General features: G+C 36.9%; 2 protein-coding genes and 1 pseudogene across 9 annotated transcripts; 2 read left to right on the plus strand and 1 right to left on the minus strand.

Moving 5' to 3' along the window:
* The first annotated feature begins 31,526 nt into the window (after positions 1 to 31,526).
* On the plus strand, positions 31,527 to 113,583 carry C2CD5 (C2 calcium dependent domain containing 5). Of its 8 annotated transcripts, XM_057700935.1 has the most exons (28): positions 31,527 to 31,731; positions 31,884 to 32,002; positions 42,816 to 42,902; positions 44,300 to 44,471; positions 45,709 to 45,804; positions 47,825 to 47,980; positions 49,666 to 49,864; positions 54,844 to 54,995; positions 57,904 to 58,095; positions 59,705 to 59,790; positions 65,445 to 65,553; positions 77,255 to 77,369; positions 81,227 to 81,322; positions 84,040 to 84,231; positions 87,734 to 87,920; positions 90,790 to 90,954; positions 92,656 to 92,796; positions 94,762 to 94,825; positions 95,223 to 95,284; positions 95,496 to 95,594; positions 96,073 to 96,162; positions 96,624 to 96,711; positions 97,904 to 97,990; positions 106,122 to 106,172; positions 107,058 to 107,159; positions 108,506 to 108,696; positions 111,471 to 111,617; positions 112,276 to 113,577. In XM_057700935.1, the coding sequence occupies exons 2-28, from the start codon at positions 31,913 to 31,915 to the stop codon at positions 112,405 to 112,407; spliced, it is 3,348 nt and encodes a 1,115-aa protein (XP_057556918.1). In that variant the 5' UTR covers positions 31,527 to 31,731; positions 31,884 to 31,912; the 3' UTR covers positions 112,408 to 113,577. The 8 variants fall into 8 exon arrangements, with proteins under 8 accessions (XP_057556918.1, XP_057556912.1, XP_057556914.1 ...); XM_057700929.1 differs by lacking the exon at positions 57,904 to 58,095 and having other exon boundaries at positions 112,276 to 113,583; XM_057700931.1 differs by lacking the exon at positions 57,904 to 58,095 and having other exon boundaries at positions 107,088 to 107,159; positions 112,276 to 113,583.
* LOC130832992 (leucine-rich repeat-containing protein 34-like) lies at positions 46,154 to 47,001 on the plus strand (annotated as a pseudogene).
* A 13,170-nt stretch (positions 113,584 to 126,753) lies between the features above and the next one.
* On the minus strand, positions 126,754 to 127,275 carry LOC130833841 (glycine cleavage system H protein, mitochondrial-like). The gene has a single exon (XM_057703909.1). The coding sequence runs from the start codon at positions 127,273 to 127,275 to the stop codon at positions 126,754 to 126,756; it is 522 nt and encodes a 173-aa protein (XP_057559892.1).
* Positions 127,276 to 144,179: the final 16,904 nt, after the last annotated feature.

The raw sequence follows: 144,179 nt of genomic DNA on the forward strand, positions 1-144,179 counted from the left end.
AAGCTCAGGAGTCCTAACCACTGGACCGCCAGGGAATTCCTAATTGTATTTTTCTAATGGAGTGTAATGTCGCATATTGAAGGTGGGAAGCGTACAGTATTCAACTTCACAGGCTGAGCAGATGTCTACCTATTTTTGCTAGGCAATTGGGGATTCTAAGGTGAAAATTCTTCCTGTTTCCAGGAGTGTCATGATGTAGTAGTAGAGATGAGACATTTTGCTTATTAAATATTCATAGTTATTACCATTAAACACTATAAAATCATTAGCATCTAGATGGTATCTGAAGCCCTAAGAGTAAGGGAACTTGATCTGAAAAGATTTTAGAAAGAAGAGTGCCTAGGGCAGAGCCTCCGAAATTCAATATCTAAGAGATCCGGAGAGGATGCTGAGAGTCCAGGAAAGGCTGTGAGCCTAAAACCGCTCTTTCAGAAAGTCTATTTTTAAAAAATGAGCACTGAAAAAAAAATAGTTCATAAGTCATGAGGGAAATACAAATTAAAACCACAGTAAGACACCACTCCTGGGCCATTTCCCCATCATTAGGGAAGGACATCATTGCTGAGCTGTTGAGAAGAAAAACTACCATGGATTCCAGTTCTTTGACAAAACCTCAGATGCATGGCTTTCTGGCCAAGTGTCTGCAATTCCATATAGTTGGAACATTCACTGTCTCCCTGGGAGTTGCGACTTTCTGTAAGTTTGCTGTGGCTGAACCAGGAAAGAAGGCATATGCAGATTTCTGCAGAAATTATGATTCCATGAAAGATTTTGAGGAGATGAGGAAGGCTGGTATCTTTCAGAGTGCAAAATTATTTTGGAATATAAAGACTTTCTTTGGGTTGGGTTCCATGGAAGTTTGTCACTTCCCTGTGTTCCTGAACTATGAAACTATGAACTATGAATATCTGGGCTAAGGAATAGTTTCTCTTGGTAAGTAATTAACAAATACTGTGGACAAAAAAAAAAAAGGCACCACTCTCCATCCACTAGAATGGTTAAAATTTAAAAGACAGACAGCATCAAGTATTGGAGACTTTGTAGCAACTGGGACTCATAGATTGCTGGGGGAAAAGCAAATTGTGTGCCATCTTGGAAAACAATTTGGCAGTTTCTCACAAAGTTAAACATACACTTAAAGCACAACCCAGCAATTCCAGTCTTCAGTATTTATCCAAAGGAAATGAAAGCATATGTCTACATAAGGACTTGATCCTAAATATAAATAGCAACTTTATGGATAATAGCTCAAAACTAATTCACCTAAATGTGGTTAATGAATAAGCAAATATGTTTCTTTTTATTGCTAAGTAATATTGCATTTTATGGATGGGCCATAATTTTTTTCTCTTCACTAGGTTATGGACACTTGTGTTGTTTCCAATTTGAGGTTAAAAATAAAGTCGTTATAATATTCATGCGGAAGTCTTTGTATTGACTTCAGTTTTTATTTCTGTTGAGTAAACACCTAGGAGTGGAATTTCTGTGCTATAGGTTAAAAATATGTTTTGGGAATTCCCTGGCGGTCTGGTGGTTAGGACTCTGAGCTTTCACTGCCAAGGGCGCGGGTTTGCTTTCTGGTTAGGGAACTAAGATCCCACAAGCTGCACAGTGCCACAAAAAAAAAAAAAAGTGTCTTTCAGTTTACAAGAAACTGTCAAACTGTTTCTAAAATGGCTGTACAAATTGCATTTCCACCAGCAGTGTATGAGAGTCCCAGTTGCTCTGCATCCTAGCCAGCATTTGGGATTGTATTAAAAAACTTTAACCTTTCTAATAAGTATTATTATGAACTGATCTGTGTCCTCCCCCAATTCTATGCTGAAGCCCTAACCCCAAGTGTAACTGTATTTGGAGATAGAGTCTTTAAAGCTAGATGAAGTTATGAGTGGAGACCTAATCCAATAGGACTGGTGTCCTTACAAGAAGAGGAAGGGACACCAGAGGTACAGATGCACAGAGGCAAGGCCAAGTGAGGACACAGCAGTATGGCAGCCATCTGCAAGCCAGGAAGAGAGGCGGCACCAGAAACTAACCCTGCCAGCACCTTGATCTTTGACTTCCAGCCTCCAGAACTGTGAGAAGATTAATTTCTGTCATTTAAGCCACCCAGTCAGTGGTATTCTGTTACGACAGTCTGAGCAGACTTATACAGGTATACAGTAGTATCTCATGTGGTTTTCATTTGTATTTCCTGAGTGATTAATGATATGGAACCTCTTTTCATGTACTTATTTGACATCTCTGTGTTGTCTTGTGAAGTATGGATTTGCACATAATTATGAATATTAGTGTACCAAAACCAATTTTTGATCCACAGATTTCTTAATTTGTTAGGGTCATTGTTTTTACCATGATGCTATAATTCATCATATTTTGTACCTGAATAATCCTTGCAGAAGTTAGGTTTCAATGCTGATATCTTTAAATAGAATTTACAGTAACCTTCACAATAATATTAGATGTTTAGATATTTCACCTTAGACAGAATGACCTTTTGAAAACTTAACTTAGATTCCATGAATTGCATTAAAAAATTATTGAAATGAACTGATTTTTTATTTGAAGCATCTGATAACACTGACATAAAAACAGGCACCATTTAGCTATTTGCAAAGCTCTTGTTCTGCTAATGGAGCCAACACATTAACAGCTCTTGCTTCACTTCTCATAAGGGCACAAGAAAACGTTCAATAAAAAAAATGAGTGTGGACTTCCTAGGTGGCACAGGTAAGAATCCGCCTGCCAATGCAGGGGACATGGGTTCAAGCCCTGCCCCAGGAAGATACCACATGCTGTGGAGCAACTAAGCCCGTGTGCCACAACTATTGAGCCCATGTGCTGCAACTACTGAAGCCCACGCGCCTAGAGCCTGTGCTCTGCAACAAGAAAGGCCACCTCAATGAGAAGCCCACGCACCACAACAAAGAGTATCCCCTGCTTGCCGCAACTAGAGAAAGCCTGTGTGCAGCAACGAAGACCCCACACAGCCAATAAAATAAATAAATAAATAAATAAATAAATAAATAAATTTATTTAAAAAATGAGTGAAATTAATTGAAACAGTCATTTGATCTAATGCATTGCAAAGTGATATATTAATGGGCTTTCTATACCTGCACATGTTAAATTTTTGGTCTTTGGGCATAGTCTTTTTAAAACAAGTACTTACTTTGGAAGTATACAGCAACGCTTCTTCAACTGATTTGTGTCTTTTGGATTTTTAGCACTCATTTAGTAGCTATTACTGTTGTCCCCATAGGGCATGTAAATAGTGGCAAATACATTGTGCAAGGAAAACTTCTGTCATCAAGATTCTTAAAAAATGGAAACATCCAAAGAAGACATACAGATGGCCAACAAACACAAGAAAAGATGCTCAACATCACTCATCATCAGAGAAATGCAAGTCAAAGCCACAATGAGGTATCACCTCACACCGATCAGAATGGCCATCATCACAAAATCTGGAAACCACAAATGTTGGAGAGGGTGTGGAGAAAAGGGAACTCTCCTGCACTGTTGGTGGGACTGTAAGTTGGTACAGCCACTATGGAAAACAATTTGGAGGTTCCTTAAAAAACTAAAAATAGAACTACCATATGATCTGGTAATCCCACTCCTGGGCATATACCCAGAGAAAACCATAATCCCAAAAGAAATATGTACCATAATGTTTATTGCAGCACTCTTTACAATAGCCAGGACATGGAAGCAACCTAAATGCCCATCAACAAATGAATGCATACAGAAGATGTGGCATATATATACAATGGAATATTACTCAGCTATCAAAAGGGATGAGATGGAGCTATATGTAATGAGGTGGATAGACCTAGAGTCTGTCATACAGAGTGAAGTAAGTCAGAAAGAGAAAGACAAATTTTGTATGCTAACTCACATATACGGAATCTAAAAATGGTACTGATGAGCTCAGTGACAAGAATAAGGATGCAGATGCAGAGAATGGACTGGGGAACTCGAGGTTTGGGAGGGGGCGAGGGGTGAAGGGGAAGCTGAGACGAAGCGAGAGAGTAGCACAGACATATATATACTACCAACTGTAAAATAGTCAGTGGGAAGTTGTTGTATAACAAAGGGAGTTCAACTCGAGGATGGAAGATGTCTTAGAGGACTGGGACGGGGAGGGTGGGCGGGACTCGAGGGAGGGTGGGGGGGGAGTCGAGGGAGGGAGGGAATACGGGGATATGTGTATAAAAACAGATGATTGAACTTGGTGTACCCCCCAAAAATAATAAATAAATAAATAAAAATTTTTAAAAAAAGTAAAAAAAAAAAATGGAAACACAGTACTTAGTTTTTTATTAAATATACATGTTATGGGTTGAATTGTGTTGTTTCCCTTTAAACTTCATATATGTTGACATCTTAATTCCCCATGTGACTGTATTGGAGATAGGGCCTTTATGGAGCTATAAGATCATGAGATCAATGAGATCATAAGGGTGGGGCTCTGATCCAATAGGATGCCAGAGAGCATGCTTATATTCTCTCCAACATGTGAGGACACAGTGAGAAGGTAGCTGTTACCAAAGAGCTCTCACCAGAACCCAGTTATGCTGGCATCCTGATCTTGGACTTCTAGTCTCCAGAACTGTGAAAAAATAAATTTCTGTTGTTTAAGTCACCCAATCTATAGTATTTTTGTTAAGACTGCCCAAGCTAATACAGATAGGAGGACCGTGGAAAGTTTTGAGCCAAGGAGTGACATAATTTGACCTTTTATAGGGATTATTCTGGCTGCTATGTTAAGAAAACCTAGACAATCATAGGTAGCTAAGGGAGGAAACAGGAAGACCAGTTAGAAATGTAGTGGAATAATGTACATGAGATATGATGGTGGCTTGAATCACTTGGATTGTAGCTAAGCAGATGGTGAGAAATGGTAAAAACCTGGTTTCTGAAGCTCCCCCCCAAAAAAATGTAGCTACAAAAAAATTAAATGTGAGGTACAAAAGAAAGAGGAAGTCAAGGATGGGTCAAAGATTTTTTGTGCCTGAGCAAGTGGACAGATGGTGAGAACAATGAATGAGATAGGGCAGAATGCAAACAGTAATTTAGGGGAAGACTTACTAGTAAGATCAGGAATTCTATTTGAGAATGTTAAGTTTGAAATACCTGTTCACATCCAATCTGTAGAATAATTTGGGCTGTAGATGTAAATTTAGGAGTTGTGAGCATTTAAGTAATTTTTAAAGTCGTGATGTAACAGAGAAGAACAACCCTGACTCCATATTGAATCTATTGCTTGAGCCCCTTGTGCTCTGTTGCCTGTGCTTAGTCATGCTGGCTTTGCACCTTTTATAAAAGAATGTTGCATATGGCCTGAAATATATAGGATAGTCTATTTTTAAGGCTCTGACCTCAAAAGGTATAACAATTTTCCATGCATTTAGAGATAAAAAGGTGCAGAACAGAGAATAACATTTGTCTTGTTGGAAGTTCATAAGAATATTGTGACCAGACCTAATGTGGACAACTGCAAAAACAAAGGATTCTGGCACCGAGAAGTTTGGAACAACCAGCCACACTTCTTCCCCTTTGAGTATAAAGGAAGCCTGAATTCTAACTTGGGTAAGATGGTTCTTTGGGACATCTTCTTGGTCTGCTGGTTTTCTGAATAAAGTCATTATTCCTTGTCCCAACAACTAGTCTCTCAATTTATTGGCCTGTCATGCGGCAAGCAGTATGAGCTTAGACTTGGTAACTCTTCAACCAAAACAACATAATTCCAATGGATTGAGTAAGAAGCAGAAATAAAAATCCAGCTGGATTCTATTAAACTAAACCAGTTAGATCACAAATGGGCAAACTTTTTCTATAAAAGTCCAGACAGTTAGGGGACTTCCCTGGTGGTCCAGTGGGTAAGATTCCGCCCTCCCCATGCAGGGGGGCTGGGTTCGATCCCTGGTCAGGGAACTAGATCCGCATGCCGCAACTAAGAGTTCACAAGCCACAACTAAGATCCCGCGTGCCACAGTGAAGATCCCGAGTGCCAAAACTAAGACCCAGCACAACCAAAATAAGTAAATGAATAAATATTTTTTTAAAAAGTCCAGATAGTTAATATTTTAGGATTTGCAGGCCATATGGTCTCTGTCACGAAAATGCAACTCTTCCACTGTAGTGGGAAAGTTGCCATAAACAGTATGAAAGTGAGTGAGCATGGCTATGTGCCAATACATTTGTATTTACAAAAATAGAAGGTGGGCTGAATCTGGCCTGTAGGCCATAGTTTGTGGACATCTGGACCTCTAAACTGGACAGTAAAGAGATTTTCAAAAGTGTAAAACGATGTCAGTTTTATCACTCATTTGTTTAGAAGAATACAGTGTTTTGTTTTTTCATTAAAAACATGCCTTTGTACACTGTTGATGGGAATGTAAATTGGTGCAGTCACTATGGAGAACAGTATGATGTGATCCAGTAATACCACTTCTGGGTATTTATCTGAAGAAAATAAAAACACTAACTTGAAGGCCATGGGTACCACCCTATTCACTGCCACATTATTTACAACAGCCAAGACATGGAAACAACCTAAGTGTCTATTGATGGATAAATGGAAATTGAGGATGTGAGATACACACACACACACACACACACACACTCTGGAATATTATTCAGCTACAAAAAAGGAGGAAATCTTGCCAACATGAATGGCCCTTGAGGGCATTATGTTAAGTGAAATAAGTCAGACAGAGAAAGACAAATACCATATAATCTCACATATATGTGGAACCTTAAAAAAAAAATAAGTTCATAGATAGAGAACATATCGGTGGTTGCCAGAGGCATGGGGTGGAGGTTGGTGAAATGAGTGAAGGGGGGAAAAGGTACAACTTCTAGCCATAAAATAAACATCATGTGGATGTAACGTACAGCATGACAACTATATTTAATGACATGGTATTGCATATTTCAAAGTTGCTAACACAGTAGATCTTAAAAGTTTTCATCACAAGAAAAAAAATTTTGTAACTATATGAGGTTACATACATAGTAACTAGACATTGTGGAGATCATTTTGCAATATATACAAATTTTATCAAATCATTATGTTGTTCTCTTGAAACTAATATAATGTTATATGTTAATTATACCTCAATAAAATTTTTTAACAAAAATAATTTTTAACTCTTTATATTAACATGTAATGGGCTTATACTTATTATTTTTAAATGAATCAATAGATTTTCTAAGTCTCAATTTTAATTTTTAGTGGAGTAAATATCAATAGGTATAAGCCATATAAGCCAAAGCTCTTTGAGGTTCTCAATAACTTCTAAGAGTATAAAGGGACCCCAAAATGTCTGACTAAACTACTGGTTTAGAAGTTGGGGACTTGAGAAGGAACCGGAAAATGGGACCAAAGAGGACCAGCTCATGAGGAAAGAGGAAAACCAGAAATGTGATGCCCTGGAAGCCAAGTGATGAAATTGTTTCAAGGAGGAGGGTGAGGGTAATGGTGTCAACCAATACAGCATTGTTAAAATGCTAATGATAAGGACCCAATAGACAGGAAATGCGGGGCTTCAAGGGAAAGGAGGGCCAATTACTTGCTGTAGAACACTGAAGAGGAAGAAGGTGATGGCATCCACAGCACTGGTTGAAGAATTTGCCTTAAATGAGGGCAAAGTCCCCACTTCTACTGAAACAAGAGGTAGTAAATGAAGGATGAGGGCAACTCCAGGCAAATTTGTAGATGGAGGAGCAGGAAACTGAGGGAGTACCAATCAGATGGCTTCTATTTTCACCTAGAGGTTGGAAGTGAGGCATCTGTTAGGATGAGGGTATGATGTGTTTGAAGGCTTAGAAGAGTGGAAAAAGTGAAAGACAAGGAGAGAGAGCTGATAGGGAAATGAGAAGGCTGAGCAGGTAACGTGTAGTTTCGACATGGGGTTAGAGATCATGAATGTATCACCCAATTCACCAACTGCTCTTATTGATGGATTTTCTCCAGCAAATATTTAACAGTCTAGGTGTTGGGACAGAGAAAACAGACAACAGACCTGCTGGACCTGTGACGGGCAAACTTTTTCTGTAAAGAGACTGATGGTACATATTTTAGGAGTTTTGGGTCATATGGTCTCCATCACAGCTATCCACTCTGCCTTTGTATTGTGAAATCCGCCATAGACAATATATAAATGAATATGCATTGTTGTGTTCCAATAAAATTTTATTTATGGACACTAAAACTTGACTTTAATATAGTTTTGGGGGGGTATTTATTTAAATTAGCTATTTTTTAATTTTTATTTATTTTTTTGGCTACACTGTGGCACGTGGGATCTTAGTTCCCTGACCAGGGATGGAACCCACACCCCCTGCAGTAGAAGTACGGAGTCCTAACCACTGGACCACCAGGGAAGTCCCTAAATTAGTTTTTATATATCACTAACTATTATTCTTCTTTTGATTTTTTTCAACTGCTTTAAACTCTACAAATAAATATTAGCTTCTGGGCCATATGAAAACAGGCAACAAGTGGATTTGGTCTGTGGGGACAATGGTTTGTGAACCTCTACACTAGACAATATGACAGATTAGAAAAAAGTTGCCCCCTTGAAGAACCGCCCTAGAGCTGTGAGTAGAGATGGGGTCAGCTTCCATTTGTAGGGTGCACTTGTACAGTACACAGATGCACCTATGTAGGTGATGGTCCTCACAGACTTAGAGTCTATCAGATAACATGACAACAGGAAACAAAGCACAGGAATTGAGGATATTACACAAACAATGGCTAAAGGGATGTGCCACTGGAGTGTAAGCTGGATAGGAATGGAAGTGAAGGTGGAAAGGGGCTGACAGACCCCCAGGCAAGCAGGTCAAGGGCCATTAAACCTTGATGAACCCAAGAAACTGATGTAATAGGAATGGTGAAGGGAAGAGTTGAAAGGAAGATTTAAGTCCTAGAGTGGTGTGTTTGAATTCAAGATTTTAAAGTGAAAGTTTTCAGATAACAACAGGATGTATGTGGCTCATCTGGGGGGGTCAAAGTCTGTGATGAGAAAGAAGGAATGACCACGTTGTCAATAAGTGACAGTACCAGCAAAGGTTAGAGGCTGACATAACTAATGACGTGAACCAGAAAGGAATAGTGAGGGGGAAAGTGTAATGATCTGAAAATGGTTCTGGGCCAGAGGGAAACCCATCAGTTGTTCTAACGCGTGCCTGATAGTCCCTGATCATCTCCCTTCCAAAAATTAGCTCCCAACTTTTTGCTTGAACATCCCAAGGAATTAGGTCCTTCAAGATCCTTTTCTTTCCTCCCCAAGAACTAGTCTGGTAGAGATACAGTAGTGAAGAAACTTAGAGGCTAGCAGGTTAAGGGAGCAGGACAGCTGGGTAATATTTTTTTCTCTATTATATTCATATATCTCAATTGCCTACTGCCTCTCCAGTTGCGAGTATCAGAGGCTGCTTAAACTCCGTATGCCCAAACAGAACGTAATTTTCTCCTTGACCCTCTCTCCCAGCTCCCCCATCTAACTTTTGCCTCCTCTTGAGCATACCCTATTAGTGAAAGACATCACCAACCCTCCCCTGCCACGGCTCTTTTCTACATTTTCCTTAATCTGTCCAACTGTGTTGAGATCCAGCGCTACTCTTCTGCTTTAGGTTCTCAACCTCTCTTACCTGGATTATGACAACATCCTTCTGATGATCTCCCTAATAACTCTGCCTTTATTTAAAATTTTCATACATTGTTCATTGTGGATTTTTTGCATTAATTTTGATTTTTGAAAATATTGCACTAAAATACCATTGATCTTTTTCACTGAGTCTTTGGGAGCCTCCTTAACTGATGCACACAAAGCAAGTGCTTCACTCACTTCACCCTTGTCCCAGCCTTACTTAGTATCTCTGTTCTTGTCCCCCACAATCTGTTTCCCATTTAGCAAGGGCAGCCAACTAAAATACATAGGTAATCATGTCACATTTCTGCTTAAAATTCTTCAAAGGATTCCTTGCAGGCTAATTCCACAAGACCTCAATAAGCTCAGTCTTCTTCCGATTCCTGCTTACTCTCTTAGCCTCTTTTCTAGATTTCCTCTTCCTCGTTTCCTCATCCTCACAATGGCTAACATTGTGTCTCAGTACAGAAAGAACACACTGCTCTTTTAGTATGTGTTATCTCACTCTATATGATAAGGTAGGGTAAATACTATTATATTATTTACTTATATATTGTATTATACCCAAAGACATGGAGCTATAAACTTCTACAACTTCCTTCCTCTAGGTTTTTTTCTTTTTTTTTTTTTTTAAGGCTTTTCCACATGTTTTCACTGCCTGGAAGGCTCCAATCTCCTTTTGTGGTTACTTCCTGTGGTAGACTGAATAATGGCCTCCCAAAAACATCCACAGTCCAACCCCCAGAACCTGTTACTTGACATGGCAAGAGACTCTGTGGATGTGATTAGGTTAAAAAATTTTTAATGGGGAAATTATCCTGGATAATCTGGGTGGCTCCAGTGTAATCACAAAGGCCCTTACAAGAAGGAGGCAGGAGGATCAGAGTAAGAGAGAATGTGACATTGAAGTAAAGGTCAAAGTGATGCTGTTGTTGGAAGGGGGACCAGGAGCCAAGTAACACAGGTGGGCCATAGAAATAGGAAAGGACAAGGAACCAGTTCTCCCCTAGAGCATCCAGAAGGAATATAGCCCTGCTGACACTGTGACCTTGGACCTCCAATGTGCAGAACTACAAGATAATAAAATTGTGGGTTTTTAAAATTGGGATGTAATTGACATAGAACATTGTATTAGTTTCAGGTGTACAATAAAGAAGATATGGTGTATTTACACAATGGACTATTACTCAGCCATTAAAAAGAATGAAATAATGCCATTTGTAGAAAGATGTATGCACCTAGACATGATCATACTAAGTGAAGCAAGTCAGACAGAGAAAGACAAATATCATATGATATCACTTACATGTGGAATCTAAAATAAAATGATACAAATGAAATTACATACAAAACACAAGTAGGCCCACGGACATAGAGAACAAACTTATGGTTACCAAAGGGGAAAGTGGGTGAGGGATAAATTAGGAATTTGGGATTAACATATACATACTACTATATGTAAAAAAGATAATCAACAAGGACCTACTATACAGCATAGGGAACTCTACTCAATATTTTGTAATAACCTATAAGGGAAAAGAATCTGAAAAAGAATAGACATATATGCATAACTGAATCACATTGCTGTACACCAGAAACTAACACAACATTGTAGATCAAGTATACTTCAGTTAAAATATATAGAGAGAATGATTCAATACTTACATATAATGAAAAATGATCACCACAATAAGTCTAGTTAACATCCATCACCACACATGTTACAATTTTTTTTCTTGGGTTGAGAACTTTTAAGATCTACTTTCTTAACAATTTTCAAATATGCAATATGGTGTTATTAACTATTGTTGCCACGCTGTACAAATGAGTGTGGTTTTAAGGTACTAGGTTTGTGACAATTCGTTACAGCAGCAATAGGAAACACTTCCTCAGGGAAGCCTTTTTGGATGTGCCCAAACTGAGTTAAATGTTCCTCTTCAACGTTCCCTCCCCTTCCTGGCCTTGCCTTCCTCATAGTCCTTGCCTTACTGCATTGCATTTCTGGGCTAGGAGCATAGGGAAGCAAGACTTGCCACCCCCCGTTGCCTCTTCGGCATGTGGATTATTTTGAGCTGAAAACAATCCAGGCCCAAAAGACTCAGGAAGAAACTATGACCTTCCCCTTCACCGCCTAAAAGAATTAGATAGAGGACCTGCTTCAGGAAGGGGGCTCTATCGTGTGAACTCGGTGTGTAGACGGGGAGGACCCCAGCAAAGTCTGTTTGTTAAAATTCCTCCTTGTGGAAGGGAGGGAATACGGGGACATGTGTATAAAAACAGATGATTGAACCTGGTGTACCCCCCAAAAAAAAAAAAAAAAAATTCCTCCCTGTGTCCCATTGTCTCTGCAGGCCCAGCAGACATTTGTTTGCCAGACACTTGCTTTTCCATCTCCATGTCAGTTGCCTTCCTCCACTTTGATGTCCCAAACCACTCCCCACAACATCCTCTTCTGTCTTTAGCTGTAGGTGATATGTCAGGTGAAGGTTTCAGCCACTTGGTGGGTTACTCAGTTTTCCTGAGTTTCACCCTTGCATACATGTTATTAAACTTCTGTTGGATCTTCTCCTATGAATCTGTCTCATGTGGATTGAATTCTTGGACCAGCCAGAAGAACCTAGAAGCGAAGAGGAAAACTTGTTCCTCCCCCACAGGGGACCATCTCTACCTCTAGACTACAAATTCCATCAGAAGAGATCATGCCAGTCCTTTGTATCTCCGGAGCCTTAATTAAAGATACACAACTGCAGCTCAAGAGATATTTGTTGAGTGAATGAATGAATGTGACTTCTCAGTCAAATAGGGCTGAGATTACATGTCAACTGAAATAAAAACGCATAACACTGGATAAACAGCAAGGTCCTACTGTACAGCACAGGGAACTATATTCAATATCCTGTGATAAACCATAATAGAAAAGAATATGAAAAAGAATGTGTATATATATGTATAACTGAATCACTTTTCTGTATGGCAGAAATGAACACAACATTGTAAATCAACTATACTTCAATAAAATAAAATAAAACATAAAAATTGTGTTAAGCTTTATTTGGGGAACTTACTGAAGACTATAGCCTGTGAGACAGCCTCTTGGATAAGCTCTGAGGAACTGCTTTGAAGAGGTAAGGGAGAAGCCTGGATATATATTAACTTTTTTTGCTGGGAAAAGCATGTAGTGAAGCATAAAAATATTACAGCTAATCACAAAGAACAGATATCTAAAGTTAATGATTTTAGTGCTTTTCTATGTATGGGAAAGTGCAAAAATCTGGGGTCATTGAAATTTTTACTTAGATACGTATCTTAAATATCTAGGGGTCTAGTATATCCAAAGCACAGAATGCTTCTTGTTTTTCTTCATCCTGAATTTCCATTACGGCTCACTGTCAGTGGGTGACTTCAATGACTACTGGCTTGATCCTTGTAGAATTGAATGTCAGGCAACAATTTTTTTCTTTACTTATGTTTACACTAAAATCATGTGTAATGACTATTAAGTCTAAAATGCAGCTGAATTTGTCTTCCTGGCCAGAAAAAATAAAAATTAAAAAGGCAGGGAGTGGACTTTTTCCTAAATACCCTGTGAATGCAGATGGAGGCAGTAGTTGCCTTGACAACAAGGAGAAACCTGCTTTCCTCAGGGAAACAAATGTCGCAACAAAGCAAGAGAGAGTGAAATTATTAAGAAATTTTGAGATTTAACAAGGTCTTCTAAGTTTTTTACATTGTAACGTTAGGGGAAACACTGACTGAAACCACCTGCCCTGGCCAGGCACCACAGTAACCATCTGCATGAATTATTTTATGACAGGAGGTCCTGGTAAGGAACATGGAACTAACAAGCCACCACCAACTGGAAGAATTCCGGAAAGGTCAAAAGGAGACGCCAGTCCACATGTCCTATCAAACTCCCAGAATCCTCCTCGCTGGAATCCATCTTGGCTGAGTGATGCTCCTGCCACCAGGGAGGACCCTGAGCCAGAATGATTGGCCAGAGACAACTCGAAAACAAAACCCATCACCGTAAAACCTGAGACTGTGAGCCATGTGGCAGAGCAGTCCTCCTGGGTTCCCTCACCCTGCTGCTCTCCACCCGGACGCCCCTTCCCAATAAAATCTCTTGCTCTGTCAGCACGTGTGTCTCCTTGGACAATGCATTTCTGAGTGTTAGACAAGAGCCACTTTTGGGCCCTGGAAGGGGTCCCCCTTCATGCAACAGTAAGACACATGCTTAGATCTGACTTATGTGCCAGATATCAGACCTTTTTATTTATGAGAATAATGAATGGAATGTGACTGGGCTGGGCTTGCTACCTTTGAATATGACTCCAACATGAGTCAGGGCCACATGACAATTTATTCCTATTTTCCTATTGTAAATCTTCATTACGCTGTTAAGCTTTAGTTTCATGATGTAATTTTAGTATGCAAAGTCTCAAAGGGAGTGGTCATTACCCAACTGTGATTGAGTGTTAGAGAGTCACCTGAGTTTCTTTCCCATCTTCTATCTCACCAATTGTTCAGCAGTCCAGCATGGTATGGCCGGGTTCTCTATTCAGGACATTACAAAGCTGAAATCAAAGTGTCAGCTGGACTGAAATTTTGTCTGGAGGCTCTGGGGAAAAATTCACTTCCAAGTTCATTGCTATGGTTGGCAGAATTCAGGACCTTGAGGTTGTTGTGGGAACGAGGTCCCATTTATTTACTGGCTAACAGCCAGGAGCTACTCTCAGCAACTACAGGCTGCTCTTAGCCTCTTTCTGCATGGCCACCATTGTCACTTCACAACATAGAAGGCCAATCAGAGCACAGTTCTCAAATGTCCCCCTCTTCAACTAGCCAGAGAAGATGCTGTACTTTCAAAGACCTCATATAATTAGGTAAGGTCCAAGCAGATAATCTCCCTGGCTTAAGGTCACCTCTTCCATGTAACGACATAATCACAAGAGGAAAATCATCAGATTCACAATTCCAGGGATTATCAGGGCATACACAACCTGTTGGAGGGAAATTTGGGGACCGTTTTAGAATTCTGCCCACCTTACCACTGTAACAGGGAAAAGCAAAATCTGACTCCATGTTGGATCCGTTTCTTTAACCTTTGCTTTTTGTTGCTTTTGTTACTATAATCACTAAAAGCATGCTGTCTGTATCTGTAAACATACATAATGGCCTGCCTCAGGGAACCCTGCCTCTCTGCCTGAATGCTAAACTAAAGTGCCTTTGTTCTGACCCTGCCCACCTGTGAATGTCTGCAGAAAAGAAGAAATTAACACATCCCCTCCCCAATGCTGGCAAAGCCAGGAGATAATTTGCAAGACTATGGCATTTTTACTTTACATCCTCACCTCCTTCCCCAATCTGTTCTATAAAAGAAACTGGCATCCAGACCCACGATTAGATGGTATTCCCGGAGGCTAGTTCGCCATCTTCTCAGATGCCTGGCTTTCTGAATAAAGTTGTTATTCCTTGCCTCAACACCTCGTCTCCTGATTATTGGCCTGTCATGCTGCTAGCAGACCAAACTTTGATTTGGTAACACCACTATCCATGAAAGTTTGTCAGAATGGGGAACGGGACTATATTTTGAAAGCCACCCAGCAAACAAAGCACACCTAAGGTTTTTCTGAGTACTTTCCCCCACATTCTCAAAGAGAATCATTCCTTTAATGGAATTAAACTTGAACAATTCGCAATTACATAATTCGTCTCATTCATTCTGACTTATGTAACTCATCCAATTCTTCCAGCATGACTCTGAACTTTGACTGGTTACACAATGGTGGTGGCAGGTCATTAGAATTGTGCAGGCTATCCCTGCTGGCCTATGAGTTCATCTGATTAGCTAAACCATAAAATAACAGCAAAACATTTTTTGGAGTGCTAACAATATCAGGTGATGGTTGTATCATTGCACTAGAGTTTTGCAGGATGCTACTTACTATTGGGGGAAACTGGGTAAAGGGTACATGGGATTTCTCTGTACGTTATGTCTTACAACTGCATGTGAATCTACAAATTTCATCTTAAAACTGAAAGTTTAATTTAAATGTTTTGATGGCACATTAAATCCAGGTGTCAAATGTCAGCTATCTGGAACATAGGCATTGATTTTGCTCTCTCCAGAAGAAAAAGACACATGAATGGGGCAAGACAGAATTAGAAATCTGAAGAGTGGGAAGGGGGTTTAGAATACCCTGAGTGAAGAACCTGATAAGAGCTCAATGAAAGATGGGCAAAAGCTCTAGACAGGCTATTCCTCAGCTCAAGTCAGCTGTTTCTAGATCAGTTTCTAGATTTTACAGGATGGGTAAATTATCTGTTCATGCTTTGGAATTTGTGCATTGTTTAGGAGATTAGAAACCCAAAGCTTTCCTTAAGTTTCCATTATATTATGCAGAGAATCAGATGTTTTAAGCAAAAGCATTGTGACTTTTATAACCATGTAAGAGAAAATGATAAAAAAAAAGTAAAGCACCCAACGAGCAAGGCACCTATGTTCTCTAGATACTGTTCCATGATTTCAGTAACCATCACCGTGTGATGAGCCCATAAATGTTCTTTCCTGTGAATAGGCTACACCCTAGGTGAGAAGAGAGCTGAAGTGAGCCTTTTATTCAGTTAATTATGATTACTACTATAAAAAGTACTTAAAAGAACCGTCAAGTTTTAGCTTATTATATAATGAAGCATCTAAACAAACATATCATATTCTGATTGACATTAATCTCTAACTTATTTATTCTATTTGACCCCAAGCAAAAAATTTTCCACACATCTTCGTTATTATATCCTCATGCATCATTACTCCAAGCCTGTAATAACTGAAGTCATTAGCTAAGGTATCCTCATCCTGCTAATCCCTGCTTATTTTTCACAAAATTACTAATCTTTAGGGAACATCTCAAACCATCATTTCTATTTCTGAGTCAGAAAAACAAAAAGTGGAGAAAGTTATGGATGATACGGACTCTTGGAACATTAAACATCAACATGGGCCCTGTGACAATTCCTCCTTCACCTGAAAAGAGATAAATTTGATACATTGTCATTAGAAATTCAAGACACCCCAAAGCTAGGATTATTTTATTCTCAATACATAGCTTTTAAAAACTAAAACAAGATCTAAGGAAAGAGTATGATGGATATTTTTGTCTTTGTATCTTTCTCTTTGTCATGAGAATTTTTGCATGTGTGTGTTAAGGAGGAGGAAATTTCCCCCTCTACCCTTTTTGCATTCTTGTGGCTGGACTAATAATAAAATTGATACAAAACTGATAAATAAGAGAAAAAGAAACAAAATTTAATTCATACATATGGAGTTCCCATAGAAATGGGACCTAAGAAGTGACCAAAGCAGGCAGCTTTTAGACTTTTTAGACAAAGAAACAATAAATTTGAGAGGAATAGACAGGACAGAGAAACTTAGGTTTGGGGTGCTTAATTAGTCATCTAAACATAATTGGGGTTTGGGGTAGTAAATTAAAGACGTTGCCACATTTGTTTATACAGGCTTCTCAGCCTCAATTCCCTATCTTGGGTGTTAAGGGTGTCCTTCTACCTCCAGAAGAAAAGAGGGCACCTTTCACATGAGACATTTATTTCCTGCTTTCAGGGAGACAGAGAGGAGGGTCAGAGTGGCCCTCTTGCATTGGCTTTTTCTTTAGTAACTTTAATTCAAAATAATCAATATGCCATTGAGGTATATTTTGGGGTGGCCTACTCTGAACCTCAACACATGTAACACTTCAATTAAAAGAAGGCCACCTTCAAGACCCAAATATTTCAAAAATTGTTTAAATTTGTTGTCATTTTAGGCATCAAGCTCACTTTGCAAGGAAAGAGATGGTCATGACAATGGGTTCTGACCATAGGTGGACTTTTTGAACTTTGGAAACACTTAAGACAACAAATTCCAGCAGCAGATATCTTTTGCCCTGCTGGAATGCTGCCTGAGACTACCATGGTAGAGCCAATCTATCCCACCATAAGATAGCAGGCTCTCTCAGGAGACCTGAGACCCCTGGCTGACAGCCAGTGCCAAACTGCCAGTCTTGTAAGTCCACGTTCCCCCCTGGCCAACCTATATGCAGCTACATGAGTGGGCCCTGCAAAACTGACAGAGGAGCCATCCAACGAACCCACAGAACTAGCATAAGAAATCCTTGTTAAGTCGCCACATTTTGCAGTGGTCAAAACAGATTGGAACAGTTGAGGAAGATGTCATGGAACTCAATGTTGTTAAAAAGAAACAGGCCCCAAATGGAGTCATTTGTGCTAAGTCCATGTTACCAAACCAAGACTTAATACCTAACCTAATTGCTATCTCCACACCTTCAGAATGTGACCTTTAACCAGTCCAACCAGCTGATGGAATTACCATCAGCACTAATTGAGATGATTTGCCCAATAGGTACTTTCTTTCCCCTAAGGAAGGTACTCTGCTTGAAACTGCATTCTTCGTTAGTAATTTTTTGTTTCCATCCCCTTTTTGCCTTTAATAACCTTTCCTTTTCTGTAACTCAAGGCCACTCCTATCTATTTGCTAGATGGATGCTGCCTGACTCATGAATTCTTTAATAAAGCCAATTTGGGGACTTCCCTGGTGGTGCGGTGGTTAAGAATCCACCTGCCAATGCAGGGGACACAGGTTCAATCCCTGGTCCAGGAAGATCCCGCATGCCGCTGAGAAACTAAGCCTGTGAACCACAACTACTGAGCCCATGTGCCGCAACTACTTAAGCCTGTGTGTCCTAGAGCCATGCTCCGAAACAAGAGAAGACACCGCGATGAGAAGCCTGTGCACTACATTGAAGAGTAGCCCCCACTTACCTTAACTAGGAGAAAGCTTGCACGTAGCAATGAAGACCAAACACAGCCATAAATAAATAAATAAATAAATAAATAAATAAATCTTTAAAAGAAATTTTAAAAAGTAAAGCCAATTTGATCCTTAAATTGACTCTGTTGAATTTTTGTTAACAACATATACAAAACTAAACTCATTTTTCTTGATCTTCCAACCCCATTTTTTCAGACTCCGTTTCTATTCCACTGTGTTTTGAAATAGAGGCATGCTTTTTCCTTCATTTTCTTTATTCCCCTCTCTAATGTACAGTGTGTAAGTCTCATCAATTCTTCCTTAATAATTTCCTTCTCCACTCGCCCGTCTATTAACACTGTTACCACGTTTATGTTAATTTAGTAACTAAAGCACAATGACGATTTTTTTGGTTTTGGTTTTCAGCAGTTCAGTTTACCCCGACTCCTCATGGAACTGTCATTGTAGTAAAATATTGCTCTAATTATGCTTCTTCCTTCCAAAAGATCCTTAAACGGCTTGGTGGCCATCATGACAGTGCTCTTGCCCCTTTGCCTTGTGGATTGAATCATCTCCCTCCCAATTCTGGTTGCCGTGTGTAGTCCTGGGCATAACCTATCTTTCTTCCAAGTTATTACTTTTCTCCAAAACCCCCAATAACATTAGTTAATATCTCTAGACTGTTCCATAAGCATTCTTTCTTCAATCCTTTTGCTCCTGCTTTTTTTTTTCTCGAATGGATCCCCACTATCTAGACCTCGCTCATCCCCAAATTTCCGACTCACATCTCCCTTCTCTTTGAGGTTTCTTCCTTGACCATTTCCAGAGTCTTTTTTAATTTCTTTAATATTTTGTCCAAACCATTCAGTTAACACTCACTATATAGTCATTGATTATACTTACATTTTTCACGTGTAATAAATGTTTTATCCACACACCTCAACTGCAACCTTCTGGAGATCAAGTTTCATATCTCACATCTTGTATAAGGATAAAGTGTTGTCAGTAAATAGTAACTGATGTTTGAAGGCAGCAGTAAGATTTGGGTAGGTGGGGAGAGAAAGGCCTTTCCAGAGGAACAAGAGCAACCAGAGAAAATGCACTGCTTTTTCTAGAGATTGGAAAGATGATGTCAAATAAAGCATCAATTTAATTCCCTAACAACAACAACAACAAAAGCAATGCTCAGCTCTCTTTCTTTCCCTTGCTCGCTTTTCTCCAAGGCATGAGGGTGCTCATTTTTGCCTCAGGACTTTTACACTTTTACACTTGCTGTGGAAAATATGATCACCAAAATAGAATTTTAAAATTACTTTGTTGTTTGCAAGAACCGTGTTACAGGAAGGAAAGAGGGGGAGAGTTCACTAACCGTAAGCAAATTACCCCCATAACCCAGTTCCTTAACATATAAAATTACAGGATCTATTTTATCCTACACGCCCTCCCAGCCCCCACCCCCAGAGTTGCCTTGTGGTTAGCGCGGAGGGGGGAGGAAATGCCTCCCTACACCCAGCAGGGTGGGGGAAGGGAGGGCCTTCTAGGCAAAAGTTCCTGAGAGCTCTTTGCATATATTTGTGCTTTTTTTAATTTTTAATTTTTTAAAATTAATTAATTAATTAATTTATTGGCTGCATTGGGTCTTTGTTGCCGCACACGGGCTTTCTCTAGTTGCTGAGAGCGGGGCTACTCTTCATTGTGGTGGGCGGGCTCCTAATTGCGGCGGGCTCTCCTGCTGCAAAGCATGGGCCCTAGGCACATGGGCTTCAGCAGTTGTGACACATGGGTTCAGTAGTTGTGGCTCATGGGCTCTAGAGCGCAGGCTCAATAGCTGTGGCGCATGGGCCTAGTTGCTCCGTGCCATGTGGGATCTTCCTGGAGCAGGGCTCGAACCTGTGTCCCCTGCATTGGTAGGCGGATTCTTAACCACTGCACCACCTAGGAAGTCCTAATTTTTAATTAAAAAAATTTTTTTGCTTATGCCACACAGTGCACAGGATCCTAGTTCCCTAATCAGAGATTGAACTCCTGCCCCATGCAGGGGGAGGGCAGAGTCTTAACCACTGGACCTCCAGGGAAGTTCCCTGTTTGCATATATTTGAAAGGGTTACACCATCGGTTCAGTAAAACACTCAGGAGTCCCCATTTACAGGAGCCCTTAACTTCTCTAATAGTTGATATGTATTGCTGTAACCATTCAACAAATTCATTTATTCAACAAATATTCTCTGAGCACCAGCTATGAGATAACACTGTTTTAGGGGAAACATGCCTCACAATACGTAATATACAAAGATCATATACACAGAAGTTTTATAAAAGAGTAGACAAAAATATATACCGCGAGAATACTTGCAAAAAGAAATTTAGTCTAGCAATATTAATATAAATGAAATATACTTTCATGCAAAAAAATATTATTAGCAGTTCACTTTGTAATGCTGAAGTGATCAGCAGCAAGACATCACAATTTTCTGTATCCTCTGAATAATAGCCTCAATATATATAAAGCAGAGAAAATTGATCTAACTGTAACGGAAAGTAAATAAATCCACAATCATAATAGATTATTGTGGAGAAGATTATCTATTTACCATGCCTTCTCTCCCTACGTCTTTGCATTGTGTATTCGCCTCCTTTTTTTTCTTATATTATCTTCCTGGAGAGTTATTTTAAGTTTGTTTTTGTTTGTTTGTTTTGTTTTTTATTCGTTTGGCTTGCATTGGGTCTTCATTGTTGCAAGCAGCCTTTCTCTAGTTGCGGAGAGTGGGAGCTACTCTTCCTTGTGGTGCATGGGCTTCTTATTGCAGTGGCTTCTCTTGTTGCATAACGCAGGCTCTAGGTGCATGGGCTTCAGTAGTTGCAGCACGCAGACTCAGCAGTTGCGGCATGTGGGCCCTAGAGCACATGAGCTTCAGTAGTTTAAGAGCATGGGCTCAGTAGCTGTGGCTTACAGGCTCAGTAGTTGTGGCACACGGGCTTAGTTGCTCCAAGGCATACGGGATCTTCCACGACCAGAGATCGAACCTGCGTCCTCTGCATTGGCAGGCAGATTCTTAACCACTGTGCCACCAGGGAAGTCCCTAGTTATTCTATTTAAAATAATGTGTCCCTATTATTCTTTATTGCATATATACCTGCCTGAGGTTACAGTATTCAATACTTACTTATTAATTTCTCCTCTACTGAAATGTATCCCATGAGGGTAAAGATATGTTTCTGATTCACGGTGAAATCTCTGGTTCCCTGAACAGTTTCTGCCACACAAAAATATTTGCTGAATAAATGAATAAACAATAGGTAACAATTGTTGGATACTTCTGTGTTCTAGAAACTTCAAATGTGTTATTTTAATTCTCCCAACAATCCTTAATTTCACAGAAATCCTTAATTCTCACAGAGTAAGTAATTTACTTAGTCTCACACAGTAAATGACAGAGTTAAGATTTGAATACAGGGAAATTGTCTTCTTGCAAGAGCTTGGCAGTGCATTGAACTTGGAAATTCACCAAAAGCTCTTCTTACACAGGGATACGACGTTTTATTCATTCATTCAATAAAGATGTGTTGAATTGCTTACTATGTGTAATGTGCCAGAGATGCAATGAGGAAGAAGAAATGGACAGTGCTTGATTTCACAGGGCTTATATAGTATTAAAGATTTTAAACAACTACTTGCACAATTAATTACTTAGTTACAATTGTTTCAGTATCAGAAGGGATAACTTAAAGTACTTTGACACTACACAACAGGAGATACCAAACTAATCTGGGAATTCAGGGAAGGTTTCTTTGAGAAAGTAACGTTTGGATTGAATTGATTCCTACTCATCTTTCAGATTTCAACCTAGATGTCATGAGCACCCAAGACACAGGACGAGTAAAATAACTCATGGTAGAACAAACTTTAAAAGAAAACTTTTATTAATTGTATGTATTTCTTGTACGGGAGAAAAACCATTTCTCTTCTTCTCTTCTATGTTCTTTGGCTGGTCTAATAGTTAAATAAGACAGAATAACAATAGGAAAAAACATTTAAATACATACGTAAGGGAGCCCCTCGAAGACAATGAGACTCAAAGGCGGTCAGGAAATTGAGGCTTATATAGCATCCTCAGCTGAGGAGAAGGGGCTAGGGGTCTGGGGCTTCAAAGGAGAGGAAGACAAGTCACAGGACGATGAGAAGAGTGGCTGTTTGGTAATCAGATGTTTGCCCCACTATGCAGGTAAGTCTTTCAAACAGAAAAGTTATCTCTGGTAATAGCGCTCTCCCTGGGCCAGGCCCCCTATTGAAATTCTTTTAGACAGTTAAGAGAGAGAGAAAAGCTTTTCTTGACTCTGCTGGGCCTTGACTGCCTTCAGCTCAAAATAATCCACATATGCCAAAGAGACACGTTTTGGGGTGGTGTATTCTGTTCCCCTTCACTCTGAAATACAAAAAGTTAAAATAGCTATGACACTGTTATTATGCTTAAGAAACTTGATAATATTATCAAATTTCCAGTCAAAATTAAAATTTTCCTGATTGTTTCAGAAATGTTCTTACATTTGATTTGTTAAGATAAGGATCAAATTAGGATTCATACACTACCTTTGGTAGAATTGTGTTTTAAATCCTTTAAAAAATACAACATTTTGTTCCCTTTTTTTTTTTACAATATGTTTGTTGGAGAAATTGGGTCATTTGTTCTATAGAATTGTCCTCATTTTGGATTTTCCTGATTGCATGCCCATGATGTTATTTAACGTGTTCCTTTGTCTCCTGTATTTTCTGTAAAACTAGTAATTATGTGGAGAGATTTGATCAGATTCAGTTCAATTTCTTTTGGCAGGAATACTTCATAGGTGTTGTACACATCCTATGGTATCAAACTGGGAGACAGATAAGCCTGACTGTCTCTCCTTTTGTGATGTTAGAAGCCACTGATCACCCTTGCATGAACCTAGGATTTCATTAGGGTTTGCAGTCTGGTAATATTTCTGTTGTTATTGTTAAACTTTTAAAAACTGAAGTACAGTTGATGTATATGTTACACATATACGACATAGTGATTTACAATTTTTAGAAGATTAGACTCCATTTACTGTTATAAAATATTGGCTGTATTTCCCATGTTGTGCAGTATATTCTTGTAGCTTGCTTTATACTTAGTAGTTTGTATCTCTTAATCCCCTACCATTATACTGGCCCTCCACCCTTTCCTCTCCCCACTGGTAACCATTAGTCTGTTCTCTATATCTGTGAGTCTGTTTCTTTTTGGTTATATCCACTAGTTTGTTTTATTTTTTAGATTCCACATGTAAGTGATATCACACAGCATTTGTATTTCTCTATCTGACTTATTTCAGAGAGCATAATGCCCTCCAAGTCCATCCATGTTGCTGCAAAATTTCATTCTTTTTTACGGCTGAGTAGTATTCCATTTTGTGTGTGTGTGTGTGTGTGTGTGTGTGTGTGTGTGTGTGTGTGTGTGTGTGTATACATACCACATCTTCTTTATCCATTCATCTTTTGGACACTTAGATTGCTTCCATATCTTGACAATTGTAAATAATGCTGTTATGAACATTGAGGTGTATCTTTTCAAATTAAGAGGTTTTTTTTTTTTCTGGTATATACCCAGGAGTATAATTGCTGGGTCATATTGACAGTTCAATGATTAGTTTTTTGAGAAGCCTCCATACTCTTTTTCCCCAGTGGCTGCACCAGTCTACATTTCCACCAACAGCGTACAAGTCTTCCCTTTTCTCCACAGCCTCACCAGCATTTGTTATTTGTGTTCTATTTGATGGTAGCCATTATGACAGGTGTGAGGCGATCTCTCGTGGTTTTTTTTAGTTGAAGTATGGTTGATTTACAATGCTGTGTTAGTTTCTGGTGTATAGCAAAGTGATTTTCCATTATAGTTTATTACAAGATACTGAATATAGTTCCTGTGCTATACAGTGCAGACTGGTAATACTTTAATTTTACTATTCCTGCTTCATTTATTTGTATTTATTCAAATCTCAACATCTTTAGTATTAAAAGACATGTAATTGACTTTTCTTGTTCCATTATTGTTCCCACAGGTATTGCTAAAATTTCAACTAGCCAAATCTGAATTGCAGTAGCTGTCTGCATGTATGGTGCCTGTAATCTGTGAAGCTACTCCTTCCTATATCAGGTCTAGAAATCCCTGATGCAACTGTCTAGAACAGACTGCCTATGTATCCAATCACAGCAGGACGTACAGGGATACCAGCCATAGATTCAGCTCACTTCTGTTCTTCCCATCACTTGCAGTAATCAGTAACTGTCCCACTTGTTAGCACTCCTCCTTTAAACAGTCCACAGTGAGTTCAGCTTGCAAGCTGAATCTTGCTCATGAGGAATTTAATAAATATGTATCTCTAGCTTTACTTTTCAAGGTACCTTGGATACGTTATTGGTCAGCTCCTGTAGCAATATGAAAATATTGGAAGTTAAAGGTGTTTGAAAATTATGTATCAATGTAATTCAGTCAATGTTACAGTCAGTGTCTTTGTGAAGATAATGGCCTATTGGATCCTAAAAATTCTATTAGTGCCACCTAACTAGCAAAGGAAAAATAGTGTGTATACAGTGTTGAGTTAAAACTTTTAAGGATCGAGTATATAAGGGTCAAGTATATAACTTATATAACTTGTAACGAACTGAGGTGAATTGGGATCTATTTCAGTTTGTAGATACTGAAATGAAACAATTCATTTGAACAAGAATCCCCTTGAAATGGAATAGTCTAGCACTAGGAGATAGGCTAATGCAGATGGAGAGTCATGGTTTGACTTTAAAGAAACTCAACAAGGTAACAATTAAATAAAAAACCCACTTCTGACTGATGTCCTTCTCTTTAAGTTCTGAACATTTTAATTTTTTTATAAAGAAAAGGGTCTTGACAAGAATAAAGGGGTGTCACCTGATCTTTGGCAAAAAATTCCCCTAAAATAAAATGATGCAAATTTAGAAACTATTTAAAAACATCACTTGGGCTGCTTCATGGTAAATGGATTAGAGGAAAGCAAGAATGGAAGTGGGGATACCAGGCATCCGGGTGATAAATAATGAAGGAAAGTAGATGGATTTGGGAGATTGTTTAGGAATTATAAACCACAGGACTTGGTGATTCATTGGGTGTCAAGGGTAAGGAAGAGGATGAGTCAAAGATAATTGTCAATTGTGGCTAGACTTTTCCAGAAAGACCTTAAGTAGACATAAATGGAAAACCTCTCGGCTTTGCAGTACAGACACTAATAAAGGGAGCTTGTCCTGGTGCTGGCCTGATGAGAAAGTCAAGGCTTTGAACTTGCCCTTTATACCTGGGTGACATGGCTCACTGAGTGCATTGTTGGTTACTGACACAAAGCAATGTGTTCCACTTTAATAATCTAACAATCTGGAGCACACCTTACTCAATGTGGTGAGGATGCCCACCGTCCATCAGGCATGGCTTTGTGAAATTCAAGGGAACCAGCAGGAAGATGAGCCTACCTCGCTGCCTATTGGGCTCATTTTTATCCTTTATTCAGCTGATCTGATGCTTTCCATGTAAATTAATGCAAAAGTAACTGAACTGGGTTCAGTTTGCCATTTGTATCCACCCTCAATTTTAAACCAGTGAGTTTCTGGCATGAGCACTTGACTAGGCATCCGGTGATGCCTCCGTCTCTGAGATGGAGACTATACTGGAGAAAAACTGGGCCTTTAATCTTTGTTGTTGTTGTTGTTGTAACTGCTGTTGCTGTAGTTATGTGAGAGGTAAAGAAAATAAATTCCGTTTTGGTTATGCTGACTTTAAGGTCACTTTTTTTTTTTTTAAGGTCACTTTGATATTCCAAATGGAAATAGGAACCAGGCAGTTGTATATATGGGTCCAGATCCCAGAAGAAAGTTGTGGGCTAAAGATAAAAATGTGAGAATCCTCAGCTAAACAGATAGAAATGGAAATTATGAACATGAATGAGCTCACCTAGTGAGAGAGAATAGTTAGAAAAGGAGCAAGAATGTAACCCTGAGGAAAACACATTGTTAAGGACAGAGAGGAGACTAAGAAGACATGCATGTAGTAGAATAGGTAAGAGAAGCGTGGATGACTATTTCAAGGGGAATGTGATCAACTGTCAAATGTTATTGAGAAGCATGTAAAATGCAAATTGTCCACTGTATTTAGCGAGCAAAATTCATTGATGGTCTTAGTGAAAGCTGTTTTGGTATAGTGGTGGTAGCTAAAGCAGGTAGAAATAGTTTTAGGAGTGCCTGGGAGGTGAGGAGAGGACACCAAATATAGACAACCCTTGAAAACGCTAACTTTGAGGGGATGGAGAGAGATTAAAAGATTTTAGGAAGCAGGAAAGAAGAGAGAGCAAAGTAACAATAGTATTTGTGTTAAATGTTACTTAAATTCCACAAACATTGGTTAATCACATGAAGGGCACAGGGCATGAAAGGGAGAATTGGGAGATGAGTGAGTAGAAAGGAGCCCTTCCCCTCAGGGTGCTCAAAGGTGAATAAGGGAGGGACAGGTAAATAATTATATATAAGGACAGTGCAATAATACATGTGCTAGATACAGTGGTAGCATAGTATGTTTATTAGGAAGGAGAACGGGGAAGACATTTGAAGTCACATTTAAACTGAGTTATGAATTCTTAAGTGTTTTCTTGGATGACTATGAGCAATCTAGGCAGAGAGAAAAGCATCATTTGGAAAACTACATGTAGCCTTTATTTTATTTATTTATTGTGTTGCATTGGGTCTTCATTGCTGCACGAGGGCTTTCTCTAGCTGCGGTGAATGGGGGCTACTCTTTGTTGTAGTGCGTGGGCTACTCATTGCGGTGGCTTCTTTTGTTGTGGAGCATGGACTCTAGGCATGCGGGTTTCAGTAGTTGTGGTGCAGGGGCTTAGTTGCTCCACTGCACGTGGGATCTTCCAAGTACCAGGACTCGAACCCATGTCCCCTGCATTGGCAGGCGGATTCTTAATCACTGCACCACCAGGGAAGTCCACATGTAGCCTTTAAAGAACATGGGTTCTTGTCTGGATGTAAATCCTGCCTCCGACATTACCAGCTCTGTGACTTTGGATAATCACCATACCTTTGCCAAGCCTCAATTTCCTCATGTATAAAATGAAAGCTGATCATTCCTATCTCAGGTTTTTAGGGAGGCTTAAAAGCTGAGATGCACTGAATTCAGCAGCCAGTACACAGCAGATATTCAATATACATTCTCTTGTTATTACTGCAGGATCTAAAATGTAAAAAGTGTGGCAAGGTATGAAGCTAAAGAAAGTAATCAGGAATCAGATCATAATGGATTTGTCAGGAAAGTCAGCATTGTCTGCAGCACTAATTAAAAGAAACTAGTATAATTATTAGAAGATAAACTGAAGTCGGGCTTAATTCCACCAAAAAAAAATCTTCAGGAAGCATCTTAATTGTAATCTCCTGTTGTTGAAGCCTAAGGCAGCGGCTATGTACAAATACCTCTCAGGCTACTAATTAGGAGGCTGAACTGCTAACCTCTAATTGTGTAATTTGCAATTTTTTTTTAACATTACAACATGTTGTAACACAATGCATTATTTTCCATTAAGACTGTCGCTAAACTTCAGTTTTCTACTTCTTTATATTTTTTGGTATTTAAAAAAAAAACTAGTGGTATGGCAACACTCTGATTTCAGTAAAAAAGCTATTTCACCTCTACCACCAAAACAAAACAAAACACACTAGGATTTGCTGATCATGTACTATAGCTGACCTTGGGAGTATGGTAAGGGCATTTTTAGGTGTAGAGTTAGACTCCACAAAAAACTGCAGGTAGATCTAAGGAAATTTGCATTGGAACTGTGGCCTCTACCTTGTCATAGTTTGGGTGGATAAAGGTTTCTCTAGTCTAAGAAGTCAATGGTTTGTCTTTTAGATTTTATGTTGAGGTAGTCGTTCTCTCTTCTCCTTGGAGTTCAACTTCTCACTTATGTGAGCAATATTCCTTCTGCAGAATAAATTTTTGCTTTGAAAAGATAATTCTGGGTCACCACTGCCTAGAGTATTCAATTTAACCTGTTGAGTATTTTTTTTATTGAGGTAAGATTGGTATATAACATTATATTAATGTCAGGTGTACAAAATAATAATTTGATATATGTATATGCTACAAAGTGATCACAATAAGTCTAGTTACCAGCCATACAATTGACCACTTTCACCTATTTTGCCCACCCCCAGCCATCTTCTCCTCTGGTAACCACCAATCTTTTCTCTGTATCTATAAGTTAAGTTTTGTTTTGTCTGTTCATTTGTTTTTTTCTTTAGATTCCACATATAAGTGAAATCATACAGTATTTGTCTTTTTCTGACTTATTTCACTTAGCATGATACCCTTGAGGTCCATCCATTTTGTCACAAATGGCAAGATTTCCTTGTTTTTTTATGGCTAAACAGTATTCTATTGTATATACATACACCACATCTTCTTTATCCATTCATCTATCGAGACCCTTAGGTTGCTACCATATCTTGGCTATTTTGAAAATAATGCTGCAATTCAAATGCATGCAATATTTTCAAATTAGTGTTTTTGTGTTTGACAGACAAATACCCACAAGCGGAATAGCTGGACCATATGGTAGTTCTATTTTTAACTTTTTGAGGAACTTTCATAATGTTTTCCATAGTGGCTGCACCAATTCACACTCCCACCAACAATGTACAAGTGTTCTCTTTTCTCCACAGACTTTCCAACACTAGCTAAATTTTGTCTTTTTGATAATAGTCACCCTAATGGGTAAGACTTGATACCTCCTTATGGTTTTGACTTGCATTTCCATGATAATTAGTGATGTTGAACATCTTTTCATGTGCCTGTTGGCCATCTGTATGTCTTCTCTAGAAAAATGTCTATTTAGATCCTCAGCCCATTTTAAAATCAGATTTTTTGATTTTTTGCTATTGAGTTGTTTGAATTCTTTATCCATTTTGGACATTAACCCCTTATCAGATTTATGATTTGTATTCCCATTCAGTAAGTTGCCTTTTCATTTTATTGAAGGTTTCCTTTGCTGTGCAGAAGCTTTTTAGTTTCATGTAGCCCCACTTATTTTTGCTTTGGTTGCCTTTTGTTTTGGAATCAGTCCAAAATTTCAATACCAAGACCAATGTCAAGGATCTTATTGCCTCTGTTTTCTTCTGGGAGTTTTTTGCTTTCAGGTCTTACATTCAAGTCTTTAATCCATTTTGAGTTAATTTTCACATATGGTATAAGATGGTGGTCTACTTTCATTTTTTCCATGTAGCTGCCCAGTTTCCCACTGTATATTCTTGGCTCCTTTATTGTAGGTTAATTGACCATATATTTGTGGGTCTATTTCTGGGCTCTCTATTCTGTTCCACATACCTGTGTGCCTATTTTCATGACAGCATCGTACTGTTTGATACTATAGCTTTGCAGTATAGTTTGAAATCAGGGAGTGTGATACCCCCAATTTTGTTCTTCTTTCTCAAGATTGCTTTGACTATTCATGATCTTTTGTGGTTTCATACAAATTTTAGAATTGTTTGTTCTAGTCCTGTGAAAAATGGCATTATAATTTTTGATAGGGATGGCAGTGAATCTGTAGAATGCTTTGGGTAACATGACATTTTTAACAATATTAATTCTTCTAATCCATGAGCATGGAATATGTTTCAATATTTTGTGTCATTTCTTTCACCAGTGTCTTCCAGTTTTCAGTATACAAGTCTTTCACCTCTTTGTATAAATGTATTGCTAGGCATTTTATTCTTTTTGATACAATTGTAAATGGGATTTTCTTAATTTCTCCTTCTGATAGTTGGTTATTAGTTTAAAGAAAGCAACAGGTTTCTATACATTGATTTTGCATCCTGCAACTACAATGAATTCATTTCTTAATTCTAACTTTTTTTTCAATGGAGTCTTTCTTTCTACAGTATTACGTCATCTGTAAATAGTGACAGTTTTACTTCTTTCCTTCCAATTCGATGCCTTTCTTTTTCAGTATTTTTAAAGTTAAAAACATCATCATGATGTTTTCACTTGGGAATTTTCCACTCCTGATGAATCCAGTGGTATAATCTTTCCACTGAAATTGTTAATGCTGATTTTGGTATATGATATGACATGTATTGTTAATGCTGCTTTTGATACTTGGTATGGAGTGATTTGTGTTATCTCCTGTGCGTGTGCTTCAACTTCCCTAATTTTTTTCTGATGGTCTGAGCTAATAAATTAGGCCTCATTTTAGCAAGTTAATGTACATATACGATTGGGTCGATTCTTCAAGATGTTTAATCAAGTTTATCTGGTCCAATTTGTTGAAAATAATTTCCTATGGAAGGAGGTCCTGAACTCCTGCCAGCATTGGAGGTCTTATCTTTAGGTTTGCAGATACTTAATAACCACACGAGATGATCTAAGAGTGCAGGGCAAATTCCCCTTCCTTCAAGCAGTGGCTTTGTATTTCAAAATTTTTTGTGTTTTTTCCTCTCCCAAGATCTACCTTAACAACTGTCACCCAGTACACGTATATATGACTGAATAAAGAGTGTTACTACAGAATACTTATTCCACTATCCAAGAGATTCCTCAAAATTTTCACTCTAATTCATATAAAACAAAAACTACCCTTTCCAGGTTAAGCTGATTTCACGAACTACTAAATGCGTCGTTAAAGGCAGACTGAAATCGCTCCTCTGGCAGTCTCCGCTGCTGCTCTTTCCGTCCTAGCCCTTCGGAAATGCAGCGCTCGCAACTGGGAAGGCAGCCGCCCGCGCAGAAGTTACCGAGTTGCACCTGCGGTTGGCTCCTGGCGGGTGGACCGTTTTTCCTCCCGGGAAGCAGCTGCGCGCCAAACCTACAGCACCAGGCTCGGTGGATGATGCGGGGTTCGACCCGTTTCCCTGCCCTCCAGCTTCCTCGAAGTCCGTCCCGCCTCCTTTATCGGCTCGCCAAGAATTTAGTGTGTCCCCTGAGAAGTGGGCCGAGCGCCGAGCGATCGATGCCTCCTCCCCGCCCTGGGAGCCGCCATTTTGGGGGCAGCAGAAACACTTATAGGGGCGGTAGCGGCTCAACGGGATGTTGACCGGCTTCTGCTTCCCTTGCCAGCGCTGTGAAGCCGGAGCAGAAGCCTCCACCGGGGCTACTCCTCCGGCTGCCTCTCCGGAATGAGGCCTCAGTTCCTGCGCGGGACGGCTCCCTTTCTCTTCCGAGAGTAAGTGGCGGCGGGCGGCGCAGCGCGCCCCCGCGCGCCCCCCGCTGTCAGTTAGGCCGCGCGCCCCCGCGGGCGCGCGCCGCTCCCCGCGCCCTCCCCCTCCCCCGCCCCGGCTGGGCGCTCGGCGCAGACTCGCTTGTTTGTTGCTGCAGGAGCCCAAGGAGAGGCCGAAGCCGAGACGATGCCTGGGAAGCTGAAGGTGAAAATCGTGGCCGGGCGCCATTTGCCAGTGATGGACCGAGCTAGTGACCTGACTGATGCCTTCGTGGAGGTTGGTGCAAGGTCCTGCCCCTCCAAACACAGGGAGCGCCAAGCCCGGTGAAGGATCTTAGCCGTCTCGCCCGCAGCCCCTCAGCCCATTCCCCTGCCGACCGCCCAGCCGGGTCCCTGGAGGGCTGACTGCCGAGACTGCAGCCCATGTGATGGGTGCACGGCTCGCAGGCTTCCGCCTGCCGTGTGGGGAGGCTGTTACTGCTCTGCCTGCAGGGGTGACCCTGATGTCAGGACTCCTAACAGGCCTGCCAGTCAGGAGATCCCAAGGCGTGGGATCTCCACCTGCCAGTCAGGAGATCCCAAGGCGTGGCCAGCCGGCCACTGAAATGCACACCCACACACAAACACACACACCCACCCACCCACCCCCCCTCCCCCCCCCAGACCCAAACACCCATCCTTCTTTTTGGGGAGGGTAGCTGGCTTTTAATGCTAGAGTGATGGAGATGATGTTTAAGAATGTAGATGCACTCTGTTATGGGCACTGGGAGAGCTGCAGGGCGATCTACCCTTTAACATAGTATTTTCTGAATCATCAGTGTAAGTTCTAAAACACCGGCGTAACACTTTTCTGTTCTTGTATAGACTGGTAGGTATGAGGAGCTGTTTCAGGGTAATTTATTGCCTTGAGGTAGGAAGCCAATTAAGTGCCATGGATATAAATTGCAAAATTGCTTTTTAAATCTAATGATTAGTTTAAAACTCATGCGCATTAGCACAGGCCTAGGGCCCGGAAAGTAATAACCTAGAGTCTGAAAGAAGCCAAGTAAGATTGGAGTAAAAATTGTCACGATGAGGCAGAGCATTAGAACAATAATCTTTTGGGCTATTAATGCTTAGAGTTGATAGATGCATGATAATATACAGCCTGATTCCATCTCAATATAAAATATTGTTGATGTTCTCTAAAGATTCTCTAACCTAATCAAACATTGCCATTGCAATTCTCAATCTCAACTTCATTTTTATTTGAGAAACAGTTACTTGAGTGTGTTCTTGGGCCAGATGATAGGTCATGGGGGTACACAGATTGTCAAACCCTAGTCTTTGCTTTCTGGTATCTCAGAGACTGACCCACACAGTGTAGGTTAATAATAGCTAACATGTATTAAGTCTCATTATTGCTAGGTCTGTGCTAAGTTTTTTTCAATTCTTAGTCCTTATAACAGTCCTGCTATTGTATTATTTTCCCATATTTGGGAAATGGGAAGTACCTGAAAGACACAACAGGATTTTTGTTTGTTTTAATATCATATGGACTTTTGTTTCCAAGCAATATATACATATACTCAATTAAAACATATCTGAAAAGACCCATGAAACCTGAAAAGTTCTGTGGAGACTTGCTGGTACATAGGAACCTAGTGAATTTAGAACCAAGGGAAAATATTCTGAGATAACATTTGTGTTGTCAACCTGTATTGACTGTGTTTACAATTAAAATTTTTTTATAACTTAAAAAAAAAAAGCCTAGGAACAGTAAATAATTTGCCCAAGGTGACTTAACCTTGTAAGTCTCCACAGCCTTGTGGTCTGTTAATTCACAGTGCTAATACTGCCTCTGCAGACCAGGTGATGAGTGCTTCTGTAGGCTATGGAAACTTACTTGTGTCTGAAGGTTTAGTGAGGCTTCCTAAGAAAAGTGACACTTGAACTGGGCCTTGTAGGATACCCAGGATTTTACCAGGCAGAGGGAACATCAAAGGCACAGAGTGGAATACATGGTGTGTTAGGAAACCTTCTTTGTTTGGGATGTGTCTGGAGTCAAAGGTGATATGTGTGTAGTGGAGGTTGTGAGGGAAAAGGCTGAAAAGGTAGGTTGGCACCAACCCCCTTTTCTGTATTGAAGGAATTTTCCTTTATTTTGTAAGTAGATGGTAAGCCGGGGAAGATTTTCACCCAGAAATGAGATAAGATCATGTTTATATTAGTTTGTTTCTTTGTAGGATGACTTGAATGGTGATGTGATTGATGGACTGGATAGATGAGAGGTGAGGTGAGGAGGTCAGTTAAGAAGGTGGTAAAATTATCCAGACATTATGTGCACATTTAGAATGGGAATGGATTAAAGGGGAAGGATTTGAGGGACATTTCTTAGGTAATATTCTCAGGCCTTGGTGACAAATGGCTTTTGCTGGTGAGGGAAGGGTCAGATTCAGGGATGACTCATTAATTCCTTCTTTCAACAAATAGTTACTGAGTGTCTGTTATTTGCCATGCCCTGTGCTAGTCTCCAATCTAACTGATGCATATGTACTAGTGAACAAAATAGTCGGGGTTCCTGTTTTTATGGAGTTTATATTTTGGTGGGAGAGTCACACGTTAAAAAGTAAAGAAAGATTAAATTTATAATTACAAGTTGAGATGAGGGCCATGAAAGAAAATGATAAAAAGAGAATCTCAGGAACTTTAGGTTGAATTATCAGGGGAGGCCTTCAAGGAAGTGCCAATTAGGCAAAGACCTGCTGGATGAGAAGGAGCTAGCTGCTTAGCGAGTGTGTGTGTGTAGCACAGGGGCCGAGCAAGAGGGGCTGGAGGAGAAGAGAATCTCAGCAGAGGCAAGACCCTGAGGGTTTGCTGTGTTTTAGGAAGTGAAGGAAGATGTGTGTGCTGGCATGTAAGTGAAGGGGAGAGTTCTGTAAGATAACATTGGAGAGTTAATCAGGGAGCCAGTTGTGCAGGATTCTAGAAGCCATGACTGAAGGTTGGATTTTATTCTCGATTCAGTGGGAAGCACTTGTTAAGATGTGCACTGTTGTTGCTGTTTGGAGAATGGACTGCAGAGGGGAAAGAGCTGAAGCAGGCAAATAGTTACGAGATTTCATAATAGTTCAAAAAAGAGGTGATGAGGGTCAAGGTGATGATTTTGGTAATAGAAGTGAATGGATTCCAGATATACTTTGGAGATAGACAATAGAGGATTTGTTGGTAGACTGGAGTAAGGACCAGGGAAAGGGAGACTAAAAGATGATTCCTAGCTTTTTGAAGTCACTGGAGTAATTTTTTCAATCTCCATGGGGTTGAGAGTGATTGACCGAGTGGATTGAGAATCAACTTCCATTTGGGCATGTTAAGTTTTGTTTTTGTTTGTAAAGCTCTTTATTGGAATATAATTGCTTTACATTGTTGTGCCAGTTTTTGCTGTACAACAAAGTGAATCATCTGTATTTATACAAGTATCCCCATATCCCCTTCCTCCCGCAACTCCCTCGCACCCTCCCTATCCCATCCCTCTAAGTCATCGCCCATCATCAAGTTGATCTCCCAGTTTTATGCCGCAGTTTCCCACTAACTATCTGTTTTATATTTGGTAGTGTATATATGTCACTACTGTTCTCTCACTTCGTCCCAGCTTCCCCTTTGCCCCCCCACCCCATGTCCTCAAGTCCATTCTCTACAACTGCATCTTTATTCTTGTCCTGTCACTGGGTTCATCAGTACCATTTTTTGAGATTCCATATATATGAGTTAGCATACGGTATTTGTTTTTCTCTTTCTGGCTTACTTCACTCTGTATGACAGTCTCTAGGTCCATCCACCTCATTACATATAGTTCCATTTCATTCCTTTTTATGGCTAATATTCCATTGTATATATGTGCCACATCTTCTTTATCCATTCATCTGTTGATGGGCATTTAGGTTGCTTCCGTGTCCTGGCTATTATAAGTGGTGCTGCAGTGAACTTTGTGGTACATGTTTCTTTTTGGATTATGGTTTTCTCAGGATGTATGCCCAGGAGTGGGATTGTTGGGTTATATGGTAGTTCTATTTTTAGTTTTTTAAGGAATCTCCATACTCTTTTCCGTAGTGGCTGTACCAGTTTGCATTCCCACCAACAGTGCAGGAGGGTTCCCTTTTCTCCACACCCTCCCCAGCATTTATTGTTTGGGTCCTTTAATTGGAGTTGTCGAGGAGAAAGTTGGATTTGTGAGTATTGTGTTTTAAAGAGAGGTATGAGTTAAAAATAAGCTCACACAGGCCAGTGCTTCTCAACTCTGTGGGACCCAGGCCTGCCTTTATATAGCAGGTATTTTGAAATCTTCCCTTTACTATCTTGGCATGATATGCATAGCTAATATAACCTATCTATGCTCACAGTTGAAAAAAATCAGTACAGTGCTCTACCTGTAATATGATGAAATAAAAGTTTTTTTAAATATGTGAATCAATATGGAAATTGATGACCACAGTAGAAGACATGAAGTAATCAGGTTGAGTTCATGATATTTATTGAGCCTTTGTGCATATCAGATACCATACCAGCTATAGTACAGCATGCTGGGGATAGAGCAGTGAGCAAAACGAAAATTTCTGTAGTCACAGAACTTAGGTTTTAGTGGGAAGAGGGAGTTAATCAAAAAAATAGTTAAGTAAGAGATAAAGTATGCTAGATGGTGAGAAGTGCCTTATGTGAAGAAAATAAAGCAAGGATTCAGGATAGGAGGTACTTCACCTCCATGTAAAATCACATGAACATGACTGCTCCTCTGACAGAGTGAGATAGTTGCGTAGTTTTGGCATCTCAAATGGGCCTTCACTGCCATTGGTTATCTGATTTTCCAAAATACACTATAGTCAACTCCTGGGAGGAAAGAGAGTTGTCCATTAATTTTCACAATGGTTGCATTTCTTGACAGTTACGTGTATTAAAACCCTGTCACCCTATTACATCTATAAACCTGAGTTAGGTTCTAGGTAGGTTTTTCGCCCACTTGGCTCTCTGGTGGGGGCATTTGAAAGTCATGACATTAGACAAGTCTTCATTGTTGGGGACTGTCTCTTGAATTGCAGGACACCTAGCATCTCTGGCCTTCCTCACTAAATACTACTATTATTAGTTCCAAAAACACCCCTAGAAATTTTCTAAAGTTTCCTTAGAAGTTGGTTCTGTACCTTTTGCAAACCATTGACTTAGGGGGAGAGAAGAGGGAGCGAGAAGGGGGATGGATCTTTGAACAGACATGTCGTTAAGAATTTATTAGAGGTAGAGGACGAGGGGAAGGAAGCTGAGATTGTCAGCCAGTGGGTGGGAGAAAAATCCGGAAGTAATGTCTCAGAAGGCAAGAGAGGAAGTTTCTAGAAAGAGGAAATCCTCAATGTCAGATGGCACTGAGAGGTCAAGTAAGGGGGCAGAGAAATCACTGGATTGGACAACATAGGGGTGTTACAGGTCCTGGCTGGAGGAGTGACAAGGATGAAAGCCCATACTGTAGTGTTTTAAAGAGGGTTAAAGTACACGGGAGTAAGGAAGTAGGAGTGGCATGAATAGGCAATTGTTTCAGGAAACATGGCTGTGAAGGGAGAAGAGAAATAGCGTGGTATTTGGGGAAGTATGTAGCTTTTAGTACTTAAATAAGAAGATATTAGAACATATTTGTGTGCTAATAGGAATAATCCAGCAGAAAGGGAAAGGTTAATACAGGAAAAAGGAGATAATGAAAGATAAAGGGATAAATTATGTGATGTAGACTCTAAGTACTATACAAGCTCATAGGAAAGGGACATGATGAAGCCTGGGCTGGTGATGAGAAAGCTCTGTGCTGGGCTTGAAAGATGGTAACATTTCCATAGGCAGAGAGGAAAAGGGAGCATGTTTTGGATGAATAGGACAAACTTGATACAGGCAAAAGGATGGAATAGAGCACATGTAATTGAAGGGAGGGTTCTTGTTGAATAGAAGTGGGAAATAAAATTTGGCTGGTTAGAGCGGATACAGGTTAGCGAGTGGTCTGAAAACGAGGGGGAGAAGTCCATACAGCAGATGCTCTCTTAACTAATTTCTATTAACTGACTCGTTATAGTTCCCTGTGCTCTTCATTTCTGCCACAGACACGTTATTGGATACCCCATATCTTTAAATAATACTCCATTGTGCCTGCTTCTCCCATCAGTTGGCTGATCTGCTTTACCAAGAGGCAGTTGTGTTTATTGCGGAACCTATTTATGCCAACTCTATTTGTTATTGTTATTTAACCCTTATACAAATCAGTGAAATAGGTGGGATGATGAAATTGATAATGCTGTGTAAAGACTTGTGGATGCAGTTGCTAAAAATTACTCTTGAATTAGATGAAGATTATAAAAAAATCTAGGATTCTCTTTTTTTAATCAATACCAATGATTTTAAGTTCTACCACATTTTATTTTTATTTTTTATTAAAAGATTTTTTTTTGATGTGGACCATTTTTAAAGTCTTTATTGAATTTGTTACATTGCTGCTGCTTTTTTATGTTTTGGTTTTTTGGCTGTGAGGCATGTGGGACCTTAGCTCCCCGACCAGGGATCAAACCTGCACCCCCTGCATTGGAAGGGGAAATCATAATCACTGGACCACCAGGGAAGTCCCCTCTACCACATTTTAAAGAAACCCAAACTGGCAAACACAAATGATACATTATGGGTGTGGTTTATGCAAAAAAGATGACAACTATCAACGGTGGACGCTTACTCAAAGAAGAGGCCTTAGTCTTACGATAAAAGATAGAGGAATTAATATTTATTTACATGTTTTATTTGAAAATGTTTACTGTTTGTATCATTTTTGATGATTATCTGATCTAACCAAATTATTTCATTGACCAATCAGATACTGGTCCTGATTGCATTGGTTGAGGGAATTTCTACTATATATGATGTGAGGAATTTAGGAAGCCAGTGAAGACAAAGTAGTACTTAAGGATGATTATTGCGGGAATCTCCAGGATGAATGGGATGGGATTCTGTAAGAGGGAAGTATTAATCAAAATATATCCCAGTATTAATGTGCATGTTACAAACTGTTCCACAGAACTATATTATCATTTTGTTTTTATCCAGGAGCCTTTGAGGGAACAGGGAGAGGAAAAGAAATTAATATTTAATGAGCATTTTCTGCTAGACATTTTGCTAAGTCTCTACATGCATTATCCTGTTTAGTGCTCACAGCAGCTCCCCTTTTCAGAGGAGGAAGCAGTTTTAAATAACAGGTTAAATAACTTTCTCAAGGTAATTTAGCTAATGAGTGGGAAAGAGAATGCTTTTACCTTACTCGTGAATCTCATTAAAATCCCTGATGTTCTTTAACTAAATTGTAAGGCATTCATTTTAATTGCTGAGTAATAAAATCTCCTTTTAATTAAATAAGACCAAATGAACTCTGATTCTTCTTTAGTCTAAGGAGAATCACCACAGTGTTGGCAAAATACATACTCTAGCCTTTTTCTTCTTCTAAAATCTTGTCTTTTGATTGTTTAGTATAGTGTGGGACTAAGATTGTTACTATATCTAGGATGAACTGTTGACCCCCCCCCAAAAAAAATCACAGTATAGCACTATATTATAATGGGATAAAACTGAAGAGGGCTCCGAAATCATAGCTTAAGAAATGATACGCTGTTTTTTGGCAATTGAGCCCAAACCTTAAGTACATTTGACTTTTGACTGCTTTTGAATGCTTTTATGAATCCTGAGATTTTCTTCAAATAAAGTAGTTTTTAGGTGACTTAAACAGTAAATATTCCTCTGATATTTTGAATATTGAAATGTAATGAAAACCAGGTAAATTAATGAGAGATTTCTTCCCAGGTTTCTTTTTCCTTGTTTCATTTCTTTAACATTTGTGATTTAAAAGTAAAAAAATAATTATGCAGGTAATACAGTTGGCCCTTCCTGTCCCTGGGTTCCACATCCTCGGATTCAACCAACTGCAGGTAGAAAATATTTGGAAAAAAAATTCCAGAAAGTTCCAAAAAGCAAAACTTGAATTTGTTATGTTGGCAGCTGTTTTCACATTGTATTTACAACTGTTTACATAGTATTTATATTGTATCAAGTACCAAAGGTAATCTAGAGATGATTTAAAGTGTATGGGTTCTTGTGTATATGTTGTGTGCAGATACTGTGCCATTTTATTTTATTTTTTATTGTATTTATTTTTGGCTACGTTGGGTCATTGTTGTGTGCGGGCTTTCTCTAGTTGCTACTCTTCAGAGCAGTGCGTCAGCTTCTCTGATTGCAGAGCACAGTCTCTAGGCCCACGGGCTTCAGTAGTTGTGGCTCTCAGGCTCTAGAGCGCAGACTCAGTAGTTGTAGCACACGGGCTTAGTTGCTCCGCAGCATGTTGGATCTTCCTGGACCAGGGATTGAAACTGTGTCCCCTGCATTGGCAGGCGGATTCTTAAAACCCCTGAGCCACCAGGGGAGTCCTGCCATTTTATATAAGGGACTTGAGCGTCCACAGATTTGGGTATCTGTGGGTTGGGGGATTGGGTGGGAGGAGTCCTGGAACCAAAACCTGTGGGTACTTGAGGGACAACCATACATGAATAGCTCCCGTTACAAAAGATTCAAATATGCAGAAGTAAAAGTTGAAAGCTCCTCACTTCTTACAACATTATACTGTGTTGTCTATATGCTAATCAGTCCCTTCTTCAGAGGTAATTGCCATCACTTCTTTGGCATGTATTCATCTACTCCTCCCCTCCTTTAAAAAAATTTTTTTTTTGCATATCATATTTTTAAAAACAAGTGTAATCATACTTTATATATTCTACTTGTTTTTTTCAATTATTATGCCATTGACATCTTCCCCTGACAGTACATATAATCAACTCCATTCTTCAGTAGGGAGAATATGATTTATTTAGTCACTTTCTTGTTGTCACTAGGTTTCTGTATATTTTTTGGGAAGAGGCCATATGTGAAAGTACTTTAGGATAAATTCCCAGAAGTGAATCCAGAATTCTGTAATTTGAATCAAAACAAAGTTTTTGCCATTTGAATTTTATTTTAATTTTTGATGTTTTTGAATTTTAAAATAGTCCATTTAAAAAATATGGCAATATATGTGAATGGTTCAAAATTCAAAACGTACAAAATGACTCAACCTATCATTGCCTTTCCTTTAATTGATCTGTTCAGTTCGGTTTAGTGGCCACTGTTAACATTTATTGTATATCCTTCCAGAAATACTCTGTGTATGTGTAGGCATATATCATATGCCTTATACAGTTTGTCATTTTTTTCCTCCACAAAGAATGCCATACACACTGCTCTGCAGTAGAGAGATGTATCTTGGACATTGTTCCATACTAGTGCATGGAGAACTGCTTTGTTCTGTTTAGCACTGTATTGTGTGGCTTTCCCATACTTCATTTAGCCAGTTCCCGTTTGATGGGCATCTAGGTTATTTCCAATCTTTTGCTACCATAATGCTGCTCATTTATGTCATTGTGCACCTCTGTATGAGTTTAAAGGGTACAGGCATTTAAAATTTTGTTGTGTTGTCGACTGCACTTTGTGAAGATTGCTCTAATCTGTACTCACAGCAGCAGAGTGTGAGAGTACCTCACTAACACCGTGTTTTCAAACTTTCTGATATTTGCCAACCTGAGTAGTGAAAATGTTGGTTTAGTTTGATTTCTCTTAGTATGAGTATTTCATCTCTTGATATATTTAAAAGACATCTATATTTCCATTTCTTTGAGTTTCCTTTATTTAGTTGGTTTGTTGATCTTTTTCTCATTACTTTGTAGGAACTTGTTAGAATTGAGGAAATTAGCTCTTTGTGACACATTTGGCAAATCCTTTTTCTCAGTTTCTTATTTATCTTTGATTTTATCGTATTCCTTACCATGCAAGAACTCATTATTTTTATGCAATTTTTAAAAACTTTTCTACCCTCTGACCAAACTGCCTAGGTACCACATGGTTGGTATCATTCCTGACAATTCATATTGCATGATAAAATAACTACAAAATTGTACAGAAGATAATAACTATAGTTTTGGGCATTTTGCTTTTGGAGCATTTTCTGGACTGATTAAACATTAATGTCTACAAGTATTATAATACCAATCGTAGAATTGTAGGTCAGGAAGGAAAGGAGACTTCATAGGTTATCTGGTTGAACCAGCATTTCCTGAGTATCTACAAGATGCAAAACTCTTTACTGGGTATTGGATAAACCTTTAGTGAATTTTGAGTTTAGGAAAGATACTTAATGGTGATAACCGATACTATTAGGGAAGAGCCTAGAGAGATCAAATTTATGAAAGGTGAGACAATCTAGGAAGTAGTTTCTTATCTTTTCTGCTCTCAAGCTTCCTGAATGCTTCTCAAGTCCAGTCTGAGGTTTTACAGTCTCCATTCTTTGTTAGAAGCAAGTCCCAGGGATTTAGCCTGCTTTTTGCCTTCTTCCTTTCCGTCTTGTTTACTTTTGCATTTTGATTTAGTGCTTGCAAGACTGGCTATGAAACAGGATAATCTTCCCATTCCAACCCCTTTTATTGTCCCCGAAGATGGGAACATAAAACCCTTAATGACCATAGTTTACTGCTGATCATTAAGTATGCATAGGTGAGGATTGAAAAAATAACAAATATGAGGAAGTGAGAAAATACTAGGATATATTACTAAGTTCTTATAATAATGGGCTGTAGTTCTGGATTCCCTTGATGAAATGATAAGAGTCAGCTATCCTTTTTACCTTCTGATTTTATTTTGCTGGTCCTCCACCCTTAAGACTTTCCTCCTTTATTTGAGCTCCTGTTTTATGAAGGCCGAGTTGACTACTTCCTCCACACTGACATAATGGTCTGATTTTAATTTCCCTGTAGAGCTAGTCAAGCAGAACAGTGGGCCATCCCTTTTTCCAGGTGTAGTCTGTAAACGTACCTGGACTCATCCATGCTTTCTCTCCTTTTGTCTCAGGGGGTAGTAGTCCTTTTTCCCCTGCATGGTTAATCCTCTCATTGTTCAGCTGACGTTAAATTTTATTTTTATTCATGTTTTTGATATTTATATTTGAACTGTTTCTTATTTGTTTTTAGGTAAAATTTGGTAATACCACCTTTAAAACAGATGTGTGTCTCAAGTCCCTCAACCCTCAGTGGAACTCAGAGTGGTTTAAGTTTGAGGTAAGTTTTTAAATGTAAGCATTTTTGTGTGTGTATTTTTGAGGTAACCCTTTTCCCCAGGAATGATCGGACTACTTTTATTTCAGGTATAGTAGTTTTACTACACCATGAAAATATTTCCTAAGAATATTAAGTTTTCAAAAATTGTTACATTTCAGAAAATATAGTATATGAATAGGAGAACCCAGATTATTAAGGTATTATATTATTATATAATAAATTTCTCTGGATTTTAGTGTATACCAAAAAGCACTTAACAATGTACAGAGTAAACATTTTTTTGAATTGTGATAAAATAATATATCATAAATATTGCCATTTTAACCATTTTTAACTGTACAATACAGTAACATTAATTGCATTCACATACATACAATGTTATGAAACTATCACCACTATTTCCAAAACTTTTTCATCACTCCAAAGAGAAACTGTTCATTTAGCAACAGCTCCCAATGCCCTCCTCTTTCCAGCCCCTTGTAATCTCTAATCTACTTTCTGTCTCTGAATTTGTCAATATAAGTATTTCATATAAGCAGAATCATAAGTGTTTGTCCTCTTGTGTGTGGCTTCTTTCACTTAGCGTAATGTTTTCAAGGTTCATGCATGTTGTGTAGCATGTATCAGAATTTCATTCCTTTTTATGGCTGAATAATATTCCATGTATGAATATACTATATTTTGTTTATCCTCTGTATCTGTCGATGGACACATCGACAGATACAGAGGATTTGGGTTTGTTTCTGCCTTTTGGCTATTGTAAATAATGCTTGTTTGTTTCTGCCTTTTGGCTATTGTAAATAATGCTGCATTGAGCATTGGTGTACCAATATCTGTTTGAGACCCTGTTTTCAGTTCTTTTGGGTATATACCTAGAAGTGGAATGGCTAAGTCATATGGTAATTTGTGCATTTAGCTTTTTAAGGAACTGCCAAACTTTTCCACAGTGGTTGCACCATTTTACATTCCTACCAGCATATGTGAGAGTTTTGGTTTTTCCATATCCTTGTCAATACTTATTTATTTATTTATTTTTTAAACGTAAGCCATCCTAGTAGGTCTAAAGTGGTATTCACAGTATAATTTTAATATGCATTTTTATTATGAATGAGGTGAGTTTGATTTCTTATGGCTAAGGACCATTTGCATTATTTTACTTTGAACTGTCTCATATTTTAATCACCCAAAGATGACATGTAGATTTCGGAGGTTGACTTCACCAGACTTGATGACCAGTTTAATACAGAGAATGTAGATGTGAGGTGTTACCTCATTGGTTTCAATTTGCATTTTTTTTCCTGGAAATAAGTAATCTTTTACATATGGTATATGTATACATTTATGGTAATGAAAAATTTTAAATTATAAGACTTAATTTTTAAGGTATACTTTTTTAGGTGGATGATGAAGATTTACAAGATGAACCTCTCCAGATCACAGTTCTTGACCATGATACATATAGTGCAAATGATGCCATTGGTAAAGTGTACATTGACATTGATCCTTTACTCTACAGTGAGGCTGCAACAGTCATCTCAGGGTGGTTTCCAATTTATGATACCATTCATGGTAAGCAGTAGTATTTAAGAAAATAAGTCACACTCTTTTAATTTATCCTTAAAGACTTTTGCGCCACACTTGGTGATATTAAAATATGTATCTTCAAAAAGTATCTTTTTTTTAATAGATGTGGTAGTATGTATTGTTGGTAGAATTGTTCCTTGTCTGAACATAATTTGAAAACAATGCCTGCTAAATTTATGCAATATAGTAAGCAGATGCATCATTTGAAAATTGTCTCATATTGGTATACTGTTTCTAAAATATATTTTAAAATGAATAATCTTGAAACGTTTGTGCTTAAAAATTCTTGAAAGAAAAATCTTCAAAGGCTTTTTGTTGCCTAAAGCAAAGTTCTCAAAGTATAGTCCGGGGACATCTGTGGGTCCCTGAGATACATTCATAGGCTCTGTGAAGTGAGATGAGAATTGTTTTCAGCATAATACTTATATGTCATTTGCCAGCTTTGGTCTCGCTTTCTTACAAGTGTACAGTGGAGTTTTCTAGAGGTTTTATGATGTGTGATGTTACCACACATTGAATGCAGAGCAGAAATGAGAATCTATTTCATTAAGCTACGCACTATAGAGATTCACAAAAATGTAATGTAATGCCACTCTTCTCACTAAAAATTTTCTTGTTTTTCAAAATATATTTTTGTAAAGAATGTTTACTTTGACATAGACCGATTTACTATTACTTTAAATGAAGTAATAAGTAAATATTTTTCTAAATTCTCAATTTAAATATATAATATGGTAAATATTGAAGATTTTGAGATCCTCAATAATTTTTGAGATTGTGGAGGGGTCCTGCGATCAAAAAGTTTGAGAGCGGCTAGCCCAAAAATATGTCATCTCTTTAAAGTGGCAGATGGACCCGTAAGGAACCAGCAGATGCTTCTGCCTACAGTCTTGCATTTTTCTGTCTGCTTTATATTTTTGACCTGGCAATTCCATTGATAGTAGTTTATTATAAGAAGATAAGATGTTTGGTAAGATTTGTGTGTATTGTGACATTATTCATATTCTGTATTATTTACTGATGTTTAAAATGGTAAAATAAATTGGAAAACAGGTTTTACTTAGAGTACCTATAGAATGAAAACAATTAGGAAGCAAAGTCAGCATTACTATTATGATTGATACATTATTTTAAAATTATTAATTGGCATTTATTTGCCTGGTTATTTAATTATATTTTATTTTCTTAAGTTAGAAACTTGATTTTCCTTTTGAAATCTTAGGAATCCGTGGGGAAATCAACGTAGTTGTCAAAGTAGACCTCTTCAATGATTTAAATCGATTTAGGCAGTCGTCATGTGGAGTCAAATTCTTCTGCAGTAAGTAAATATATTTTATTGCTCATTTGACAGAAAATTTAATAATTGTTAAATATGAGAAATCAAATTAGTGTTTCAGAAGCCTAACAGAAAACCTGTTATACTTTGGTCTTAATGCCGCAAAGAAAATTGCTAATTTTTCAGAAATAATTAGTGTAGGTCTGATTTTAAAGTAAATGATATCTAATTTTCCACAAGTTCATAGAAAGTTTTTTTAGAAAAATCCAGTGGGGCATGTGTGTGCATGCGGTCGTCATGACAGTGCCACTGTGGGCCACAGGGAGGCTGCCTCTGGCTGTTCCCCACTCCGCCCGCCCCAGTCTCTATGCCAGCCTCTGCCCTCAAGAGCATGATCGGAAGGACGGAAGGAATCACGTTAATCAGTGCTGGTTACAGTCACTTGATGCCGGTAGAAAGAGTAACTGTCGAAGAGTTTTGGATCTTTTTCAGAATTTTAAAAGAAGAATCCATATATTAATGATTCAATATTTACATAAACCTTATGTTAAGTGATATTGGGTCTGAGGTGGAGAATTGATTGTTAAAGCACTACATAAGAATACAACTCTGAAATACCTAAGAGTGACTGGAAGCAAGATTAAAAAATAAAGGTGGAATATTTTTTCCTGCAGTGCAACGAATTAATTCATCCTTAGAGAAATTAGATATCTGAATGCAAAGTGTGCTAGCATTTGCTGCAGTCCTAACTCAAAACCCAACAATTAAAGGAATAAACCCAAACTGACCTATATGGAAAGAGTCTACAGTTCATCTAGGCCACATGTTGAAAGAAAATCATTGTTATTGTTAAACTAGGTAGCGAAACTAGGTAGTGTCCTCATAATATAAAACATTGTGATATAAATGTTTATAAAACAGGTGATACATTGTATCTGAACAGCAGCCTGTGCTACCTTGATGTCAGCCTGCTGTCAGTGGTGAGCAACAACATAGAGGGAGAGCACCTGTTGCATTTTCTCAGTCAATGAAAACAAATCCCGTTAATGTTTACATTTGGGAAACAAATTTGATAAGGCTACAAGTGTAGCATATTCAGACTTAATTCACATGGGTTGTTCAAAACCAGAGAATGCAGATGTGGAGCCATTTGTGGTGGATGGACTTGTGTATCTTGCAGAAGTCTCAAATGGCTTTAAAAGGCAGAATTATTTAAAAAGCACAACTACTAGACACTAACTTATAGAGAAGATTGCAAGCTGCTCGTCTAATGTAGGCTTTACTCTTGTACCAGTAAGTCAACAAAAGCTTAAAGTAATTTTCATGTATTTGTCTTATTATTTTATAAAGGTTATTTTATTGCCTATTACATTTTTTTCATAAATTAGAACAAGTGGCTTTTGTCAAACGTGTAAAAAATCTGACTATAATTCAGCTCCCCTTTTTGATAAATCCAGTGATGTTTGTTGTTCTGTGTACTGAATGAGTCTGTTAACTGGCATAGTGACTACTGAGCCAATTGGCCATATAGCTATGGATTGTTAGAAACTACAGGCCTGTATGACGTCTCAGATTATGAAGGAAAGGTAATGGTTTGATTTTTGAGGCTGCAGTGTGTGGTGTTCAGAAGTTTTTCAAAGGGCTTCCAGTAATTAGAGTTTTTTGATATTCATTATCTGCTTTCTGATTTTTTATATAATATCAGCTAGCTCACTTGAGTTTTTTTTTTTTCACTTGAGTTTTGACTTTTTTAAACTTTGTAGTGAATGCTATTTAAGGTGGTCTATAGCTGTTTTCTAAATTATAAAAATACAATTTATATCTACTCTGCTTACTTGAGAAAGGTGAGAGGCCTCATGAAAGAAAATAATTATTTCTAAAAGAATAAAATGGAACTTAGAAGACTGATTGAAAGTATTTTTATGATTACATTGAGGTTATCACAGTAAAAGATGTTCTTGTACTGTGTATCCAAAAGGTAAGAACTTAGTTATGCGTTTTTAAAAAGTTGAATTTAACCTTGTGATAAATAGAAACATAATAGATATATTTTTTTTAACAGCAACATCTATTCCAAAGTGCTATAGAGCTGTAATAATTCATGGATTTGTAGAAGAACTTGTGGTCAATGAAGACCCAGAATATCAATGGATTGATCGAATTCGCACACCAAGGGCATCAAATGAGGCCAGACAGAGACTTATTTCTTTAATGTCAGGTATTAAAAAAAAAAAAGACAAAACTTCATGGCTGATTGACTTAATCTTCCCAAATTCTTCGCTTCCTTTTTTCTTTCTTCAGATCTTTATTGGAGTATAATTGCTTTACAGTATTGTGTTAGTTTCTGCTGTACAACAAAGTGAATCAGCTGTATTTATACATATATCCCCATATCCCCTCCCTCTTGAACCTCCCTCCCACCCTGCCTGTCCCAGCTAAGTCATCACCCTTCATTGAGTTGATCTCCCTGTGTTATGCAGCAGCTTCCCAGTAGCTATCCATTTTACACTTGGTAGTGTATATATGCTACTCTCTCACTTCGTCCCAGCTTCCCCTTCCTCCCTGTGTCCTCAAGTCCGTTCTCTATGTCTGCGTCTATATTCTTGCCCTGCCACTAGGTTCATCAGTACTGTTATTTTAGATTGCATATCTGTGCATTAGAATATGGTCTTTGTTTTTCTCTTCCTGACTTAATTCACTCTACTTCACTTCCTTTTGACATGCTACTAAAACTTTACAATGAAGACTGTGAATTGTAACTGACTGATTCCCTATGCATGACCCCATCCTCCTGAACACATGTGCCTTGCTGTCTTATAATTAGAAGAAATCTGATCAGAAGTTTATAGTTCCTTCTCCACTAGTTAGTAAAAGGAATTGTGCTTATGCTTAGGAAGTGGAGTAGTGGAAAGTGCCTTGAACAAGGAGGTAGGAAACTGAGTTCTAGTTTTCCTCCTTTGAGTATTTATGTGTAGTCAGCGTTTAGATAATCTCTCTAAGGCTTTTTGTTTAAATGTTGCCTTTTCATAGTCCTTCTCTGACAATTTGTACCTCCTTTTACCGCCTACCGCCCTGCTACTCTTACCCCATTACTCTTCTTTATTTTCCTTTCAAGAACTTATTTCCATCTAAAGTTTGTATTTATATGTATACATACACACACACACACACACTCTCACACATATATATCAAATAATAAATGTTATATTTAATAAGTACAAATGTTATATTTATAGTAAGTTTACAGATTTAAATAGAAAATATAAATGTATACTTATATTAACATGTTAATTTTATTTAATGTTTATAAATACATACAAATGTTATGTTTATATTTAATGTTACACTTACTATACTAAATAATTTAATTATATGTTTTATATTTGTATTTATTCTACATATTTATATCATATGGTGTGATCATACATAATAAATATATTGTATTACATATTTAGTTATAATGTGTCAGAATATATTTTGTGCTGTATATTCTATATGTTGTATTTATATTATATGTAATATTTATATTTGTTCACATGTTTTTTATCTGTTTCTCCCAACAGTATGTAAACGCCACTAGATTTGGGGCTTTAATCTTTCCTGTTCCCCTCTGTATCTCTAGCACTTGGAAGGAAGAATGCCAGGCACATAGTACACAACCAACAATTATTTACTAAATGAATGCATGAATGAGTGAACCTTACTTGCCACATCTGTAAAACGTAGCTAATAATATCTTACCTCCCTGACAGTCAGAGGCTGAAGCAGATAATCTTTTAGGTTCCCTTCAAGTTCTAAAAATCTGTGATTTTCTGAACTCTTTCCTGTTACCGCCATATCCAACTTCGTATTATGTAACATGCAGATAAGAAGCAGACTGAGTGTTCTTCCCTTTTTTTGTAGGTGAATTGCAGAGGAAGATTGGCTTGAAAGTACTTGAAATGCGAGGAAATGCGGTTGTGGGATACTTGCAGTGTTTCGATCTGGAAGGCGAGTCTGGGCTGGTGGTCCGAGCCATAGGAACGGCGTGCACACTGGATAAATTAAGCAGCCCAGCGGCACTTCCTCCTGCATGCAGCTCCCCGTCCAGAGAGACGAAGGAGTAAGTATGAATCCACGAATTGTTCTTATGGAGCTTTTTATCTTTTGTCTGCATATTTTCATTTGATTTGAAGCATTTTATTAGAGTTGTTCAACATACATTTTTTCCTGCAGCAATTTTTCTTATCAGAGATGACTATCAAAATTTGAAGCCTGAAGCTATTTAGATATTCCTAATATTTTACTTATACTGTCATGAAATTCAAGTTAAGTAATGTAAAATTAAACTTGTTCCACATCTGTAGACACTGTATATCTAACGCATAAAATGAATGTTTATGCATTGTGTGGAATTTTACTTGTTGTCTGGGGAATGCTTAATAGCCCACACCTGATAATCCATTATGCCTGTTACTAGCAACATAGTATAGAAAGCAGGAAAGATTAACCTATGCAGGGGTCTCAAACTCCAGGGTCAATAGAGGCCAAGCAGTTTATATAAGTAAAATAATTGGGTGTAATTAAATGGAGAATACTGGGGACTGCATAAAAGTGTCAGTTTACTTTTTCTGTAAAAGGCCAGGTAGTTAATATTTCAAGCACTGGCCGTATAGTTTTTATCTTTGTTTACCAAAAAAAAAAAAGAGTTTGCCGATCTTGATCTAAAGGAATTTAAACTCTTACTCGTTTTAAAAAACTGTGATCCAACAAAACACTTCCTTTGGCTCAGTTTGGTTTATGTGTCATCACTTGTGCCTACGGCAGAGATTTTTAGCATGGTGGTGGTGGTGCTATCAAGAAGGAATGCTTGAAATGAAAATTTTCTGTCATAGTGATTGGGGTGAGGGGGATGATTCTTTTGGGGACTGGAAATGCTGACTGTCATGCATACAGCAAGGGACAACTCTGTGCAGCAAAGACTTGTTCCATACTAAATGCCAGTAGTAGTTCCATTGAGAACCATTGCTCTAGAGATTCTTCTAGATCAAGGGTCAACAAACTTTTTTGGTAAATGACCAGAATGGAAATAGCCAGGACTCAACACTGCAGATGTTGCATAAGAGCAGCCATCAATAGTATGCAAATGAATGGGTGTGTCTTTGTTCCAGTAAAACTTATTCATTTTCCAAACAGATGGCAGGATGTATTTGGCCTGTACTGTGTAGTGTGCTGACCTCTGCCTTTCATCATCAGGAAGTCAGAGTTCTGTGGTCAGAAAACCCAAAATGTTTCCCAGTTCAGCAAGAGAGGTTGCCTAGAAAGCAATCACAATTTTTTTTTCCAGACTTTGTAAAAGTAGATTCTTCTCTTTATTTCAACTTATTGTTTTTGTTTAATTATTCCTTTCTGCTGGCCTTTAATTATTTGGATTAAATTTTAGTCACAAGAGGGAGCACAGTATTACATATATTGCCTAATTTTATTTGGAAATACATTGATACGTGAAGTAATTGTTTTAAATAAATTGAATTTGCTTCTTTATATTCCATTTAAAATATGTCTTAAAAAAGATATGTACTGCCTTCTGCTACAGGTAAAGTCAGATTGCAGGTATAACTTTTTAAGGGATTAAGATTTTTTCCTCTTTCCATAGTAAATTTAAGTAAAGACCTGGCTCCCTCTTCCTTCTCCCACCCTCCAGCTTTGTCTGTACTGCCTGAAGGGGCCTGGACTTTGCCACTGTGATGTCTGAAATTTTCCTCTTTTCACTAAATTACTTAGTAGAAAGAAAGCTGCAGTATCTGTTGGTGTCGTAAAGTGATACATGGATAGTAGGGGAATACATTTTGCCTGCATTCAGGAAGAGTTCCATTAATGTAAATCTGAGCTTGCCTAAGTTTTCTCTTTTTCTAATTTTGTTGTAGCCATTTGCCTTAAATTGTCAGATATTCACACCATGAAGAATTTAAGTGGCTTCATTAAGATTTTCTGATGGTATCTTAACTACTTAAGTCATGTCATTTAAAAAACAAAACAAAACCAAACCAAAAACCTCAGGCCACTTTATTTCAACCAGCTTCTTTGTATTTTTGATAATGAATCAATTTGGGTGTTAGTTTAAAATTGTTTTAAGAGTCAGCTAATTATAATTATTTTGGTCTTTAATTTTAACACTGTTAATTCTAGACAGGAACATGATAAAGGTAGTTTGGATTACGTTCCTGTCTGAATGGATTTAATGTTAGAAATACTACTAGGGTATTCTTATAAGGCAGCCTTTCATGCAAGGAGACTGATAAGAATTAGGACTCCAAGAATGCATTATGGTGATACCCTCTCCAGTGTACTTGGATTTTAATTCGATGCCATAATTTGGACATGATCATTTTATTTTACTTTTATTAATGGTGTGTTCTACTTTGTCAGTTTGTGTTTTCCTTTTAGATGTTTAGTGTATTACAGAGTATAAATTTCTTTGTTGTTTCCTAGTTGAAATATCTTGATGGTAGAAAGTGCATTTAAATATGGTTTATTGTACTTAAAAAAAGTACTTTCTGGGAGACATCAGTCGAAGGGTCTCCTCTGTATGGCACCAATTCTTAGACTTTTAAATTCCATTAGCCACTTCTACAGAGAAAGAAAAAACGAAAATAAAACCTCAGTTGCTTGTATAGAAGTTGGTCACCAATGAGAGATTTGATTTTTATCAGTTAAGCACTTTAAAAATTTAAATTAGTGACAAAAGCAGAAACTTTTGTCCTATAGTAAAAGTGGTGATATTTTCAGAAAGTAGATGGTCTTTAAAAGAGCATTATTGGCAGTTAATGATAACCCATGTTTGGATCTTGACAAATTGTGATTATTGGGAATGTTCACTGGGCAGTGGAAAAGGAAAAAAGGCCAGGAAGAGTTGTGCTCTTGAATTACTTTTAATTTCAATTCTAAAAAATGGGAGTATGATAGTTTTTCAGAGTGTAGTCACTTAATTCATTTCCCCTCATTGTGCATAAGGGAAAGCATTGCACAGTGAAATAATTGCTGATACGAAGTCCAGGATTCTTAATTATATAATATACATTTCCCCCCCATCCACTGTAATTATGCTCTTTCAGCTAAATTTCTTTGTGAAAATTTTAACTGTTGTAGATGAATGTATATCTTTGTATGTGGTCTAAATATCTATCCTTTACATGTGCATAGATGTGATCTATTGCAGGATATTAGTTATCTTACACAATTTCAATTTAGAATGTAGTTTAAATAAATTCTGTTAAAATTTAAATAAGCTATTCTGCTTGAAAGCTACATAAAAGTCATTTATATTGCTTAATTTTTTTTAGGTGGTGTCCCTTTGTTTTATTCCCAGTGTAACCTGGTTTTAAGCTATAAACTTGGCGTGCTGAAATATGGAATAATTGGATCTACTCATATCCATTCAGTTCACTCATTTCTCTTTATGCCGTCATTTTTCATATTCTTATGTACCTCTATCTTGATTGTCTAGCCAGAAATAGTTCTGTTAAACTTCCTTTACAGAAAAATATAATTAATTATATCAGCAGGTATTGATATCTCAGTTTCAAAGGTAGTATAAGAACTTCATATTTGACTTTTCACTTTTATGGGTGTTTTCTTCCTGAAATACTATTTAGTAAGCTCTATGGTGATCAAAATAATAACAAACATTTTAAAGTAACTGAAAATCCAAATCTTAGTCTTTCTTATTTAACTCCACGGACAGTTCTGCTTGCTATTTTTCTTATTCACAGTCCTAATTTATTAATCTGATTCTTTATAACTCTTTCCTAACAAATTAATATTTAGCTTTTCTTTTTTATCTCAACTTGTTTTGTGCATGCGAGGGATTAAAAAATAATTCCTCTCCCCTAACTAAAAGCTCCTTTGAAATTATTTTAACATAACTTTGCTATCTGTTGTATGTATTGTTTTCTTTTCTTCTACTTTGGCCACAAATTCCCTCAGGTCTCCGCTGGTTCATCCTCCAAGCCATGGATGCCGCTCGACTCACAACAGTCCAATTCACACTGCTACTGGCTCACGACTTACTCAGAACTTCTCTGTGTCTGTTCCCACTCTCATCTATACTGGTACGAGACCGCTCAGACTCCAGAGCTGGGGAAGCAGGCCACGGGCAGAGTGGCTGCAGAGGGCAGGCAGGCAGGTAGCGTAGGCAGGTACCACAAGTCTTTGCTTCCTCCTTTTCTCACTCCTAGTCCAGCAGCAGTGAAGAAGTCCTGTATTTAGCCACCGCAGAGGCTCTAACTACATGGAAGTGAAAGTGTTCTTCCAGCTTCCAAAGTCTCTTCCATAGATCCTCTAAGAACCCTATCTTGTGTTTGTATACTGTGAGTTTTTAGGAGAATCCTCCAGTATGTATTTTTGCCATTATTTCTGCATTTGGTTAGAAATAAAATTGATGATTGGACTCTAAATGAAATAGCTGCCAAAGCTTCCAATCTGCTTATTTTCTTTATCTGCAAAACTTGGTACAGTAGGGTCTGTTTCATTCTGTGGAAGAGAGCTGTTGGAATACAGGTAAGTGACTCTTTTGCATAAAATGCAATGTTTCTGTGTAGCTGTATTCATTTTCCACTCTGCTGTGTTTTTAGCTGTGGCACTCTTGATGCTATAGGATAAGGAAACATGTTTTTCTTTTCAAGATATCCGTGTGTGCAAATATAAAAACTATTGTGAATATTTACACACACCATTTGCAGTCATCATTTTCTCTTTTGTAACTTAAAACAGCATTGTTTGTTTGAAAATATTTTGTCATGTATTTATTCTTTTTGTTTATTTCCTCTTTTAATATTTTTTTTTACCCCCTTAAGTCTGCCATTTCATGCTTTTTTGCTTTTTTTACTTGGCTTATTAACTGTTTCAATGCAGATAATTACTTATCTGGAGAATGATGAATGGTTAAACAGCAATTGGATGTCTTTGGCCTCATACCCAGCTCCACACTTAAGAAATGACTGCTGGCCCTGCCCCAGTACTTTCCTGATGTTTGGATCATGCTGCCTCCGTCAGGTCCTTCGGCACATGATTACTTAATATTTCTCCACCTTCTTCTGGCAGGATTCCCTTCAATGAAGATCCCAATCCCAATACTCACTCATCAGGACCCTCAACCCCTCTGAAAAACCAAACTTATTCCTTTTCACCTTCCAAGTCCTACAGTCGACAGTCCTCTTCTTCTGACACAGATTTGAGTTTGACACCCAAAACTGGTAAGGCACTTCCCCTCACCTTTTCTTTTTTTCTTTTTTTTCCAGATTGGGTTCTGTTCCTTATTAGCTTTCCATCCAAGCCTTTCTTCCTGTTTTTGGCATTTAAGTTCAAAGATAATGTGAATACTGATAATTTTCAGTTACTACAATTAAAATGTGAAAAATTTGTACAGCTCAGAAGTTATCTTGTTCAGAGAGTGACATTTTGTTGATTTAATCATAGTGTAGATATGAAGTCCAGGATTTATTTTTGCATGTAGACACTTTTCATGTCATGCTCAGATTAAGAGAATAAATATATTAAAGCATTTGAATAGAAAGTAACACTAGTAGCTTGCAATCCAATTCCTTATGTGGTATAAGCATTTTTGAATTCATTGTTTCTGTTTTGGAATTTAATTCTAAGATTTTATTATGAAAACATCTTACAGCTGATATGGTTATATTGGAGTACATATATCTATTTATTAGCTTATTATTTAAAATGTTTGGTTTTGCTAGTCTTACTTTCTAGGCTAGAAAGTAGCATTTTTGCTTTAGTTATTCTTGCATATGCCTCAATGTATGAAATTTATAGTTTTTCCTTCTCCTATTTGTATTTTCCTAATCTCTAAGTTTTTGTGAATATGTTTTATGATAAAAATTGATTAAAAAGTCAAATTAGTTTCTTACTCCTTAAAATAGAATTAGCTTCTTTAAATCATTAAATTGTTATTCTTAAGAAAAATAAAAAAATAAAACTTTTAAAAGTTAATAGTTTGCAATTTTTGCAAATAGCATTTTTGCCTGGAGCTTTGCTTACCAGATTGATGAAAACATTTTGCCTAGTTTATTTGTATTATTTTTAACTTATCATCTTTAATAACTTTGTTTTTGTATTAGACAAGAAATTTAGAAAATGACTCCAGATTTCATGAAAACAGTGAAACGAAATCTAATTCTAGAATCAGTGCTACTTCCAAAGTAAAGAAGGGGCATTTTTAAAAAGCCTGGAGACATAATGTCTATTTTTGTAAATGTAGTCACAAAATGTAAAGGAGGTAACTATTAATACCTAATTCTTTGAAAATAATTGCTTTATTTTTACATATATAATTATAAATAGCAATTGAAAATAATGTGATATTTGATAGTAATGGACGCTTTAGAATAATGGCCTCTTCACCATATTCGTGTCATAAAAACTGAACCATTGAAATTGTAGAAAAGTTGTTTTTTTTTTAAATAAAAAGTGAGATTCTGGCCTTGAAATTCATAACAAAACAATAAAGACCTAGGACAGTATTTGAAGAGTAAGTTTTCTTAAAAATATTTTTGAGGCTCTGTTCACTGGTTGTTTGTGTATTCCAGTTCACTTTTCAGTATTTATCTTCCTTTTTTTTTTCTTTTTTTTTTTGCCATACTACAGACACATTTTTGAGAGTATTTCCTCACAAAAGTCTGTTTCTTTTTTTTTAATTCACCAAAAAAGCCAAGTCTAAAGAAGATTGTGAAGTAATAATTTAACTGAACCAGACTTCTCTTCCCTTAGCTTTCTAGTAGGCAGTCAGTTGTACTAGCAGTGAAAGCTTTTTTGCATTTGATTTTCTAGCTCCAAATTTTTAGTTTTTAAAAATTAATTTAAAAAGGAGGTATTATTCTCCTGTATTTCTATATTTATAAGCTGTCACTAAATTAATTATTTTGTTTTGCCTGTAACCATTCACCACCTCAATCACATACTTATAGGATATTAACGATTTTTAGTTGTTTGGCCCTAAAAGTCTTCGACTACTCCTGAGGAACGTTCCTGTTTCTCATGGAGACTTCAAGTGGCAAAATGATGAAAGTTCTAAAATTTCCAGAGCTGTAGTTCAGCATGTATTTCATGATGGATTAGTTGTTTATGATTGATTTATTATAGGTAAATTGGAGAACCAATAAAAGAATAGAATAAAGTTAATAAAACTTAGACTGAGAAAGTTGTTTTCCTGTTTGTAGTTAAAGCTATCACCCACCTTCAGATGGGGCTTATTTTTGAAAAAACTTCATATTGATTTAAATATTTTTGTAGAGTCTGATTTTTGACATTTTACAAGGTTTTATTTTCATATTGTTTTTCAAGTATTCAACTAGTAGGAGTGGAATTTTAGAATGCTAGCATTAGGATATTGATGTGACACCTGACTCAAGCCAGTTTTTACTTTTTTTGGTCAGGCTTTTTGCCACGTATGTTTTCTGTGATCCAGAGGGTGTTTCTTTGGCTCTTAGATACTCAAATCTTTGTAAATGCAAACAGGACTGTGATCAGACTTGAGTATTTAACATTTTAGAGGAAAAAGAAAAGCATTAACGTACATCTCAAAGCTGGACAAAAAGAAGTTAATAGTTTATTTATTTAAACTTAATAATGGCGACTGCTTAATGTGGTAGCAGATGTTGATTTTTTAAAATGGGTGTTCAATTAAAATACTCATGAGTGATATGTTTTAGTTAATAACATTTGAAGAACTATACTTTTACCACTTTAAATAAGCTTTTATATTTGAAACAACATATTTCCAGCTTTAGAAAATGTGGTACATTTTAACCTTACACAGTCTTAAGCAAAAAATTGCAGGTAATTTCAGTGTTTTTAAAAGGTTAGCTAAAAGTAATTAGAATGGCATACAATCCCATGTTAGTGATTTAAAACATTTTAATGAGTGCAAAATTTGTAAACGTTTTATTGAGTTTTAGACTATGCCTTTTATTTATATTATGCTGAATAGATGATCTTGCTGATGACTTCATATGCTTACTGTAATTTGTGTATGCATTTTACAATTCATTTTTACTGTTATGTTTTGCTTCATCATTGCTTTCCTTATCCTGCATATTCTGGTCATCTTCTGAATCTGCAACTTTTCTCTGCTACTTTCCTCCACAGCACCTTACCCACAGGGGCCTAGGATTTACCTGTGTCCCAGCTCCCCCTCTCTCTCTTGTGGTTCCCTTCATCTTAAAAAGTCCTGTCTCCTCCTCTCGGAATCTAGCCTTCCCCCTCATCCTTCTAGCCTTGTCAGCCCAGTTCTGAGGAAAAGTGTTTCTTTCAGTGAAGAGCTGTTCCTGGCTGCTTCTGGTAGGATCATATTATGTCAGCTTTTTAATCCCTTTATTTTAAATCATCTTTGAAAAAAATTATTTCATACTGTACAGAAGTATTGAGTATTTTACACAGGATGTACTTCTTACTTTTCTTATTGGCAGACAGAGTTTAATGGTTAGAATTACGATGACGACATGATTGAGGATTGCTTGATGGATAATTACTAATATTCTGCTAAAAGAATTTTATGTATTAAAAAATTATATGTTTAAGGACATAGAGTTGCATATTTCCAATAATTATTAGATTCTCATTACTAGAGTTCTGTTTTAGATGTTTTACTTTCTTCCCCTTCACAACAACTCCATTCACGTTGGACCTATACCATCATGTTGCTAAACCATATGGTTACATTAGTAAATTATTCTGTTTGAATCAGTTTAAGTCTCATTTTGGTGATATTCTTTCATTATCCATTTTTTTTTCTGTCCATTGCATTAATTTTCAAGTTATTCTGCTCTATTTTCTGATATTTCATTTATGTCTACAAAATTACATTTTATTTTATGGCTTTCAGTATGCTTCATATAAAGATCTTAGTTTCATTTCTGTGTTTAGTATTGTATAGTCTCTAAAAATTATGTTTAGGTTACTATAAGAAAAATACATTTCTTCTTTATTTTTTAAAGAACAGAATGGGACTATACACATGCTAATTTTTGTTTCCTTATCCAAGAACAGCTAAAAATATAAAAGTAAATTAGTTCCTTTTTTAAGTCATCATAGTAAATCTGCCTGCATGTATCCTCAGTTTTTAAAGGTGGGACTAAATTAACTCTAGTTTGTAGAGTACTGGCTTCTCACCTGTCCCCTGCTTTCTATAATTCTTTGACCATAGTTAGTTTATTAGTATTATCAAAGGAATAAAATAAAATAGGGAAAGAAATTTAAAATTAAGCCTTTAAAAATACATCTAAGAGCTTCATCCATAACTATGTACATTTGTGATGTGTCTATTATATGTCTGCAGTTTTTAAAAAACTTTGTTAATTTTTGCAAATGAGTGTTGAAAACTATGAGTATTAATACTGTTTTGTCATGAATGTTATGTTTAGGAATGGGAAATTATCAGAAAATAGATGACTATATTTCAAAATTGCCTAAAATTCATGCTCTTTAGAGAATTTTGGAATATTTTAAGTAAGCCCAGTTAGTGCTTTTTCTCTACATTTACTTTTAAACAAACATTTACTGTTTCTCTTATTTCTTTTAATACTCTTAAATTGTTAGCATGGTATAAATAGTTGGCATTATATTGATTATTTTCTACTAAAAGATTCAACTTTTAAAATTGAATATTATATAAAAATTTATCACCTTAATATAATTTTATAAATGATTTTTAGAACAAATTAAGTCCAAAACTCGTTGTGATCAGTAGGACTTTGACATCTTGCTTCTAAAGAAAATTTTATAAATAAAAAAGAGTAAAATATGTGCTTAGTTGTCCTCACAAATACTTTAAATGTTTGGATTGCTTTTAACAGATTTTGACTCATGATATTTATGAAGATGAATGCAATTAAACTTTCTGTTTCTCTAGTTGTTTTTTGGTTGTTATTTACGTACTGATGTTCTGTAGGAATGGGAAGTGGTAGTGCTGGAAAAGAAGGGGGGCCCTTTAAAGCTCTTTTAAGACAACAGACTCAGTCAGCATTGGAACAGAGGGTAAGAGTCACTCAACATTCTTTCTTCTTACACTGTTAGTATGGTTTTATTATCATGCTTCCATGTACTTAAAACTTACTTCTGTAAACTAGTTTTGGTCATGTATCTGTAATATTATAATTTTAATCCAAAATATATTTAAGGTATCAGAGTACTTTGTTTATGAATAATTACTTTTAATTTGGAATAATTCTATAACTATTTTTGTTTTGTCTTCCAGTATTATATTAGAAATAATCTATTTGGAAATATCCATTGAATGAAGAAATGGTTTCTGATTTTACATTAAAGTTATAATATGTAAAAGAAAATAGTTGGTAATTTTCTAGAAAAAATTTTATTGGTGTTATATTAAAAATAATTCTTTAGCATATTAATATATTATGCTGAGATGGTTTTTATCACTGGCCAATCTCTTTGGGGTTAAGAAATGCAGATTCCATATTTCTACAGATTAATATAGATAACGTTGTTGTTCAGTATGTGAATACATCACTTTTAGTTACTATTAATTTGTCTAATTAAATATGTTGTATGGAACAATGAATAAAGTTTTTGGATGATTTTCTCTTTTTATTTTTTATTTTTTTGTGTAAACTTCATTGCTAAGGGAGGATCGCCTCATAGGTTCTGTAGAAGGCGGGTATGTTTCTAAACCTGTGTGAGAGCCTATTTCATGTATCGGTAGCTTTTCTAGTTTTAATCCTGATCATTTAAGTTTTCTTTAAGCTTTTAACAAATGTTGCGAGCTTTTTTTCTTTTCATAATGCAAAGTTCCTTTTTTTTTTAATTTAACAGCACTATGAGACATTTTTTTTTCTACTTAACTAATACAGTGCATGATTTTATATGTCATGTCAGTTATTTTAAGGCACAGTTCCATAGCTTTCGTTATGTCTGATTTGGAATTTATAAGTGTTTACAGAATCTTTTTCTACATGTTCCATTTTATACTAGCATTAAATAAAAAAAAGATGGAACACAGCAAATTCCTATAAAAGGATGTATTTTATAAACCAGAGGTATTTCTTTTCTAGAGGTTTGACTTTTGACAAGAGTGTTGTTCAGATCCTATTATTATAAATAATACAACAAGTACTTTTTTTAGACTTTCTTTCCTTCTGCTGAAAGTGTCTTTGTTTGCACTGTTTGCCTTTTAGACGAGGCTGGAGAGAACAGAGCTGAACTAAGCAGTGATGGGACTTTAGTGGTACCTAGTTCTTTGCCTTATACTCTGTCAGGCAGCAGTTGCCTTTCAGCTACTCTCACATCTGGCAGACAGACCAGCTACTGTCCTCAAAGAGCCCACCTAAACATTCAAAATATGCATTGAAACCAAACATAGACTAACAACATGGGGAAGAGGGTCAGAGTAAAGGTGTATGTGTCATTTACATTTTTGGGGCCAGAGAGCTCTTATTGCAAATCCCCCCCCCCCCCCCCCGCTGCTCAGTTTTATACTGTTTAGAGTCACTTACACTAGGAATATTTCCTGTAATCTAATTACCATCCTAGAATTCACATAAACAAGAAAAACTTGAGTTGCCTTGACATTTGCTGTAATGAGATTTTGCCTGTATGTTAAGCCCGTGACTTTACTACCTGTACTAAGAACTTTAAAAAGCATCTAGCTTTAAAAGGAAGAAAAGTACTCATAAATGAAATCAGTGAAGATTGTTTTGGATTGTTTGGATAACATTTATGTTTTCAAATATGCTTTCAAACATTCTTAAAATTTTGGACACATTAACACATTGGGCATACATTACTAGATAATCCTCGTGGCATTAACAGTAAAGGTGTGGAGAACTATAGTTTTCACTTACAACTTTGTAAGACCTCAGTCAGCAATATATTTACATTATTGAACCGTGCAGTGGCAGTTACTTGAATTTATGAGCTTCCCTTTCCACCCTGTGTACGTAATAAACAGAAAAAGCATTATATGTTTGGCTTTCCCATTTACCTGTGGCTGCCAGTAGTATGGGAAAAATTTGTACAGAAGTGTGAAGAATTCTCCTTGTATGTGTTCAGATGTGCCTTAACTTTGCCAAGTTGAATACTAGATCAAGTTGAACACATGATCTGGTTATCATTTTATATATTCATTTTTAAAAATTCATTTCTACCCCTTGCTACCTTTAATAAATTATTGGCTTTTTTTTTTCTTGTGGAAAAAAAAAACTTTTTTTGTCCATTATCTTATTTTATGAGTTATTCAAGTAGCAGTTCTCAAAAATAAAAGTGTTATTTTTTTCTCTCACAAAAGAATTAAAAAATAAGTTGACAAGATCTTGGTAATAGGTTCAGATTATTGGCAGATGAGAAATAGAGATAAAAGTTTTATTTAGATTTAGGTTCTGCCTATGAACTACTTGCTGTAAAGCAAATGGATTTTTTTCAATATGATTCTTTTTTCACTTGTAAGAAAAATGAAGTTACTTTTCAGATTCTGGGATGTATATTTTTATTCAGTAAAGGAACTGAATTGACTTAGTTTAACCTAGTATTTCCCAAATCTATTTTACCATGGAGTCTTCCATTTAAAATACCTATTAAGAACCCACTTTGGGAAACTTAGATATAAAGCAAACTCTTTTGATAAATTATCTTTTTAGACGTGGGGATAAAATTATGTAGTAAATCATAGTAGGAACCTGGCATGGAGTTTTATAGCTAGAAAGTTTAGTGTCTTGGGATAATAAAAAGAATCTCTGATTTCAAAAAACCAAATTGCCATTATCTTCTAAGAAAAATCATATTTAAATCTTAAAAAAAAAGTCCATTTTGTTCTCAGAATTTTCAACTAGCCTGTCTTTGAGTGCATGCTATCAAATGATTTCTGCTGCCTGTGTCAAAGCATCAACATATGAAGTCTTACCTAGGCTGCACAGGGCAAGATCCTTTGAATATAAGGAAATATAAGGGCTTTCCAGAGGAAATGTCTTCTTACAGTCCCTGACATTCCCATCTGGACATTGAAAGCAGGGTGTGCTTGGGCTCATCTTAAGGAAGCGGTCCTTTTCAGTGGAAGAGAACCTATAGATTCATCGGGTATAATAATAGACTACAGATTAAAATCAATTCTTTAACTCAGTGTTTTCACCAGAAATGGCAAGAAGCCAAGTGATAAAGTTTGTGGCTCAAGAGAGAGTCTACGCCCTCTTCATCTCAGTGTTTCACCTGAAATGTGGAGATGATAGTACCACCCTCTCAGGGTGTGGGAAGGATTCTGAAGCATAGTTTTAAGATACTGTGCACAGAACTGGCGCATTATAAGCACTCCATAGTAGTCGCTGGTGATGGTGGTGGGAGAATAGGTATTTAACAGTCAGCTGAGATATTGGCAGTAGCTCTTCCGAGAGAGTTGTCTGAAGATGGTAGTTTGGGTTGAATAACAATGCCATTTTAATTCTAGGTTAAGTTGTGTGGTAAACTGAGGGAGTGTGCTGACTCGATGAACTGGGGATAGTTAGGACAGAGTTCAAGTCGGCAGGGTGGGCCTCCGCCTCTTTGGGCAGCCATTCTCCTACTTTTTCTGCTGTGACCAGCTCTAGAGTGATGCTTTCCTTCCTGTCCCTTTATCCCATTTTCTGAAATCTGGGGAGAAGAGTCAAAGAATCCTGAATAGAGAAATCATTTAGATTCATTTTTCTCATACTTACCTGAAATCTTACATGTAGATGTTTCCCAGCATGGAATTTACCTAATTTATTTCTCAATTTTTAGTGGAAGTACTGCTTTCCATTTAGTTTACAAAATTTTCATTTTCAGTGTCTCAGCCAGAATATTTAAAATGTTAAGTATAAAGATTAAGTGTAAAGTGCCTTCTTATACTTTGCTGCAGTTGTTTGAGGAAATTTAATAACTTTCGTATTCTTAAAATTGAGAAGTCTTTTTTAAAAAATTTTTTAAATTTTTATTTATTTTTTTGAAAAATCTTAAGACCTAACTTATTAGGCAAAACACGCAAGTTTCCAACAACATAAGCTTACCTGTACATTTATCATTTACAACTTATATTTTAAAAAATTTAGATGGAAATAAGGAGCTATTTTGACTAACCATCTTATAATACTTTTAAGTAAAAGTCCCCTCCCGTTGTCTCCCTTCCCTTCCTTTTCCTCTGCCTGTCGGCTGAGTCAAACCTGTCCACTCCCATTGACTGTTTTTTTACTCCTTTTTTACATAGCCCAGGTTTTTCTTGCCCTTATTAAAGATTACTTTGAAATTCTAATGAATTTATTTTCTAAATATGTGTCTGTGTGTATGTATACATACACACACACATATATATATTTTTAATACTGCATCTCATGGGTTATTGAGGTGTGCAGGGCTGTTTGCCTCTGTGCTAAATGACTCCAAGTTGCTGTGCTGTGTGAATTATGCTTTGGTCAGTTCATATTCTCCATGCTTTAAGAAGCCAGTCAGTAATCTTGCTGTGTTTAATGCGCCTGTAGTATTCTGTATCTCTTTCTCTCCCAGCTTTTGTTTGCTGCATTTAATCTGCTGTGGGTCCAGAAAAAAGGATACCAATAGATTTTAGAGTATGTTCCTAACATTACACATTTATAATTACCATATATCATTGTATAAATATGGCCCGTGGGGATCTCTTATGAATGCAGTACATAAAGTTTAGTACTTGGAACTGTAACAGTTCTTTTGACTGCTGAGAGCCCTGTTTTGCTTATTTTCCAGTTCTCAGTTATATTCTGAATAGCTGAGGCTACTGGTAAGTGACATCTGCTTAAGTGAGCTATGTTAATCTTGCAGCCGGACAAGTTTCCCTTACTTGCATCCAATTTGTATAATGTGAGAGGCCTCCATATTTGGGCAGCCATAGGGACTCCCCTTTCTTTCTGGGTGCTGTTTCAATGAATTTCCTTTCTCTGCTCTACCATTTCTCTCTTGGTCTCTAAATTGACAAGTTTGATGTCCTTGAGAGAGAAGGGGAGAATAAAGCCTGGAAGAACTTGTAGAATTTTCTTGCCTCCCTTGCTGTCATCTACATGCCTCTCCCCTTTCTTAGTATGCATTTATGTATTTACATTTTTTTCCTGCTGCCCCCATGTTGATAGAGTAAATAATCTCACACAGCAATTCTCTGCCCACCTGAACTTGACACTGGCTCTTTTCTTCACCTTTCTATGTAGCTCTAAGCCTGCTCTGCTCATCCTCTCACTCCTCCTCCCTCAGTCCCATGTTCTTTTAGATCTCCTGCCCCAGGCCTTGAAGTCTTTACCGGCAGGCTGGGATAGGGTATGTGTGTTGAGGGAGAGTCGGGCCACTGAGAAGCAGATGTGGGGTAGCGGGGCCGGCAGATTCCCCCACCACATTGTCAAGTTGCATCGGAATAGGAGATTGAGAGGAAGGAGGAGTGTTCAAATATCTCAGCTTAGAACTCTGAAAACTTTTTTTCTCATATAGAATTGGTAAAAAGAGTGTTTAGATTCTGTATAACATATGTGGAAAAATGATTTCAGAACTCTAATATCCAAGGAAACTTTTAATTACAAAGCATCTGTAATGTATAATTGGTAGCCTTTTGTTAAGGGTAGAATTCATTTCCTATGACAAGCTTTTTAACAAGCACATTTTTTGAACTTCACACGTGGTCAGTTGTATTTTTCCCCTGTTCTTTCTACTAGGAATTTCCCTTTTTCACCTTGACGGCGTTTCCTCCTGGATTCCTCGTGCATGTTGGGGGAGTAGTTAGTGCACGTTCTGTGAAGCTTTTGGATCGTATCCACAATCCTGGTATGTTCTTTAAAAGTTTATTTTCAGTGTTACATTTACTTACATTGTGATTATTAACATCGATTTTTATAATTTTTTAAGCCAAATCTATCCAAAAAGAACAATGACAGAGGAAGTATAAACTGGTACATGTTGCTTTAAAATATTTGCAGTAATCGTAATTAAAAATAATCAAACTAGGTAGAATTGTATATTTTAGTTACTTTTTTATGCAAAAAAAGTACGAAATGATTCATTTTTGGCCAAGGTGTTTCACTTTGAGGGAATCCTTAAGTCACTTTTGAGTCAGCTATTTTCTTTGGCCAGGCAGGTAACAAATTTTACAATTTGATCATTGTGGCCGTTAGCTTAAGATGTTAATTCTTTTCACTAGCAGTAACTATGGATTATTTGGGTATTCTTTTAAAATGTAAAAGCAACTATTCTTTTTGGGTCCTTGGTTTCTTTTATGTAGCTATTTGTTTTGTAGAAGTGAACAAGAAAAAATAGTAGCTCACTTCTTCAAAATATGGGCCTTTTTTTGATTATAAAAGAGAGAAGGCGTGCAAATCCCAGTAATTTCAGGCCCTTGGATTAGAAATGCTTTGGTGATTTTTATAAATCTAAAATAAGCATGGTAATTGTGGTAGGAACTTTCCTTATGGAATTTGTTCTCGCATCTCTCATTGACTAGATGCCCAATAACTTGCTCAAGTCAATTATTTTGTTGACATACCTTATATTAGTATTTTTACTTGGCATATACGCAAGTATGTTTTTTGCAAAGTTTAAATTATCGCTTCCAGTAATCTCTTCCTGGAGCTTGTACTGACAGCTATAAAAAGAGAAAAATGCTTTGAAATTATTGTATGCAAAACACAAATAGTGATTTTGAGGATACAGAGCATTACCATTCTTTTAGATTTTTTAAAAATTTAATCTGTGCCCCATGATTTGATGTCATTTGAGTTCAACAGAATGGAAATTTTCTAGACCCTGAGCGGAATTTCAGAAAAGCAATACTAGCCAGGATTATTTAACTCTAAAGCTGAGCAACTACATCTTTTAAGCACCAGTCTTCTCTTTTTCTTCTCTGGTTTATTATTTTTTTCCCCTGTTCCTTATTTTTGGGGTCAATTTAAGATCTTTTCTTCATGTAGTATTTATGTATTCTGCAGTAATTAAAGGCAGATTTAAACTGATGTCAGTTTAATGGATTGAGACCTTGAAGACTATGCCAAGTTTCATATCTATGTGTTTAGGAACTTGAATTATTTGGAAAGTTGCAAGGGAATACTGAGTTAATACCTGCCATTAACTGGGTGACCCAAGGCCAGTTACCTGTGTCTCTATGGACCCTTGACTTAAATATTTTGATAGGTGGCACCCACCATGGGTATAATAGCTCCAGAAATTCAGGAATATATTCAATTGTTGGTGACGTCTTCTGTTTACTAAAAACATTTTGATTTCATCATTGCTTCCACGTACTCTGAGTAAGCCATAGAGTCTGGGAGAACAAACTAAGATTACTTAACCAAGTTTAAGTAGAGGGCTGTATTTTGAATTGCATTACTTTAAAAAAAAACCACAAAACTGCTTTTGGGGGTTTTCCATACTTACTAGTTTATTCTAACTATGTAAGAAATGTAAGAATCCAGACCCAGGGAAGAAAACACAAATCCTTCCTTATTACAGAATATGTTTGTGTATTGTAACTACAGCTCATCCGTTCTCTTCCTTTCCTTCCCTATCAGAATATTTTTTCAGTTCACATGGAGAAATTCTCAGTTACTAACGTTTTATTTCCCAGAAGATTATGAGCATATACATATAAATATTTTAATGTTATATAAGTTGTATTTCAGTTTTGTTTTATTTTTAGTTAACTACAAGTTAATTACATATTCTAATGGTCCAGATATTACATTATTTTGATATAGTTATCACATTCTTTGGATTTTTTTATATGTATTATACATTAAAAAGGAACATTTTCTTAACATTTACTTAATCTCCAGGCCCCTTAAATAGTTACTTATGAAAAAATTTTAATTTTGAAAGAAGCTGAATGTTAAAACAAAACTCAGCATCTACCATAATGATATATTAATTTTATGACACTGAGTTACTCTGCTGAGAGAAAATTACGATGGGTGAGATGCATGTGCTAATGTTAAGAGTGCTGTATTTGCACTCTCAGATGAATCTTGCAGCTAATTTTTGACTAGCGAATATGGAAAATTTTCATTTCACACTGAATATAAAAGGGAAAGTATTATTTTAAAATCACTACCACCTGCCAACTCTATGGGTTATTATTTTGGAGTTATTTCTTTTAGAACTTCCTCTTTTTAAATATTAAGCATACAGGGTCATACAATAAGGGAAAGAATGGGGTGGTTTTGAAAAGGTAATTATCTTTAATCAGACTTTAGTTAATGTTAGATTATGATAGCATGTTCCTTCTTCTCTATCTATTTCTACTTCTTATTAACTCTGCTGTCTGTGTCTTTCTAGTTCCTGTCAAGTGGTGTTGTCAATTGTGTTCTTATTTGTAGTGTTTTTTGTTTTTTTCCTACTATTCTGCACCTAAAACTGATCTACTAATTTGCTGTTTTGAACTCAGCCTTTGTCGGAATTATGGGTAACACAAGATCTTACAAACTGCTAGACTGGAATAGTTTCAATTCAGGTATTTTAATGGTCATTCAGTACTACATATGCTGACAAAAATTATGGCAGCTCAGTGAAGTTTTTAGAAATGCTCTCGATTAAATAGGCTTAATGTCAATTCAGTTATACAGATACATTTTGCAGTACATATGTGATAACTTGTGTAATTTCCATGGAAATGCAAACATAAAAATGTGTTAACTAAAACGAATTAATCAAAACCATAGAAATACCATAAATTATGAATGACTTCTGTTAGGTGATTCACTTTCAGAATGATAATTTTAAGTTATATTTATTACATTTGGGACAGTTTTTTCATATCAGGTAAATGACACTGGCATTAGCTTTATGATTAAGGAAATATTGTTAAATATATATTATAAGTATTAAATGACTAGTTTAATAATATTAAAGTATATTTAAACTTCAATTTAGATTTGATTGCATTTAGTGTTCTATAAATATTATAAAAGTATAACTGTTAGCATTTTTATTTATATTTCTAGAAGTGTTCCAAAATTCAGTAAGAGCAGATTTTGGGGGGATTAACAGCTTTCATAAGCTTTCCTCCTTCTCCTTTGACATGAGAATATATTTTTTCTTCTTAAGTAATTTTACATATAAATATAGTTTGTAGCTTTTAAAGAAACTAAACTAAGATAGCTTTACAGCTGATGATGTGGTTTAGAGTCAAAACCTATTTTTGATAAAAGTATGTTCTCTTAATATCTACATTTTAATGTTATTTCTATTTTAGATTTAAATTAAATAGACCCATCTTGATTCAGTATCAGAAACTGGTATTTTCCTGCAGAGCTTTTTCAGTTATTTGTGGCAGAAGCTACATCTATTTACAGCAAAACAAAAACAGAAACAAGAGGCTCAGTGTTTGAGATTATATCCCATAATCTTTTCAATATTGTAAACTTTTTTTGTTCGTAGGAGTCCAGGATGTAAGTTCTGATGTAAGTAGTGCATGTTTGACTATGAAGTAACTCATGTTCATCATGCAGATTTACCTAAAGTCAGTCTAGTAAACAATCTGATCAAGTTCAGCCTTTGCAGATTTAGAGTGACGTCAATTGGTAAATCTTTGGGGAAATTACCTCTATTTCCTGTCCAAGTTTTTGCCAGCATGTTATCACATTGATTAGAATTAATCATTTGTAATGTCATGCTTTATACTTGGTTTTTAGTGAGAAATTAAAAATGCCCTGCTGGATTCATTTAATAAAAATAAGAATATATTTTTAAAACGTAGGCAGATTAGGGTAGTGGGCAGAGAAAAAGGCTAATTATTTAAGAACAGGACATTGAGGGCATTGATAGGTAGTAATTCAAGGAGCTGAGACCTTGTGAGGGTAAAGATGTTTAGGATGAGAAGTGTATTAGATGATAGACAGTTTTGAGAAGTGCAAGAGGCAAAAGTTAAATCTTATAGATGTAATAAAGACTTTGTCCCATGTAAACAGAAATACAGAATTTGGCGAGGAGAAACATGGTTAAGGAAGCAGTATATCTTGCCATCATTTAAAATAAAGTCCAGTAGTTAAGTATATGAAAGGAAAGATGGATATGTCATAGCATATTAGAAGAACATAAACAATGACGCTTTCAGTTTAATGTGCTCATAGTTGTATGCTTTTGATTCAGATATTAGAATCTTTCCTGTAATAGTTGTTACATATTTAGAAACCAGGTTTTTTTCTGTTATTAGTTTCAGAAAAATAACTTGATAATTCTGAAAAAATGTGACATATTTGGTAAATATATTCAAATCATATGTGTTTTTTTCTCTGTAATTAGGGAATATTTAGCCACTCCTGTTCTGTATTACCATAGAAAATCAACGATTGACCGCATCAGTAAGAAAAGTAGTTGTTGATATAGTTTCTATTAATGCTAGAAATTGTTCATCAATACTGTATTTGCTGGACTCTCTGACAGCAAGTTTTATATGATGTATCATTGATTTAATAATAGCCTTCCAAGAGAGAAGAGAAAGAAACACATGGTAGTTAAACATACTTATTAATTATTAGACATTCTTATTTCAGAAACATTAAAATGTGGAAATATAGGAAAATATTTTATATCACACAATAGTATTTCACAAAATATGATGTATCATGTAAACATTTATTAGAATTTATTTTGTGCCATGCAGTGTGCTAGGTAATAGGTGTGCAAAGGTGCTAGTCCCCCTGTTTTCAGAAAGCTCATATGGGAGGATAGAAGAATATGTAAATGGCTTACTCTGTGTTAAGATGTGATGCAAGATTCAGAGTTAAAGAGGAAGGCAGGATTAACTCTATGTGGCAGGGAAGCTTATAGAGGTAGTAATTCTTGAGCTCGGTTTTGGTTGGTATGTGGGAGATTCACACAGATTTATTTTTCAGACAGTGTATTTGGAACCATGTCAATACATTCTTTGAATGTAGTTCTGAAACTTCAAGCATTTGCAGAACAGTATCCTAGCCATTACTCATTCAATGATGTTTATTACGTAGCTACTTCATACTTAAGTTGTTTGCCATTAATACAAAATGTCTTGGTTAGTTTACCTTTTTTTTCTCCTGTCCCCTTTTCTCCTGCTTTGTCTTAGTTTGTGTTCACTACAGTGATAGGAAATATTTTTATAGAGCAGGAAGAAGGGAACTCAATATCTGAGAATTTATTAAAAATTATTACCTTTTCTTACCTTGTTTCTTATTTTCTTGGCCTGTTAACAGACTTCGAGAAAGACAAGATGAATCTTGCTGCTAGGAAGGAGGATGTAACATCTGCAAATCTTGTGTGTGACATGCTGAGAGCAGCAGGTGCATAGGTGCACAGAGTGGTCACATTTGCATTAAATCATTGACTAGAGATTGGAGAATAGATTTAAAAGCAGCAAGATTAGAGACAGGGAACCCAGTTAGTAGACTGCAGTAGTCCTGGCCAGATAGTGACCTAGGATTTGGTGGTGATAGGTGAGCTAAAGGTTTATAGTGCACTTACTATGTACTACATACTCTTCTAAGTCCTTTACGGTAGCAGGTCATTTAATCCTCAAAACACAACCCTGACGTAGGTTTTATTCCTGTTTTGTAGATGAGCAGTATGAAACATAGCAGTTTGCCCAAGGTAAAATAGAAAGTGACTGAGCAACAGTTTGAACCTTACTACTTTGGCTTCAGGGCTTACACTCTTAAGTATAAACTTACGAACTATTTAGAATGTAAAATCCACAGGACTTGGTAATTAGTAGAGTATGGTGAGTGAAACAGGCTCTTGGCAACTTTCAGCGGAGAGAGAAAAAGATGATGATTATCCCACATGTCTACAAGTCTAACATCCCAGAGGGCAAGTGATTCCTATCTTTTGGAAACTCAAGTCTATTTGAAAGTTCAGTTGTAAATAATATTTTAAGAGTAAATTTTAATAGCCCTAGCTCATTGTTTCTCAAATGGCTATGATCTTTTTTTTCTTCTGAGTTTACCACTAAAAGTATTTCTGAGTAGTTCACACATACAGTTTCTTAAGTAGTAATAGTCTCTGAGTTGAGGAGAATTTGTTATTCTTTCTTGTATAGGATGCATGTCAGCTTAGGTATTTTTTTCAGGAAGTGACAAGAGGAAATATAAAGTAGTTATATAATGTGGTTTGAAAAGTACTAGTTTGAAATAGCATATAAACGTAGACAGTATTTTTTAAGAGTGTTTTTAAGTCTTGAGTTAAAACAAGATGTTTGAAGCCAGATAACTTTTGTTTTTGAGAATATTCTAAAAAGTTTTTGTTTAATGTTTTAGACAGAGTGTAGGTTTGAAGACATATTAGATGAAGATTTTCTCAGTCTCTTAAATGAACTTTGGCTAGTGATAATGAGCTTTAGGTTAGTGGTCTGAATTTAAAAAATGTTACTCTTTTTTTGTTAGCTTTCAGAATTATAGTTGGTTAGAAATTTTACTTTATTTTGGGGCAAAAATTAATAGTTAAAACCTAAAAAAAAGTATAGCTACTACTTTAAAAATGTTTAATTTTAACCAAATATGAGTCAGCTGATGTATAAGGAAATATTTATAGAATATCCATATCACTGCAATCATCCAAATTTTTCTCCAGTGGATGTTTATTGAGTGCCTGTCATGGCTTGAGCACAGTGCTGGGGATTGGGAACATCAGTGTTCACCCAGGCAAACCTCCTGTTTACATACCCAGTCTAGGCTATTTCTTATACTGTTTTGCTGCGTGTGTGTGTGTGTGTGTGTGTGTGTGTGTGTGTGTGTGTGTATTAGTTAAATGGAGATAGGCTTTCTTGCAATTTGAATTCTACTGATGATATCAGCAATTATTTTTCTACATCTGAGGGACACTTGTGAGCAGATGTGCAAACTAAGCTTAAAGTAGTTAAGCAGCTTTTGGTTTTCAGTATTTTAATAAGGTTTTCAGGAAGTAGCTATATAGAGTTCAAGAAGGCATAAATATAGGATGCATGGTATGTGAGCTTTCCTTTATATATAATGTGACATAAATGTAATATATAATATTCTCTCTTATACATAATATAACCGGATACTTATTTTCATTCTTTACTATCTGTAAAAAAACAAAAAAGTCAGATGGGTAATCTCCTTAAGTGCGACATTTCACTCTTTTCATATATATGTATATGTAAAATGTAACTGGATATTCCATTACATTATTATAATGTAACATGTAAATGTAATTTATCATTCTCTCTCTGTATAAAATAATGTAACTGGTCACCAGTTACATTATATATATAAAGAGTGAAATTTCATAATCAAGGAGTAGATTACATATTTGACTTTTTTTTTTTTTTTTTTTTTTTTTTTTACAAATAGTAAAGACACCAGTTTGATTCAGTGTGGACTATATCCCAGCCACCATCCTAGATTCCAAATTACTACATCTTGAAGGTCGCTCTGAATTTGCACATCACTTCTTCTATAATGAGACTCTTTAGTCTATACTGAATCCCCACCCAGTTTGAGGTTGTATACTCCCTTGAACCTGAACTCTCTAATTTCTGTTTCATTAGGGGGAATTTATCTTCTTCAAAAGGTTGTTTTGGATTGAAATATTACTTTCAGGTGTCTGAGAGTGTAGCTTTTTGTGCTGCCCACTAACAAGACACACTATCGTTGTACTGAAAATCCTACTAATACTTTATCTTCCCTTGTTTACTTAAAAACTAGATTGAATAACTGTCCATTTGTTCTTTTTCTTTGAACTAGTTTAAAAGATTCCCAAGGACAGAGTTATTCTCTTCTAGAGCTATATAAAAATAGAACTAAATTTAACACTTCAGGTAGTTAAAATTTCAAAGGGATTGACTTTTAGAAAGATATATTATGTTGATGTTCACTTCTTTACTTTTTGAGATGTAAACTATTACTGTCATTTTAGGAATCTTTACCAGTGTCACCTGTACTTCAAAAACAAGATAAAATGCTAAAAAGATGGCAAGATATCAAGCTATGGCCATGCTCTAGACAAGTAACAGTAGTAAAATGAATTAACTGTGATGTCAGCCTGTGTGTGAAGACATTACCCCTAAAAGATGCATCAGTGAGGTATTGATCTAGAGCTCAGTTCATGCCTACAATTAAAAAGATTTAGTAAAAGATTTGTGATATTATCAATGAAGAGTTTTAACCCTTAGAAGCAAAACATAAAATAGCATTAAATATAATTTGTATAATAAATAACTTTTAATTTCACCTAAATATAATCTTTTTATAATTATAAATAATTCTGTAGATTATTGGGAGGAGCATGGTATTTAAAGTGAAAATATTTTTTTCTTGACATCTCTGAAATGTTTATTTGCAACCCTCACATCTCAGCTGTATATCCTTCAAGTGACCAGATTGTATCCAGTTTCATATATGGCATGTATAGTTGCCAGTAAATTTTTAAGCCAGACTTTTTGGTTTACCTTTTATATAAATATGGTAGATCCTCAGTTTTTACTATTGTAGGGTGAATAAAACAATTCAAATTCACTAGTGTGTTTCCTATAAGAAATGTAGTTAGCCATTTTTAAGCTTTAAAAATACCATTAATAGGGATTAAATACTATATTTCTGAATTTTCAGTGGTTATAAGTTAGGCTGAATCATGATTACTATTTGAATATTCTCTGGCTCATCTCTGGCATTAGGTGTAAAGTAGGTTTTGAAGATAAACGTAATTTTTCTGTAATATTAAATACATTGATTTATCTTAATTTTGTCTTAATTAACCCCTAAATTGAATAGCCCCAAAATTCATCCTCTGATTTCTTGCTTACAGTTGTAGGTAATTATTGTTAATCCAATTACTAGTTTGTGATGAAGTGCTCCCTACTGTATGCTTGCCTTGCTTTCACCCAGAATCTAGGGCCATTACTTTCTGTAACCATTTCAGTGAGCTGCCATAGTTTTCAGTCTGTACTGTCACCTGATCCAAGCATGCGCCAAAATATCCACTGTTTCTGGCTCTTGTCTGCTGAATCTGCTTTGCAAACCCTTCGTTCTCTGAGCTTTTGCTTTAGCCAAAAACCAAATTTAAGAAATTCTTTGGAGTATGGACATATGCCATTTGCTTCCTTAGCCCCTCTGTTATGTAACTCTTTAGCTTTTATTAAACTTGTAAATACTTTATTAAATACAACAGTGGCATCCCCATGTGCAATTGTGTGGCTCATGTGTCAAAATAAAGGCTGCTCGTGAACTTGTCAAAAGAGTATGAATGCTCCACTCGCGCTGCATTCAGCTTTTTGGTGTTTTTTTGTTTGTTTTTTTTTAAAAATCAGCCACTTATTCTTTCATAGTGTTTGGTTTAATTATCTGATTATTTTGTGTGTTATACCAAGGTAAGTTTGATGTAAATAAACTTTGTATTCTTTGTGGTTACATGTATCTCATAGTGATTATTATTACATATTTTTCCATTTGGGCATGCTGGCCTTTCTAAATAAATAGATCTTGAACTTAAAATAAGTAACTTCCTTCATTTTTCATTAATTTAAAAAACAACATTATGGATTACTTCCTGTAAAATTCATTTTTAAAACTAAAAACCTGCCATGTATTGTAGCAAGATGTAGGTGAACCTAATGTGAGAAAATCTATTTTTATAAAAATGTAGTATACAATTATTTGGTTTGGCAAATAATACTGTAAACTTCCAGAATGATTTAAGAAGTAAACAGCAGGTTCTACTATTACCTTTTAGAAAAATTAGACTTTTTATTTTTACATAGTTTTTCAGGAAAAAAAAAGTTTTCTAACCTGAGATATATTTCTCTTATTTGTGATATCTATTTTCAAAGTATCATAAGTAATTTGATCAATTGAGCAACTACTTGAATATAGTTTGTCTTATGATATAAAATTTCCCTATTAGGAAAGGATGATGTTAAATAGATGTCCACATTGGTCTGGAAACATATAGGTCCTAAAAAAAAAGAGAATGGATTTGAAAGTGTATTTGTGCCATTGATGTCTACATTTCAGTTAGGAATGTGAAGAAATTCTTTAACACAATAGCGTATGGGCAAAATAGGGCCACCTAGTTGATTGTCTCACACATTTCTTAATTCATAATATTGATTGCTAACACCCTATTGTAGTATTTTCTGTTTCTTTTTCTTCTTTATTTTATCTCATACTTTGATCTTTGCCTCAGTTTCCTGGAGTTTGCATTTCTTTCTTTTCTTTTGAAAGAAAGTTTTAGGGTAACTCAGTCTTGGATCGAAAACTTTAAAGCAAGAACTGGCTGGCTTCATTTGTAGTTCTGGCTTTTACCTCCTCATTTCTCCCTTTTGCTGATCTCCTCCCTGTGGGGGAAACAAAATTACATCATAGGAATGTGAGCTATACCAAGCCTTTTACCCTTTCTTTACTTTGCTGTCTTCAGTATTTCACTAGTGAGTATGATTCTACTTATTCTACTTGTTTTGAAATAAGTATTTGAAAACTGCATAAGTACTGAAATTCAAAAAAGAAGGATTTTGGATTGTTGGATTTTCAGTCTTAATAGTGCCTTTTATGTGGAAAATTTACAGTAAGAACTTAGCATCTTATTTAGAGTTGATTAAGCTTTTTTCTGTTCCATATTGTTTCCGAATGGAATTGACCACAAAAAGAAACAAATTAGAGTATGCTGATTATAGACCATTTCTGTTTTTTACTTCTTTGCACATAAAAAGTTACTATACACGCAGCTGCTGTTCACCGGGAGGAGTTGGCAGCTAAATGCAAGTGATCAGGAAATTTGTATGACAAATGCTCCGTCTATAATGCTCCATTACCAGCATTATTGAGCTCCTCTGGTAATAAAATGCAATTCTATGATTCTAAAGCATTTTCTTAATGACAAAACCATATATGGAGTTACAGTGTTCTGTCTGAAACTTGTCCTTATATACATTCACCAGATTCTCTATATTAATCTTTTAAATGTATTTGCTTTCCTTTTTTGAATTGGCCAGTCCCTTTATTACTTGTCACTGCTTCAGGACCCACATCTCTTTAGAAGGATGGCTACAGGTGGCTTTCTGCTTTTTCACATCGGCACATCTTTGCCTTGGAAAGAACCCATAATATAGTACGTTATAAAAAATAGGCACCAGGAAATGAAATAAGAACTTAAATTAAATTTATGGATGTGACTTATAAGGTGTTCACTCAGTGAGGTGAGACATAGGATGTCCTTTTAGTTTGAGATTAGAATCTGGAACCTCTGGGTCTGCATTTCAAGTTGTAGCTAATAAAATACATCCCTACAGATGGCCCTTAAAGTAATAAAGAAATAGAACTAAGTGGTTTATTTTCTAGAAATCAAGTTTAAAATGTTAAGCTTTTTGAGCAGTAGTGTGAAATTAAAATCTTAATAAGCTGTTTGAGAAGTAGCATTTTAAAGATGTGAAGTTTTAAAAACTGTTGTGGAATAGTACTTCTTTGCCTTCCAGAGTGTGCTTTTTTTAAACATTTCTTGTTCAGACAGACAGTGTGCTACTGAGTAGTGAACTGATCTAAAATTTATTTTTCAGATGAACCAGAAACTCGAGATGCGTGGTGGGCAGAAATCAGACAAGAAATAAAATCACATGCCAAAGCATTAGGCTGTCACGCTGTAGTGGGCTACAGTGAATCAACTAGCATCTGGTAAATGATGAGAATAACTTGATTTTCTAGATGCAGTAATTTACAGATTGTCACCTGAAAGGGGGAAAGCTTTATGCAAATACAGGGCAAAGAGAAATAGTGGAGTGATCCTGGAACGTGGGCTTTTTTAGAACACATCAGACTGAGGTTCATGTGCCATTTTTGCTGCTTAATTAATGTGGAACTTTAATTAAGGAAGTTAATTAACTTTAATTAAGGGAAGTTACTCTACTCCTCTGAGCCTCAGTGGACACACTGAAATGCAGGTAATAACTACCGATCAATTAAGGTTATTGAGGGATTAAATGAGAATATAATACTGGTGCATAGCAAGGATTAACTCTAGGCCTACTTTACTGAAGTTTGTGACTCCACTAACTCCTTCCTCTAGGATTTTGGAACCCTTGATCTGTTGTAAATGAACTGCCATGTATCTTTAAAGTTCATTGTAAACTCTTTCTGCCTTCTTTTACTAACTGTAACTTAACTTTCTCCTGCTAACAAATCATCCTTTCTAACTCTACCCAGTTGGAAAGGGACTTCCTTTCTCTTAGTTCTCAATTGCTTTGTCTCCTACCTCTCAATTGCTTTGTCTCCTACCTTTCATTTGGACAACCTCTCCTCCTTAAAGTCCATGCCATTCCACAGTTCAGAATTTTCTTTTCTTTTTTTCTTTTTAAGCTCTTTATTGGAATATAATTGCTTTACACTCTTGTACCAGCTTATGAGGTACACCAAAGTCAATCAACTGTATTTATACATATATCCCCATATTCCCTCCTCCTGCGACTCCCCGCCACCCTCCCCGTCCTGGCCCTCTAAGGCATCACCCATCATCGAGTTGATCTCCCTTTGTTATACAGCAACTTCCCACTGGCTGTTTTACAGTTGGTAGTATATATATGTCTATGCTACTCTCTCACTTTGTCTCAGCTTCCCCTTCGCCCCCCACCCCCCCAGCCCCGTGTCCTCCAGTCCGTTCTCTGCATCTGTATCCTTATTCTTGTCTTGTCACTGGGTTCATCAGTACCATTTTTTTAAATTTTTTTTTTTAGATTCCGTATATATGAGTTAGCATACAGTATTTGTTTTTCTCTTTCTGGCTTACTTCACTCTGTATGACAGACTCTAGGTCTATCCACCTCATTATTACATATAGCTCCATTTCATTCCTTTTTATGGGCTGAGTAATATTCCATTGTATATATATGCCACATCTTCTTTATCCATTCATTTGTTGATGGGTGTTTAGGTTGCTTCCATGTCCTGGCTATTGTAAATAGTGCTGCAATGAACATTACGGTACATGTTTCTTTTTGGATTATGGTTTTCTTTGGGTATATGCCCAGTAGTGGGATTACCAGATCATATGGTAGTTCTATTTTTAGTTTTTTAAGGAACCTTCAAACTGTTTTCCATAGTGGCTGTACCAACTTACATTCTCACCAACAGTGCAGGAGGGTTCCCTTTTCTCCACACCCTCTCCAACATTTGTTGTCTCTAGATTTTTTGCACAGTTCAGAATTTTCTACCTCCAAAACTTTCTTCTGCCTTTCTTAATTACTGCTTTGCCCATCTCCTCCCATTAAATAAGATTCTCTCCCTTCTAACAGCCTGGCATTGTACTTTTTCATTCATAAGTCCTCTATCCCCACTTGACTTTCAGCCTTATTTTGGACTCATTTTATTGCTTGAAACTGCTCCTTTTTAAAAATTGGAAACCATAAAATTTCACTCTTGGGTCATAACTTAATATTTTCCCACCAATCCCATTTGCTTATTTACACCTTTTTTTTTTAAGAACTCTTATTGAGATATAGTTGACATACAAAAGGCTGCATATGTTTAAAATGTACAATTTGATATTTTTTTTCTTATTAGTTATGTATATTTGGCAATCCCAATCTCCCAGTTCATCCCCCCCAACCCACCCTGCTTTCCCCCCTTGGTGTCCATGTTTGTTCTCTACATCTCATCTGGTTTGTTTTGACCCTTATCTTAACCAAGAGTTTTCCCAGTTCCTTACATAGGTTCTGACTTTACTTGCTATCTGCCATCCTTGAAGCCTAGTTTCCACTCCTTCAGAAGTTGGTAATGGATATCATCTAGAAACTGTCTGGCCTTCTGCTGTCTTATTTTTCCACCTTCTGTTAGATAATTCTTACTGCTGGCTGTTACATGGTTAACTCTCTTGTGGTGGCGGTGATCATTTTTGTTGGAGAAAAAAATGATTAGACTGTAGTGAATGAGGTTGTTACAGAGTCATGCTATTTCATCTTCTGAGGACCCTTTCTTTTCCTTTGCAGACCATGTATTAGACTCTTGAACTGCTCTATACCCATAGTAGCTGTTCTACTTTTGTTAAACTGCTAACTTTGTTATGCTTATCCTGCCTTACTCCCCAGTAGATAATCTTGCTTTCTTCATGGATTTACTGTCATACAGTATCAGGTCTTAGGGATATGGCTTTAAAAGACATGGTTCTTGCCATCAGATTCACGTTCTCCTGGAGAATTATGGCAAGTATAACATCTCTATCATATGATAGAGATATGCCAGGATGCTTTAGGATGCCAGAGGGCTGGAGGTTAGAAGTGGGGTTTGGAGAAAGTGTTAATGAAGTCACTGAAGCTTGAACTGAATCTTGGGAGATGAGTATGAGTTATATCAACGAAGAGAAAAGGCATAGGGAGGATTTTCAAGGCGAAAAGACTAGCACGTGGAGAAGGCCAGAGGTGTAGATCAGTGGCTGGAGATAAGTCACAGGTGCAGGAGTCTACAGAAGCGAGTTCAATCCATTTACTTTGAAGTTTGCATTCACCTGATACAAGCTTCTCTTTTCCCTCTAGACTTCAAAATATCTTTGTATTTACATCCTATCTTTACTAGTTTTTTTCTATTCTAACCCATCCTACTTACTATTACTGGATTCAGTTCCCTGAAATGCACACCTTGAGATGTACACCTGCCCTTGTAGCTCCTTGACTCAGCTCCTTCTGTGGCTCCTTGTTACCTTTTCTGACTTTCTCAGTGCCCACTTAAACACTGTAAGCTTGACTTCTTTTGGATCGAATGACTGTTTCTTTTATGTCTTTTCTTCTGGTCCATTTACTCTTTGTTTCCAGCGTCTTTTCGCTCCTAGGCTGCTACTTTTCTCACCAGCTTTGGGTGATCTCATTCAATAATTATGTTGATTATTTAATTTTTTGGCTTTCAAGTTGGGTGATGTGTAATCAAGAGTTTCAAAGAATTCTTTTGAAAAGCAATTTTTATCATACATACAGTGATGTAGCATAAACTGTAGTTTGCTTTGGATTTTATTTGCTTCAGATGTCTTTTTATTACTAACTTTGAATTAAGCTACAGCAATATAGATATTTACATAGCTTTACTTTTAGAATGATTTTAATAAGATTCAATATGCATTTAAAGGGTATTTAAATACAGTTTAATTGGTTATTGCTAGATTCAGCAATATAGTTTGTTACTACCTTTATTTTGAAACATTCCAGTCTTTATCAGCTTTACTGTATTTTAAAGGAATCACACTGCTATATTTAAAATAAAATGCCTTTCCACAAAAAAAATAAAAAAAATAAAAAAGGAATCAATTGTCATTAATATTATACTTTATCTTTTACAATTTTTAAGTAATAAAGAATTCTTATCCTTTCCATTTTAACAACATTACTTCTGTTTTCGATGCTAGGTTTAGGAGGTAATCCTGTGATATTAATATTTAGTAGAGTCTAACTTAAATTTAAATTGTCACCCTTGTAACCACTTTGATATTTAACATTTTCCTAAGTTAGATTGCCTGAAAATGTTAACATGTTTATGTTTTTTTTCTTTTGTAGTGAAGAGGTCTGTATTTTATCTGCATCCGGCACGGCAGCTGTACTGAACCCTAGATTTCTGCAGGATGGCACCATGGAGGGCTGTTTGGAACAGAGGTTGTCATGACAGCCTGGCTTATTTTCCTTAAGGGCAGAGGAGGGAGAGGTTGACTTTCTTCCTCTCAGCTGGGCTAGTCCTTCTCTATGAGGGTTACAGGGGTGTAGCATAGAAATCAGGTCCAGGTACTTTACTGATTTTTACCTAATCTATAGCAACAAAGAAGTGTTGAGTTCGGCACTATATGACACACATCCTTATTTCTAATATCTTGATAAATGACACATATGATTACCAATTGAAGGATTTCAAGTATATATGTTTTTGTTTGCTACAATGTAGAAATAACTTCTTTTATTTGAGTTTCCTCTTCCTTTCCTTTTCCTTTCTTTTACCTCCCAAACAGGAAAAGGTCATGAAACAGTTCTCATAAAGAAAATTCTTAATTTGTACACAGAACCTACAGTTGTGTTTTATATCACCTATATAAAACCAAGAATAAATTCTCTCTTACTGTGAAAAAAAAATTCTTAATTTATAAAACAATCAAAACACTGTTGTATGAATATTATGTATAAAAGCTTCATGAAATATAACTTTAATATGTGTGAAAGAGAAAGTAAGAATGAAAGCACTAAGTAAAATGAGATTACTTTTTGGTTGATTTGAATATTGGTCCCTTTAATCCTTTAGCTTCCATAAATTTCATAAGCATTTTCCATAAAAAGATGAAGTTATCAAATATAGATACAGAAAACTATTAGTTTGGTACCAGTCTGCCCAAATAATATAAATTTTAAATACCCCTAACCCTACACTACGTATATTTATTTTCCCCCAGTATTAATGTTTTAGTTATATATTAAGGAAGAAAGCAGAACAAATTCTGTATGTGATCAAATTTAGTATAAATTTACAAGTCTCTGTATAGCAAAGCAAGATATGCTAGTGCTGGTAGGCACACAGAAGACCTTGGTCAGTTTCTTCTTTTGTCAGTATTAAAATGGATTTTGACCATAATGTACTTCAGAGCATTAAAAGTCATGATAAATAGGAAAGTGAAGGTGGGACATTTTGAAGTATAGTAAACAATTGGAATATTCTGTTGAGAAAACTGACTTTGCCAGTGAGTTGTCCCAGTGCTGCTATATGTAGTTCTCACCTATGTCAGTAGATTCCATTCTTCAGTAGAAAGAAGCCTCATTTAACAGAGAGCCTTCCCCGTGCACTTCTGTTGTTTTGGTGTTGTGGCTTGTGTGGACACAGTGGATTCCCTTGAATGGCAGTCTGATGCAACAGATACCGTCCCTGTGTGTGGATTTCATATTTCAAATGCTTTCATAAATTTTTGCACTTCTATTATTTTTTATGCTGTATGATGTTATACCAATTCTCTTCAAATTTCTCTGAGGTGTTTAGTTAAAAATTGCCCCAGTTTTCATCTTTTTGTGTCCCCTTGTAACACATGGGCTTCGGATTCAAACAAACTGGTATTGAAATCTGAGGTCTGCTACTTGGTGCTTAGTGTGACTGAGCAGGTTACTTACTGTCTCAGCTTGGTTTCAGGCCAAGTGGAACTAGTTTTTGTTGCCCTCTGTTGGGCATTATATTGTAGCTATTGTTTTCTAACTTAATTGTCAAAAACAAAACAAAACCTTTCTAGGTAGATATTGTTGTTCCAGTTTTATAGAGGAGGCTCTGAGAGGTTAAATGACTTGCTCAGGCTCACACAGCTTTGCCCAGATCTGTCTGATTCCCTTGTTACTTCTAATAGGCGAGAATGCCATCTCAACAGTAAAAGAATAATATCTGGGAGAAACTTAATTTGATTTAGAGGGTTATTGTGAAAATCCAGTGAAATAATGTGTACAGAAAATCTATAGAAAGCCTGAGTCCTGGTAGGTATAGTATGGGTTTCCTCTTCCCTTTTTAATGTGTCTACTTGCCAGATTTAAACTTTTAAAGTGTTGCTTTAGATGAAAGAGAGTTAAGAACCCACATCTTTCCAGAGCCATAGAAGATGTGGCTGTGTGAAAACCCGGAGTTCTCCACGGAGGTGCCCTCTCTTCCCTTCCTGTTCTTCTCATTTCCTCAGATTCAATGACTGAAAAAATACTTAATCATTCGAAAATGATTTCATAAACAGCATAGTACAACAGACATTGCACGATGAATGGGAAGGCTGTGGGTGGTTCTTCTGTGATTTATGTATGATGGACAGTCACTATTGAAACATAGGTGTTTTGATTTCTCAGAAATGCCAAAACAGACATTATACTCATAAATTAAAAACTTTAGAGTATGCCTAGCTTTGACTTACTTTTTTCCCTCTTAAAGAGATTTGTTTTTAACCATAGATTTTTTTTCAAATTGTTAGGAAGTCTGGTTAAAAAGTTTTTTTTCCCCCCTTAGGAATTATTTTGTGATTTTACTTGTATTTTCTTTGTCACATGGTAGAAAAATGTCACTCTTATTTTCCAGCCATTTGTTTTTATGTTGTATCCCAAAGGAAAGACCTTTGGAATGATAGTGGTTTTTATGAGGTCATCAAACATAAGAATTGATGCAAAATGACTACTTGTATAAGCCTCTTCTTTCATAGCAGAGTATATGGTTCTGATTTCCCGATCATTTCTTATCAGTCATAGTGGTACCCACTGTGGTCGAAGTTGTGGTATAGTTTGAATACAAGTACTGGATATGTAATATATGTTTTGGAAAAAAAATGCATAGAATTTTCAAGAATGCCTTTTTTTCCCTTAATGTATTCTTATAGGCTAGAAGAAAATTTGCCTGCAGGCTGTGGATTTTGCCATATACCATATGATGAACTGAATATGCCATTTCCAGCTCATCTCACATATTGCTATAACTGCAGGAAACAAAAAGTTCCTGATGTTCTCTTTACAACTATAGATCTCCCAGTGGATGCAGCAGTTATTGGAAAAGGTTGTCTCATTCAAGCAAGGTATGTTTGTGAAGACAGTATTTGGGGTCACTGAAGGAGTATAGGGTCTGGAGTCAAACAGGTGTATCTTCAAACATCTGCCCTTTCCTACCTGTGTGGTCCTGGGCCTGCTGGACAGTTCTATCTGAACCTTGTATTTTACTGCATTAAAAATTGGGAGGAAAAATACATCCTCTTTATGAAACTCAGGTAAGGTTCTATGCAAAAGCCGTTTTAAACATTGAAATTCTGCACAAATGTTTACTGTTATGAGGATTATTAATCTGTTGCAGGCTGGGGATGTGACTCATTGTGTTCTAATGACATTAAATATCTAATACATTTTGGAAGTTGACTTTTTCGTCTTTTTAAGAACAGTGCTATGTGGTGTTTCTTTTACAACTTCAGTTAGCTGTTAAGAGTTCCTTTTAAAGTGTACTGGAATAGGAAATGGTAAATTGTGGTTGTCACACAGGAAACAGCTGCAGCTGCCTAGGTCACTTAACAACTGCCAGGCTAACCAAATCCATTGAGCATTTCTGTCTTCATTTTATTTAACATCTTAGCAGCAATCACACAGTTGATCATTTTCTTCTTCTTGAAACTCTTGACTTCACAATGCCACACCTCCTCCTTTTTCTTACCTTTATGAATAGTCTTCAGCATCCTTGATTCCTCCTCATTTCTTATTCCCTGAGAGCCATGGGTTCGGACCCTCTTCTTAAAAGCTCCCTAGCTGAACTCATCAACTCCTATAAGTCTATATACTGTCTGTAAGTCTAGGACTCCCAAATTTATATCTCTAGTCCAGAACTTTCTTCTGAATTTCAGACCCATATACTTTCCTGTCTACTTTACACACCATTTTCATAGGGATCTCATACTTGTTCCAAATTGAATTGCTGGTTTTCTCCATTTCTTCCATATTGGTCTTTTCTATTTTAATAAATGATACTTGCTCTATTGAGTTCTTCATTCCAAATATTGTATTCTACCTCCCCACATCAAAGTTGTTACATTTTCTTCTAAAATATGTTTCTAGTCCATTTACTTTTGCTTTCATTCCCTGTTACATCTTAGACCTTCCATTTAGGATTGTTCTCCTTTTGCCTGAGTTACCTCCTTGAGGTTTTTTTTTTTTTTTTTTTTTTTGTGGATCTGCTGGTGGTGAACTGTCTATTTTTACTTGTCTGAAAATGAGTATTTTATCTTTAAAAGATATTTTGGGCTGGCAGTTATTTTCTTTAAGCATATTGGAGATACCCTTCCACCGCCTTCTGGCTTTCATTGTGACTGTTGAGAAATAACCTATTAGACTAACTGTTGTTCCTTTGAAGTTTGCCTATTTCCCCTCAGGCTGCATTTATTTGTCTTTGGTTTTCTGCAGTTTCCCTGTGAAGTGTTACGTATGGAGTTCTCTTTATCCTATATGTTATACCTCGGGCTTCTTGAATCTGTAGATTTGACTTTCATGAATTTTAAAAAAATTTTAGATTAGTTTTGTGTTTCATCTGTTCTCTCTTCTTGATATTTCAATTAAAAGTATGTAGATTTTCTCACTGCCTCCTCTGTGTCTGTTACTTTGTTGTCTATATTTTTTAATCTTTTTGTTTCTTTGTGTTATATTTTGGATATTTTCTTAATTATCTTTCGACTCTTTAATTTTCTCTTTGGCTGTCTTTAATATGCTATTACACCTAATAATTGGGTTTTAAAATTTTTGATTGTTTTTATTTCTAGAAGTTTTATTTTGTTCTTTCGCAAGTCTGATATGTATATACACACTATATACTATAGTCTGTGATTGATTCTGTAACTGATAATTTTAATATCTAAAATTTGTTTTTCTGTTGTTTCTTCTGGTTATTTTTCATTGTGTTTTATCTCCTTTTACTCCCAGGAAATTGCAAAAATTGTCCTGTGTACCCTTCAACTAGCTTCCCCCATTGATGACATTTTATACAACTGTAGTGTAATATCAACTAGGAAATTACATTGTTATAATACTGTTAACTATGCTATAGACCTTATTCGGTTTTATATTTTTTTAAAACTTGCATTCATTTATGTATTTGTGTGTATATGTATAGGTCTGTGCAGTTTTATCCCACAAATAGATTTGTGTAAACCACCACCACAGTCAAGATATAAAACTGTTCTACCACCACAAAAGAACTTCCTTATACCACCTCTTTATGTCTATACCGTACATTGCCCCTTGCCCTGGTCCTGTGATGCTTTTAGGAAGATTTTAAGAAATATATAGTTTATCCAGTTTTGGGATTTTTTTCCTGTTTTAGGTAGGAGGGAATTAGCCTTCATCAGCAGTTCTCAAAGTGTGGTACCTAGACCAATAACATCACCATCTTTGGGGGACCATATAGAAATGCAAATTCTCAGGTCACATGCCAGACCTATTGAATCAGCAACTTGGGGATGGTAACAAGCCCTCCAGGTGGTTTTGACACAAGGCAGTTTGAGAACTTTTGGCCTAAATATCCTGGCTTGCCAGTTTGGGGATCTTTTCTTCATCTTCACAGCTACCTTCTTTAGTCCAGGCTTTCATGGTCTCTTACCTAAATAACCTCTTGTCTACCATCCTCACATCAATTCCCTTACCTTTACTCCGCTCTCTCTGTAGCAGTATAAATGATGTCCTAAAATAATCATTGGCTCATGTTACTACTTAGAACCTATCTGGGGGTTACCATCGCTGGTAGAATAAAATTAAAGCCCTCTCCATGACCCATAAGCCCCTAACATGCTCATGCCCATTCTTAACTGCACCCTCATCTGTGCTGCCCTCACCCTTGCTCACTTCACTTGAGCTACAATAGTTTCCTTTTGTTTCTTCTTATATGCCAGTTCCATTTCATCATTGTCTTTCTCCAGTGCTCCCAATTCCATCATGTTTTTAAGATCTCAGTTCAGGTGTCATCTCTGCTGTGAGGCCTTATGTCTAGTTATTCTCACTTTATTTACCTGGTTGATTTTCTGCACACACCTGATTCTTAAGCATTATCTGTGGTTGCCTTGTTTCTTTGTTTATTCCTACACCTACCCTCCCCCCCCCTCCGCCCCCCACTGGAATATAATCATGAACAGGGCCTTTGTGTTTTATTCATTGACCAGTGCTCACCAGGGCCTGGCACTTGGTGGATACTCAAGTAAGTTTTGTATTCTTTTAATGAGTAAGTTTTTTCTTCTACTGTCCATCCATTATATAACAGGGAGTTATGAAACCTAAGATTCAAAATTATATTCTCTAGTGATTTTGGTCAATATTTATTTCATTGCTAGAGATTTTGAAATTTTTTCCTTTTTGTTTATTGAAATAGGACTTTTAGCAAAAGTGTATACAGTGAAAAAAATAGCAGAAAAGATTATTGATAAAACTTAATAAGCCCGTTTGAAACAAGTAAATATTTCATCAAGCATGCTTTTAGAAAGTTTTAAAAAATTGAATATTTCTTAAGATGGAACCAAGAATACACTCCACTGACTAAATTATTTTCCTTGACAGGTTGTGTCGCTTAAAAAAGAAGGCACAAGCAGAAGCAAATGCCACAGCTATCAGTAATCTGTTGCCATTTATGGAGTATGAAGTGCATACTCAGCTAATGAATAAACTAAAACTCAAAGGAATGAACGCTTTGTTTGGACTGAGGATTCAGATCACCGTGGGTGAAAACATGTTGATGGGCTTAGCGGTAAGTTTTGGTGTTTTGGTTTTATTTTGTGATTCCTGTAGTTGTAGATTCTGTTTTATGTGATTCAAAGAGTCTTTTAAAAAGATGTAGCTAAAGAACTGGCATTAACACTTTTAAGGGTTAGGGATATTATAGGAAGTAAAAAAAATCCAGTGACAGGCTTTCAGATATTTTTATATTTATTCATAAATTTATTATTTGAAATTAAATTAATAAACTGTTATATAAATTTATTTATATTTATGTTATTATTATATTTTTGTATTCTGATCATAATCTCTATAGTCAGATTTCTAAGAATTACCATGTATAGCTTGTTTTGTAAGTTGGCCACCAGTGTCTGGACTTTATTATTGTTTATACATGGCCCAAACAGGGTTTCTCCTTCTTGACACTATTGACATTTGAAATGAGCTGGATAACTCTTTTATGTGGCACTGTCTTGTTCATTGTAGGATGTTTAGCAGCATCCCTGGCTTCTGTCCACTAGATGCTAATAGCTCCTCCACAGTGTGACAACCAAAACTGTCCCCATACGTTACCAGATGTCCTCTGGGGGACAAAATCACTCCTTGGGGGGACGACCACTGTGCTAAAAGAATCTTTAGTTTTAGTGGAGAAAATCAGTACACATGAGACATGTGCAGCAGTGGTCAGCAGTAGAATGTGCAATAAACTGTGTTTCTGAAGTGCCAATAAATTGTGAGGCAGTGAAAAGCTGTTTATCGCAGCCTCATGTTCACCTTGGCTTATTATAAAATATTAGTTCTGACTAGAAAGTTATCAGTGGGCAACGTGAGAACTGCTTTTTTAAAGTAGCCTGAGACCCAGAGATCTAGATACCTGCAAAATGTTTATGGAAATTCTCTCATATTCTAGACACTTTGCCAGCCAGAATTTTTGTCTATGCTACCAGTACTTTTCAAATTGGAATTCTCTGTCATCTTTCTGAAACATGCATAGAAATTTATGGAACTTGGATTCTTTTTCTCAGTATGCATTTGTAGATAAAATGCTAAATTGTTTCCTGCTTCATCTGTTCTTTCTATAAGAGCAAATACACAGTTCTGTATATAGGGAATGATTGTGTGATGGTGATTAATTAGGAAATCTCACTATTTTAACAGGAGAAATTTGTAGTGACTAATACAAATAATCTGATTCATATTAAAATATTTGATGTTTAGATTAACTTGGGGAAAAATGTGTTAATTATAATTCACCCATCTAAAAACTTATGCTTAGCGAGGGCATAACATAAATGTGTGGTTGGACTGCATACAGAGCTGTAGTTATTGGTGGGTGTCTTGGGAAGTTAGAGTTTGGTTCAGATTCAAAAGTTTAAAGAACACTGTGCCAGTTGTAGCAAACACTTCTGATGGTTGAGCCCCAAGGGAACTAATAGTTTGTGACCCTGGTATAATTCTTCAGTGCCTGCCTCAGATACTGCCTTTTCTGATTCTTACTAATCTTTTCTTCTTGATCACTAGTGACACTCATAACTGTTTGAGATTTTGATCTTTGTGCTGCTCATGCACCTAAATCTCAAGGTCCCAAGAGTAGTTTCCCTGATAGCTCATCTCCGATGAGTGTCTCCTCGGTGTCTGCCACTGCATTGCTCCAGAAGGAACATAGTATTATCTCTGCAGGAGGAGAAAACAGATGCCATGATAATCGGTTGAGACTTGTCCAAAGTGATATGGTTACATGTACCGGAACTTAACTTCAAACACAGGCCTGTCTAGTTCCACAGTTTGTGTTCTCAGCATTCTGGGCTGTTGCCTCATTAGTGATGCAGTTAAGAAAGTGTTAGAGATGGTGCACTAAGGCTTCATATGGTGCAGAGGACATCTGAGCTTGAGCATCAGAGACTGGGTGGTGGGTGCAGTCATGGACACATGAACAACCCAGGGGAAAGAGCTTCTGGGGATCAGTTTCATCTACTGCACAGACGTCATCATAGAGCACCATACCCTTTCTAGGATGGACTTTTACAAAATTGGCAATTGTTTAACATTAACAGCAACTCTAACAATTCAAAATACTCAGATATCCAGAGTTAAAAGAATTGTCTTCTCTTTTCTCCATCCCACTCTCTTGATGTTAACAATTTGATATTTGTACTTCTATACATTTTTTTTGCTTTGCTTTTCTTACAGAAGCATATTTAAACATAAATGCACATAGGGGTGTGTGTGTGTGTAAGTGTGTTTTGTTTTGTATTTCCTCTAATAGTTTTTCAGTACTAATGGCATGTGGTACTATTACAGAATCAGAATTTAGTAGCTATTTAATTAAACATTTAAAATAAATCTGTATTAAGTTTTCTCTCTTCGTGATTATGGAGGCAGATGGTATAGTGGAAAGTGCTTGATTTTTGGAGTCGGAAACAGATTCAAATCTCTTCCCTACATTTGACAGTGTGACCTTGAGTAAGTTTCTTATATCCTTTCTGAACTCAGTTTCGTTACTTGCTTTGCCTGTTTCCCTTTTACTTTTGCCACTTTAAAAGTAAGCTTCATTTATGAAAAATTTACTTTTCAGCAACTTTCAATCATAATTTTATAAGCTGTTTTTTCAGTGTAGTTTATTTTTTACAACCATAAGGAAAAACTTTGAAGTCCAGTTGGGTATGCAGTGAAAAGTAAATCATCCTTTCCCTGCTGTCCCTGACTTACCCAGAGTTCTCGCCGGAAGTAACCAGCCCCTCTTACCGGTTCTGTTTTTCTGTGCCCTTCCACATGTCCAAACACTGGTGCTAATTATCTTTTTCCTCCAGGACATGGACCACATCCCTGAATATGAAAACTTAAGGACTGTTATTCTTTAGATATTTTTTCTGATTATCTCCCCCCCTTTTTTTTTACAGTCAGCCACAGGTGTGTATTTAGCAGCTTTACCAACACCTGGAGGTATTCAGATTGCGGGGAAGACACCTAATGACGGCTCATACGAGCAGCATATATCGCATATGCAGAAGAAGATAAATGACACGATTGCTAAGAATAAAGAGTTGTATGAAATCAATCCTCCGGTAAGTGAAGTAAATCTCCATTATGAATACGTAAGTTATTGTTTAGATATTAGCATATTTTTAGTTTCTCTTTAAGATTTTTCCTCCCACTGTCTAGATTTGCTCTCCTCATTACTCATTCTCTCACCTCCCTTTACGTCCACACTCAAATGCCTTATTTTTTAAGGAGGCCCAACTCTGCCCACGCTACTTAAAAGATTGTAACTCTCCCGTCAGTTTTTGGTACTTCCTATCCTCCTCCTGTGCTCTGTTGTTTTCTCTTTCTCTTATCTCTGTGTTTCTCTGTGTGTGAAATATGTTTGTGATTTTTGTCTATGGCTTGATACTTCCAGTAGAATGAGGCCTCATCAGGGCTGTCTTCCTAATAGCTAGACCAGTTCCTCCTAGTAGAAGCCTCCTGATCAATACTTGTTGAATGACTAAATAAATGGCTTAAAATGTTCTTTTTTAGTAAAAAGAAAGATTGCTTATCTATGGTAAAAATGTTCAAGAATACAGAGTTTTTTCCTTTCTCGTTTTGTAGTCACTGTAATAGGCAGCCTGTCAGATTTATCTAGGGCAGGTTAATGTGGAGGGCAAGTAAGATAAATGGATGTGAAGGTGCTGTAGAGGTAGCTTTGTTATGAAACTGTGTGGTGGCAGTCTTATGTAAGGTATGCCCTAGCAATGAACATTGAAAACATTTTTGAAAAACCTTTTTAAAAATAATTTCCTTTTTTTTTAAAGATAGTTCTGTTACACCAACAAGGCTATGTCTTACATTTGTGCTCACATACCCACATTCTCTCGCTGTTCCTTGTGGCCAGCAGATATTTAGAACCTCTAGTGAGCTGTGATCTTTGCTATAAAATAGGTAAAACCACTGGCCTCAAAAAGATCATTATTGTAACTATCAAAGTTAGTTAGCTTAATAAGTTGCGTAGCAAATTCATGCATAATATATATTATGTGTACATACACATACATAGATGCATATATCATATTCTACATTTTACTGTGTGGGGCTTTGAAAAATTACCACTGCATAAGATATAAAAGATTAGACTCTTATTTGGGTACATAAATCTTTAATTCTTTATGCGTTATTAGGACTTTTAAATGTTGAGGAGAAAGCATCTTCTAGGGAGGGTGGGGGGGACTCGAGGGGGGGGGAGTCGGGGAAGGGAGGGAATGCGGGGATATGTGTGTAGGAACAGATGATTGAACCTGGTGTACCCCCCCATAAATAAATAAATAAATAAATAAATAAATAAATAGAAAGCATCTTCTGAACTGGAAGGACTGCTAGTTCCCTATAATTCAATAATTGTAGTGTCCTCGTTGTGCACTAGATGTCAGTGTTGCCTTGCTGTGTCTGTGACAGTTTCTGGATTAGTGTATCAAAGTTGCTATTAACAATGAAAGGAAATAGCCATGTACTCTATAAAAGGTTAATTAGTCGTAAAGGTTATAATTAAATATGGACAATAAATACATTTTACAGACTCCCCCTCCCCCCCCACACTGGTAGTTTTCAATTAATATAAACATTTAAAACCAGACTGAAGCATACAAATATCAAATCATTATGGTGAACACCTGAAACTAATATATTACATGTCAATTGTACATCAATTTAAAAAAAAAAGACTGCAGTTAAAAAAAAACACTCAAAACAGAAAAAGACAGTCACATGATATAAAGCAGCTATATTTCTTTTAGGAGATATCTGAAGAGATTATAGGATCCCCCATTCCAGAACCTAGACAACGCTCAAGACTTTTGAGATCTCAGTCAGAAAGCTCTGATGAAGTTACAGAACTGGACCTTTCACATGGGAAAAAAGATGCATTTGTTTTGGAGGTAATATTGCATTGGACTAATTTTCGGAAGATAAGATATATATTTTTACAATCAGATCCTAAATTGGTGTGATTTTTTTAATCATTACAACTGTTATAAATATCAAAAGAATGTTTTATTATAGAAATTACAACAAACTTGAGAATATTAGAACTTGGTAATATATCTTTTGTTTAACATGAAAGACATACAATAATGCAGATGGTTTTAGAAAAATTAATGATTGGGTTGAAATAAAATTAAAATATTAAACTTTTGGAGCTATTTTTGTAAACTTGGATTAATTTAAATAAGAAGGTTCTATTCTTTCACTTACTATAATTATTAACCTGCTTTATGTGTTATAACGTGTTACTATAATTATAATGTTTTTATATGTAACATAATATAAGCACTGTGAATTCTGAGTGTGGGGTTTTATTACCGAATTCAGAAGATGTAATTGAACTTTCATTGTAAAAATACATTGAGAATGAACTAACTTTCCTGGAGCATAAATGTAGCAGGAAAGGTTTATGGAGCCTCTGCCCTCAGATATCTGCTTCCCATGCCCTCCCCTACTGTAGAAGCTTAGCTTTGAAAGAATAGGTGATCTTCCTTTGATATTGAAGGAAAAGAGAATAAATGAGGATACTTAGAAATGTTTTCTGGTCAGTTGCCAGTTGAGAAAAAAAACCAGATGCCTGGATCTTAGTAAAGCAGGAAGGTGATAGTAGAATTGTATTGGGGTGGGATTGGAGGTTTGAAGAGTCTGGAACAGTGTCCATGAATGTGATCAGGATGTCAGCTGTGGGAGATGCTCAAGGCTTAACTGAGGTGAGAGTGTTACCTTGTAGAAAACTCAAGCTATATGAATTTGTGCCTGTTTCTCATAATTTCTGCAGTCTGAGAATGGAAAAAAAAATGGAGGTGAATAAAAAGTTAAGGGGTAAAAGGTTCCAGGGTACTGTTTAGAGCAGTGCTACTCAAAGTGTCCTGTGATGGTGGCATCTGCACCAGCTGGGAGCTTGTAAGAAATGCAGACTCTGAGTCCCCTACTTCAGACCTAGTAAGTGGAAAATTCAAGGTGGGACCCAGGATTCTGTTTAACAAACCCTCCAGGTGATTTTTAATGTTACTTGAACTTTGATCCAGAGAATTTTTGATATTTCTGATCCAGGGATCATGGCTAAGTAGAGAACAGAAGTGCTTTGAGTGTGGGCAGAAGAAGAGGGCAAAGTGCGGATACAGTTTAGAGAGACGGGGGTTACAGTTGGAGAATGCCTGAGATATGGGTGTGGAATGTTTGGGGGAATACGTCGAGGTGCGGCCATGACTGTGGGTAGCTAAAGCAAAGTAGAAATGGTTTTCAACATCTCAAGGGTATGAATCGGGACTTAAACCCCCAATGTACAGATGAATGTCGATACATGTCCAGTTGGGTATGTTCACTATAATTCACAACAGATTATTGTGATGTAAGAAAAATGGAATTTGGACTTATTCTTTAAGACATGCCTTTAAATTTATCCCCATGTAATTTTATTTTAAAGCAGTCTCATATTTACTCAAAAGACTTTAAAATTGCACTTTATTAATTTAAACAGAGATAATGATTGCTTACTATCTTTGTAAATCTTTTGAAACGTACCCTCATAAAGACTTGAGAAAAGGCTCAATTTTTTTAACTCAGTATACTTTATAATGTAAGATATTTCATTTAGAGGTATTTATAATTATTATTGTGGAAAAATTTACAGATATTAGAAAAATTTTTTCAAATTTTTGCATATCAATGTTTCAGTTCAAATTATTACAGCACTTACTTTATTTTAAAGGCTTTATATTTTAACTTGGGGAAAATGGCCCTTCTTTTCCTTGACTCTTATGTTTTCTCTTTAATAATAAAATTAAAACAATTTTTAAAAATTTGAAACGATTATATATTTACTGCTTATGTGATAGGTTGAATCTTTTCATTTTCAGATTGATGACACGGATGCTATGGAAGATGTACATTCTCTACTCACTGATGTTCCGCCTCCTTCAGGTGAACAGAGAAAAATTACCTTGAGATGAGACTAGTTTTGCATATCGATATTTCAGTTCAAATTATTATAGCACTTAGTTTATTTTAAAGGCTTTATCAGTGTTACCTTCTGTCACGTTCTTTGCTGCTCCAAGACTGAAAACACATGTAATGTCAAAATATTTACATTAGAACTTAAGTGAACTGATTTTTAATCCTTTTATGTTTATACATTACAAAAAAACCCCATGATAATTTATTAACATGGTCTAAAGTTTCCCAGAGGTATAGAGTTGTAGAAAAAAAGAATGAACCGAATCTTAGTTAGAATTTCATGTAATAATTGAAAAATGTTATTCTTTAACGCAAAAATAAATGAAATATTATCATATGTTTTAACTATAATTTATTTTGACAGGCTTTTATAGTTGTAATACAGAAATTATGCCTGGTATAAATAATTGGACATCTGAAATACAGGTAAACCTTTTATTCTTAACTTTAAGCAAATATAGCATATGTGATTTCAGCAAGTTTTTTCTTAGTATATGTTTTCTTTTTTAGTCCTCCTTATTGCAATTAAAATCTTACCTTTTAAAAAAAACCACAGTAGTTATTACTGTTTACTTTCTGTTACAGTATTTAGTTAAAAATAATGAAATGACATGCCATTATATCTCCCCATGTTTAGATGTTCACCTCAGTAAGAGTAATCCGATTAAGCAGCCTTAACCTGACTAATCAAGCCCTCAATAAGAACTTTAATGATCTCTGTGAAAACTTGCTCAAGGTGGGAATCTTCTGACTAATTATACTTTACTTAAAACTCCTAAGGATCATGAAATTAAAAAAGAAAAGTGTTTGTATTGTCTGGAATACCTTACACAGTTGTAGGCCAAATTATTTTTATTTACTTACCAGTCTTAACCTGCCATCAAGTAAAATGCTCAAGTTGTCCTCTCCCTCTTAATATGCCACACTATAAAAGGAATATATTCTAAGTTATTTCATAGCTTTAAACTTAATAAAAATCTGTATTTGTAAATTTAAAAAACCCCTTTTTCTTATTTTTTATGACTTAGAAATATGATTAAACCTTATTGTCTGCTTAGATATTAAAAATGTATTCTTAATGAAAGCATAGCCAAAACAGAAGTGTTTTAATCTTTTCAACTTTATTTGCCATAGTATAATGTGCATTAAAAAATCAGTTTTTATAAATTTTTAAACAAAAAGAATTGATATTACTAATATTTTCTTTTGTGTAGAGCCTGTATTTTAAACTGCGGTCTATGATCCCCTGCTGCCTTTGCCATGTAAATTTTACAGTGTCTCTCCCTGAAGATGAATTAATTCAGGTAACTAAGGTTCAGTCTATTATTAAAGAAGATTTCTAACTTTGATCTGTTTTAATATTATACATTTGCCATAATTAAAGTAAAAGCTGCTTTACTTCAAAATATTTTTTAAACATATTAGTATGAGTCAGACCTTGTCTGTCTGTTTCACTTTTTTGAACTCTATCTGAAGGGGGAATCACGTGTGTTCTAGCATATATACACTAGGAGGTGTGCTTCTGTGCCTCCATCTTTCAGAGAAGGTTTTTGAGCACTTTCTGGAATACCTAGGTTTAGGTATACATGTTGGACTTAGTTGTAGTCTGAATATCTGAGTTTATATGCAGGTCTGGTTGAGAATCTTAACCAGGAAAGGCAAATTAGCCAGTTTGTATAAGTTGTTCCATGGTACCGAAAAAGATTTGTAAGAAGCTTATTTGGGGAATGATTATTTTGCTAATCATATTGTTTTGTGATTCTAGGTTACAGTCACAGCAGTTGCAATAACTTTTGACAAAAATCAGGCTTTACAGACCACAAAAACACATGCTGAGAAGTCATTGCAAAGAGGTAAACCTATGGTAGATGGGAGCATAGTTCATATTTGTCTGTGCCATAGTTCAGTGATAAAATATAGGGGAGAGGTAGAATAAATAAATGACTTGTTTCTTGACAAGATACTGTCACTTTTTCTGTTTTCTTTGTCGAGATAACTGTGTGGATAAGCATATGGCTGACTTGATATTTTTCACACATGAATAGGTGGTTGGCTGCTATTTACATAGAAAATTCTGCTGTTTTTTAGACAGATTATAACATTAGTTCTGCAGTAATTTATTTATTTTTAGCTCTTTTCCTATGACGTTTATTTTTTTAAGCTCTTTATTGGAGTATAATTGCTTTACACTGTTGTGCAACAAAGTGAATCAGCTGTATTTATACACATATCTCCATATCCCCTCCTGCGACTCCTTCCCACCCTCCCTACCACACCCCTCTAAGTCATCACCAATCATCTAGTTGATCTCCCTGTGTTAAGTTCTGCAGTAATTTAGAGGCTCCTATCCTAGGATCTCCAGGGAGGTCCTCAAGGCATCTGAGAACCAACTGATGTAGTAAGCACCATGCATTTTCCTCAGGAAAGATTCCATAGTGTTCAGCAGATTCTCAGAGTTGTTCTTTACCCAGTAAAATTTAGGAAGTACCATTCTTAATATATTCCAAAGAAACACAAAATCTTAGAAACCGTTTGTGTGTTTTGAAAAAAAGGAGAGGGAAATAGTATACTTTCTAAAGTTTAATGACTTACTGGCTAAATAAATATTCGTGATTAATCTAAAATTTTTTAAGTTGAATATATTTTACATGTATAGCGTTGAATTAATGTCAGAGAGATACATTAAATGATTACATGTTTAGTTATTTGTCAAAGAAGATAGATAATAATTGGTTTAAGTATCATAGAACTAGTATAGTACAAAGGGGAGGATAATAATAATTATTAGTGAGTGCTAGTTCTTTGTTAGGCACTGTGCTAAGATTTATACATGTTATCCTTTCTAAATCTCACAACAGTCCCACCAGAGAAGGCAGCAGCCACTTTCAGTGTCTGCAGGTGAAGGGCCCCTATGGGAGAAAGCAAGGAAAAATAACCAGAATAAATCGAGTTGGGGGAAATACATATGTTATCCCAGATTCTTAATTTTTGAGAAATTAATAAGAGATCACTACTAATTAACTTGTGTTTTTCTTGCCTCTCAAGCCTCTACCGATAACGAAGAACTGCTGCAGTTTCCCCTGGAGCTCTGTTCAGAGTCACTTCCTTCTCATCCTTTTCCACCAGCTAAAGGTTGGTTAAGTAGGGGAAGTGCAAGCACAAATACTGGTTTCTAGATCCTTTCACTTGCTTCTTCATTGCAGGTGATCTTAACTCAATTTTGAAATGGAGATTTATTCTTCATTCCCTCATTGTATGTTTCTTCTTGTTCATGTGTCTTTTGAATATCGTGGTTATATCTGAGGAACATTTTTTCAAATGCAAAATAACTGCCCCTTAATTCAATAGCAGTTAAATCTGTTTAGATCTGTACAATCTTTGGAGAAAAGTGGGAGGTGGTTTTTCCATTTCTCTTCTGATTTCAGTGTAATTTTTATTATAAAAATTACAGAATTACTGTACCTTAGCTTGTAGCATTACATATACAATAAATGTAGTTTGTGTTTTTTCCTGAATTTTATATTCTGAGAAATGATGCATTTGTTTATTTAAAACCAAACTGGCTTTTCTAATTTTTCCATTTTACAATACAAGTGACATTATTTTATGGCTTCTACTTGTCAGTTACTTTATCGGATACCAAATTGCTTGTAATACAATATAGTTTTATATTCACATTGCGTATATATCAATAGGGTCTTTACTAAATCAGTGCAATACCTGTCTATGTAGATAAATAGATCTTGTCTCATATTTTGAAGCTGAGAAGATAAGCTACTTTCAGATTCTGAACTTTCTGATATGATAACTGTGGTTCTTTTTCCTTTTTGTCTAAATTAAAATTCTAATTTAGAACTCCATAGAGAATTTCTTGAAAGAATAGAGAGGAAAAATCAAATCCAAAGATAATCTGAGTTCAGATTTATAATTTAAATATAGCTTCCAAACAAAACACAGGACAGTCTAGACTCTAACTTGAACTGACTAGATAGGATTTTTTTTAAACACCTACTTTCTATAGAAACATATTTAACACAGGATTCGTTCCAAACCACTTTTAGGTATCATTTCATTTATCCTTACCCAGCAGAGATGGGGAATGGAAAACCAAAACCAAAAACCCAGTCAGCAGCAATGAAAAGGTTTGATCAATTGCTAATATATAAAAATATTTATTTGTGGATTTGGGGTCCCTATTAGCCCAGTTTTACCATGTTGTTAATAGCTACTGAATTCTGCAGAAGATTAGATTTAAACTCTGTAAATTGGCCTTATCTATGTTGATAACTTACAGTTTCTGCAATAGCTTTCAAAATGTTTTCAAAGGTAATTAGAACTAGTGCTTTTTGTAGTCATTAGTATATTTTGCACAAATGCTACTCTGTGAACTTAAAAATAAGGAAAGAAGAATTTGAGTAGAATAAGTCATAGCTGAACAGTACCTAAAATATTTGCAATTTATTTTAAGGAACATGGAGAGGGGCCGTAGGTGGAGTAATAAAACAAGAGACCTGGGTTTTCTTCTCAGTTCTGCTACTGATAAAGTGTGAGAACTTGGGCCAGGTAACCTCTCATTAAGCCACTTAAGTCTCACTTCCTCATTTGTAAAATGTGAAAGGATTAAGATTCTCTCCAGCCTTTAAAATTCTCTGATTTCTTGAGTTTCTGTAGTTCATGGTTCTTCAGTAATTAACGCTTTGTTCCTATTATGAAAGACATAAAAGCTAAATTATGCCTAAGGTCACACTGAACTTCTGTTAATTTTCCAGATAACTCCAAATCAGTTAAACCAATGATTTTTAAACTCTTTTCCTCCAAACCATAGAGTTTCTTCAGAGATGCCTCATGGCCTTCCAGGAGGCAAGTTCCAGGGGTGGGGAAGTTGCGAAGACACATCTCTGGACCCCCCTTCCTTTGAACTAGAACACCTTCAGTGCACTGCGCTTTATGTATTGGTTTTCTGTATATGATTTTGTTGAAAGAAAGGGTTTCAAAAAGTTTGAAAATCACTGAATCAGATCATGCCGCCTTTATCATCATCACCACCACCACTGTTGGCTTCATGATGATCAATATCACATCTAATACTAATATATATGACTTTTAATACTGAGTGCTTAACTGTAAAACCTATGTGCCTTTCCTTGAATGTCACATTTTAAAATCATCGGTGAACACTAAAAAGTTTATCTGTATTTTTTTTAAAGTTGTGTAAATTGTGGCTTACGTCGCATGCTTATTTACTGTCTTTGCTTCCTCATGTCTTTCCAGAACATGGGCTGTGCTATATATACTAGAAGAAGTTATCTCAGAGTATTTTGGAAAATTTGAGGATAGAATGGGTTTTGAAAAGGTCTGAAAGTGTAATAATAGAGTGTTATGTCATGAATGTAGCAACTGAACGTTGTAACATGAAGGAAGGCTTTGAATAGAGAAGAGAAATGTTTTATTTTCTATAGAATATAGAAAATATTGACTTCTGGGAAAAGTGAAGCTTAGCATTTCAGAGGAAATAGTGGGAGAGAGAAAGGTGAGGGTGAGGAACAAATGCTCAAAAACCTCTATTATCTGCAACCACAAGAGGCTTAAAAGTCAACTGCTAATACTGATAGGTAAATAAATACATAGTTTTTATAGTTTGGTTAGGTCAGTTAGCTAGGCTGATCAAGATTTATCTTTTTTAACTCTGAAAACTGAATACTAATTTATTTTTCATGTTCTTATCACAAATGGGATAATTTATTAAAATTTTTTATTTCCTTTTATGTTGGGAAGAGTAGTTTCAAGAGCTGTACACAGTATGTTTATCAATACTTCCATCTTTTCACTTGTAGATAAACCTTTCCTTATCTTTTTGTGTTATGGAAAATGAGTGACTATTATGTGAAGAAAAGATGCTTCAGTTACATGTTTCCTAATTGACTGGATGGAGTAAGCCTGGGCCTGAATCGTCCATCCATGTTCAATTTTTTCCTTCCATCTTTTGTTATGTTTGGTTTTGTTTCTCAAGGTTGCAAAATAGTTTGATGTGTGTCTCAAATTTGTGGTTGATTTGGTGTTACCTTGTTAGTTATCTTGATTTTTCTGATTTGAAATACTGTGCTGAGTCTAAGTAATTTCTTAAAGGACATTATCATGTGAAGGTCATCAAAATTCTCTGATGAATACTTTGAGGAACAGAGATGATGTGGCATCACCATAAATTACTTTTTTAAAAATATATAGCTGTGTTATAGGAAAAAAGATGACTATAGCAAATTTTTATACCACTTTCATAATATTTTTTTCTCATCATTAATATCTACGTCGCTTTCTGAATATCTGTCACTTCACTCTGAAATGGTTTTTAAGAGACTTTAAAAGTGATATATATTTTTATGAAATGAAAATGAAAAAGATGGAGCAAATTAGTAAAAACAGGGAAATCTGAGTGAATGTAATATGGTTGAAAATTTTTAAAAAATCAGTAAGATATTTCTCATGAACTGTAAACAATCTCTAAATTTTATGCATGTAATTTTGATAAAAGGTTAACATGTTACTTTAGATACACGTCTAAAGACCTGAATCTCGAGATATTAGATACCATATCGTGGGACTTAAGAACTTAGATAAGTCTGTGTGAATCATATACCATTATAAATAGATCTCAATAGGATAATAGTTTTCATTTAAATTCTGAGAGTTTAAGGCTATAAAAGGGTTTAATTAAGTCAGTTTTAGTGTTTATATACTGTTGAGTGAAACTGTATAGAGGAAAAGTTTTTTGTAGTTACCTTGTTTCTGTGTTCATTTTGCTTTATGCTGGGGTGGCATCCTCATGTTCAGTGGCTGGGAGGAGTTCTCTTTCATCGAGCGGTTGCTGACTAATGTGACAAACAGGTCAAATTCTGGATTTCAGTAAAAAAGAAAACAAGATTGCTTACACCCTCAATACACTGTACTCCATAATTAGGTATCCACATTTGAAGCTTTTTTTCTTTATTTTTATGGTAGGCTGTCAGAATTACTTTTTGTTAAACCAAATTTGATTTTAAAAGATAGTTTAATTTTTTAAACTTAAATAACTTGCCTCACATTATTTTAAACTCGTAATTAGAAATGTAAATCTGTAAGAACTACAAAAGTTAGCTTTTCCTTTTTCCTGCCTACTAATGGTTCTGAATTCTTATAGGTATATATAATTCTTTATACTAACCAAAAATGTTTTTATGTATTAATAATTCATTGTGTGTCTGTTTTCTCTCACTCTTATTTTTTTAAGATATGTTTGTTACTATGAACAAATGGTAGCAACTGTAAAAAATGCTAAAGTTCTTCATGTTATTGGTGGCTACAGCAATTAGTGGGGAGTCTTGAAAGGAGAAAAATGCTGAGGGGAAGGAGAATGAGAGGAAAACAGAAACTAAAGAGCAGAAAATGTGAAAACCTCATCCCAGAAGTGGGGAGGAAGGAAAGGGAGAGTTGATGGAGGAGTAGAGATAAGGAATCTTAACTTCTTCAAGGCAGCTCCAGGGCAGTGAAATCCAGAGTCACAGGAAGAGAAAATGGAATTGGGTTATGACCCGAAACAGGGATTATTTGGAAAATAGGATATAAAGGATGGGAGTGAGAGGAAGAGTGAATGATGGAGATTGAAGAAGAAGAACAAGCGGGTTAGGATGTTGTACACCTGGAGTAGGAAGCTTTAATGACCCAAGTGGGGCAGCTAATTGTCCTTTGTCATCTACTGTATGTATTATTATCTATGTATTGTAGTTGAATTTTTTTTTTTTTTTTTACTAGTGGGATATACAGGTCGAAGCAACATGTATCTTTCTCTATACCTTAGTAATTTTTAACTATAAGATGGCAATGTCATTATCAATCCACCAATATTTAAAGACCAATATGGACCAGATTTATACTGAATGTGTATGTACATCATTTGTCTAACTCAGTAATTAAGCTAGGCTTTATAGGACATAGCTAATCAATGCATTATTGATTGATGGAAATGCCGAACAGGACATAAAACCAAATTTTGATCATAATAGGTTAAAGCTAAGAGTGTTTAAATAGGAAAACAAAGCATACAGTTTAGAGTCTCCAGATTGCATATATTTTAATCTGCCAGAGAGTCTTTTCAGAATTTGCAGGAATTTTTTCAATTTTAGTCATTTTCTTAGGGTGACGAAAAGATTATCTCAAATATTTTTTAATTATTTAGGGCAAATAGGATCTGTAAATGTTAATGATAGAAAGTAAATAAGTTGTCAGAAGAGTAGTTAGTGTAAAGGTTTATCATAGCTAACCCATACCTTTGTCATTGGTTACTTAGGAGAACGGAGGCGGCTCAAACCTCGGAAGTGCTGGCGGGTGTATAATTGAGGGAGGAGGAATTCTTGCCACATTTTTTTCCTGTTTTTCATCTATATGCTTATTTCCACTAAGATGCTTTAATCTAAGTTAATCTGCCTCCCTATTCCGCTAAGGCCTGTTAAAAATTGCTCAAGTGTACTAAGAAAATAGTAAATCTGCATGTTCTGTTTGCCTCACTAACTTTCTGGGGTCATTTTTTGAGGGATAGAGGGATTATCAGTTACTGGTGGCTTTTTAGAAAAGCAGAATTGTATTCAGTGGGAAAAGAAATGGGAAGAGAAGTGGGCTGCTGTGTGGCTTGTTGTAGACTCTCTGCAGCTGCAGTGGGGACCTAGCATATGAAGTGTTTGTCCCAAACTCTTCCACAGAGGTGTGCAAATAGCCAGAACTGAGCATCAACTCCTCAACAACGCCCAGGGGACTTTTGTACCCATGAGAATGAAATATGTTGTCTTTCTTTCTTTTGTCTTTTTAGTGTTGGCTTAGAGATTGCATATGGATTTATTCCTTCTTAACCAGAATTACTGCTTTGTCAGTGAGCCAGACGGCTAATATCTGCCGTACCTTCTCTTTTGCAAAGGCTGGGAAGCCAAACTGTAATCAGAAGGAACAGAGTGACCAAGAGTCTGAGGTCATTAGATATTTGAGTGTTCCAACCAGTCCGAGGTGCCGGTGTCCAGCTGCTGCCCAGACCAGCTCCTCTTGGGCCTTTTCTCTGAGAGGAAAAAGTGAGCCTCCTGGCAAGGATGTCAGATGATCCTGCTCTCCTTCAGTGAGATCAGAAGTCTCCTCACTCAGCCTTTCCCTCAGTGTCTCCAGTGTAAAAACTTTGTTCTTTTCAGATTTTAATTCAGACACATTCATATATGAGGGCAGGGAATAAATACCTCCCCCCACTTGTCTCTCCTTTTCTCCACCTTTTGTAAAATTTTAGGGGCAAAGTAGTAAGTGTACTAAGTGTACGTGGTGAAAAATTCAAATCCTACAAAAAAAAAATCACATTGTCCAAAATAAAGTTCCCCTCTCCCTTCATTTTCCTTCCCAAGAGGCAAACACTCTTAACAGCTTATTGTCTGTCTTTGCAGAGATATTCTATTTATCCTTTTTTAAAATACACAGATATTCTACAGATCATTGTATACTTCTGTTTTTTCCACTTGACATATTTAGAGATGGGAGTAGATGCTTTCTACATGTTTAAGCTCTTTTTGTGGGCATTAGCTGTCAAATTATATACAGTTGCTACTAGGGAATTCCATGTTCCCAAGATAGTATGAAGGTATAAAGGATAATTTTAGTAATTTTCATTTTTTCTTTTAGGTTCTTCCCCACCCCATCATCACATTTTAAAAACTTTCACAGTATACCTAATGCCGACTATGTTTTCTATAAGTCTGTACTCACCGAGTCTATACTGCACAGGACACATGAGAGCCCTAGGATCCTCCTGGGATGTATGAGCCTGGGTGAGCTGTTTACTGTCTCAGCTTCTGCACTGGGTCTGTTTCGGTGCTGAGCTGCCCCTAGAAATCTGGAAAGCCTCTGAATGTCAGTTCTGTTCTGGTCTTCTTCCTGTAGGTCCCATCTCCTCCTGGGCTTCCAGTGCCCCTCAGGATCCTAAATCAGGAGGACACGCCCTCTAGAACTACAGTCTGAGGTCATGATGGTCAGGGCACGTCCAGCATGATCCCCTCACAGTCACTTTGTGGACCTCACCTAGTGATCCCTTGTATTGTACAGCTCTGTATTGTAAGAGGAATGCCAGCCACTGCACATTCTCCAGTATTGGCTTGTGGTCGCTTGCCTTAAAAAGGGGGGTGGGGAGGGTGGGCATGGGCACGGGAGATACTTCCATTGCACCCAATTAGCAGAAACATTCTGTAGAAATCTGATTTTTGAGAAGTGTAACTTTGACTAATTTAAGAATATTAGTAAGAGATCAACACATTCAGCACAGACAAAAATATGTTTACTTAGTTTATAATAAAAAAAAAACACCAAAAACTGGCTGACACAAATTAATCTTAGTGGTTTTTATGGGTTATGTCTATCTTGGCAATACTATATTCTCAGTTATGAAAGTCTTTGAAACAAAAATTCAAGTATGCTAGTGTGGGTAGAGCCTGTACATTAGAAATAGATTATGAAGTGTTTTTTTTTTTTTTTTTTTTTTGATAGTACTGTTTGAATTTGTACAATTCCTTAAATATCTATAATAAGAACATAAACTATCAGGAAGAATTCAGGATGCTGCTTTTATGAGCTTACTGGAAAGGGGGTTCTAGTTTGGGATTCCTAGTTATTTCTGTGGAGAACAGTCACCTTTTAGTTCCACAAAGTCTTGGTAGCTCCAGAGGAAGCTGTTGAAAGTGAAGGCTTTGAATGAAGGGGTTGGAGGTAAGGGGGGTGGGTTGGAGGTAAGGGGGGGGTGGGTTGGGCTAGTGTGCGCTTCGTGTTTATCTGTGAGACCTAGGTCATTGCCTTGTCTGTAATCTTTTAATCTTACTGGCTCATCCCCCCACAAACATTTCCTTTGTGTTTCATTTCAAATTTTCTTCCTAGTACATTGACCCTTTTCTCTGTTCAGTTTTCTCACCTTCTGGTTCCATCCCACTAACATTTGTTACTGTATTGATATTTTGTCTCTAGATTCTGAACCTCTCTTTGTGTTATAGTAACAAGTACTCTTTCTTGGCATGGTATTTATTAACTGAGCTAGTTTTCATATATCAGTAGAAACTGCATTTTAAACCTAAGACTTCTGTTTGGTTTGCTGTTATAATGAAGCCATAAAGATTTCCTCCTATTCCTCTGGCTTATAGAGAGTATTAACCAAGAGCAAAGAAGAGATGCTGGCTTGTACTTAGCACCCAAGCTAATGTTGTTCATATTGTCTTATTAGAACACCTGGAGAGTGCAAGTGCTAACTCAGGTATACCAGCTGCACAGAGAGGTGAGTTTGTCTAATTAAGCAAATAGTCACCAAAGGTGAAATTCTAGTGTGGTGGTGCGTAAGCATACAGACATCAGAGAAATGTGCTGGAGGGTGAATAGACACCAAAATGTGGCTTTATTGTAGTTAGAATGTGTCTTACAAAGTAGTAATTAAACTTATACTTACGTTTTTTAGCATTTTAACAGTTTCCTAGTTTCTAAAAATAAGGCTTTAGCTTTTTAACATTATTTTTTAGCTCAGCAGTAGTAAAAGTTTTTTTTTTTAATGAGAACTTGTTAAGCTCACACTTGCCCCTCACCCCATGTTATCAGAAACTTTGTTGCCAAAATCAGACATGGAAATAGAATATTGACAGAAATGACCCTTTGGCTTTCCGGTTTCTACTGGTGGGAAGAAAGTATTTTAATGAAAGATGAGTTAACCAGTGATTTTTTTTTCATGTATTCTTCAGCATTTGTTTCTCTTTTTTATTTTGGATTTCAGGTTAAAAATAGGGCAGGGAATTATGCACAAAGTTCGGATTGTGAATTAAAGTCCTAAATATAGACAGCTAAAACAGTGGGAAATAAAAAGAGTGGGAAATGAAGTTAGAACACAGCATATGACCGTTTCCCTGACCTCTGTTAGACCTGCTTCCATTCCCCCAAGAGACCACAGAGCTGTGACAGCACCAAAGACGCTGAGCCAGCTGATAACTTGGTTTTGGACAAATCAGTGTCTAAAGCTTGACCCTACTGTCTCTGTTAGCTGACTTGAAAAGGACCACTTTTTCCCCTAAGTTACAGTTAAATTACGTCATCGGAAGGAGTGTTATGACGAGTAAGAGACGTCATCCATATTTTTTTCTTTGTTTTTTCTTTTGTTTTCTGTCTGTGTTTTCAGCAACGTCAGTTGATTACAGTTCCTTTGCAGACAGATGCAGCAGCTGGATAGAGCTCATTAAACTGAAAGCTCAGACCATAAGGCGCGGATCAATTAAGACAAGTAGGCGGATGTTTCTACCACATTATGATCTGAGAAGCGTATCCCTGATTTCCCAGTGGTGAAGGCTAGACCTGACTACTCAGTAATAACATTGCCAATCAATCATGTATTGGAGTGTGAAAGCTGCAGACTCTAATGGTCATTTAGCAAAAGCTATTGAAGGGCCTTTAGATTTTTAAATTTTAACTGTAAGATTGTGTTTTTAGTATTTTATTTTTGTGAAGGTATTCTTAAAAGTATATAAATAGATATTATATCATCTAGTGGAAGGAAATGATGAGCTCTCTTACTGAAGAGAGAACACTCTTCCAGGACCCAAGGTACTAGGTAGTATATAGCATTTGTCAGTTTGCTAAGAGCGATATCCAGAGTGATAAAAGAATGAGGTATTTCCAGAGAGAAAGTGGTCAACTCATCTCACTGCTAGACTCAGGATCAGTACCTACACGTTCTATTCTACACTCCATGTGTTTTGGTAGACTTTGAGGTAGATGTATATGAGTGAAGGAGTTTACATTAAAGGGAAGGAACTGTGCTTTTGGAGAACGATCACGAGATACGGAACCAGCCAGATCTGGTTTTGAATCCTAGAATTGCCATTTGAATAGCTGTGTGACCTTGGGCAAGTTATGTGAGTTTTGTGAGCCTCAGTTTCCTCATGTGTAAAATGGGGAGAATAACACCTATGGTGCTGGGTTGTTGTAAGGACTGTATATATACGTCTGTATATACATACACATAGATGTATATATATGTCTGGTTTATAGGAGTTATTTCATAAGTGGTAGCTATTATTTGTTATTTTATGAACAATCAACTTTTAGACAGCCAAGGTCATTTGTTAAATTTTTCAAATTATGAGTTTGATCGGGAAGGTTTGGAAAAGAAACCTACTACAACTAGTTAAGATAAGGTTTATCTACAAGGTGACAATGATGAAGTCGTCTGAAAAAAAAGATGGAAAAAACTGCACTGGGAAATGTAACAACTTTCACACTCTCCTTGTAATAATTTGTTCCTACAGCAGATAATTTTTAATGCTCTACTGCTTTTTCTTTTTCTTCACTTTATAACGATCATTGTGTGTGTAGCTCCACTGCATCAACATTTTCTTTTGCAGGAATGCCATTTTTCTTCCAAAAGAGTCCATTCCAGCATTTCCTCTTATGTTTTTCTTTCTCTCTCTATTTTTAATTGCATGCAGTGCATGATAATTTCTTTTCTTTCGTGACATGGCTTAGCCTCACAGACAGCTGAATGTTGTCACCACTTATTTGGAAACCTTGGGGAATAATCGAGTCACCAGCATATGATACTGATGCTTTCTCTTCTTTCTCCAATTTTAGCTGTGACAGTCGAAAAAGCAAGTCCAATGGGTGAAGGAAATTTCCGGAATCGTTCTGCTCCACCTTGTGCAAATTCCACAGTTGGGGTTGTTAAGATGACACCTCTTTCTTTCATTCCTGGAGCAAAAATAACAAAATATCTTGGGATAATTAACATGTTTTTTATTCGGGAAACCACTTCTCTTCGTGAGGTAACCTTATAGTTGTTATTTCATTGTTTTTGTGAATTTTCTGTGGTTGAAGATATTAGTATCAAAACCAAACATGTTTCAAGTTGGCTGGTTTTTTTTTTTTTTTTACCAGAAGTCTGTCTCTCTCCCTCCCTCTCTTTGTCTCTCTCTCTCTCTCTCTCACACACACACATACACACACCCTTTTTTTCATAACCTGTCTGGATCGGCTCTGGATTAGATTTACCAAATTTCATATAGCAGCTAGTATTGTCATAAGAGTTGTGCTGGGTTTAAACCCACTTGTTATTAGAAACTTCAGATCCTTATCATATGGTAAATAAAACAAATAAACGTATCCATGTTTGGTTAGAGGTTTAAAACAGCCATGAAAGAACAGCTTAGTCTTCTCAGTAGGTATTTGCCTGAGATGTATTTAAATAGCGATTTTTAAGGGTTTACATTTAGAAACAGTAGGGGAACTAGATCACGGATAGACATCTGTGGGGATTGTTTCTGTCATTTAGCTCTGTCGTTTTCTCCCTCTGAAAAAAAAAATGAAGCTGCTTGTTTTCTTCCCCTCTCATCAGTGCATAAATATGTTGTTTGTTCAAGTTCTTACCTCACACTGGGTATCATTAAACTTTAATTTGTTTTTTAAGTAACGGCAGTTATAATCTTTTACTTGATGTGGTCATAGTTAAGAATCAGAGTCATCCTATTATATCTTGCATTACAGAGGAATTTAAATGCAAGAAAAGATTATATTTGTCTTATATTTTGGAGCAGTGCTGCTGAGCAAATTAATATTGTGAATAGGGAAATTTTAAAATTATTTAGGTGTGAAACCCAGTAAACTCTTCAAAATTTACTTTAGTGGTAGTTTGTATTTTTAGAAAGTGTGTTCATTATAAACATGACTTAACTATGCTTTTCCCCCCATTGTTTCACCAGCAGTGTTTCTATACTTTCTTGGAAATAACAGCCTGCTTGCTAATTTTTAATATCATGCTTGTGAAACTCCTGCATCTAGCACAGTGCCTGGTGCAGAGTAAACATAAGATGTTTTTGTGTAAATGAGGGATTGACTTCTGACAGATTAATTAATTAGATAGATGCTTCCTTTAAGATAAATTACTTCTTAAATCATATTCTAATTGTGTTGAGATGGAAAAGAAACTGTCTTGATATTCTCATAAACCTTTTAGTGTAGATTTAAAATACACGACACTTCTAAGTCCATTTAAGTTTGGCAAAGAAATTTGGGTGTGAGAAGCTGGCATACATTGATGAATTAACCTTTTCCAGTTGCTCTTAATAGCACATGGATCTTGTGCTATTGAATCATAAAATTTTATTTCCTAAAGTGCTTTCTCTACTGCTTAAGCAACCAAACCCAAAATGTTGCTTCACAGTAGATTTCCCTTCAACAGAGATTTGTAATATTAACTGTATGGTATAATATCCCAAGTTTATTCATTGCTTGATGGGTTATTTGCTTACAATTATCTAATCTTTTAAAAATTACCCCTCTGTAGTCGCTGTTACTCCGCTATCAGAATTTCTTGATTTCAGATGTGGGAGGAAAACTGATAAAAGTAAAAGAAAAAACTGTCCCAGATGGTGACTGAGTCAGAGGCAGGCTGAAACAACTCACTTAATTCCTTAGTTACAAAGAGAGATACCTGTACAAAACTTTATGTAAGGTCCTGTGAGTTTTCGGAAAGCTGTGACCTGGACAAATGGTTTTTATAACAGTGAATTAAGTTTTGTCCTTAACTTCCAGTTTAAAGTTGGAAATTTCTTCCTAGACTATAAATAACCTATGGTAAAATTTGTGGAAAACATAGGTTGAAAAGCATTTTAAGCTATCAGCTAGTCTTTCGTTTCTGTTTTGTTTTGTTTTTAACACTGAAACAGTTCCCCAAAATACTGGATTTCATTCTCTAACAGATATGTGTGGACCGCTCAGTGCGTGCACATGTTGAAGTAGGTGTTAGCGTATATAGTTGTGAGCACAGCAGATGCAGTCCTTGACCTGATGGGATTTAGTCTAGGGGAACCCGGGTGTGGTGGACAGTAACTAAATAACCATATGATTAATAGATAACTCCTAGTAATGGTAAGTCATATAAGGCAATACAACAGGGGCTGTCAGAGAATATAACGGGAGAACTTAATTTAGATCTGATGGGGAAGGTTTCTCTGAGGAAGTCACATGTAAACCAGGACCTGAAGAAACGAGTAAAAGTTACCCTGGTGGAAAATTGCATGTAGACCCTTCATGTGCAATGACCCTGAGGCAGGAAAAGGTGTCAGACCTTTGAGAAACTGAAAAAGATGAGTGTGAATGGAACATGGTTCATTTTCAAAATAGGAGCTATGGTATGGATAGCAGGGGAGTCTCATTGTTTATATTTACCATCAACTTATTTGAATGATGATGGGAACGATTTGATAGAGGGAGGTGCTGAAGAGGGAGGAACAATTAGAGCTCTTGCTCTGCCATCTTTGCCCTAGCTCTGGGGTCCTAGCTCCTCACGGGCCATCATAGTCTCTGCGCGTCAGTTTCATCATCTGTAAAATGAAGATAGTAATCCCTGTTGTAGACGTGTGCTCAGTAAAGGTTCCTTTATTTGTTCATTCATGCAGCAAATCCCCACTGTGAAGGGAATTAGAATGACCATCCATTGTATTAGGCTCACATAAGATGTTGTAATATATATTCTTCAATGTATTATGTACGTTCGTTTACACACGTATATAGTTTGGTTTTCTTATGCGCTGTTGTTCAGGAAGGAGGAGTCAGCGGGTTTCTCCATGCTTTCATTGCGGAAGTGTTTGCGATGGTGCGGGCGCACGTGGCTGCACTGGGCGGGAATGCCGTTGTCTCCTACATAATGAAGCAGTGTGTCTTCATGGAGAATCCAAATAAAAACCAGGTGAGATGGAATCAGAAACCATTTCCCCCATGGCCTTTTCCCCTCCCACCCTCCTCCGAAAAAGAGAATTGCTCTTCAGAGCTCTTTGATTTTAGAAGCTTAAAACATGTTTTAATTCAGATGTTGGTAACCATGGTCATACAGAGGCGGAGTTCACATCCCCGGTGACTAGTCATGATTCTTAAATTCCTCTGCACTTTTTGCTCCTAAATTAGTCTCCCCCACCTTCTTGGTGGGTCTTTGGGAGCCAGTGATAACTGGGGACAATGAAAAATGCCCTCTGGTTTGGACTGTGATGCTGTCCAGTTCTAGTTGCCCTGCTGGTAAAGAGTACGTCATGATGCGGCCACATGATATATACCTAGTAAGTAATGTAATTCTGTTAATGGAGATGAGGGAGTGTTGCTTAGGCTAAATTTTCAAATAAATTTCTCTTTATCAGTTTTGTTAACATAATAACTCACTTATAATTGTTAAAGATCCCTTTAATAAATTAAATAACTATATTAATGAGTTTTTTGGTTTCCTCTTACCCTTTGCTCATTTTTTTCTCTTGAGTTGTGCACTTTCTCAGCTCTGTGGCACTGCCCCCGGGGTAACACAAGAGGATGAGCCTGCTGTTGAGTTTGTGACCGACCGTGTCCTGTTGTTTTTATAGGCACAGTGTCTTATAAACGTAAGCGGTGATGCGGTGGTCTTTGTTCGTGAATCTGAATTAGAAGTGGTATCAACTCAGCAACCTGCTGCCAGCTGCCAGCCCTCATGTACTGGAGGAGAAGTCACAACCTGAAGTCAGTTAGAAGGAAAGAGCTCAGCTAAATGACGTTCACCTGTCTCCATTGTTTTGTCATTCATCTTACTAGATGTAAAAAACGAGCTTAATTTGAGAGAATTAAGAAAGAATTGACACATTATGAATATATTTAATTGTCTGGGATCACTTGGAGGCATGAGAATTTTCACATCTTGATAGTCTCTTTGCCGGGCCTAGACACACAGGCCCCGGGAGCCTCGACCCCAGGAAGTTCAGATACATTTCTCAGAGGACTGTAGCAAAGATGGAAGCTATTTGTAATTTATGTTGATTTTAATAAAATCATAATTTAAAAAATGAAATGGTCCGATTATCAGGAAATTAGGATAGTTATCCTAGTACAATTTAGAAAAACTAAGCAAGAAATTCACAGGTTGTTAATAAGTAATCTGATTCGAGGAACGTATGGGGAAAAAATAGTTTTCAGAAAACTATGTGGGTTTCTTAAGGTGTTATTCTGATGAGGAATTTGGTAACAACTGAAAGGGAAATGTGCATCTTTGAAAAAGAAGTTAAAATTCTGCAACTTGTATACCTAATGTGTCCTAACTACTGGAAAAGAAAAAGTAATTTATCAGAGCCAGTGTCCTTCCATTGGATGTTTAATGTCTCTAAGGAAGGAGGAAAAAAATTATTATATAACTTCGTTTCTAGCCAAGTTTCAATTTGTGTTTAATTTGTCTGGAAGAGGCTTGGCTTCAACTGGGAAGAAAAGGCCAGTGAATGTTGTTGAAGTAGTTAAAGTATAATTGATCTAGTAGGAACATAAAACTATTTTCTAATAAAGTCATACTGCACTCCTAGCAAGTAAGCAGAGTTTTAGTAATATCTTAGGGATTTTTGATGGTGAGTTAGACTGTATTTGGCATAGAGTTTGGAAATGTAACCTGAATGTAAATACGCTGCAGAATGATGAATGTATAGATAGAAATACATTTTTTGTCAATGCCAAATACCTATTACAAACGAACCTTTAAAAGTACATTCCTCCTTTGCACAATAGAGTTTCTTTGTAAAACTCATCATTTTGCTCTTCCATGATTACAACTGCCCTAAAGATTAGGAGTCATTTCCTTGTTATCACAGGTGTCAATATTTTTCTGTATTTTGTTTATAATTTTATTTTTTAAATAAAAAATTTATAAACTGGAATATTCCTAAATCTCTTTTTTTTGCCTCTTTGCTGTAGTACTGTCAGTGGTTGGAAAGCAGTCTCTGTCTGATCATCTCCATTGCTTTAGTTAACAATCATCTGTTGTGCATCTGTTATATGCAAGGCCCTGTTCTTATTTTGGGGGAAAATATATATGTAACTGTGCTACTCTCATCATCTTTGGTAGGAAACCTACACTATTAAGTAGAGAAGATGTGTGTAGCTTGGGATGAAGGTCGCTGCCCCAAGGAAATGATATTTAAGTTCAGTCTGGAAAAATAGGCAGGTCTCAGGAATTGACTGACTTGTCCATAGGTTTATTTATCCATCCATCCATCCGTGCATCCAATAGCTATTTCGTGATTCCTGAGTATGTTTCTGAGCCCTTTCTTGGCCGGAAGTTAACAATGTAACCATCACTAATTGAGTATCTGTTTTGTGCTGTGTCCTTTACATATACATAGTTACTAATTCTTAAAACATAAAGCTAGCTAGATGGTGTTAATCTCCATTTTGGTCTGAACATTTGGATACTCAACAGAGGCAGAGACTTGATTTCCAGAATAGCTGGAGTTTCTGTAACTACTCAGGCTTCCTGACTGCTCACCTGGGCCATTTGCTCAGGCGGGTCACCTCTGGAGTATTATCAGCCCCACGTCAAGACTGGCTTCTTCCAGAAAAGCTGATGTTACCTGTTGCCCCAAAAGCTGCTGCTGTTCCCTGTGTGTGGCTTCCCGCGGAAACATGATCATTTTAGACAGATGTGCTGGGACTTCATCTTTTGGAAATGGGGCCACTTACGGGGTTTACAGCATGCCTCATGTCTCTTCCATTCTTTATTACTGCTCCAAAGCTTCACAACACAATGTAACCAATACTTTTGTTAGATTCGCTATTCTCACTGTTCCACTTCCTCCACCTCCTGCTTTGCATAATCCATCACCATCTGGCTTCCATCACCTGATCTACCCCTAAATTTGAATGTGCCAAGGATGCGAGTATTGGATTTCAGTACTGCAGTGTCGGGTAGCTGACAAGCTTCTTTATGCACACACATATAGTTTCTTTTATAAATGCATAAGTGGGATCATGTACATAATTTTAAAAGAGTGGTTTTAATTTTTGTCTTTTCACCTGGTTTTCTCTTCACCCATTTCATCCCGTCCAATCCATGTTAACCTAGTATGTATCCTTACATTTTAAAATATACTAACGGGGTATGATTTACACTCAATACAGTTAATCAGTTTTAAGTGTAGAATTCGAATTTTGACAGATTCTGTTGTGTAACCAAGATAAAGAATATTTCATCACCCCAACACTCCCTGTGCCCTTTTGCAGTCAGTTCACTTCCCCTTCCATGTAAATAGGATCTTGTGCTTTGTAATTTTCACTTGGTATCATACTTTCTAGATGTATCTCCATTTGGACAATATTTTTGGCTATTATGAATAAAACTTTTAAGTTCACACTTTCCTGTGACAATTGGCTTTCTGTTCTATGGGGTTGACTTTTTCTTATTGATAGATATTCTGCCATATGTGTGACAAAATTACCCCCTATTTTCTTGTCGATCCATTGTAGCTTATGGCTGCTTTTATCACATCCAAACTTGTAATTTTATTACAGATAGTATGACTGTCCTTCCTTAGATTCCCTGAGTTAGGATGACCGCCCCTCCCTCGATTTGTTGGCTGTCTTGAAGGTTCATCCAACTTGTCCTGAATTGCTTTCATCTTGTTGGCTCCCCATCAAACTTGCTGCCTTCATTATTATTAGATAAATGCTATCACTACTTGGCCAGCTTTAGCTTGAGTCAGACACCTGAGAGACTTAAAGCCCACAATCTTCCCACGACAACTCCCAGCCTCACTAAACAAGATACAGAAAAATGTGGAAGCATGAACATGTACGTTATGTGAAAGCGATGCATTTATTGACAAACGCTTTTGTGGTTTTTTTTCTTTTTTCAGGGCAGAGTCTTTCAAAGAGTACTCTGAGAATCTGATCTAAGCTCTGGACCTTTTCTCCAGAAAAATAAGTATACATGTGAACTTTTGCACACTACTTCAGGAGGTTTATTGAAACCCCTTTTGACCTCAAGTTAAAGCTAGTGTAGGCTGAATGGAAGGGAGTCAGGAACCAGGCTAAAGGAAACATTAGGAAGGATTGAGTAAATCCTATCCTAAAAAGTTTGACTTTTTTCCAATAGAAAAGGCAAGACATTTTTAAGATTAGACTTTTAAATATTTAAAAATATATATTTATGGTAGGCAGAATAGTGTCCCATCTGCTCCCCCCAACCTGCAAAGATGTACACAGCCTAATCTCCAGGGCCTGTGAATATATTACCTTACATGACAAAAGAGACTTTGCAGGTAGGATCAAAGCTAAAGACCTTGAGATGGGAAAATTATCCAAGATTGTCTGTGAGGGTTCTAGAATCTAACCTGTTGAATTCTTAAAGGTGGAAAAAAAGAGGTAGAAGAGTAGGTCATAGAGATTCTACGAGAGGTGAACTCAACCTGCCATTGCTGGCTTTTAAGAAGGAAGAAGGGAGCTACAAACCTAAGAATGTGGGTGGCATCCGGACGCTGAGAATGGCCTAGAGCTGACAGGTAACAAGCAAACGGCGTTCGACCGCTGCAAGGAACTGAATTTTGCATTTGCTTCTCACTGCCACATGGTGTCACTGTTGGACTGGGTTCCACGCAGTAAAGTGGACGATGCTGGTCTTCTGCAGTAACTATGCCAAACTGGCCAGGGCTCCCATACAGGTTTCCAAGATTCTTTGGCAGGTCATTTCCTCCATGCCTAGTCCATTCGAGGAAGCCTGCCAAGTTTCAGCTCCTAGTGCTCAGCAACTGTCAATTGAGTTGTGAGAGTTATACATTCTAGATATCAGGGTTTTTTGTTTGGTTTCTTTAAAATTTTATTAATTAATTAATGTATTGGCTGTATTGAGTCTTGCTGCACACAGGCTTCTTGTAGTTGTGGCCAGCGGGCGCTACTCTTCATTGTGGTGCTCAGGCCCCTCATTGCACGGAGCCCAGGCCCTAGGCGCAAGGGCTTCAGTAATTGTGGCTCATGGGCGCTAGAGCGCAGGCTCGATAGTTGTGGTGCATGGGCTTAGTTGCTCCGTGGCATGTGGGATCTTTCCTGGAGCAGGGATCGCACCCGTGTCTCCTGCATTGGCAGGCGGATTCTTAATCAGCGCACCGCCAGGGAAGTCCCTTGTTTGTTTTTTTAAATATGTATTTTGCAATCATTTTCCCTCTGTCTGTGGCTTATTTTGTGTTCTTTAAACATTTTTTGAGGAACAGAAGTGTTTAATTTTGGTGGTTTAATTCATTTGTTTTTCTTTTGTGGTTCATGCTGTGTTCTAAGAAAAGTTTTGCCTGAAGAACCTCAGAAACATTCTCTAGAAATTTCACAGTTTTTGGCTTTACATTTGGGTGCATGATCATTTCAACTTACATTTGCATATGGTGTGAGATAGGGGTCAAGGATTTATTTATTTATTTCCATCTTTATTGAAGTATAATTGCTTTACACTATTGTGTCACTTTCTGCTGTACAACAAAGTGAAAGAGCCACATTTATACATATATCCCCATATCCCCTCCCTCTTGAGCTTCCCTCCCGACCTCCCTATCCCACTCCTTTAAGTCTTCACAAAGCATCAAGCTGGTCTCCCTGCGCTCTGTATTAGCTTCCTACTAGCCATCTATTTTACATATGGTAGTGTGTATATGTTGATGCTACTCTCTCACTACGTCCCAGCTTCACCTCCCCCTTGGTGTCCTCAAGTCTGTTCTCTACGTCTGCATCTCTATTCCTATCCTACCATTAGGTTCATCAGTACCATTTTTCTAGATTCCGTAAATATGTTAGCATACGGTATTTGTTTTTCTCTTTCTGGCTTATTTCACTCTGTATGACAGACTCTAGGTCCACCCACTTCACTACAAATAGCTCAATTTCATCCCTTTTTATGGTTGAATGATATTCCATTGTATATATGTGCCACATCTTCTTTATCCATTCATGTGTCGATGGACATTTATTCATTCATTCATTTGCTTGCATATGGATGTCCAATTGCTCCAGCAATGGACAGTGTTGACTAGCTTTTCTACATTGGATTGACATGGCATCTTTGTTGAAAATTGATTTTGGTATATACAAGTATAATTAATTTTTCACATTGATCTTGCATCCTGCAGCCATGTATTCATTCTAGTAGCTTTTTCTGTGTTTCTTTGGAGTTTTTACGTAGACAATCATTTTATAATTGTGCATCGGGACAGTTTTATTTATTCCTTTGAATCTAAATAGCTTATATTTATTTTTCTTGTTCCTTACTAAATTGGCCTTATTATTACCTTATTAAATTATGAAGTAAAAAATAATGTAGAGTGATGAGTGAATATTCTCGCCTGTTTCGGACCTCAGGGGGAAGATATTGGTTATTAAATATGATGTTATATGTGGGTTTTTCCAACATACTCTGAATTTTATCAAGTGCTTCTTCTCCACCTACTGAGATGATCATATGAATTTTCTTCTTCAGTTTGCTGATATGGTGAATTATACTTATTTTCAAATGTTAAACCAAATTTTCAAATGTTAAGCAAAATGTTCCCTCCTTTCCTATTTTCCAGAAGAGTTTGTTCCTTTAACCAACATCTCCCCAACGCCTGCCTCACCCTCATCCCAGGCCCTGGTAACCACCATTCTACTCTCTGTTTTTAAGAGTTTGGCTTTTTTATTTTAAAATTATTATTTATTTATTTAGTTTACTGATATAATTGACACGTAACCTTGTGTAAGTTTAAGGTGCACAACATGTTGACTTGATACATTTGTGTATTGCGATATGATTAGCACCATACTGTGAACTAGCACCTCTATTTCAATATGTAATTACCGTTTCTTTTCTGTGGTGGGAATAATTACGATTTAGTCTCAGCAAGTGTTACATTTGCAATACTACAATGTTGTTGTCTATAATCACTATACTATACAAGTTTGATTTTTTTAAGATTCCACATACTTTACAGTGTTTGTCTTTGTCTATCTGACATCTCACATAGCATAATGTCCTCAAGATCTGATTTTCTGATTTCATTTTATCTTCAATATTGACATATAAATTATGCCTCTTCTTAAAAAAGTTTTGCTGGTTGCTCTAGACTTTTCAATACATGCTTTTAATTTATCGCAGTCTACCATCAAATAATATAGTATTTCTTACCTCAGATAAACTAGCATAATTACTTTGCGGTTTGAGAATACTCTGAATGATTGCAATCAATTTTACTTTTTTTTTTTTTTCCATTTTTCTTATTTTAGGCTTTATCAGCTTCCTGGGGTGAATACTTAGCTTGTTTATTGTCATTCTTAGTTTCTCATAAGTGTATCAAAAGTTATAAATTCCTCTGCAATTGCTCTTTTATCATCCCACAAGCTTAATGCAGCATTTTTATTTTTAAATCTGAATATTTATAATTACCATTATGATGTCTTCATTAGTCTAAAAATTATTTAGAAGTGTATTTCTAGTTTCCAAATGCATGTTTTTTTTACCTTGTTTTCTAATTAAGTTGCACTGTGATAAAATATTGTGATCTCAACGGCAAGTTCTTTGAAAATTGTTGAAAATGCCCTCATTACTTTTCTGTTCAGTTTGTGTAACTGTTTCATATGTGCTTGAAAAGAAAATTTGTTGCATGCAAGTCATGTATCTCCGTATCATCTACCTATCATCTACCATCGTGGATCTATTAAATCAAGCTTGTTAATTACGTTATTAAATCTTCTACATCCTTACCACTATTTTTGTCCCCTTGACCTAACAATTTATTTTTTTATAACTAAATTTATTTGGTTCTTAATGGCAATCAGATAATAGTTTCTTTTTTCTTATTTATCTCTATATCTTTTAAAAAAAATAAATTTATTTATTTATTTATTTTTAAGCTGCATTGGGTCTTTGTTGCACATGGGCTTTCTCTAGTTGCCACAAGCAGGGGCTACACTTCGTTGCAGTGCGAAGGCTTCTCATTGCAGTGGTTTCTCTTGTTGTGGAGCATTGGCTCTAGGCACACAGGCTTCAGTAGTTGTGGCACATGGGCTCAGTAGTTGGGGCTCGAGGCTTCTAGAGTACAGGCTCAGTAGTTGTGGTGCATGGGCTTAGTTTCTCCATGGCGTGTGGGATCTTCCCAGACCAGAGATGGAAACTGTATCCCCTGCACTGGCAGGCAGATTCTTAACCACTGTGCCACCAGGGAAGTCCCTTGACTTAATTTCTGAGAGAGGTGAATGTGGCATATTGGTTACATTGATGGCCCTAAATAAAGGCCTCTGGGTAACCATGCATTTAGCATATGACTTTGTGACCCCTCCCATCAAGAGGAGGAATCTGTTTCCCCACGTCTTGAGTGTGGGCTGGCCTCCCGCCTTGCATTGGCCAAGAGGATAAAGCAGAAGTAATGATTTGTCTGCACTGAGCTCAGATCACAGATGTATTAAGTGCTTCTGCTTTCTCTCTGCACCCTCTACCTTGCCATGCAAAGAGGCCCTGGCTAGTCTGAGAAACTTTGTGAAGCAAAGATAAGTCATCCTAACTGGCATTTGAATTAATTAACTGAAGTGTAGATTCATAAATAATAATAAATGACAATTATTTTAAGTCAGAGAGTTTTGAGGTAATTTTTATGAAGGAATAGCTAACTGATATATAGCATTAAAGTCTTCCACTGTAATGATGCAGTTGTCAATTTGTCTTTATAATTTTGGCACTTTTTATATTTTGAGGCTATAACTTTTGGTGTATGATATTTTATAATGTTCATATCATTTTTGTTGTCTATGTCTTTTACCAATGTAAATTTCTGTTATTAATGTGGAATATATTCACATTAATGCATTTTTTAAAAATCGCATTTATATTTTGAAAAACATGAACACTGATATACCAATTTTCTTTGGATAATTTTGCCTTATATACGTTTTCTCCAACACATTATATGTATATATATTTTAAATAAATTTATTTACTTATTTATTTATTTACTTTTGACTGTGTTGGGTCTTTGTTGCTGCACGCTGGGTTTCTCTAGTTGCGGTGAGCAGGGGCTACTCTCTGTTGCACACTGCGTGGGCTTTTCATTGGGTGACTTCTCTTGTTGCGGAGCACGGGCTCTAGGCGCAGGGTCTTCAGTTATTGTGGCACGCGGGCTCAGTAGTTGTGGCTCACGGGCTTGGTTGCTTTGCAGCATGTAGAATCTTCCTGGACAAGGGATCAAACCCATGTCCCCCCACTGGGGAAGTCCCCCCAACCCATTATATTTGTAATTCTCTGTGAATTTTTGTTCTGATTGTGTCTTTTATATGTGATCCATCATTCCTTTGCTTGTTTTTTCTTTTCTCTTTCTCTTTTTTCTATTGAATCCATCAAGTCCTCTCACTCTTTTTTGTCTTTATCAGCTAGACAATTGGGATTTCAAAAGTGAATGTTTAATATCCTGCTTTTCTCCATGTGTGTTCAGAAGCAATAGAGAGATGTACAAGAGGAAGGCAGATGGAGATCAGATGCCACCTTTATTACTAATGACGGTTTTGGAGAACGTGACTTTAAATTTATCATCTCTGAATTAGGCAGACTGACCTGGTCCCTAACAGTGTTGAGTAACCAAAGGACTCCTTCTTTATGGAGGAGAAAAGCAGAGCAGAGCAGAATGTGTGGTCTTTGCAGATAAGCCCATCCCAAGACAAGTAGGAGATTAGAAGGGGCTGAGCTGAGTGTTCAGTTGTTGGAAGAGATCATCAAGAGGATGTTACCACCAGTTGACCCCCAAGCTGGACCAGGGCAATCAGAAGCTCCTTGCGCCCTCCTCTGCCCTTGGAATGTATGTTCTGCCCACTGTTTCCACAGCCAAAGCCATTTTCAAGGATGCAGCCTTGAGAGAGTGAGGTGTTGCTGAGACCACCTGGAGTATATCTGTGATTGAACCCAGGTAAGGTCTCTGCTTAGACTTTTAAGATTCTGTCAGGCAGGTGCAGAGATCTACATATCTTGTGGTCCCAAAACAAGCCTCCTAAGTGAGGTCCATGCTGATTAAACCTGCCACCTACCAACCTGGAGTGGTCTGCCTCTTTCTTTGGTCTCTCCTTGCCCTCTGTGTATGGGGTCAGTTTGGGAACCACCAAGTTGCCTCTCCCAACCATCATTCAGAGTGGTAATTTTGCTTCTACTGGACAAGAGTAAGAAGGCATGGCCTGAGTGCTGGGGAGTATTATTATAATAAAAATCACCCTTAGAAGCAGAGAAGGAGAGGCATAAGTATTTCCCCAAAATAAGTCATATATTCCACGTCTATTCTTTTAGTGATTACCCTCACATTCTTCATACATCCATTTCCTACAGCTGCCGTAACAATTAGCACAGATTAGGTGGTTTAAAACAACACACATTTATTTTTTTACAGCTCTAAAGGCCAGAAGTCTGAGAGCAGGATCACTGGGCTGAGGTCGAGGTGATGGCAGGGCTGTGCTCTCTCCAAGCGCGCTAGGGCGTGAATCTGCTTCCTTTTCTTTTTCAGGATCTAGAGCTGCATTCCTTACGTTCCTTGGCTATGGTCCCATTCTCCATCTTCAAGGCCAGAAGTTTAGCATCTTGCCTCAGTCATCACATTGTCCTCAGGCTGTGCTGTCATCAAATCTCTTGTGGACACTTGCAGTTACATTTAGGACCCACCTGGATAACCCAGGGTAATCTCCCCATCTCAAGATCTTTAATCCCATTTGCAAAGTCTCTTTGCCATATAAAATAGTATTCACAGGTCTGGAGGTTAGAACATGGCTATCTCTGGGTGCCATCATTCAGCCTACCATGTATATGTTCTTAATATGTTATTTCTCTAATAAGTCTAAGCTTAAAGTGTCTCTATCCTTTCCCCAAATAAGCAAAGATTTAATGTTGTTGTCTATGATTTTTAATTATCACATTTTAAAATGTATACAAATTATGGTTGTTTTGTATTGCAGGTACTTATTTAGATTACCAATATACTTTGATGTCTACTTGGCATTAGTTTTTGTGTGCCATCCCTTTCTTTTGGGTTCCTTTTCCTTCTTGCATTGCAAGTATATTTATTAGAATTTCGGGACTTTCCTGGTGGTCCAGTTGTAAAGAATCCACCTTGCAATGCAGGGGATGTGGGTTCAATCACTGGTTAGGGAACTAAGATCCCACATGCCATGGGGCAAATAAGCCTGAGTGCCACAAGTGCTGAGCTCATGCACACGCTGCAACTAGAGAGCCCATGTGCCACAAACTACAGAGCCCACTTGCCCTGGAGCCTGCATGCCCCAACAAGAGAGAAGCCCTCGTGCTGCAATGAAGAGCCAGTGTGCCACAACTAAGACCTGATGTAGCCAAAAAATTAAATAAATAAATAAATAATAAATAAATCTTAAAAAAGAAACCCCTATGGGCATAAAAAAAAAGAATTTAGTTTACTCAGGTTCTGTGAATATCTAAAAATCTGTATCGAAAATTGTTTTTATTCCATCTTGGTTCTATGTAGTTTAGTTGGCTATATAATTCTAGGTTCACAATATTTTTTCCTCAGAAAAGTTGTCATAGTTCCTAGCAGAGCACCAGACACCTAGGGATAAATGAATGAATGAACTTACAGATATTAGGAGAACAAAATAGTGAAAATAATCCTGGACTAGGGATCAGAAGAACTGGCCTTAAATGACAGATCTTCTTCTTGCCACAGTTTGGCTTTGGCAAAGCCACTTAACATAACAATCTCACTTGAAAATGGGAACAGTAATCTGTGCCCTAAATCACAATAGTCTTGTGAGTTTCAAAACAAAAAGAAAATAATGGATTTGAAAATTCTGTGTTAATTGCAAAATTTTTACACTTTCTCAGTAATCAATTTATTTATTTATTTTTTCTTTAAGAACTATTGGGATACAATTAACACAATAAACTGCATGTATTTAAAGTGTACAATATGATATTTTTTTCTTATGAGTAATGTGTATATGGCAATCCCAATCTCCCAATTCATTCCCCAGCAAACTACCCCCTCCTTCCCCACTTGGTGTCCATATGTTTGTTCTCTACATCTTTGTCTCTATTACTGCCTTGCAAACCGGTTGATTTGTACCATTTTTTCTATATTCCACGTATATGCGTTAATATACGATATTTGTTTTTCTCTTTTTGACTCACTTCACTCTGTATGACAGTCTCTAGGTCCACCCATGTCTCCACAAATGTCCCAATTTCGTTCCTTTTTACAGCTGGGGAATATTCCATTGTATGTATGTACCACATCTTCTTTATCCATTCATCTGTTGATGGACATTTAGGTTGCTTCCATGTCCTAGCTATTGTAAATAGTGCTGCCATGAACATTGGAGTGCATGTGTCTTTTTGAATTATGGTGTTCTCTGGGTATATGCCCAGTAGTGGGATTGCTGGGTCATATGGTAGATCTATTTAGTTTTGCAAGGAACCTCCATACTGTTCTCCATAGTGGCTGTATCAATTTACATTCCCACCAGGAATGCAAGAGCATTCCTTTTTCTCCGGACCCTCTCCAGCATTTACTGTTTGTCGATTTTCTGATGATGCCCATTCTAACTGGTGTGAGGTGATATCTTATTGTAGCTTTGATTTGCATTTCTCTAATAATTAGTGATGTTGAGCAGCTTTTCATGTGCCTCTTGGACATCCATATGTCTTCTTTGGAGAAATGCCTATTTAGGTCTTCTGCCCATTTTTGGATTGGGTTGTTTGTTTTTTTGATATTGAGCTGGATGAACTGTTTATATATTTTGGAGATGAATCCTCTGTCTGTTGATTCGTTTGCAAATATTTTCTCCCATTCTGAGGGTTGTCTTTTCGTCTTGCTGATAGTTTCCTTTGCTGTGCAGAAGCATTTAAGTTTCATTAGGTCCCACTTATTTATTTTTCTTTTTATTTCCATTACTCTAGGAGGTGGATCAAAAAAGATCTTGCTGTTATTTACATTGAAGAGTGTTCTTCCTATGTTTTCCTCTAAGAGTTTTACAGTGTCAGGCCTTACATTTAGGTCTTTAATCCATTTCGAGTTTATTTTTGTGTATGGTGTTAGGAAGTGTTCTAATTTCATTCTTTTACATGTAGCTGTCCAGTTTTCTCAGAACCACTTATTGAAGAGGCTGTCTTTTATCCACTGTATATCCTTGCCTCTTTTGTCATAGATTAGTTGACCATAGTTTATCTCTGGGCTTTCTATCCTGTTCCAGTAATCTCTATTTCTGTTTTTCTGCCAGTACCATATTGTCTTGATTACTGTAGCTTTGTAGTATAGTCTGAAGTCAAGGAGTCTGATTCCTCCATCTCCATTTTTTCCCTGAAGATTGTTTTGGCTATTGGGGTCTTTTGTGTCTCCATACAAATTTTAGGATTTTTTGTTCTAGTTCTGTAAAAAATGCCATTGGTAATTTGATAGGGATTGCATTGAATCTATAGACTGCATTGGGTAGTATAGTCATTTTCACAATGTTGATTCTTCCAATCCAAGAACATGGTATGTCTCTCCTTCTGTTTGTGTTGTCTTTGATTTCTTTCATCAGTGTCTTATAGTTTTCTGAGTACAGGTATTTTACCTCATTGGTTAGGTTTATTCCTAGGTATTGTATTCTTTTTGTTGCAATGGTGAATGGGATTGTTTCCTTAATTTCCCTTTCTGCTCTTTCATTGTTAGTGTATAAAAATGCAAGAGGTTTCTTTGTGTTAATTTTGTATCTGGCAACATTACCAAATTCATTGATTAGCTTAAGTAGTTTTCTGGTGGCATCTTTAGGATTTTCTATGTATAGTATCATGTCATCTGCAAACAGTGACAGTTTTACTTCTTTTCTGATTTGGACTCCTTTTATTTCTTTTTCTTCTCTGATTGCTGTGGCAAGGACTTCCAAAACTATGTTGATTAGTAGTGGTAAGAGTGGACATCCTTGCCTTGTTCCTGATCTTAGAAGGAATTCTTTCAGTTTTTCACCATTGAGAATGATGTTTGCTGTAGGTTTGTCAGATATGGCTTTTATTATGTAGGTAGTTTCCCCCATGCCCATCTTCTGGAGAGTTTTTATCATAAATAGGTGTTGAATTTTGTCAAAAGCTTTTTCTGCATCTATTGAGATGATCATGCGGTTTTTACCCTTCAACTTGTTAATATGGTGTATCACATTGATTGATTTGCGTATATTGAAGAATCTTTGCATTCCAGGGACAAATCCCACTTGATCATGGTGTATGATCCTTTTAATGTGTTGTTGGATTCTGTTGGCTAGTATTCTGTTGAGGATTTTTGCATCTAAATTCATCAGTGATATTGGTGTGTAGTTTTCTTTTTTGTAGTACGTTTGTCTGGTTTTGATATCAGGGTGATGGTGGCCTCATAGAATGAGTTTGGGCGTGTTCCTTCCTCTGCAATTTTTTGGAAGAGTTTGAGAAGGATGGGTGTTAGCTCTTCTCTAAATGTTTGATAAAATTCACCTGTGAATCCATCTGGTCCTGGACTTTTGTTTGTTGGAAGATTTTTTTTTTTTTAATTATGAAGGTAAATATTTTATTGTTAAACTATTTATTTTCCTGCAAGGCTGTTGCTTCACTGTATAAAAATAGCACCAGCAAACACAGTATATTGCAAAATTAAGATAGTAATGTTCGTCATCGGACACTATACAACTAACAAACTCTTCTCCACTGCCAGTTATTTCCAGTGGGAAGATCACTGAGTATTTTGACCCAAATCCAGGGATGGCTGTAAGCAAGTTACAATATTATATATAAGGCTTAAGATAACACTGTTATTCTTAAATTACATAATTTTTATAACTAGTTTTACCACAGATAATCTCAGGAATTCTGAATATTATAACTGGAGCCTAGCCTAAAAATCATAGGTTGCTGTGAAAAAGATGCATAGTGTTTATCTCAAATCATTAGGAATTTAAGGGGTTATTTTCTTTAGGAAACATTGTTGCAAGTAGTTTCTTTTGCTAAAAGTTGCTTTTTAAAAATCTATCCAGCACTAATTTAAGACAACTATGCTAGATTAAGTTGTTTCAAACTAGTTTACTTAGCAGTTCCATTTTCACTCCTCAATAGATTTTATGTATTTCTCATGTGCTTCTTCCCTCATTAGTTCATCTAGTTCTGAAGGGTTACTGAGTGTCATCTTGATCAGCCAACCATCTGCATAACAAGATTTGTTGACAAGTCCTGGATTTTCTGCTAGAACTTCATTAATTTCAGTTACTTCTCCTGATAGAGGAGAATAGAGTTCACTAGCAGCTTTCATACTTTCCAAAGCACCAAATTCCTCTTGTTTGTTCAATTTTGTCCCAACTTCAGGCAGACTACAGTAAACAACATCTCCCAAAGCTTCCTGTGCAAAATTGCTGATTCCCACTGTTTCAACACCGTTTTCTGTTGTTACCCATTCATGTTTTTCTGTGAATTTACACACTGAGAGCAGAGCAGGGCCGGTGCGCAGCGCCCGGATGGTGCTGGCCTGCAGTCCCCAGGGCCATGGTGGGCAGGGTGTGTTGGGTGCAGAGATGGCGCGTAGGCTGTACCCCGCAGCCTGCACGCTTTGTGCCACTCGCAGTACCATGTTCGCAGGGATGCGGAGGGTCTCTGTGAAGCACCGAGAGCACCCCAGCTGGCGGGGATGTGTGGGGGCGGCCCCGGGCCAGAGCGAGCCAGAGCGAGATGACTGGGCTGGGGCATGGGGGCAGGGCCCCGGGAGGGGTGGGGCCTCTGTTGGAAGATTTTTAATCACAGATTCAATTTCATTACTTGTGATTGGTCTGTTCATATTTTCTGTTTCTTCCTGATTCAGCCTTGGAAGGTTATACCTTTCGAAGAATCTGTCCATTTCACCCAGGTTGTCCATTCTATTGGCATATAGTTGCTTGTAGTAGTCTCTCATGGTGCTTTTTATTTCTGTGGTGTTCTCTGTAACTTCTCCGGTTTCATTTCTAATTTTAATGATTTGAGTCCTCTCCCTCACTTTCTTGATGAGTCTTGCTAGAGGTTTATCAATTTTATTTATCTTCTCAAAGAACCAGCTTTTAGTTTTATTGATTTTTGTTATAGTTTTCTTTGTTTCTATTTCATTTATTTCAGCTCTGATCTTTATGATTTCTCTCTGTCTACTAACTTTGGGTTTTGTTTGCTCTTCTTTCTCTAGTTTCTTTAGGTGTAAGGTTAGATCATTTATTTGGGATTTTTCTAGTTTCTTGAGGTAGGATTGTATTGCTATAAACTTCCCTCTTAGAACTGCTTTTGCTGCATCCCATAGGTTTTGGATTGTTGTGTTTTTGTTGTCATTTGTCTCTAGGTATTTTTTGATTTCCTCTTTGATTTCTTCAGTAATCTCTTGGTTATTTAGTAGCATATTGTTTAGCCTCCATGTGTTTGTATTTTTTACACTTTTTTTCCTGTAATTGATTTCTAATCTCATAGCGTTGTGGTTGGAAAAGATGCTTGCTATGATTTCAATTTTCTTAAATTTACCAAAGCTTGATTTGTGACCCAAAATGTGATCTATCCTGGAGAATGTTCCATGTGCACTTGAGAAGAATGTGTAATCTGCTGTTTTTGGATGTAATGTCCTATAGATATCTATTAAATCAGGCTGATATATTGTGTCATTTAAAGCTTGTGTTTCCTTATTAAGTTTCTGTGTGGTTGATCTGTTCATTGGTGTAAGTGGGGTATTAAAGTCCCCCACTATGATTGTGTTACTGTCGATTTCCTCTTTCATGGTTGTTAGCATTTACCTTATGTATTGAGGTGCTCATATATTGGGTGCACATATATTTATAATTGTTATCTCTTCTTCTTGGATTGATCCCTTAATCCTTATGTAGTGTCCTTTCTTGTCTCTTGTAACATTTTTTATTTTAAAGTCTATTTTATCTGATATGAGTATCACTACTCCAGCTTTCTTTTGATTTCCATTTGCATGGAATATCTTTTTCCATCCCCTCACTTTCCGTCTGTATGTGTCCCTAGGTCTGAGGTGGATCTCTTGTAGACAGCATATATATGGGTCTTGTTTTTGCATCCATTCAGCCAGTTTGTGTCTTTTGGTTGGCACATTTAGTCCATTTACATTCAAGGTAATTATTGATATGTATGTTCCTATTACCATTTTTTAAATTGTTTTGCTTTTGTTTTTGTAGGTCCTTTTCTTCTCTTGTGTTTCCCACTTAGAGAAGTTCCCTTAGCATTTGTTGTAGGGCTGGTTTAGTGGTGCTGAATTCTCTTAGCTTTCACTTGTCTGTAAAGCTTTTTATTTCTCTATCGAATCTGAATGAGCTTCTTGCTGGGTAGAGTATTCTTGGTTGTAGTTTCTTCACTTTCATCACTTTAAATATGCTGTGCCATGCCCTTCTGGCTTGCAGAGTTTCTGCTGAGAAATCATCTGTTAACCTTATGGGAGTTCCCTTGTATGTTATATGTCATTTTCCCCTTGTTGCTTTTAATAATTTTTCTTGACTACTATGTGTCTTGGTGTGTTTCTCCTTGGGTTTATCTTGCCTGGGACTCTGCGCTTCCTGGACTTGGGTGGCTATTTCCTTTTCCCTGTTAGGGAAGTTTTTGACTATAATCTCTTCCAATATTTTCTCAGGTCCTTTTTCTCTCTCTTCTCCTTCTGGGACCCCTGTAATGCGAATGTTGGTATGTTTAATGTTGTCCCAGAGGTCTCTTAGGCTGTCTTCATTTCTTTTCTTTCTTTTTTCTTTATGCTTTTCCACATCAGTGATTTTCACCATTCTGTCTTCCAGGTCACTTATTCGTCCTTCTGCCTCAGTTAATCTGCTATTGTTTCCTTCCTGTGTATTTTTCATTTTAGTTATTGTGTTGCTTATCTCTGTTTGTTTGTTCTTTAATTCTTTTAGGTCTTTGTTAAACTTTTCTTGCATCTTTTTGATCTTTGCATCCAGTCTTTTTTTCAAAGTCCTGGATCATCTTTACCATCATTATTCTGAATTCTTTTTCTGGAAGGGTGCCTATCTCCTCTTCATTTAGTTGTTTTTCTGGGGTTTTATCTTGTCCCTTCATCTGGTACAAAGTCTTCTGTGTTTTCTTTTTCTCTGTCTTTTTGTGTCTGTGGTTTTCAGTTCCACAGAACAAACTACTGCTGATACTGCTTGATTCTGCTGTCTGCCCTCTTGTGGAGGAAGCTGTCTAAGAGGCTTGTGCATGCTTCCTGGTGGGGGGGACTGATGGTGGGTAGGGCTGGGTGGGCGGAGCTCAGTAAAACTTTAACCCACTTTGGTGTGTGGAGCTCAGTAAAACTTTAATCTGATTGTCTGCCAATGGGTGGGGCTCTGTTCCCACCCTGTTGGTTGTTTGGCCTGAGGTGACCCAGCACTGGAGCTTACAGGCTCTTTGGTGGAGCTAATGGTGGACTCTGGAAGGGCTCACGCCAATGCGCACTTCCCAGAACCCCTGCCGCCAGTGTTCCTGTCCCAATGGTGAGCCACAGCTGCTTCCCACCTCTGCAGGCAACCCTCCAACACCAGCAGGTAGGTCTGGTTCAGTCTCCTATGGGGTCACTGCTCCTTCCCCCTGGGTCCTGGTGCACACACTACTTTCTGTGTGCCCTCCAAGAGTGGAGTCTCTGTTTCCTCCAGTCCTGTGGAGGTCCTGCAATCAAATGCTGCTGGCTTTCAAAGTCTGATTCTCTAGGGATTCCTCCTCCCATTGCCAGACCCTGAGGCTGGGAAACCTGATGTGGGGCTCAGAACCCTCACTTTAGTAGGTGGACTTCTGTGGTATAATTGTCCTCCAGTTTGTGAGTCACCCACCCAGCAGTTATGGGATTTGATTTTAACGTGATTGTGCCCCTCCTACTGTCTCACTGTGGCTTCTCCTTTGTCTCTGGATGTGGGGTGTCTTTTTTGGTGAGTTCCAGTGTCCTTCTGTTGCTGATTGTTCAGCAGTTAGTTGTAATTCTGGTGCTCTTGCAAGAGGGACTGAGTGCAAGTCCTTCTACTCTGCTGTTTTGAACCATCTCCCATAAATGTTCTTATATGAGAGAGGCAGGAGAACCGAGTTGGTAGTAGGATATGTGACAATGAAGAAAGAGTTGAGAGTTTGAGCAATCAATTTATTATTGTAAAATAATTAATATCAATTGAGAAACATTTCCAAAATGCTGATTTAAATCTACATCCACTTAGTGAGCTTGATATTGTCTCTTGCAAATGATTCAGAATTTTTGATAAGGTTGGTTTATTTTTCATTGCTAAACAAGAGAATTGTTATGTTTCACAGATATAACGTTTTCCTCTGAGATTTAATTACATCAACTAGTAAAAAGTATATTACCACAGCAAAAAAATATTACATAATTGAAGATTCTCCTTCAGTATATCAATATAGCACTTTCACTGTGATGGTTTTTGAAGAAAGTTTACGTATGCAGGGTTAATTGGAAAACTTGATATTCCTAGCAGTAATGTTTTCTTGAGAGGAAATTATTTATTTGAAATTGTTTAAGGGAATTGATTAGATCTGTAGAGAAGCTGATGGATGAAGCTTAGAATGAATGATGACCCAAAATCTACAATGGTTAGAAAACCTTTCCTCCTTTTGCATTGCAGTCAGTCACACACAGCATTTTATCCTTACAGGTAAGATTTTCAAAGAAACTACTAGACCTCAGGTTGGGGGAACAAGATAGATTTTTTTTGGCATACGAATGAAGGCAACTATTCCATACTCTATAAGACAAAGGCACACCTATATGTTTTAACAGCAGAGTCATCTAGTTGAATTATTCTGTCTGCCTTGGGTGATATTTGCTAGGCGTATTTGGAGAAACGAGTCTATTTACAGACACTCCCATCTCTTTCTCACTCTCTGAAATCGAGGAAAAATCATTTCTGTGTTTGCCTGGTCACACTCAGTTATGTTTGATGAGCCTTTGTCAGAATATAAATTGATCAGTCTCCTAATCCTCCACTTTGAAATAAAGTACTCAGCCATTATTGGCTCCCAGAAATACTGGTCCATAAGATTTTCCCCCACACATTGGCACAAACAACTCATTTACCAAAGTGGTTATAATGATAGAAATAAAAGCTGAAACATCAGTTCATAATGGGTGGAAGGAGGTGGGGAGCAGCTGGGTTCCACAGACTGATTGCTACTTGTACCCTTGGGCATTTTCCAGAAAGGCCTTTGATATTTATTCTTATCATGTTTCAGAGGCATGAACCTAAGGGATTGCCACTTAATGTCTGTAGCTGGGAAACTTGAGTCCAATTTTCTTGGATGCTCAATGCGATGGACATGGGTACCACTTTATTCCTCAGATTTTAGGTCTTAAATTATTAATAACCTGTTTGCAGTTGCTTTTATTTTGCTTCAGCTGATCTTGGCATATTACAAAGAGTTCTACAACCACCAATACAGTGCTTAGTACACAATAAGGGCAGAGTAAATATTTATTACAGGTGAAATGAATGAAAGCTTTTGTTTCTTCTTAAAAAAAAATCAAAATGCCATTGTTTAGGGTTCAAGATAAACTTTTAAGCATAAAGCTGTCTAAGATAAAAACCAGTTAATTCTCTTAGTGCTTATGTATCTCTAACAGCTTTTACCATTTTAGTGTCATGCTCTCTGAGTTTTAATCTACCCCAGGAGTCATCTTGTATGTCTTTGTTATTAATATTTTATTATTTTCTGATCCCAGTGTTTCAGGAGATTTTATTTTATCACTTTTTTGAAGGCTTGTTTTTGGAATTTCAATTTTCATAATCTCTGATATTTTAAAACCAAAGCACTGACCAAGAAACTTTTCAGTCATTCTTTTGTAAACGTTCTGGTTTTAAATACCTGTCCTCTAAACAGCAATCAATCAAGAAAAGAATAAAAAGTCAATGAGGTCAATTATCCTTCTGCCCAAACCCCAGATTGATAGTCTTCAATTCTGATATCAGTTTTGTCTAATGATTTAAAGCTTTGGAAAAAGTTTTGATAGGAAATTTGAAGTTAAGTATTCCCCACCCTTCTTTCCTTCCTTCCCCCCTCCCTCCCTCTTTCTCTCTCTTTCTCTCTCCATCTCCCCTGATTCTTCATTCCTTCTTTCCTTCCCTCCTTTCTTTCTTTTTTCCTGAATTTCACAGGGACTTTCAAGATTCATTCTCTCAAGGTCACTTATTACATCAAAAATTCAATGTATTTCAATGCATAAAACACCAGCCACCTAAGACATTTCCATTTAAAATGACAAGATGAAGGGGTAGTTTGCTCTAAAGTCCACATTCACTTTGAAATAAGAATTGTGCCTCCAGAGCGAAAAAACATACTGTGAAGAGGCTTTGTCACAGTAATTATACCATTAGCCTTCAGAGGTATGTTGGCAAAGGTGCTGGTGTTCTAGAGACTCTTGTAGTCCTGGCTCTTCCACCCCTAGTATCATTACTTCTTCAGTTTAAGTCACCTCCATGGGGTGAGAAACTTGATCATTTAAAGAAGCCACCCAGTCTCTCTCTTGAACATCACCTAATGCTAAATCTCCATGTAGCCCTTATTACTACTTGATATTTTCCTTGTTTGTTTCTTTTGATTATCCTCCTGGAATTTAAGCTTCAGAAGCTTTATGTCTTTTTTCTTTGCTGAATATCTGGCATCTAGAAGAAAGCCAGGAAAAAAGCATATCTCATCGATGAGCATGACATCAATTGTAAGATACACCATCATTTTACTTATGAATGAAAAAAAAATGCCACCATTTAAGCTATGGGACAATACCTCCTTATCACCTTAGGCTTTTAATTTTAATATATTGAAAAGTTCTTTTAGGTTTATTTAGAAAGACCATACATTTATCATGCATAGCGAAAATAAATTGGTTAAGCTATTCTTGAAATAACTTCTCACTCAGAATCCAACTTTCCAGTATCAATTTCCAATGGAAAGTTGGCAGTACACACACTTTTCTGCACAATATCATGGTCTGTGTCGTCAAGTGCATTGGTGATGGTATTTCTTAAAAGATTGCCCCATTATTATCTTTATGATTTTCTTCCCAAATGGTGACACTTGCTTTGCAAGTTTTGATGCCCATGGGCAATCAATGCCTGGCAGACAGCAACTCTAAGACTCACCCAGATTTCAGGGATGTCAAAATGTGAAAAACTGTACATCCACAAATTGTGAGAATAGGGTTGTAGATACTCAATAAATACATGATTTTTGAATACTTGAAGAAGGACTGATGTGAACTCTCTCTGTCCTTGGGCAAGCCAGTTTATTCCTTGAGCCTTATTTTTCTCATTTAGAAAATTAAGGTGTTAGACTAGAAGCCCTATAAGATCATTTTTTGCTAAAAGAAAAATTCTAAGTACTTTGTAAGTGGTTGTAGTTATGTAAGACAATATAGTTTTGGTGAGTGATTAAAAAATACTCTGTCCAATCTGTTCTTCAGGGGTTTAAGTTTCCAGGTCAAACAGTAAGAATCCCACCCAGAGGTTCTTTCAGATAATAGGTGGGAAATGCAAGGGCTCAGATCAGAAGGTGTAAGTTACATAGAGTATGAACATTCTTACCACACTTAGCTGGCCCCTTTCTCTGTCTGCCTTGTTGTGGCTGGTGAGTGAGTTTACAGCACACAGAGCACTGCCATCAGAGAGAAAAAAAACTAATCATTGAAGGGGTTTACAGACAGGAAGAAGTGTATGCTTAACCTCTAAATGACTCAGGATGTAAGGAAGGGATGACTTGTGGATCCTTTGCTAAGGTTAGAAAGTACTTGGAGGAACAAGCAGAGACCAGGACCCAACTTGCAGCCATGGTGAGAGGACCATCTGGCCCAACTGCAGGTGACCCAATGGGCAGAATTTAAAAATCTTGGTTGTCAAGTTATGTCTTGGTTCTCTCTATACACAGCCCTCAGAGTCTTATATCTTCAGATGTGGTTGAATGCCACTTTGTGAAAGCAGAATTGTTCCTCTGTAAGCCTGAAGTCAATGCCTACAAATTTGGGGAGCAACTCCATGAACCACCAGATAACCCATGTATATATGCACACCATCCAGCTAAAAATGTCTGTAGGCACTGCCCAATCTGGCTACCTACACCAGTTAATCTCTTATGACCTTGAATTTGCTGTATACCTCGCTATGTTTCAGGAGGCCCTATTTTAGACACATTGACCTCCTGCACATCGGTGAGAGGATTGAAACCAAATAAGGAAAACTGGGATTGGTTTCTCCTTTGCTTCTTCTGTTACTGAAAGTATCTGACTATTGTAATTGATTGCTTCCTGCCTGTTTCTTTCCCTAGGTTATCAGATACCCCCCTGGACAACTGAGGAAGAACAATAGAGTACATTATTAACTAAAATCAGCACATTCCTGTCTTTTTTTTTAACCATCCTGGAATAGACAATTTATTATCATAAATAATTTGACGCCTCAGGAAACATTCCATTTTGGTTACATGACACAGAAAGAGGCTGTCTTAAACTTGCCTCACAGACTCCTCTGTATACTTGGCATGGTGCTAGTGCCTCCCACTGCTGTGGGACTCGTTCCTTCTCAGCATAATTTGAAATTCTACTTCCAGGTCAGAATCAAAGAAGGATTAGAAAGAAGTCCATTTCAATATTTAAAGATCACTTCAGGAATACGTATAATATCCTGCCGGCTATGAATATATTGCATTTACTAAAAATTGCTAAGTACCCTGCCAAATTTTTTGTTAATATTATAATCAAAAGTATTTAGTTATTGGTATTTCTGCAGCCTCTGAAAATGCCAAGTAATTATATACAGAATGTGTTTTCTCCTTTGAAACTGCAAAGCCCCAGAGGTTCAGACTAATGGCCATGCTCTTCCAGATACATTATTCATTATATACTAGCTTTCAAAAATCCTACATTATGGAAAGCTAATTACCTGCCACATTTTAAACCATATGTATGCTAATTTACATTATGAGCATTTTGAACAATATTTCGCTCCTGGTCAACTGTTTTTGTTGTTGTTTTTTTTAATAATAAAGGCACTGAACATTTTTTGGTAAAGCTTAAAAAAATACAAAAAAATAACAAATTAGGGAAATTTGACTAGCAAAGAATTTGACAGAATTCACTATTAGATGCATGATAAACAAGTATAATGGAAGGTTGGTAAGAGATTTATGTTCTGGGCCAACTGTTTAAGTATACATCTTTATTGCTTATGATTCTATACAGATGCTAAGGCCTGAAATGGAGGTGATAAGAGATGTCTCCCAATTGAGGGTGTGAAAGACACCACTATCTGTTTGCAGGCAACACCTTGGAGAGGATGAGATAGGATGCTTTTTCTAGGTGCCCTGCTTCCCATACATGAAAGTTTCCCAAAAGATAATATATGGAATTTTATGCCTGATAAATTTGGGTTTACAGTAAGTCCTCTACATATGAACCTTCAAGTTGCAATCTTTCAGAGATGTGAATGTGCGCTCGCATGTCCAATCATACAAGTTAGTTCACATGTCTGGCATGCATTGTCACGTGCGTGCATCCTCTATAAGTCGTTGTGTTTTTGTGTACTTTACTGTACAGTACTGTATAGAGTACAGTAGTAGAGTATCTTTATTTCAAGCCCAGGATGTCCGGAAGCAAGTGTAAAAGCAGCCGTGATGTAGCCAGTGCTGTTAAGAAGCGCCAAGCCATAACGATGGAAACAAAAGTGAAAATAATTGAGGGAGTGGAGCGAGGGGAAAAGATAGCAGACGTCTCTTGTTCTTATAATGTGAATGGTTCAGCCATAGGCACGCCTCTAAAGAACAAGGGCAAGATCATGGAACATGTGGAGTCTGCTGTGCCAATGATGGCGACAATAATATTGAAGAAGCGTGGAAAAGTGATGGAGGAGATGGAGAAATTCTCGGTGTGTGGATGCAGAATCACATCAGCCTGGAGTCCTGCTCAGCTTAATGCTGATTTGAGAGAAAGCTGAAAGCCTTTATGAAGACTTGGAGAAGAAATATGGCAAAGAATCAGAGGGCGCATCTTTTAATGCCAGCCATGGCTGGTTTCATCGGTTCAAGCCTGGTAAGTGGCGAGGCAGTGAGTGCAGATATGGTAGCTGCCCAGGAACTTCCTGAAACACTTGGAGAAATTATTGATGAAGATGCATATTATTGATGAAGATGAGTATTGATGAAGATGAAGCGTTTTAATGTGGATGAGACAGGACTGTACTGGAAAAGGATGCCAGACTGAAGTTACATCAGTAAGGAGGAAAATTTGATGCCAGGCTATAAAGCAGCAAAGGATAGGCTAACTCTGTTATTTGATGGCAGTGCTTCCGGTGATATGAAACTGAAGCTTTTCTTAGTTGATCATTCTGAGAAACCAAGAGCCCTTAAACACATACTCAAGGCTCTCTTCTTGTTGTGTGGAAGAGTAACCCCAAAGCCTGGGTTACATAGGCCATTTTCCAGGACTGGTTTTTCCACCACCTTATCGCAGAGTTAGAGAAATATAGCTGGGAGAAGGACATCCCATTCAACATTCTTTTGCTACTTGACAATGCTCCAGGCCACCCCCCCTTCGTGGGTGACTTTCATCTCAACATCAAAGAGTTGCCACCAAATAGTATGTCGCTTATCAAACCTATGGACCAGGGAGTCATAGCCAATTTCAAGAAATATTATTTATGTCACACTTTTCACCAGGCAGTAAAGGTGACAGAAGAATCAGGAACAACCTTTCGAAAATTTTGGAAAGATTGTAACATCTACAAGGCCATAAAAAAACATTGACTTTGCTTGGTGTTTAGGTTATGACGGTCACTATGAATGGGGTTTGGAAGAACTTTTCCCAGCTGTTTGTTCATGATTCTCGTGGATTTGAGAAGGTGGATGAGGAGTCCAAAGAGGTCTTTAGCAACCTAGTGACCCTCAGCAAGAAGCTGGAGTTAGGTCTGCAAGAGGATGACTTCATTGAACTCCTTGCTGTGTAACATGAGGAGCTTACTAACAAAGACGTGATGGAATTGGAGGCCCAGAGAAAGGACGAAGAAAGACAAGAGGAAGGAGAAGTAACTGAAGACATGAAGAGATTCACGATGCAAGAAATAGCAAGGGAATTTTCTTTATTTGAGGAGGCACTCTTAGTTTTTGAGGCACAGGTGTAGAATGATACATGAAGTTTGCAGCAGCTGTTCAGAATGCAATCCAGTGCTACTGTGTCATCTATGATGAGAAAAAAAGAGCTACTACCCAGACAGCACTGGATTGTCTTTTCCAAGAGGGAGATAGAATTGAATCCAGCAAGGAACCAGAACCTGTGCCATCAATGTCAGGTGTGAGTGAAACTGCAGCTCGCCCTCCGTCTCCTGTTGCTGACGATCCTTCAGCTCTGCCACCTCCCCCCTCCTCTCCCTCCTCCAGTCAGTCAGTAACTCTTCTTGCCTGTTCACTCGATGCCAGCCCCTGTATGCCAGCTGTTGTACTGTACTTTTCAAGGCACTGTACTGTAAGATTAAAAATATTTTCTTTATTTTTTGTGTTTGTTTTTAATGTACTATTTGTGTGAAAAGTATTAGGAACCTATTACAGTACAGTACTATATAGCTGATTGTGTTACTTGGGTACGTAGGCTGACTTTGTTGGACTTACAAACAAATCGGACTTACGAACAAGCTCACGGAAAGGAACTTGTTCATATGTAGGGGATTTACTGTACCCAGACCAGTCTGCTGTCCATTAAGTTTATTCTTTGCTTTAGTTTTTAGGGCAGGCTATTCAAAACTCGTCTCATGTCTAAGTGTTCAAAAACCCTGGGAAGGCCTGAAAGGTTATCACATACAGAACAATTATAAAGAGAAGTTAAACAATAAGAACAAAGAAGGCACAACTGTATTAGTGACACCTAGAACACAGAGCTTTTCAGGTCAAGCTCTCTCCATTAACCCCGTCACTCTGCATTGAAGTCTCATTCATTTAGAAGCAAATTAAAGTCCTGCAAGATCCTTTGTGAACTGTCCGCTTCCACCTTCTGCATCTGCAGCTCTTACCACAGTCTCCCAGCCTCCTCTGCTTTAAGGTGGCTACAATGCCTCTTGTTCATCACTGCATCCCTCACATAGGTAGTGTTTCATAAATATTTATCCAGGTCTATAAAAAATGATGTGTGTGTGTGTGTGTGTGTGTGTGTGTGTATTTGGGTGCACATATATATGTAATTATTTAAATAGCAGTGCTTTATAGTTTTCAAAGTATCTTTACCTTTTTCCTTTGATTTCTATCTTGTTCCCAGAAACTTTCTATCAGTTTTCTAAAACCTGTCCTATTCTTGAGATTAGATTTTTAAGACATTAGCAGTCTGTAGAAGTAATTGATAAGATAAGCGAGTCAATCAGTGTGGCATGTTGGTGCCATTGAAAAAGTAAATTAGTACAAAAATAGATGGGAAAAGTGCGTTTATTTGCTGTCAGGAAACACATCAAAAAGTCAGAGTCTCCAGTTAGAGAAGGCAGATTGGAAGAGAGAATTTTAGCCCAGTCCTCTGGAAGCAAGGTAGCATAAAGTACACACATGCAGAACAGAATGACTCAGCGAGATAGGATTCAGTAGGTGGAAGGTGAAGAAGCTGCATTTAGGGGAAACCTTGTGAATCACAGACAACAGCCTCAAACCAGAGTGAAAAGTCATGCATACTTAGATTGGAAAATCTGTCCTGTCTCTAAGCTTCTCGTATAAAGATGACTTTAGCTCTTTCCACCATGGTGCCTCTTAATGAGAGTAGAAAACCTGGGCTCATGTGGCCTCAACAGCAAGAATAATTAACACATGTGTTCAGATTCTGTTTATGCTTCTTCCGTGAATGGAAGTCATCTTCTAGGTTGTATGAAAACAATCTTTTTTTAAAAATTGAAGTATAGTTGCTGTACAATATTATCCAAGTTACAGGTGTACAATATAGTGATTCACAATTTTTAAAGGTTATACTCCATTTATAGTTATTATAAAATGTTGGCTATATCCCTGTGTTGTACCGTGTATCCTTGTAACTTATTTTACACATAACAGTTTGTACCTCTTCCTCTCCTAGCCCTATATTGCCTTTCCTCCCTTCCCTCTTCCCACTGGTAACTACTAGTTTGTTCTCTATATCTGTGAGTCTGCTTCTTCTTCTTTATATTCATTAGTTTGTTGTATTTTTTTTGATTCCGTGTATAGATGATATCACACAGCATTTGTCTTTCTCTTTCTGACTTATTTCACTTAGCATAAAACCCTCCAAGTCCACCCATGTTGCTGCAAATGGCAAAATTTCATTCCTTTTTGTGGCTGAGTAGTATTGCATTGTATATATGTGCCACATCTTCTGTATCCATTCATCTGTTGACCTAGCCACGATATTTTGAAGATCAAATGTGAGGAGAACACATAAAGAAGCCATCAACCCCTGACAGCCAGCGTTACTGCCAGACACATGAGTGAGTTTAAGCTGATTCCAGCCCTCACTTGGCTATGCAGCAATTGATAGCTAATACAGATTTCATGTTCTTTGCGCACTGGCTTTCATTTTGGAGCCTTGCCATGGCCAAATTCTACATGGCTCTCTTTGGCTTCTGCACGTCGTACACTTCACTCGGAATGCTCTTCTTTTGAGCAAATACGTGTTCTTCATTTTTTTTTTAAATTATTTTTTTGGGGGTACACCAAGTTCAATCATCTGTTTTTATACACATATCCCCGTATTCCCTCCCTTCCTTGACTCCCCCCTCCTCGAGTCCCCCCCACCCTCCCTGCCCCAGCCCTCTAAGGCATCTTCCATCCTCAAGTTGAACTCCCTTTGTTATACAACAACTTCCCACTGACTATCTATTTTACAGTTGGTAGTATATATATGTCTGTGCTACTCTCTCGCTTCGTCTCAGCTTCCCCTTCACCCCCCACCCCCTCCCAAACCTCAAGTTCTCCAGTCCATTCTCTGTATCTGCATCCTTGTTCTTGTCACTGAGTTCATCAGTACCATTTTTAGATTCTGTATCTGTGAGTTAGCATACAATATTTGTCTTTCTCTTTCTGACATACTTCACTCTGTATGACAGACTCTAGGTCTATCCACCTCATTACATATAGCTCCATCTCATCCCTTTTGATAGCTGAGTAATATTCCATTGTATATATATGCCACATCTTCTGTATCCATTCATTTGTTGATGGGCATTTAGGTTGCTTCCATGTCCTGGCTATTGTAAATAGTGCTGCAATAAACATTATGGTACATGTTTCTTTTGGGATTATGGTTTTCTTTGGGTATATGCCCAGGAGTGGGATTACTGGATCATATGGTAGTTCTAGTTGTAGTTTTTTAAGGAACCTCCAAATTGTTTTCCATAGTGGCTGTACCAACTTACATTCCCACCAACAGTGCAGGAGAGTTCCCTTTTCTCCACACCCTCTCCAACATTTGTTGTTTCCAGATTTTGTGATGATGGCCATTCTGATCGGTGTGAGGTGATACCTCACTGTGGCTTTGACTTGCATTTCTCTGATGATGAGTGATGTTGAGCATCTTTTCATGTGTTTGTTGGCCATCTGTATGTCTTCTTTGGAGAAATGTCTATCTAGGTCTTCTGCCCATTTGTGGATTGGGTTATTTGCTTTTTTGGTATTAAGCTTCATGAGCTGCTTGTATATTTTGGAGGTTAATCCTTTGTCTGTTGTTTTGTAGGCAAGTGTTCTTCATTTTTGTCCCCTAACATAACTCAAACTCTCCTTGGAGGCTATAAGGACTATTAATTTTCTCTTTATTCTGCATAAGCCCCCCCTACCCCGCATCCAACACACAGATATGTCCTTTAGACTGTATTTTCGTTCATGTTTGTTTTGTGTTTTCTTTGTTTGCTTTCTCCCACAGGGTCAAGTCTTGAATATTGTGAATATTCAGTCAGACTGGTAATGACTGGAATTTACTGGAGCGGCTGTGGGGGTGGTAGGTTAAGAGCATTGGTTCCAGAACCAGACCACCCAGTGGATAGTGGCTCTACCACTTTCCAGCAGTGAGCCTTCAATAAGCCACTTAGTCAGGGTCCTACTAGAGAAACAGAACCACTAGGAGGTATACACACACACACACACACACACACACACACACACAGAGGCACATACACACACAGAGATTTCTTTCAAGCAATTGCATGAATGTGTGGTTTGGGCTGGGCAAGTCTGAGGTCTGTTTTCTTGCCACACCAGCTGACCAGATTCCAATCCTAGGCCACTCTAGCCACTTACCCTTTTCTTGCAAGTTGGTGCTGGAACGATCTCCGTTGGACAGTGAACCATGCATAGGAGGCCTCACCCAGCCTTGGGTCTGCTGTCTCTCCCCTTCCTTCCAGTCACTATTTCCAACCTTGTCTCTTCCTCTCTACTCCGTCAGAGGAAGGGAAATCCCTTCTCTTTTTTCAGGCTACTTTCTGTATCTGAGTTTTGTTTTCCTCCTAAAACTTCTCCAAATTCTAGTCCATCTCTTATTTTCAAGCTTTCCTCTTTGCTTCTTCTTGATTTTTTTTTTTTGGGGGGGCTGTGTTGGGTCTTCATTGCTGTGCATGGGCTTTCTCTAGTTGTGGTGAGTGGGGGTTACTCTTCATTGTGGTGCGCAGGCTTCTCATTGTGGTGGCTTCTCTTGTTGTTGAGCATGGGCTCTAGGCATGTGGGCTTCAGTAGTTGTGGCACATGGGCTCAGTAGTTGTGGCTCTTGAGCTTTAGAGCGCAGGCTCAGTAGTCGTGGTGCACAGGATTAGTTGCTCTGAGGCACGTGGGATCTTCCTGGACCAGGGATCGAACCTGTGTCCCCTGCACTGGCGGGCTGATTCTTAACCTCTGCACCACCAGAGAAGCCCCTGTTCTTGATCTTAACATATAAATATGCTCCTACTCTTCCCTATATCACGTTTTAGCTGCTGGGCCTTGCTTTGTCAAACAAAGTTCTTTTTTTCCCCCAGCTTTATTGAGATAAAACTGACATATAACATTAAGTAAGTTTATGGTATATACATGTTGATTTGATATGTTGCAAAATGATTACCACCAGAAGTTAGCCTACACTTGCATCATGTTACCTAATTACGATTCTTTCTTCCAGTGAGAACATTTGATTTCCTCTCTTAGCAACTTTCAAGTATATACTACAGTATTGACTATAGTCACTATGCTGTACTTTGATCCCAGAAACTATTCATCTTATAACTCAGAGCTCTTGAGAAAGGCATATGATTTGCTCTTTTTACATTCTCATCATCATTCACGCTTCCATTCACTAAAATCTGACTTCTACCTCAAACTTTCCACTGAAACTGCACTCACAAGGTTGATGACCTAAAGCATAGATCCAAGAGGTGACTAGAAAGCATCTTCAGCGATCTTGTTCAAACCTCTGTAGCCCTAGACAGTGTTCACCACTCTACTCTGCTTGAACCTTGCTCTACGCTTGGCTTCCACGGCATTCTTCTTATAACACATACCCCTGTTAATATTTATAATCATTGCTCAGTCATTCATTTGCTCATCTCAGTAAGACTTTATGTATTTTTCTCATGTTTTCTAATCAAATGTGGAAGAACCTGCACTTAGTCCAAAGGGGCCAGTCCCATGAAATGCTGGGTAAAAAAGGAGCTAAAGACTCTGCTCAACCCATTGGGAAACCAATTTTTCAGCTGCTATTAGCTCTGCTCTCAGAGTTACTGTGGAAAACACACAAGATGTGGAGCCTTCAAGTCTCTTCCTTGAACAAAGAAAGTGCTGACCTAGTTGAAAAAGTGGGTTTACCTAGAAATAAAAGATGTTGGGAACTTTATATGGTCAATTAAAAAAAAATCTTGCCTAACTGTGCATCATCAAATTTCATGTAGAAGTTACTTTTCAATTACATGAAATTATAAATATTTCTCAGAATTGAGTCTCTTCATGTAGGTTAGACATATAAAATACATGTTATTTTTATATTTGGGGGGGCAACTAATTCTATTAGCATTAACCCCTTTGGTTGTTATTTATTGACTGTGATTTGGACAATTCCTGGCTTATACAGTGTTATTGGTGTTAAATTTGTGGGCTATAACCATAGGGGACACACTTTATAATCCACCATCTGCTATGAAAATATACGAGATGGGTTTTAGGGATGTCAAACTATCCAGTATAGAGGAAGCTACAGCTATATAATCACTGCCTCCACTGGCTGATGGGTAGCTGTAAGGAAAATGCAACCAACAAAAGGAGGTATGAATGCCTTATTGCAAATAGGGTGAGAAAGTAGTTTTCCTGAAGACCAAACAGGAATAAATACACTGAAATCATAAGAGAAGGTAGGACACCAGCTCCATCTGTGTTGTTCTTCATTTCCACCTGAACAAATCACAACAAAAACAGCTGACTTTTATATCATGCTTCTTATATACAGATAACACTTGGAAAGCTTTACATCTATTAACTTTTTAATCCTCAAGCAATGATGCCGTGAGGGATGGAGTTCATTCTCCTCATTTT

Source organism: Hippopotamus amphibius, chromosome 12 (genome assembly GCF_030028045.1).
Source record: "Hippopotamus amphibius kiboko isolate mHipAmp2 chromosome 12, mHipAmp2.hap2, whole genome shotgun sequence".
In the NCBI taxonomy this organism is placed as follows: domain Eukaryota; kingdom Metazoa; phylum Chordata; class Mammalia; order Artiodactyla; family Hippopotamidae; genus Hippopotamus; species Hippopotamus amphibius.

What these genes read in the sequence shown, in the direction of transcription:
- C2CD5 (XM_057700935.1), top strand. Translation starts at nt 31,913, where the DNA reads ATGCCTGGGAAGCTGAAGGTGAAAATCGTGGCCGGGCGCCATTTGCCA. An exon ending in ACATGTTGATGGGCTTAGCG is followed by an intron (nt 87,921 to 90,789) that starts GTAAGTTTTGGT and finishes TTTTTTTTACAG; the next exon opens with TCAGCCACAGGTGTGTATTT. An exon ending in TCTGTGAAAACTTGCTCAAG is followed by an intron (nt 95,595 to 96,072) that starts GTGGGAATCTTC and finishes TCTTTTGTGTAG; the next exon opens with AGCCTGTATTTTAAACTGCG.
- LOC130833841 (XM_057703909.1), bottom strand. Translation starts at nt 127,275, where the DNA reads ATGGTACTGCGAGTGGCACAAAGCGTGCAGGCTGCGGGGTACAGCCTA.